The 144,179-nt window shown below is 30.3% G+C and overlaps 9 protein-coding genes and 3 long non-coding RNA genes across 16 annotated transcripts; 9 read left to right on the plus strand and 3 right to left on the minus strand.

Annotated features, from left to right (window-relative positions):
• The first annotated feature begins 19,451 nt into the window (after nt 1-19,451).
• LOC121127442 (uncharacterized) lies at nt 19,452-19,799 on the plus strand. The gene is made up of 2 exons (XR_005867841.2): nt 19,452-19,543; nt 19,601-19,799. It is a non-coding gene; the product is annotated as an uncharacterized lncRNA (long non-coding RNA).
• Nucleotides 19,800-25,271: 5,472 nt separating this feature from the next.
• On the plus strand, nt 25,272-25,938 carry LOC121128565 (uncharacterized). Its single transcript, XR_005868198.2, has 2 exons — nt 25,272-25,617; nt 25,686-25,938. It is a non-coding gene; the product is annotated as an uncharacterized lncRNA (long non-coding RNA).
• Nucleotides 25,939-32,709: 6,771 nt separating this feature from the next.
• LOC121127494 (uncharacterized) lies at nt 32,710-35,045 on the plus strand. Its single transcript, XM_040722879.2, is given in 4 exon segments — nt 32,710-33,212; nt 33,500-34,096; nt 34,158-34,849; nt 34,851-35,045. Coding segments are annotated over 4 exon segments (1,734 nt in total). The 5' UTR covers nt 32,710-32,851; the 3' UTR covers nt 34,935-35,045.
• Nucleotides 35,046-35,532: 487 nt separating this feature from the next.
• LOC121127497 (zinc-regulated GTPase metalloprotein activator 1A) lies at nt 35,533-39,440 on the minus strand. Its single transcript, XM_040722882.2, is given in 3 exon segments — nt 35,533-36,125; nt 36,127-36,414; nt 36,478-39,440. Coding segments are annotated over 3 exon segments (1,122 nt in total). The 5' UTR covers nt 36,811-39,440; the 3' UTR covers nt 35,533-35,624.
• Nucleotides 39,441-39,683: 243 nt separating this feature from the next.
• Dg (Dystroglycan) lies at nt 39,684-44,025 on the plus strand. Its single transcript, XM_040722878.2, has 9 exons — nt 39,684-39,858; nt 39,911-40,082; nt 40,785-40,982; nt 41,040-41,215; nt 41,272-41,418; nt 41,470-41,650; nt 41,710-42,078; nt 42,141-42,311; nt 42,386-44,025. Exons 2-9 carry the CDS (start codon nt 40,053-40,055, stop codon nt 43,235-43,237), a joined length of 2,124 nt encoding a protein of 707 aa, XP_040578812.1. The 5' UTR covers nt 39,684-39,858; nt 39,911-40,052; the 3' UTR covers nt 43,238-44,025.
• A 3,078-nt stretch (nt 44,026-47,103) lies between these two features.
• Nucleotides 47,104-50,160, plus strand: Sec61alpha (SEC61 translocon subunit alpha). 2 transcript variants are annotated; one of them, XM_071892651.1, is made up of 7 exons: nt 47,104-47,344; nt 47,409-48,197; nt 48,259-48,392; nt 48,457-48,667; nt 48,729-49,153; nt 49,207-49,587; nt 49,642-50,160. In XM_071892651.1, exons 2-7 carry the CDS (start codon nt 48,191-48,193, stop codon nt 49,903-49,905), a joined length of 1,422 nt encoding a protein of 473 aa, XP_071748752.1. In that variant the 5' UTR covers nt 47,104-47,344; nt 47,409-48,190; the 3' UTR covers nt 49,906-50,160. The 2 variants fall into 2 exon arrangements, with proteins under 2 accessions (XP_071748752.1, XP_040578814.1); XM_040722880.2 differs by having other exon boundaries at nt 47,119-47,344; nt 47,528-48,197.
• A 1,042-nt stretch (nt 50,161-51,202) lies between these two features.
• On the plus strand, nt 51,203-53,688 carry rngo (DNA damage inducible 1 homolog rngo). 2 transcript variants are annotated; one of them, XM_071892652.1, is made up of 5 exons: nt 51,203-51,406; nt 51,705-52,015; nt 52,080-52,329; nt 52,662-52,928; nt 52,988-53,688. In XM_071892652.1, exons 2-5 carry the CDS (start codon nt 51,795-51,797, stop codon nt 53,570-53,572), a joined length of 1,323 nt encoding a protein of 440 aa, XP_071748753.1. In that variant the 5' UTR covers nt 51,203-51,406; nt 51,705-51,794; the 3' UTR covers nt 53,573-53,688. The 2 variants fall into 2 exon arrangements, with proteins under 2 accessions (XP_071748753.1, XP_040578815.1); XM_040722881.2 differs by lacking the exon at nt 51,203-51,406 and having other exon boundaries at nt 51,636-52,015.
• A 7,710-nt stretch (nt 53,689-61,398) lies between these two features.
• On the plus strand, nt 61,399-63,440 carry LOC121128266 (protein FAM185A). Of its 2 annotated transcripts, XM_040723844.2 has the most exons (5): nt 61,399-61,546; nt 61,699-61,921; nt 61,988-62,116; nt 62,174-62,569; nt 62,634-63,440. In XM_040723844.2, the coding sequence occupies exons 2-5, from the start codon at nt 61,703-61,705 to the stop codon at nt 63,018-63,020; spliced, it is 1,131 nt and encodes a 376-aa protein (XP_040579778.1). In that variant the 5' UTR covers nt 61,399-61,546; nt 61,699-61,702; the 3' UTR covers nt 63,021-63,440. The 2 variants fall into 2 exon arrangements, with proteins under 2 accessions (XP_040579778.1, XP_040579777.1); XM_040723843.2 differs by lacking the exon at nt 61,399-61,546 and having other exon boundaries at nt 61,606-61,921.
• Nucleotides 63,441-63,484: 44 nt separating this feature from the next.
• On the plus strand, nt 63,485-64,271 carry LOC121128267 (histone H3-like). The gene has a single exon (XM_040723845.2). It carries the CDS (start codon nt 63,485-63,487, stop codon nt 63,959-63,961), a length of 477 nt encoding a protein of 158 aa, XP_040579779.1. The 3' UTR covers nt 63,962-64,271.
• Nucleotides 64,135-67,359, minus strand: AMPKalpha (AMP-activated protein kinase alpha subunit). Its single transcript, XM_040723841.2, has 11 exons — nt 66,994-67,359; nt 66,646-66,881; nt 66,422-66,566; nt 66,147-66,353; nt 65,738-66,089; nt 65,503-65,627; nt 65,290-65,444; nt 65,032-65,215; nt 64,890-64,957; nt 64,726-64,832; nt 64,135-64,182 (listed from the first exon to the last, which is right to left on the minus strand). The coding sequence occupies exons 1-10, from the start codon at nt 67,109-67,111 to the stop codon at nt 64,764-64,766; spliced, it is 1,659 nt and encodes a 552-aa protein (XP_040579775.1). The 5' UTR covers nt 67,112-67,359; the 3' UTR covers nt 64,135-64,182; nt 64,726-64,763.
• Nucleotides 67,360-68,060: 701 nt separating this feature from the next.
• On the plus strand, nt 68,061-72,219 carry LOC121128262 (uncharacterized). Of its 2 annotated transcripts, none has more exons than XM_040723840.2 (4): nt 68,061-68,478; nt 68,551-68,644; nt 68,732-69,344; nt 69,408-72,219. In XM_040723840.2, exons 1-4 carry the CDS (start codon nt 68,441-68,443, stop codon nt 71,888-71,890), a joined length of 3,228 nt encoding a protein of 1,075 aa, XP_040579774.1. In that variant the 5' UTR covers nt 68,061-68,440; the 3' UTR covers nt 71,891-72,219. The 2 variants fall into 2 exon arrangements, with proteins under 2 accessions (XP_040579774.1, XP_040579773.1); XM_040723839.2 differs by having other exon boundaries at nt 68,300-68,478; nt 68,551-68,659.
• Nucleotides 72,220-79,358: 7,139 nt separating this feature from the next.
• On the minus strand, nt 79,359-80,154 carry LOC121128144 (uncharacterized). The gene is made up of 2 exons (XR_005868053.2): nt 80,095-80,154; nt 79,359-79,916 (listed from the first exon to the last, which is right to left on the minus strand). It is a non-coding gene; the product is annotated as an uncharacterized lncRNA (long non-coding RNA).
• Nucleotides 80,155-144,179: the final 64,025 nt, after the last annotated feature.

The following is a 144,179-nucleotide window of genomic DNA, read 5'->3' on the forward strand; positions in this document are numbered from 1 at the left end:
TCATTTTTGTAAGGTTATTTTTAGTATGGCCGTTTTTATAATTTTTAGTAGAGTACGAAAATGTGTACATAATTGACCTGGCACTGCGTGTACTTTGACAAACAAAAAACCTTTCCGTTTCTCTAATGTCAACTATTTATAGTCATCTATTGAGGCACATTATATTTTGTAAATATTGTTCATTAAAAAAGATTGTTTGCTTATCAATCTCTTTCAATTAGGGTCAGAAAAGTCAAATATTACACTAATAACTATTCGAACCTCAAATAGAATTTCCTCTAATGATATATTCCAATTTATGTATTCAAAACTCTTCATCTCATTTATACTTGCTTTAAATAACAATGGAACAAAATACTAACTTGAAAATAGCATTTTAGTTGATAATCTGTCTTACGAACCCATTTAATGTAATATTTACAAAATCATTTTAGTTAATATTTTCGTTCTTTGATATATACATTTAAAGATTGCTTTAATTCAATTTTCTATTTGATTTCATGATATATAAAATAGCACTTAGTTCGTCAAAAGAAGGAAGGGGAAAAAAGTATTCCTTGGTCTGAATGAAACAAGAATAAATAAATATATTCTAAAGAGTAAGCTACAAGCCTATTTATGGAGAGAAAAAAAATTATCATCTTGAATTCGGATAAATTTACCGTACTAAGTTCATTTTTTATCTAACCTTATCCTTAGAGATTAATATAGACATGAGATTTTTGTAGAACGGAAGGAAAAGGTGAGAGTAATAACTAGGGTATTACTGAATGTAGGGATGGGGCTTTGGTAGAACGTGAGTAATAGGCGGGAGTCAGACCAAGGGTATTACTAAACTTAGACTGTTGTTATCATCAGCTGCCACTCATATGATTTTGGGATCAGAAAATGAATAACTGCTATAAAGAAAAAAAATCACTATTTTTTATAATAATATTTATACTGGGATAATATTGTAATAATATCTAAATTTATTTATAATTCATTTTTAATACAGTACACATATCTAAGCTGGAGTTATTCTTTCAAAGAGATGTATTAACATCACGACGATCGATCAGAGAATGAACAAAAAATATCAATGTCACCTACTGTTTTCCTTTTATAACGGGCCGTGCAGAATTATTTACCGATTTTTGTTCAGAACATATTGCGGACAATAATGACATTTGAATGACTTGAAAAACAATTTATTCATACATTTTTAGAATAATAAAATAGTTTGTGATCGAATTTAATCAATGTATCCACCATTTGACTCAATGACACTGGTCAGGCGACGTCTGAAGCTGCCACAGACTTGTTGGATGTAATCGGCGTCCATGGAGGCTCAGGCCTTGTTGACAGCAGCCTTTAAGGCATTTATGTTCTTGTGTCGTTTTTTGCAGGCCTTGGTCTCCACTTGCGCCTAGATAGGGAAGTCTAGTGGGTTCATATCTGAGCTCTGAGGGGGCATGTAGTCCTTGGGCAAAAGTTCATGTTGTCCTTGAGCCGCTCCTGAGCTTTCTTGGAAGCGTGGGCGGGTACTCCATCTTGTTGAAAAACCCAAGGAGTGTTGCCGACTATGGATTTGATCCACGGAAGGACCTTGAACGCCAGAATCTTCCCATAATCCTCCGCTGTTAATCCGAGCCAGTGGGGAACCATACCGGCTTCATGGCCTTCCCGTTGGATCTCCAAACATCTCCACAGCTCACAACACGGTCATTTTCCCTGTTGAAAACAGGATCGACCGTATAAGTTTTCTCATCTGAAAAAATGATGATGCGTCCAGATGAGCTCTTGATATCGTTCAAGATTTTGTTGCCACGCTCAAGTCTGACTTCTCGCTGACGTTCAGTTAGCAGAGTGCGTTCAGTACGCCTCAGGGACTTTCCTCCAGCCCTTTTCAATGCCCTTGAAACAGTTGATGTCGAGGTTCCCATCTTTCTGGCCATGTCGGCAATGGACCTGTTGGGAGTCCTCTTGAACACTTCCTTTACTTGCCTTGTTGAGACAGTGTGCTTCCGACCAGCTCCAGGGGAATGCTTGAGATCACCCCCAGCCTCCAAGCGCTTGGAAACGTTGTAAATTGTCTTCAACGAGGCCTCAACCTGTTCCTTAATGTTATTATGAGGCACTCCCGCTCGGAGGAGGGCTGCAATTTCGATCTTCTTTGTTTCCTGATTGGACATGGTCACACGTGTGGAAGTTCTTACGCTTTCACAGGAAGGATTTTTGTTTATTTTAACAGTAAAAATACGAAACAATCAGATTAGTTGCCACAAAACCTCTTAAAAAGTATATTTATATCATAGGTAAATAATTATGCACGGCCCGGTAATCACAAAAAGTATTTATTTTTTTCAACAAAAATAACCCACCCAAACGGCTGGGATGTTTGTAGAGAAAGATTATATTTTATTTGCCTCACATTTTTCAAATGTCTTATAACTGGTCATTGTTATTCTATTTTTGTATCGACATTGCTTGAATGAGTGAACATAATTTAGGTACATTGATTTTGCTTCATAACTATTTCAACTGTTTTGTCACATATTTTCTTAGAGTCTCTTTAGTGCAAAATACCATCCTCAACATAACATGTATGTATTTCAAAAAAATATATTATGTGTAGTACTGAAAGATATATAATTTAATTTTTACTGAATTAATTTGACCTTAGCTTTTTATGAAACACATTTTTGAATGTATTTTATCATTACAAGTACATAATTGAATAGAAAGTCAAAGTCTATAAGTATAAAATTGATAAAAAGATAAAACTCTTGTCATAAGACTCACATATCTACTTATATAGGTAAATATTCATATGTAATATATTGATGAATTTTATAAAACTTGCTTCAAATGGAAAACCAATTCCTTGTTCCCTCATTTTTTTCCCTCCGTACTATCGACTAGCTATCAGCATAATGTTGTTTTTACTCCCTTCACTTATTATTTCCAACCATTCTATTTTTCTAGATACAAGCAAAGCACTTTTTGTTTTTATCCTTAATCAAATATTATTCTTGGCTTTCTACAGTTTTTTTAAAGGGGAGGGGGAGAAATAACTTTTGTTTACTTTTACTTGTTGTAAATAAAATATGTAAAAAATAATCAATTTTAAATTTTAAATAAAAAGAAAAGGGCGTAGCTGCTAGTAAAAGCTAAAATCGTGTCTTCTTCAAATTATAACATGTTTGAATTAATCTTGTGTTTTTGTTTTTCTATATATATTTTTTTTTTTCAATTGGTAGCCATTATAAAATATAGGGCGCATGGAGACAACTGCCTTTTATTGTCCGATCGCTCCTGGTAATCTCTCTTAGTTATTTGATTTTAAATTCATATTTGTAGCAATAGTTTCAAACTTTAATTATGTGGAAGTACAACTTATTCATTTGCAAAAAAACAAAATAAAAAAAACATTCTCAAATCTTTAAGCACATTAAACCACTAACAACAGAACTCCATATTTCTATAGTAGTGTATCAAATCTTTGATAAAAAAAGTACAATTTTCTAGACTTCTTCAATTGTGAATTTCATTTAGAAAAAAACAAGTACAATCTTAAAATCAACATGAAACGTTGCTTCTATGTAGTTATTCTTACCTTTTCTGCTTCCTCCTCCCTCTATTTCTAAACCCCTCCTTATTGCCCTCCTTCTCATGGAATTTGGAAATTTATTCATCCCTTTATCCCATCTCAATTGACATACTTTTATCACCTCCACAAATTACCAAATAAACACAATCCATTGAAGCAATAAATATATTATGTAACATAAATATAAAAATGGGGAAGTTTCACATTTAGGATAATTCTCAGAAAATAAATGCATAAATTATTCCTTCACAAGAGATGTATGTTGGCCCTACATTTACATATACCTAGAGTTGATATATTTGTAAAGAAAAAAAGAGAATGAAGAGAAGGCGGGAGGAGGTATATACAGGGAGCGGGGATCAAATTGTCGCCAAAATATTTTTCTACAAAAATCAACACAAAATATACATCTTTTTAACTTTTTTATTAAAAATAAAAACTATGACGAGCATATAGGTATAGAGTAGACATTCATTCGATATAATCACCGTTGGCATCAATAACGGCCTCAATAAGGCCTCTGAACCGGCCGCAGGCTCTTCTGACCATCTCATTATCCATGTTGCCGAATACCTCCTTGATGGAGTCAATCAGGCTGGCCTTGGTGCTATGGGGATGTCTGTTGGTATGTCTCTCGACATAGCCCCAGACAAAGTAGTCCAAAGGATTAAGGTCGGGAGAGTTAGGAGGCCACAAATCCTTGGTTACGACGTCATAACAGTTCTCGGTTAACCACTGCATGGAGATTTCGGACACATGGCAGGGTGCTGAGTCCTGTTGCCACCCCCAGGGCCTGTCTCCAGCCTCGCCATTCCCTTCATGGACCTGGTAGGGTCATCCTCAACCATCTTCTTCACCTTGTCGGCAAAGGCGGTGTCCCTGACCTTCCTGTTGGCGCCCTCCTCCTTGGGTGCCCTCTTTATGGTGGCATCAACATCCCAGGTGTCCTCTAGCTTCTTACGGATACGCTGGACAGTCCGTAAATTCCCTCCTACGGTTGAAGCAATCGTTGAATTGGAGATTTCACCTCCATTATTAACCAATGCCATAACTACGGCGGACCTCCAAAGCTCCTCGTTCCACTTATAGCTCTTTATCTCCTCATATGACGACGGCATTATGCTAACTGAACTACGTATCGTCAGCTGACGAGAATAGCTTTCCTATTTGGTAACTGGTTTTTTATTTGATAATGTCGTCTCCAAGTTATCAAGGTTTAAAGTAGGCAACAATTTGATCCCCGCTCCCTGTAGTACTACTTAATTAAGACCTTTGTTAATATCAGCTGCCTGTTATATGATTTTGGGAGGAGAAAATGAGCTGCTGCGATGAAGAGAAACCTTCTACATTTGAAATAGGATTAATACGGGAAAATATTGTTATTATATATATATATATTATTATGTATTTTAAAACAATTAACTCCAATACCACGAGAACCTATTAAATAATGTGGAAAAAAGAGCACACAAAACAACCGTTTTTCCTTTTCTAATTTTTAAAGGTTGTTTTTTCATCACAAACATGTCAATTCTACATAACCGATTGATGATAATCAAGCATCTTTGTAGGTCGCCCTTTTTATTTTGGAGGTGCCAACCGAAGAGTGAATTTTCTTTTTCTAATCTGTTATCATTATTATTTAATTATTAAAGAGTTCATTATTATTAGGAGTCCAACATATCATTGACGTATACGAAAATGTATAGAACATTTCTTAGTACTCGTAAAAGACGGAGAGTAACCCTGAGGATTTTTTACAGAGCTATATTTGCAGGTCCTTGTTTGACTTAAGAGTAGAGTTGTGGATTGACATTGGAGTAATTCTTGCATATGTCAATCTTTATTTCCTTCTCCCTCTCTTCACATATGCTTGTCGTCAATCTCATAAAATGGCATGACATCTAAGCTGCTTTTCTGCCTAACATTCTTCAAATTGTCAGGGTTACCATGTTGATTTTCGTTTTCATTTTTGTTTTTTAAATGTCAAAAAACTACCAATTAGCATCTCTGGTAATAAGTGGTAGTTAGAGTCAGCGTATAATTGAAAATCGACAACAGGGTCATTCCTACCTTTGTCCTTGCAAGATACAAGTAGGATTTGTGTTTATTTAGTTAATCTTATAGCTGCTCGGAGCTATTTTAATGAAACATCATGACAGCTAAGCTTATTTATTCTAAAACTTTTTTTTGAAATTGTCATGGTTATAATATTTATTTTGGTTGTTTTCTAACGCGCACATAATGCCACCGATGAGCAACACTGCATACACATATCTATTTATAGTTTTTTATTATGTCCTTCCTATTTTTATAATAGGCTAAAAGTTGATTAATGACTGATTAATTTATTCATAATTATATGTATGTTGTATGTATATATATTGTTTTATTAACCCAAAAACGAGAGGGGGGGGGGAGTTTATATTAATTTTTTGATTAATATTTAAAAAATGATTTTATGGCAAATAAGGTATTAAAAGATTAATAAATTCATTACTATTCAATTATTTTAATATCTTTTTTTTTTTTCCTCTTCTTTTTTCAATGGAAGTAAATTTATTTTTATATATATGTAAATTTTTACTCCTTATGAATATTTTCTTAAGCCAATATTTTATTCATCTGATTAAAAAAAATATTTACAGTTTCTCAAATCTATCCAACAAGTTTTTAATCACCTTATATTGGATAATTTAATCTGTTATGTGTTTAGAGAACTTATGTTAGTAAAATAATTTAAAAATCAAATTCTCATTACATAGTGATTTATATTTGAGAAACGTTTTTTTTTTTTTTTTTTAAACATTAGAAGAAGTAAAGAATTAGATGCAATCATATGTCAAAAATTTTTTATAAAAGGAAAACATTTTCGTTCCTAGATCTAACTTAGAAATCTTGAGTTCAGCTAAAATTAGGTTGTAAATATTACATTCAATTATTTATCACTAAAATTAGTAATATATTATTATCCAAATAATATTTTTTATTCCTCAAGTCATATAAATTGGACTCGAGTAGTTTATTTGATAAAAAAAGATTTTAATTTTTAATTTTTCGATGGACTTGAGACTCAACTAGGACTTTGACATCAATTATTTTAGCCATGTGAATTGATAAAACACTCAATATACGTCATTCCAGTCACCCTAAATATGTCCCATAAAAGTAATTGTAATTTTCTTAGATTTCACAAGTTTGTGAACTACATGCAAATTTGATTGTATCCTGTTTTTTCTATTCAAATTCTTATTAAATACTTATTTAATTCAAAAGTATGTATAAAAATGTATAAATACTTGTATACCTTTATTAATCCTTTACAATTGATAATTACTTAAGATAGCTAGAAATAATTCTGAAATAAAGCTTATATATTTATGACTCAAATATGATAATTATAATTTATAAAAAACTCTCAAAAGATCCCTGGGACCCCGATTGTAACCGATTAATTAATTAACCTAATGCCAGTATTAGTATTATTCCGATATAAGATACATATTTGTTATTAAATTATTGGATTCAATTTTTTTTAAATAAATAAACATATTCAGATATGTTAATTTTGTATTTACATTACCAACATTTATACAAAAATCATAAATAGAACTTTCATTTCTAGTATTTGTGATAGTTAGAGAAACAATGTGAATGTTGGCAAATATTGCATCTGATATAATCAGGAGAAGACCATTGTCATCCATCAAACGTCTGGTAGCTGATTTTCTAAAAAAAATAGATGGATAATTTAATCAAGGAACACGTATGTAGGGATTAGAAATTAAGATATTCCAACCCTTAGTACTGGAACCAGACGACTTAGAAAAAAAAATTAAGGGTTCAAGAAGAAAAAGGTTTATAATTGGTCCACGGGTATACTTTTAAAAAAAACACCTTTTTTTATTAAATCACTAGGGCAATAGATTTGGCTATTTTTTCCAAAAGCCTCAATCAATTCTTTTGCAAATTCATAAGAATTAAACTCTATAACTTTTATCACATATCATTAATTATATAGTCTATTTTTCTCCTCGTTAAATGCCCTATGTGAATGTATTAAGTATGTACATATGTACTTACTTGCAAGATAAATGGATTTTCAAAAAAAAAACAATACAAAATCAATTATTCAATACTTCATTTTCAGGTGATAAACAAAAGCAAAGAAAAATGAGTGCATATTGATTTTATTGGAAAAAATGCAAATATTTCTATGCATACAAACATAAGATATGAGATACTCTTTTCTTTTGGAAAATATGTGGTATAGTCATAAACCGTACAACCATTTACATACATGCAAGAGGGAAATCAATAAATGCTCCTTTTACAGGGTCATTTCATGAGTTTGACGTATCATAAAGTTACAAATACAAAAATATATATTGATCTGCAAATTCTTGATGAAATTTATCACGTCGTTACCAATATTGTATCACATTATATAAATAAAGAAAAAAGGCCCAATAGTACAATAGATAGTTAGCCAATTATTTTCTTCTATGTAATTATAATTATTCAATAATTGCGGGGAATTGTTCATAACTTAAGAAGAGCAGATTTGAAATCAATAATCATAACTATAATTAGGGGAAAAGACGCAGAAATATCGACAGCTGACAGTAATTTACTATGTAAATATTTGTATTAGTGAGGAAACGCTGTCTTATCTATTATTAATCTAATATAAAAATTTGAAAAAATTTAATCAGCTTTCGATCTTGAGCCTTCTTACTCTTCTAATCTAGCAAACTTGAATGATACCTTACAATGCGTGAAAAATGCTAAATTATATTGAATAATTAAAAAATTGGAGAGAAAGACGTGGATGGCTAAATAACAGTTTCTTTTTAGAATTTTTTTTTCTTTTTGAAGGTAAGGCTATGATTTTTATACCATGAAATCGCCCTTCCCTCCTAGCAGAGAAATACGTCAAAAAAATATGTTTCCATACCATTTTTGACAGGAGGGATCATATTTTTGGAGCTATACTCAGCTTTTTTCTTCCTTCAAACATTTTTTTTTTGTTCATATTATATCTCTCACTGTTAAAAAAAAACCTACTATTAAAATTTAAAAAAATTAAAGTATTTTCTCTACAGTATATGATTTCTAAACCCTCCCTAAAATAAAAGTCTGGACCAACGTTATTCGACTTTTCCATAATGAGGATCCCTTGATAAAATTGAAATTAAACTTTTATTGCTAAAATTTAGTTCAATCAACAAAAGAAATTAAAGTCATTTGGAATCATTAAAACGTTATCAAAATTTCGTGAATGTGTGATCCTTGTATATTGGATATGAATGTGAAGGATGGATCCACTTGAAAATTAATTAATTCTCTATGCTAATATCTTTCTATATAATATCGAAAACTACTTACATGCTGAAAATAACAACAATATTTAATATTTATATTAGGAACATCCATATATATATATTCCAGTGAATTTAGAAAAATATCAACTATGCCTAAAAGGAATATCTATAGAAACTTCAGTACATATAACAGTTTGACTAAAAAATAGAGCTTCAGTTTTATTATATTTTTTATGAAGAACATTTTCTCTGTATAAATTTATTCATTTTAGTAGCAATAACTTAAATTATGAATAATTAACAAATAATATTTTTTTTTAAATCTGCAAACCGAAATTTGTAGATTATATGATAAATGCATGCATACAAATTATAAAACTAAAAGAGAGCGAAAGAATGGCCTTTCATTCACTATATATGCATACACATTTTTTGAATATGGACAAAAGGCTCTTTTCATACATGGTTAGACGTACATTTATATGTACATTCATATTTTTTCAAAGATGGAGGAAAAAACCATCTATATTTTATATTCAAATAAAATATAGATTATTTTATCTTTCTCTCTTTCTTTCTCTATGGGCCACTCAAAGTATACATACATCATTCATGGTTAGATATTTAAAAAATTTCATTTTTATTTTTTCTTCTTGAAGGAAAGCCCCGTATAGTCGACAATACTCATTCAGGATATCATTGTTCAAAGTGAAATTTACTCATTTAATTATTATTCATTTTACTCATTGTTAGTAACAAATTAGTAATATTAGTAGAAAAGTAGTTGTTAATTATAATTACTATGTGATGTTGATGACCTCATGCGCAATACGAGTACAAATACTGCAACTATGGTTAAAAAAATAGGTTCAATACTTTATGTGTTTTGACTTATGTTGAATTCAAGTTATAACTATTAGTTTCAAGTAAAGGATTCAACAAAAAAAAATATATACATATTTATCCATGGACCACCCGAGATATAGAATATAAAGAAAATATCAAGAAAACTTATTTACTGATGAACCATTTTTTCTCATATTCTCCGCCTTTTTTAAAATACCATGTATGAAAGAGAGGTTTTGTTTTATGATTTTAACAAAATGTAAAGTAATCACTACTCAAAAATAACGTCTATAACAGTGTTTTCTAAACTTTCTAGCCTTAAGGTACCTACTGATTACTCTAGTAAGTTCCGAGGGCCAAGAGTTTTGGCCCAAAATGTTTTAGTTATCTTGCTATTAAGCTTTCCTGCATAATTTATTTTATAACCCCTTAGCTATTGTGATTTGAGTACGGCAAACAAAATTTCAGAGATATTAGATCTTGAAATATTCGAGTTCAATCGAGATTTTCAAATAATGTTTTGGGCGAGTTTGAGTAGTTTTCACAAAAGTAAAGTTAATTCTCGAGTCCAATTCCTCATATCTGGCTGTTAGTATAAATCGTTTATTGTACAACAAAACTCTGTTCCTTGCTAATTCATCAGAACCAGAGAATCAAGGTAAAGTCACATGCTTAAGTAAATCCCTCACCTAACATAACAATATTTTTAAATGAGAAGCAAATTTTTTTTGAATAAAAAAACTTGGTTTAAGTAAGTGCTTAGACCTGTGGGTTCTACATACATTTTCTAACACATTTTTCTTCGTGAACATCTATACAAAATGAGCTAAATTTACACTTGTATAGAAAATTTTATACACTGATGATCTTAATGATGGTTATAAAAATAATTTATAGCATATCCGAGAATACTATTTTTGAAACAAGTTTGAATCGGGTTCAAGCAAAGCTGTGGGCACGAGTCACATGACTTTGACTTGAGTCAGACTCGAGTCATTAATCTAGAGACTTGTTACTCGATACAGACTTGAACATTAATGAATTGCGATTGGTTGGATGATTAAATTTTATATAATGTTAATGCTTAGATAAATAGGTCTAGAAAAGAAAAATACACCGGATACACTGAGTGGGGAAAAAAGGTGTATGGGATATGAAAAGAGACTAATTCCTCTTCTTCCTTGCTTGAATATGTAATGTGTGATGTCCTCAAGTCAGTCTCGAGTCTTTCAACAAAATGATTTGATAATGACTTGTGACTCGAGTCTAACATGAGCTGAAATGACCTGTGACTTGACTTGGAGTCGAAATCGTCTCATCTCTGCTAAATGTACTCGTATATATAGTTCTTCATTAAATCTGAACTTAAACTTTCCTTTAATATGAAGACAGACCTATCCCTTTGTTGTGATGCATTTTATTCTTCAAAATTATTGTGAGGAGAAAAACTAGTCTTCTTATAGTTTTGGTAAAGAAGTAAGGACCTAATAAATCATTTTATTATTTAGAAAGTAGCATTTCCTACGATAGTTATTCCACTAACATGAAGATTTTTTGATCAGCTGTTGATTTGTCTACTAATTTTCTTGTTTTTAGTGTTGTGAACGTGCATAGATTCAACTTGAATTGTGTGTCATTCATTTGTGTACAATTTTTTATCCTTATTGAATAATGGTTTGACAGCAATAAACTACCAAGTGAGTTTGGGCCTTTTTTCCTTTCTGTTTGGAAGGAAAAGTTGTGATATTCAATAGATATCACATTGTGTTGATATGATCAATTTTCTGAATAGGTAATTAATAATCCCCCTCTCAAGGAATAAAAACATAATTACGCAACTGATCATACATTTGGAATGAACGTGTCTATATATCAATGAACAGACTAGTTTGAAAGTTTCTACTTAATAAATAGGGAGAATGCAATCGAAGAAATCATCAAAAATATATTTAAATTCATGGGTACATCTTTATTAATGAATTTATGTAACTATTTTCTGTGTTTGAATGCAACAACAAAATAAATAATAGGTATATGTTTATATTCATACATACACACATACCTGTATGTGTATGTAAGAAATTTTAAAGCTTTTATTTTCTTATTTTTTAACACAATAGGAGATTTTGACATAATTTATTTTCAATTTTCTTATATATGTACATACACACAAACGTTTAAAAATATTATGTTGATAAGAAAAAAAAGGAAAGGAAAAGAAAATAGAATAAAAATCAGGTAAATACATTTTGAATATTTCAAAATAATATTATTTCTCTTTTTTCTTCTTCTACTTACTTCAAATCTTTTGTTCATTTTTCATCACATGTTGAAAGTTTTATTCCTAAATGTACTTTATTAAAATGATGTACTTAAAATATTTTAGGAAATGATTTTTCGGGCTTTATTTTTGAAAGGATGGTTTTATATAAATTTCAAAAGATCCTTATAATTTTTGCAGTAGTATCAATTAAGTATGGCAGTTGCTAGTCATTGAACTTAAGAAAACACTTTAACAAATTAAATTGAAATATATTTCAACTAAGTCTTTTTCTTGTTTTTATATGTAAAAAAATAAATAAACCAAAAATTGACATGGTAATCCTAACAATTTGAAGAGTTTCTTGGAGATGAAAAGCTGATTTGTTATTACATTACAAACAGTTATAAGAGGAAGGAAATAAATACAAATCCCACTCCATATCTACCAAGTTAATCGACAGGAATTACTTCAATTCAACAATGAGTCCACTTATAACTCCCTAACAAATCCTCAAGGTTACTATATGTCTTTAATAAACCCTTTAAACGTAGATTTTCTATCCTCAAGAATGAAAAGCAATGTTAACAGCTTTGGTAAATAAACACAATGTTCAGATGACAAAATACCAAAAATTTAGCCGTTGCAACTAAATACTTATAATTTATAACTCTAGCCATACCTTAGCTATGACTGAGTTGATACCAGTGATCTGGAACATCATGTGCCTTTTTTGGGTCCTTCTGTAGGCTTCTATAAAAAATCACACAAAAAACGCAAGATTTAACCAAGACTCTTCAGTAAACTTAGTATATACCTTCTTTCTTAGTGTCAAAAAAGATTTTTTTGATAAATTGGGTAAATCATCCTTCTATGAGCATTTGAATGAGTAGTCAGATGTTATTTTTTATTCAGATACTCGACTTTGTTTAATAACTTATTTCTCAATAGTACATAAAGGAAATTTTTTAATAATGAAATCTTAACATTTGTAGACTGTCAAACCCACGGAATATATGTATTTAGTTATTAAAAATGCAGTTTATAATAATACACTTTTTCGACCAGAAAAATAAGTAAAAAAAAAAATAACAAATAAATTAAACTTTAATACTCATCATAATTATTAGTCTAATTGACCTCGATTTAAGTTACTTTGTGAGCTTACCTGCATATGTTTATAGTATAACACTTCCATGCTAAACTGTTATTCTAATTGCATTTTTTTATTAGTATTATTAAACAGCTAGTCATAATCATCGATATGACTATGATTGAAGTAGTATGACTTTGCACAAAGAGGTTATTCATTCTTGCATGGGAGAAGGCGAGGAGTGAATGAACTTTTCTCTGGTATTTAAAATCACCTGATTTTTCAGTTTTCTATGTAGAGGGAAAACATGTTCCTATAACAAATACATAAAAGTGTACAAGTTACGACCAAAAAATGAGATGAATAACTTTAAATGAAGGATTTACAGTACTTAAGATCAGGATAAAGTAATAATTAAATATTCCATTGATGATTGATGGTTTAATGCTGTAATTTTTGATTATTTCTAGAAAAATTAACAAAATATAAGTATTCTATGGTGCATTACAAAGTTCAAATGCCCAGGGCTATAATACTCATAAATGCATAATAACCATATAATTTGAATAGATCAAAATGAAATGATAGCATCAATCAATTAATATTTGGTAATTAGAATGAATAATTTTGTAATTAAATCATGCATTTTCAGACGAAGAAATTACAACTTGTACAATTTGATTATGCAAGTTGCAAATTGTACACAACATATATATATTATATTAAACTCGTCACATTGACAGGGCAGTGAATGTCCTAGTTATATATATACGTATGAAAGTGCATAATATATTATTCATACCCCTCACTATGCAAAAAAAACAAAAAAAAAACACCTGACTAGAGGGACGGAATTATATCATTAAATCCTGTCAACAAATGTTAATGGAATGATTGACGAATGTTCCACTTTGTTTATAGTTCTTTTTGTTTTTGGTTGTTCAAAAAAAACTTCGTACATTTTGAATAACATGTCCTTCATCAATATAAATGAGAAGGGAAACACAGTCGACCACATGTCATAACTGGCCTGGATTTTTTAACTTCCTTCGAATATTGTAATAGGCTACATTTCTCTTCCTAAACATTTTTACCAAAGGAAAATTTACCGAAGATTATTTGTATAATAATTATATGTATTAATTAATGATCATTGTATAATCATAACACAGTAGTATGTGGTTTGAATGTAGTTCAAATCTTTAGCGTTGTACAAATTTAAATAATAAATAAACACGACATCAATTCGAATGGTTGTATGTCCCAGGGTAGAAGTGCTTATCAAGCAAAAGCAGCCAATACTATGGAAAAGTCACTTTTCTTGCTTCATATTATACCTGTTCTTCAATCCATGAGTATTTTACAATATGAATCAAGTAGAATGTTAAAATGACATATATAGCATATGAACAAAACTTATTTATCATACTATTATTTTAAACTGAATTAAAATAAACCATCGCAGATATCAATATATTAAATATCATTTTTCGACCAAATGTCCGTTTCGCAAATTGTCTTTTGGAAAAAATGTTTGTCAATTGTACTAGAACCTTTACACCTACGGGAAACCCTACATTTAATTATTTCATAATATAAGGGTCGTTCAATAATTATTATTATATATGGATACCGAGTTGATTTTAGCCAATGGGTCAGGTTCTGTATTTTACAAATTATACAACCCCCAGCTCCACAAGAAAATAGTTATTTCATTAGTTACTATATAAGTTTTTTATTGCTGGTGGAATCAGGTTACGGAATTTAAAAAAACGTGGGATCTGCAGCCTCTAAAAAACCAACCTATGCACCTTCTAATGTTGATAAAAGGAAGAACTTAAGAACAAAAAATAAATTATGGCATTCCTAGTCCCTAGTCTCAAGTTATAAACAAGTATTTTAATTTTACTGTCCGTATTATTTAAAAAAACTGTGTTTAAAAAAATTATTTCCAGGGATCCCACTCAAAGACATTTTATGAGATATGAAACCCAATAATATACATACAGTTCAGAGTTATTAATAGGGGGATAGACTGTAGGGTTTTAGGGCACCAAACTAGAATCTTTTTTACACCCCTGCTGTTAAGCAAAAAAAAAAATGTTTTTTTTATTATACATCTTTGATCATTGTATCCAGGCAGAAATGAATCAATAAATTATCTCAGATTCAAGAAAAAAATTGTATCTCTAACTTATTACACCAGAGTTGTTCAATGGAAAAACTAGACTTTCGCCACTACTCTTTCATCAGATGTAAGTTGGCATTTGAGACAGTGTTTGACCTTTTTTACACACTCAGAAACAAATTCAAAAGTTTTGTTGTGAACCCCATAGATTTGTAACAAATCTCACTATCTAACAGTCTGTCAATACATAACCACAGCTTAAAACTGTGTTCAAAATTCAAAAATCTGTTAGAACAGTCAGAATATTATTTGTATATCCATCTAGACACAGGGGTGAAATCCCATTTCATAGTGTGTGTGATAGAGGAAGGTAGGGAATATATACTACAAATTCTAAACTTTGTATACTTTTTTTTTATTTGTGAAGAAAATATTTTGCTTTTTTTTATATAAATATTTTTATAATTTATCTTATCTGCAGTGGCCCATTCCCAATCGAAAAATATCATTGGAGAGGAGAGAGACCATCAATGAAGGCAATCTACTCCAAGTGAAATAATTAATAATTATTTTCAAGTTTTTTTAAGATTTTTTCAGAAATTTCAAAGTTTTACTTTCAACAATCATGTGAAGTCTGTTTCCACAGCCCTTGTGTTATCTTTTTCTTACAAAAAACTATTTGTATATTAGCTGATGACATGAAGAAGGGTAGTTCATTCCAAAAGAAGATAATCTTCTTAGGGAATTCCTAAGAGACAAAAATATTTGTTAAAATTGCCCGAGTTATTGATAGCACCCAAAAGTTGTTCCCAAGGTGTACTAAAATTTATAAAATCATTACGACTAATCTCCATTTTAAAATTTATCTGTGTGTGTGAGTACCACATAAGCTGACAGAGAGCATCAATAAGTGCTTATGGCAAAAGCATGTTACAAAAATAATATTAATAACTTTTATGTATGTATTATTGTACCCTATAAGATAGGGTTAGACCACAGCTACAAACTAAGCGGAAAAACAAAAACTAATATTTGTCAAAATAGAATTGGCTAAGCAATAACTTTTTTGTCCGCTAGGAGCGTTGAGTGTATCTGAATATTACTTTAAAACTAACTATGTGACCTCCATAAATTCGCCCTTTTAACTGAATTAATAAAGTGAATTCTGAAATAGGAAGAAAAAGTTTCATACTTCATGAGAAAAATGACAGAAATTGATCGATTGACGTCGTCTGTCATATCATAAAAAGCAACATCTTGCGTGGGGATGAATATATTAATAAGACAACAACGAATCTTCTTAAGGTGACGGGTGCATTCCATTACATTTTTTTGTAGCTTCAGCCTAGACCTGTTCAAAAAAGCAATACATCTATATATGGGTGTACTATAAGAAATTTTCTTGAGGAAACAAATTTGAAGCAAATTTGGAATGTGTTATTATTGAGAATGGACCAGTTCAGTGATGAAAATTTGAATCTGTACTCAATTTTATTCTGATTTTTAAGGTCTTAAAGGAGAATTGTTTTCATTAGAACTCAGAGTTAGACTGAGCTACAGGTCCAAAAGTTTCCTTTCTGAGCTGTCTACTCTGTCAATAATACAACATATCACATTTGAGTAAATTCCTCTCTTCGAGGAATTTTTCATGGAAATACCTTGTTTCCCCCGATGCTCTTGAATGTTAAGAGAAAGAAAATTGATTTTTTTGGGGTTTAAAGTATTCGGAAGAAGTCCTTATTTTTATGCTATTTCATAGGTTTTATATAAAAATAATTGTTGCCTGACAAGATAAAGACAAAAAGAAAGCTAAATCAGAAATATGAACTCATCTGAATAATATATTCAAGACTCACATAAATGTCATTGGCATGAATATTATTTTCTTAGTATTTATTTGAATATACCTTATAAATAAAAATGGATATTGATAAGTAGATATATCTATCTATTTCTTTAGGTTATAATGCTATCCATTTTTCGTTTAAACATCCTTCTTCAAGCTATGAGTATATGGTACTATGTACCATTTACATGTGTGCACGACACAAAGTAAGTGTTCTTCTCAACTTTAAGCCTTATCTCATTGAACAGATATACATAAAAGGTAGCTTTGATAAGTATTGGAATTTGAAAACATCACAATCAAACTTATTGCCAAAAATAAAACAATTTAATTGGAAATGAACTGACAAAATAAATTTCAGTCTCCAATACTTTTAGGATATATAACCTATGGACGGCCCACAAAAAAAAAACAAATGATCATAAAATATTTTTGGGATGCACCAAAGAATTGATTTTTTTGATTCAAGGTTTTTGTTTTATCTGACAATATATGTAGAGATACATGTGTTATAGTATATGTTCAAACTATAAATCAATCAAGATTAACTTTATTAATCGAATTAGAATGTAAATTTATCGTCATTGCAAATACAGAAAACGAATAAAAAATGCGAGTAATTAAGGACAGATAAGGACTTTGTATTTAATGGGATCAAAAAAATATATATAACAAAAGAAAGCCTCAATACCAAGCGTGTAATTCAATTAAACATCCAAGCTTTTTAATTTCACAATTTCCAATTCAAAAAGTTTTATTGATCTTATCTTTAAAATGATGAATTTTAATTTTTGGTTTCATTAAAATACGGCTCTAATTTTCTATAATATAAAAGCCACGATAGGGAGTTCACTTTAAATAGAATGAAAAATGAGAAATTGCACGGTTTTTATAATAAGTTGATTACGATGATTAATTCCGTTTTGTAATATTTAAATGCAAATACATTCTTGATGTTAGTACTTTTTTTTATCATGTAAAAACTTTATTAGCGTAAATCATTTATAGTTTTTAAAAATAGTTACTTTATTAATCTCAATGTGTTCTTTAATTACTTCCAAAATCATTATCCAACTATATGTAAATAATCTTTCAAATATTCGAAACTAAGAAGGGAAGGCCAGATTATTATGAAGAGACGAAGATCATCGTTCTATTACAATTTCAGATTGCACCAACTATACTTAGCTTTAGAGTTTTCCTCCCACTCTCCAATGACTCGACCGTTAACTACCTCCCCAAATCCTCTGAGTTGTTTGTCGTACCACAGCCAACTACCACTTATTGTGACACATCCTGGATCATAACGAACTGGAAATTGCGGCTCTTGTCTAGTATTATGCAAATGCTTGTCCGTTAATCCAAGAGTCTTGTTGAAGATGAATAATCCATCATGTCCAATTATATTAATTATTATATTTGATTTCTTATAATTAAGTGATGAGCACTTTTTCCCATTCGAGCCGCTACAGTGTTTGTTTATTTTTTTTTTATCATAATATATATTATATTGGTGATGGGTATAAAAAGTTTAAAGGAATCTTGCCATTTTTTCCAACTATACTCTTTTTCTTTTTTTTTCTCCTGCCATTTTTTTCTTGGCCATTATTTCCTAAAAATTGCATTTGATTTGAACACCTCTTTCTCTTAGGACAGGTTTGGCGATATATCATCTATATATTAAATTCAAATGTATGTGGGTGTGTGTGAGTCTTGAAATTACGGCCAAACCAATGGATGGATTTTTCTGGAAATTTTCATGTAGTTGACATGAGTTACCTTCTTTTTATACCAGAAGAGATGAATTTGATCGATATTGTTTTAAAACTAATCAGTTAAATGTAATTATATTTTCCTCGGTATCTACTATTCATTTACGAAAATGTGGTTATAAATATTTCAGAACATTTACTTATACATTAAAGAGTATCTTAAATGCAGTTTGTTAATGTTGTAACACATCAAAACAATATAACTATGTTTAGTATATATAGCGGGGGAAATATTAAACGAATGAACAGCTACAACAAGAAAAATGTATCTCAGCGAATAAAAAAGTGTTTTTATCCTCAACAATAAATATAAGTGTAAAATAACATTTTTTTATAATACAGAGTGGTCCATTAAAATCTGAACACATTCCCCTCTACATGTACACAAAAGGCGTAGTCTAAAGGGTTGGAATCAGGGATGTTGGGATGTCAAAAGCGTCAAAAAATAATTTAAAATAGTCTTGCAGTGGAGGAGATGGGATTCTTGAATTACTGGTGTCAAAAGCGGCTTCTCCACCCTCACAAGGCTCTTCCCGCCCACTTTTTTGATAGTTTTGTGGACAGTCTGGTAAGTAATTGTCTATGCTTTAATATTTCGAAATATGAATTAATTTCAATCACTTAACCTTCATTAATTATTGAATTAGTTATTGTTCATATTTCAATGGACCCCCCGGTATATGTAAGTCCCCATTATTTGGCAGAAAAGTTACTACTAAAATAGTTTTCTTTTATTCAGGCTTGGAGATGGAGGAATGAAGCATTATTATTTTATCACTTTTAATAATATGGTTCTTTCTCATTTTTTATAATATGTAGTATCATTTAGCACATTCATGTCACTTATCATACACCAGAAGCTCCACAACAAATATCTACATTGTACATACTAAATATTTAATAAATAATGGAATTGAAGTATAATATGTACCCATAAATTATAATAACGCATGACCTTAGATTTTCATCCAAATAACGGAGTCCGTACAAAATATTTATTATTTGAATTTATGACTCAAATTTTCTTATTCACTTTGACCTACTTCGTTTTAAGTTGTTATTTGACGCTGTACCATATGAAAAAATAGATTTAAGTACTTGTGTATATGTAAATACGGTCAAATTTGATAAAAGCAACAACACCTTAGTTGTAATGAAATTATTATACGACAAACCTTGAAAATTTACGATATTCGATTTTTTCTGGATAACATAATATCTCTACTTCTAACCTCGCCAACTGGGAAGTTAATGTAGAATTTATTGTTTTAGATATCTTGAATTGTTATTTTAGGAATTAGCTTTAACCACTAGAAAAAAAGGCAAACGGAGCGACGAAGTTATCTCGATTACGGGCTCAAGAGAAATTATTCCCTCTTGAACTCAATGTTTGAATCTTTGATTCAAGGTTGCTCCTAGATAAAGTAATATATATTAAGTATGTGAACTATACAGACCATTCTTAAGTTGGATATAATAATTTCAATATCAGTTCAACTCCATCTGATTAATTAAAGGTATATTAAAAAAAGTAATTCTTTAATTTTCTATTTGAATACCTTGTGAACGAATTTAATTGCGTTAAGGATATGCACTGACGGGAGTTGAAAGAGTTTTCATGTCTGTCAAACAATGAATTGCTTAAACAATTCACTTTTAAAACCATACAACCTCTCTATTATAACAGAAACTGTTTTGATTCAAAAAAGTATTTTATTTTATCGTATAGGTGAACATGAATTGCTTAGTTTTATTAATGTAAAGTAATCTATAGATTTAAAGAAAAGGCTCATCAAGTGACGTTCTTCTCCAATACAAGTGAAATATGATGAAATACGAAGGCACTGATAATGGATGTAATAACTATGTAATGCATACTCCCTCCAAAAATGTATTTTTTCGATGAAATTTAAAAGAAATCCTTCCTCCATACTCACTAATAGAGAAGATATGGGATTAGAAGTTAGATCTGAAAGGAATAGATGACAATTCCAAAAAAAAATTTAGCTCTTTCTTTGATTAAATTGAATCATACTTGATAATTGTTTCTTGTTTCACCCCCAAAAAAAAACAATTTAAAAAAAAACAACCTTTATCTTTTCACAGCTACATCATCAATTCGCAAAATTACAAATATATTTTTTCAATAGTATATGAGATTGGTCCCTGTCTTTTTAACAAAAATTATGTGTTCTCTTTTACAGTTGTTATGTAATAGAAGGCATTATTTACTATTCATTTGCAATGCCCTATTAACGAGGTTGCGTGTCCAGTCTTTATCCAGTTGTTAAGTAATCCATGGGCAAACACATTAATTGAATTTATACGAGCTGTATTTTATATACATTTACTTAATTAAGTTGTATACCTGTCAATTATGCAAATATTAAATTGGATATCTCTGCACTATATTTTTAATATATTACGTATAGACAATCCCATTATAAACAAAAATCAAAATGTTGGAAGAGTTATTGTAGTGTATCCAAAGAGCTACAGCCATAAAATTTACATCACAAGTGCATAATATGATAATGAAAAAAATCAATTATTTTGCCGGGTTTTTTGATATATTTGATAAAAACTATATTTGAGGGGTAAAATAATTTTTTTGTACGAACAATATTTTTGTAATAATGTTGTCTGTATGCAGTAAATTTTATCATATTGAATTATTGATTCTTGTTCTATCTCTTGATACAATTTTAATAAAATTCAAAGCTTACAAATAGAGGAAAAATTTGAGATATTGAACTCTCTGTAGAAAGGGGGCAGGTTAATTCAAAATATGTTTTAATTATTTTTTATTATTTTAACAGACCTAAAGAGGTTTTTGAGAGTAAATATATCCTATCTTCAAAGCGATCATAGATATATAATATATATCTTAATTTGCTATAGTATATTTCAACTTTATAATTCGACACATTAAAAGGTCTAGTTATTTATAGATCAAAAATGTCATTTACTCAAAAAAAAATCTTACTGAAACTCGATTTCCTTAAACTGATGCAACTTTCTCTAACTGCAGGAACAGTTTCAATATTTGGGCGAGTCACTTTCAAATACAATTTGTCGAAAAACTTTTGACAGGTTTAAACTTTTAGTAAATTCAAACAGTAGCTAGCATTTGTAAGTATGTTGTGTTGAAATTGTCTATGTCTAACCCAAGATTACTATCTCATGAAAGTCTTATAAAGCACTATCCAAAGGATTATGAGAAAATAGTCTTCAAAGTTTTTATAATAGCTAATGTATCCGTGATTTTTTCCTTCAAATAGCTCATGAGCAATTTCTTAGATCATCTCTCAGAAGGTCAATGGATTGAATCTATTTTCATAAACTGGTACACTGAAATGAATTTCTGATTTAACAAACCCTTATATTCTACAGTGTCTTCATCTTGCTATGCTTAGATTTTAAAACCAGTTGCAATATGCATATAATTGAATTGAATATGAACCCATTCAAATTTACTTCACTTTAAAATATATATTATTGAATATATAATGATTAGAAAATATATTGTATCTAAAATGCTTGATTATCTCTTTAGCACTACTTCTACTATTAATATTAGAAAAGAAAAAAAAATCAATTACGTCATGAGGAATCGATTTACCATCTTGAAGGACCGACAAGTGAGAATGGACTGGATTGGGCCGATCTTGACGGGGATCCTCTCTCCTAAATGGTTCTAGGAGACATTGCCCAAAAACGTATTGCCGAAAGCCATTTCACCAAACCGACACTTTGCCGAACGGACACTTAGGCGAATGGACAGTTTGCCGAAGGACCACTTTGCCGAATAAAATAATAAATATATTTGATGATGATCCATGCTCCAATACTATGTAATTATGATTCCCATTCATGTCATTTCAAAATTAAGGGATAAAAGGTTTTTTTTTATTTGTCACAAATTGCAATAATTAAGTATTTCCATAATTAATAATTAATTGATTCATTTTATTATGAGGATGCTTCAAAAGTTGATAGTCATTATGGATCATAATATGAACACAACAAAGTAGCATATAGTTTGAATCTTTTACTGTTGTAGTACTTTAAATAAATTAAATAATAAACAAACACGACAGTGTTTTTATCATAGAAACTTTATAGATTAAATCTATATGGATTCGATCGAATGGAAGAAGTGCAAAGAAGTAATAACTATAATATATCCGTTATCAATTATGATTCGACATGATGGATTATTTGTATTTGAAAAGACTCATGGATGGACGAATGTAATGTATTTCGCCCCCTTGTTCTTCTTATCGTCTTGTATTTTCTTTTATTATGTATTAAAGTACTCTCTTTTACGTAGTATAAATAGTCATGTATTTTGATTATATTAATTAGAGTAGGGTTTTGTATTATTAAGAATACAGATGTTCCTTCAATAAGTATAGTCTTATTCCTCCACGTGATTTCTTCTCATTTGTCTCTCGGTCGTCCTGGATCTCTCCACTTATAAATAAGTTTGTGTCTCCTCTCCCTCGTCAAGACACAACAACGAACAAACAAAACAATTAACATCAGATTAGGGATGAGTAGTGATTTCAGATTTTTACTTTGTTATGATCCAGGATATTTCGGAAGAAGAGATGGTTGATTGTATGGAAGCAATCCACTGAGAGGATTTGGGGAGGCACTCAAAGGTCGGATAGTAGGAGAGCACGAGAAAATGAAAGACATAAGCGAGGAAAACTCTAAAGCTCAGTACAGTAGGAGCTATTTGGCATCTGAATAGAAAGATTAGAACGATGGTCTTTGTTTTTTTGTGAAACTACATTCTTACTCAAAGTGTTCAAAACAGGCTGCATTACGTAGCCACTCAAGGGACTCCAATCCTCGGAGTTGTGTATATAGGAATGTATGCCTCCATTGGATCTGAAGCCAAGTTATGATAACTATACCAAGTGACTTATAAGTTATATGCTCTTTTAACAAATTTTTGTGTGTAGTTTTTTAGTATGATTCAATGAAATTTGAATATGTAACTTCATTTCTAATAATTGTCCTTTGTAAGTGTTAATTTCCATCAGTTAACTAATTAATTGAATGAGTGCACATATATACAATTACTATAGAAACGTTTTTTAAAAAATATATTCGACACTTCTTGTAAATATCTAATTTGGTAAATTGTAGTACGTATGTACTGCAATATAATGTATGTCAATATAAATCTAGTATTTGAAACACAAAGTGATCTAGAAGACCTTGCAAGATTAAAAATAACTGGGAATATTTTATCGACTGTTTTCCCTGCATATTGTCATTAATCAGATTAGTATACTACGTTTATTCGTTTTACTGTCGGGAAATCTCAAGAAATGTATCTTCAGTTTTTTAATATATTAAAGATCGGCAATATTAAATGCATTCAGTGTAACTTTCCCGACTTAAAACATTACTGGTTGTATTTTTCATATAGACAAAAATTTGTATCGATACATTATAGATCTGGCGTTAGATATATAACCGAATCAAATTTTAATAATAAAGTCAAGTGCTTTACAGTCTTGGAATTTCTCCCATTCATTGATGGGTTTATAGAACTTACTAACAACGATGATATACCGCAAAAATTTGTTTCTTTAAAAGAAACGAATTATGCTGGATGAGAACAAGGTTGTGGAGAAAACCGACGAAGAGTACAACCTTCATATCCTATTGAAATTTGGAATATGCTCGAAAGGATCAATCTATGACGATTTGAACGAATAATTATTGTAGAAGGATTTCACAACGCTTTAAAAAGATCTGTTAGTGGTATTTATCCCAATGTATGGAAAGTAAAAGACGCTCTTACGAAGGAAGTGAGCCTAGCAAGAAAAAAAGTGATTTAGACAGAGTTGAAATAATACCAATATCTATAAAATATCCAAGTTTAAATAGAAGGATCTACAACATTACTCTTAATTATAATCCAGACGAAAAGATGAAATATTTCAAGGTTTAATTAAGTACAAGGTTAGACCATTATGATTTATGTAATCGGGCTTGTTAGAATTTTCAATTTGATGTATCGTACTGACTGCTGGGTAAAAAAGAAAAATTATGACAAAGCACGCAACCACTCATACACTATTACGTCAATATTAAAAAGAGTCGTGGAAGTCAAACATCAGTAGTACACGCGTTATGATATAACCTTGTATTTATATTTATATCAGTAACCTCAAAAATTTGATAACTGTTCGCTAAAATAATTGCCCCTTTTAATACAAAGGACGATTGTATTACTCCAGGATGCCACATGAGGCATACACACTTACAGGGACATGTGATATAGAAAGATAAATCACTTTTTTTAAAAACCGTCAAAATAAAATCGATAAAATGTTTCATTATTTGTCACAAATTGCAATAATTAAGTGTTCCTTAATTAATAATTAATTGATTCATTTAATTATGAGAACGCTTCAAAAGTTGGTTTGAGCAGCAATTAGAACCGTTGTATCAAAAATCATCACAACTGACCAATAAATAATTTCGAAAGAAAAAACATTTTTAAAGAAGAGAGGGAGTCGACCGTCGAGTGGGGATTAATCAATGACTGAATGAGTATCGATTGAGATTTATTGGACAATGCAAAATGACTAATAATTTGGATGGAATGTGTTGGAGCTCCTATTTACCTGTTCAAGTCTTGATGATACTCCTCTATCTCGAGGTCGTCTGTGTCTCAGGATGTGTTTTTCATTGGAGTAGAATCCAACTTACACTACACAAGGAGCATAAGTAATAATTAATTAATTATCCCCCCTACTAAGTATGTTTACCAAGATTTTTTTATCTTTTCATACAAGTTGTTTTCCGTGCCTAAGCTTCAGGAACAAATGAAATGTTGGATCATCAGAATATATATTAACTAAAGGCTTATTCATATTTACTATCTAGTTTCCAATGCTAAATCCAACATTTTCCTCAAGGTTTCTGGTTATCAATGTCTGAAAAGCTACTACAGTAAGACATCTAATTCAAAATATATTTTTTTACTGTGTTATTTATCCGTTTTGTTATAATTGAAATATGTAGTATAAAACTATCAATTGTTGTAAATGATTCAATATAACCTCGTCTCATTTTTCGGATGGAAAGGCATGAGTGTAGCATAGTTTATTGGTGGTTGTGTAGAATTACAGATGTGTATCAATCAGATCCAAATTCAACATACAGTAACGCAAATCGACAAAAATATCATTAAAGATACATATATAATTGTAGTAGTACCTGCTTGAGACTCTGATTATAAGTCTTTTCGAGTCAAATTTGGTTCATGAGTATATAAAATTATTGATTGAGATGAAAAAATTGATATTCACAAGAACATAGAGTAATATTTTTATTTCAAAATTGTCTTTATAACAAAATGCGACAGCATTTTTGCCCGGAGGCTGAAACCCACATTTATTATTATTATTTAAGCCGTACAACACGAATTCCATTAAAACTTTCAATTCATGAAGGTTTGGTCTTTAAAGCCTTTTTTTTAAATCAAGTTTTTAGGGCATAACTAAGATTGAGTGCCATATTTCGACATGAAAAAGCAATATATATGAAAATCAAAGTAAATAATAAGTTGATAAAAACATTTCAGTATTTAAAAAATGAATTATTCATTACATTATCGTCATTATATTTAATAAAAAAAGTCGATTTTGATTGATTTATGGTCATTTAAGTTTATAATATTAATAAAAAAATTTGAATATAATAAGCTGGTTAGGTTGCGTGAATAGAGATTACAATAATATTCCGACGGAAAAAATTAATTGCATAAGAGTCTATATAGTTACATAATTTATAAGTAAGGGTATTAAAACAAGTTAATAGATGCTTTATATTCAAATTAATTGATTAGTATTTACTCATTTTAAGTATAAAAGAATAAACATCTACAAATCATCAAAAAGCTAATATTCCTCCTTCACCATCCTCATCTAGTGATCCTCATCTTCAACCTCATCTACCACAAAATCCAACCCCACCGCCACCTCCAACTACGAGCTATAAATAATTAATTCACTCTTTCATTTTATTGTTTGCACGTGTGTGTGTGTGTATGTCTCTTTATCACATTCGAAATCTGATATCGACTCATACTATTATTGTTATGTTCATTATGAATTTTAACTCATAAGTGCCATGAATCCATTTGTTTCAGCTGAGTTTGTTAACGGAATTCGTATTCGTACTTTAGATCAATTAAATTTAAACAAGAAACTCATTTTTTTGGATAAAAAAAACTTTAAAAAAAAAATATATATATATATATCAACAAAAAATGTATTAACCATAAATTTGGCTTACCAACATACTGAAAGGATTGTAAAGTAGCAATCTGTTAATTGTTTACTTTTACTGATTATTTAATTTACCAAAATTTAGCAATTTGAGTATTGGCATTTTCACGTTTAAAGTGGTTCACGTGTGAGCGAAAATTTATTGGTTCATCTTCAAAGCAGGCATAAAATAGAAGTATTGCCGTTCACAAGACCCGTTCTGGAATAATTGTGACGAACTTAAACTTTTTTTATCAAACCCCGAGGCCACCATTCAAAATTTTTAACTTGGGTTTTGCTTTTTTTCTGGGTTTTATTGATAAATATACTCGGATTTTATGGGTTTCTAATTATTGTTCTGGAATAAATTAGTTACTTTTAGATTCGATTTAAATAGCCAAACATAAATTATAAATTAGATTATTTTGCACCCCCCTAACAATAACATTTGGATATTTTCGAGAAAAAAAATAATAACTATTATAAATATAATATGTTTACATGTGTTTTAAACTAAATTAATAAAGTTTATATACAAAAATTATTGGAAAAATTCGTATTGTATTTAGGTAAGTAAAATATCTCTAAATTTAATTATTGATATACTTTTTAAATTAATTATATCTCGCATGTTTACATTAATTAGTTGTACGATTTTATTAATTATTTAATATTTTTAATTAATTTTCCAATTTAAACTTAAAAATTATAATTATTTTATTTATCAAATTATACTAAAATAAAGGGTCATTCCATAACCAGACATATACACACTCTCACGACATCATCATCATTGTGAGTGTGTTTAAACCAACAAAACAATAATATGTCTGAAATTTTAGAATTATACGAGAACAAAGGCCCGTTTTGGAGTCCCTCAAAGTTTGGTCTTTTGCAAAGGATACTAGATCTTCAGTAGGACATAACTCCGCTCAAACTCAATCGATTTCAAAAAAGTTTTCTTTAAAATAATCATAAGAGCACGTGCTTTAATTTAACTTTTATTAAAAAATACCATTTAAACGTTATTCAGAAATATTAAAAATGGCGACCCAGCCAAGTTTCAAGTTTGATTTTTTCCAATTTATGTTAGAAGTTTAACCTAGTCATACAATATGGTGTATTTGGTTTTTACAGCCTTATTATCAGGGGATTTATACAATTTCAGCAAACATATCATATAAATTTAAACTATCAAGTCTTATTTACTTATTATGATCAGGAACCTCACCTTTAGAGGCCCCAGAAAGCAAATATATATATTTTTTGGGAAAATCTATAAAAAGGTTCATCTTTAATTTCCATACTATCTATATTAAAATTAAATGAATTTTGTCCATCTCTCTGATTGGGGAAGACATATATTGACCATTTAACCTTGATATTGACGAACTTGTGTTGCTAAAGCTCAGTGCCTAATATTAAAATACATTATTGTGTGTGTCAACTTAAAAATAGTCTTGAAAAAAAATCAAGAAAAAAGAATAACAATTAATTTCTTTACATAATATATGAATAAATTATAGTGGAAAATTGAGCATTTTGCAAAATACCCGTTAGAGTGGCAATGTTCAAAATGCCCGGGTAATCTATATGATATCCAATCGAGTGGTTAATAGTCATTTTAACTTCATTAACATTGTCAGATAAAGTGATTGTGGGTAATTTGATTATTAAACAATTGAATACAAACAATTTGATAATCTTGTGCAGGAATGTCTAACCTGTGGATAGATGGTCGCACTGTGGCCCGCCTAATGAGTAGGTGTGGCCCAGTCATTCTCATTTCAAGTAGTATTTAGTAGGAAAATTGTCGTAATATCATCAAAACGTGTAGAACGCTCATAATAAGTACAAATATTGAAAAATATTTAACGAAATCTCGTATTTTGTGAAACTCTAACAGGGTTACCAGAAAAGTTTTTTTAAGTAGTTTAGCCTTGAAAAATTAGATTTGGCGTTTTTTTATATTTGGTCTAAAATTGAAATAAATTTGTATTTAATAGTTTTGTTTTATATAACCAATTTTCAAGAAATTTAACTTAATAGGTACTGCAGACCATTAAAATATTTCAAGTGGCAATGCGTCCCATTAAAAAGTTAGGCATCCCTGATCTAGTACATATTTATTTAAATTTATATTGTATTCAGACAATCAAACTGTAGTATGATAATAATTTATGACAAGACACTCCATTTTATTTTGCAAAATATATCTCGGTCAACAGGTTTTGCAGGGGGATCAAAATTTATCACCCACTACTATCCTGAGTATCAAGGACCCCTTCAAATATGTTATAATACACCTCAGCCCACGAGTTACGCAAGTTAACTGCTTGTCCACATGGGGGATCAAAATTCATCGCCACCGCTATCCTGAGTATCAAGGAACTTTCTAATAACAAGAAATGGGTATTTGGTCAACAATCTGTATCCGGAGAACAAAAGTGTACCATCTGCGGCCTTAAATGCTAAGCTACAGAACTTTCCAGCGTTATCATGGGGGAAAATGAAGATGTATAGACATATCTAAAATGTTGACATGGACAATCTGCTCACGAGGGCCAAGTGCAACATAGAAGTGATAATAGCAAGCAAGAAAGCAAGCAAACAGAATGATGCAACTCTCCTCAAGGCAGCTTAAGGAGACTGAGGTAAGACAGTATTCTATTTTGATATTGTGATCCATGTAGCAGAGAACGGATATTATAGATTAGGGACAAAAAGGATGTCTTAAAACATCTCAATGTAAGGAAGCAGATTGAGCCTTACAAGGAGTCAATCCTCAGTGTTGATGAAGTTCCCAGTGAGAAGAAAGTTACATTGGGACTGACAGCATCAATTATGTCGGATGGAAATGAAAAGGCTTTAAGTGGTGCAATTACAGATACTCCAAACAAATAAGTTCATTTGCAAAAAAAGGGTCATTGATGTTCAGTGAAGCGGTGACAGTGGGTAATGATCCGCTTCTTGAACCTGCCGTTCATTTGCAGAACCCGTAGGTGGGTCTATTATAGGATATAAAAATGGGTCCTTGATGCTCAGGGAAGCGGTGGGGGTGGGTAATGATTAACCTTTTAGACTGGTGGTTCACTTACACAAACTGTGGGTCAGGGTGTATTATAATATATTAGAAGGGGTTCTTGATACTCAAGATAGTGGTGGCGATAGGATTTGAGTCCCCATAGGCACTGATGTCAACCTGCACAATCTGTTGGCAGAGGTATATTTTACAAAATAGTGTTGAGTCTCGTGATAATTTTTTATCATACAATAATTTGATTGACATAATTAAATCCTTAATGATCAAATTGCTTAGCAATAAATTATTTAAATCATCAAATTACCCACAATCATTTCACCTGACAATGTAAATTAAGTTAAAATGACTATTGAATACACGATTGGAAATTTTATAGATTGCCCTGGCATTTTGCAAAATGACCAGGCAATCTATAATGTATAATCTTTAATCCAATCAAACACAACTTAGATATACTAAATATGATTGTTTATGTCAAACTATGTATTTTCTTACTAAGACCAGTTTTATTATTCCTTGCTACAGGCAAGCGCAATTGAGAAATGCGCAACAGTTCCTTTTCAGTCCTTTCAGTTTCCAAATGAGAATGTCTATTTAAATTATCACCATCATTCGAATCTACTAAGAATGACACATTTCTCTAAAATAAAGACCCAATTTTTCTTTTACATAAGTTTACCGCAAGGTGAGGTAATTTTTACTTTTTTAGATTTGTTAGACATTTCGCATGATAAAGATAAAACAACTCAATAACAAATTATCCAATAACTTGAAGGGCCTAATTCACGTCTAAAGCTTTTAGTACTATTTCTATTTATTTTAAATTTTGAGACAAATAGAAGGCTCTAATTCAAAGCAAATTTGCAACCCACATATGGAACAAACTTTCCCGTACTAAAGATGCATCTTCACTATTATCAAAAGTAAATACGTGACTGGATTAAAGTATTTCTTTTTTAGTCAAATTTTCCTCAGTCAATTCCAAAAAAAAATTCTGAGAGAAAAATAAATTTTAGCGAGATTGATTTAAGAACAAACTTTTTGGAACATACACAAACATAGAATTAAGATCCATTTGTAAAATATTGTACAATATCCGGAAACGAGGAATGATCTTTAATAACAGCTTCTTCAACATTGAAAAAAGGATCTTTGAGATCTGTGAAAGGCTTTGTCGTAATTGTTTCTCCGAAAATAGAATAGTCTTTCTTCCTCATGGTGTCCTTATTCACAGCCAAATGAAAGTTAGAAGCAAAGTAAATTTCGATTTTCAAATGAAACACTTCAATTGGATTGGATCCCATCTGAAAGAAACCTCATTCTTCGTTTAATGCGATTTTAATGTTATTTGAGGGGAACGAAAGAGTCGATTTCTCGGTGGTGGAGTCCTTATTCGGATTTTTTTTTCTCTTTTTTTTTTTGAGTGAGATGCCTTTGAAGAGAGGGATAATCACACAGAGTGGGATCCTTTTTAAGCTTGAGTAGACATGAAAATTTGGACTCTGAAGAAATCCTCAGGAGTCGTTTGGTATGGAAGAAGAAACGTCTCGCCTAAGTCCAAAACTAATGCTCCAACCTTGACATCCCTTTTAAACACAGTTATACGAATAGACACCTACCTACTCCTCAAAGTATGATACGTGTTCCGATCCGTGGTCTAAGCCAAATCCTCGGCAAACTCCAAAGAAGTAGAGGAACTCAAACTCTTTAATCTCATGCTCCGTCTCTTTTCTTTCTTTTTTTAAATTTAATTTCGAATTTGATTGCTTTTTTATAAAATAAATTTCGAATCTTAGAAAATAAGACGCTGGACCCTTTTTATTTTTTTTCAAATATACTTTTCCTTGAAAAATCTTGTTTCTGCAGGATCCTTATTTTTTATGATCAATGTTGGGGCCGTAACATATGACTGAAATGCGGCATTGGCAATATCCCCCTCTAAAACTGGCCCTGATGCTACCATATGGTAAAAATATTAGGTTAAGACGTAAAGACTATTTTAAGGCAAAGTTTTATTGTATTACATGTAACATGAGTCACGAGTAGCCGTGTTACATGCATATTGTTACTGGTGTCATATTTATTTAACAAAGTTTATAGAAGAATATGAAATATGTTTACAAAAACTCAAAAATATGTAAAATTATATTGTACATTCTTAAGGAAAGAGCAATGTGCATTAAAAAGAATTAGGAAGATTTTGTAATAAGCTTGTAAAAAAGACGGGGGAAAAGTCAGGTCTAATCATAATTTAATTATTATGTATATAGTACATAGTATATAACTTATGAAGAAATGAATAGAGCCATGGACATCTCATCTCATGCTCGAGACGTCCATGATAGAGTTTAGTGATGCTAAGCGATATAGCTAAAAATGTAATATATAATAGCTGAAAGGGTGAGGACTAGATAATTATTGGCTAGTTAGCTAGAGGAAGAAGAAGAGGAAAAAGGGGAAGCTGATATTATATGAGAGGATTGTGGGCTGTGAGGTGATCGAAGGAAGAAGAGCGATCAATTCAAAATAATTTTGTGACGTCATAACGGACTTTCCATTACATACATTTATTATTAAGTTCTGAGTTGAAGTGAAGTTTCAAATTTGGAACTCCGACCTTTTGCTTCACTCAATTCTACACAAGACAATGACGGATCCTGGAGAGAGTAGCAACAACAACAATGACAACTGCCTTGAGTTGGCCCTGGAAGGAGAGAAGCTATGTAAGACGGGTAACTGCCGTGACGGAGTCGCCTTTTTCGAAGCAGCTCTTCAAACGGGGACGGAGGACTTTCGAACTCTATCTGCCATTTATTCACAGTTGGGAAATGCTTACTTTTACATGGGAGACTACTCTAAGGCTATGCAGTATCATAAACATGATTTGACTCTCGCTCGGACCATGGGAGATCGTTTAGGGGAGGCCAAAGCCTCAGGAAATCTCGGAAACACGCTCAAAGTCATGGGGAAATTTGAAGAGGCTGTGATTTGCTGTAGGAGACATCTAGGTTAGTTCTCCTCTCTTGTCCTCCCTTGACACCCGCACCCGCATGCATATATTCACATATTCACTCCTCCTCCAATTATTCATTAAGTAGTGTCTATAGCCCCCATTTCTTCATTTTCATATAGATTGATCCAAATTTGAAGTAATGATGTACTAATGCCTGTACATATAAAGGCATAGTGATGAAGATATCATCTTACAAATCATTCATGAACAATGCTTCCTTAAAAATACAAAAATAGTTGTTACTCTTTTTTTCTTCTTTATTAATATTAAGTCATTTTACAGAGATTTGTCAAGAGCATAATGATCGTGTGGGTGAAGGTCGTGCCCTTTATAACTTGGGGAACGTATTTCATGCTAAAGGAAAACACATTGGTCGACTAGGTCATCAAGACCCAGGTGAATTTCCTGATGAAATCAAAGCTTTATTTGAAAAAGCGGTTCATTATTATGAGGAAAATTTACTTCTAATGATGGAAATTCAGGACCGTGCTGCACAGGGCCGTGCTTGTGGTAATTTAGGAAATGTGCATTATTTACTTGGGAATTTTTCCAAAGCTATTGAATATCACGAGGAACGTCTTAAAATTGCCAAAGAATTCGGAGATAAATCTGCTGAACGAAGAGCTCATTCCAATTTGGGTAACGCTCACATTTTCCTCGGGGAGTTTGAAAAAGCTGCAGAGCACTATAAGAAAACGCTAAAACTTGCTCAGGAGTTGGGTGATAGAGCCGTGGAGGCTCAAGCCTGCTACTCCTTGGGAAACACTTATACACTCCTCAAGAATTATCCCACAGCTATTGAATATCATATGAGGCATCTATTTATAGCACAAGAACTAATGGACAAAGTAGGAGAAGGGCGTGCTTGTTGGTCACTTGGTAAGATATCAAACTTTGAATACATTTATTTGAAGTTGTTTCTTATTATTTCTATTCCTAGGTAATGCACACTCCGCTATGGGCAGTCACGAAAAAGCTTATCATTATGCTACAAGACATCTTGAAATATCCAAAGACACAGGTGATCGAATGGGCCAAGCAACGGCGCAGCTTAATTTAGCAGAATTATCAAAGAATATGAATTCAGCCACGCCACCTAAATCTCAAAGTCGTAGGATATCGATGGAACATTTAAATCTTTTGAAGATGACGCCAAATTCTGATTTAAACGGAGATCATAATTCATCGTCTGATAGAAATTTGAATAGTAACGCTCCTTCTGATGATGTTCTCAATACTTCGGGTTTGGTAGACGAAGAAGACTTTTTCGATTTCATTACTAAATTTCAATCTAAACGAATGGATGATCAAAGGTGCTCACTCGTGTTGCCCCCACAAAAAAATAATGATAAATCTCAGCAGCAACACTCAAACCCCGCTCAACAAAATGATTCTAATGGAACTGCATCAAAATCAGTTCCATTTTTACCTGGACTTGTTAATAAACAACCTGAAATTCTTCAGCGACTCTCTGTTGCAACTAACAATGATGATCACTTTCCGGATGAATCTTTTTTTGAGATGCTCATGAAATGCCAAGGTTCCAGGATAGAGGAACAAAGGTCATCATTGCCCAATGAAAGGCAAAGTAACGATATAACCCTTCAAGCTCCTACAGTACCAGATGAAGACTTTTTTTTCCTTAATTCAACGCCTTCAGGGAGGGAGGTTAGAAGATCAGCGTGCCGTATTACCAGATGATAAGAAGCTTGGATAATTTTTGTACCTTTTTAAGTATTTATTTCAGTGTCTCAATTAAATTTATTTTTGTGTATACGTATTAGTTTCTGCATTTATACTGTGTCTATAAATTTACCTCTCAAACGTTCACGACGCTTTTATTTCATGTGATTCCCTATTTGGCATGACCTTTCTAATTCCATGAGTCTTCATCCTTATTTTTCACATGCTTAGGCAATTCTCCTTAACACAAAATATTTGTTGTTTTTTTTTTTACTCATGGACATTGAATCCTCAATTTTTATACAAATTTTTTAATTACCTACTACTTACTTTCTTCATTCACTACTTTTTATGAAAGGATTTCCAAAAGAAAGTATATAATTATTTTTTACCTGCATCATATTTTCTACAAAAGTACATTTGACTCCTTTTTCTTAAATCCTTAATGTTAAAGTAATTACAACCTGAGCTAATTTGTTGTATTTTGTAGCTTGATTTTTTTTTTTTTTTGAGAAAGATAGTGTATCAAAGTCGAGACATAACTATTTGGATATATCTCATTCCAGTAAAAGCCTAATTATTATTTTTAATACATATATATCATACCGTTTCTACCGAAAAATATACAAGAGTTTTAAGTAGCAAATGCATATATTTATACGTCAAATATATATAACACATAAAAAAACTGAGAATCTATCAGCGATAATTAAGTTACTCAAGATTATGAACTAAGGAAACTTGTAAATGAGCCTTGAAGTTGATCAAAATTAAGGTGTTTACCAATTATGACCAATATGCAAGGAGAATCACTTTTGGTGCTGGATGAAGTAGGATAAGTATCATATGTATCGTGAACACCTTGGATGATAATTTTGTCTCCCTTACTTAGTGTGACTAAACCCTTCACACGCCAGACTTCAAATTGGTGGTCAGGAGAGATATTGTTTTTTTCCCAGAGTAAATTTTGTAGAAACAACTCCATATTCTTCAATTGGACGGATTTAGAATATCGTAGGGTAACCGTAGACACGTCTTTAAGATGGTCACTATTGCTATCTCCCGTATCAAACTTCGATGGCAGAGATGGGCTCTTAGAAATAACGGCGTCACTAAAGTCGGAATAAGAATTTAAGTCCAAAATTTGGTCCAAATCAACGATAGCACGAGATGTAGGAATAATCAGGCTAGAACTATTAATAGACTGGATTTGATTCGTTATTTTTTTCTTGTTGGGATGGATCATCAAGCAGATCAATTTTATTCAGCAAAATGACATCGGCACACGCTATTTGTTTGATAAAAACCGTTTTATCTCTTTGAGACTCTTGTGTTAGAGTACCAAAGCCATATTTGGCATCAAAAAGTGTAATGATGGAATCCAAATACAGATCACTTCCAAGTTCATCATCCATCCAAAATATGGAAGCAATGGGCGATGGATCGGCTAAGCCTGTTGTTTCCAAAAGGATATAATCAAATTTTCCCTTCTTTTCCATGAGGGTCTCAATGGCCTAAATCATAGATGAACAACAAAAAAAATGATGTTGGGTATGGATATTTTTTTTAAATCTTACTTTGACACCATTGTCCTTGGTTGAACAGCATAGACACCCATTCCGCAACTCCATCCATTCCTCGTAGAGAGCTCCTTCCTTTCCTACACTCAGAGACTTCTCTTCCACGTTCCCCTCCCCAAATTCATTCAAAATCACGGCAATTTTCTTAGAGTGCTGCTCAGTAAGAATATAATTTAAGAGGGTGGATTTCCCTGAGCCTAACTGTCCCGTAATCAGTGTCACTGGCACCTTCTTTACATCTCCATTTTTATTTCCTTCACTCACATCTTCTATCAACGGTGTTTGAGTAGTGGAAATAAGGTCTGGACAATCATCATCGGAATCCCCCATTTCCACGATAAGTTGCTTAATGTTAATACTAATAGACGTAACAGTTAATATTTTTACATCCAGGATATTATAATTATATATTTGTAACAATATCAACACGAGTCGGCCTAGGAATAAATAAATAGGCACTTCACACTTAATGTTAATAATAGTAATATTTAATAAATAATATCTAATAATAATGTCCACAGACAATAATAATAAAGCAGATTCTCTGCTCTAGATCACGTCAGAGATGTGTCACGCTCTAGGGATAACTTTTTTCTCAAACGCGCAACCTTAATAGACGTCTCTGAATACCGAGTCCTCATTAGTCATTGATCGGTATAAAATATGTCCTACCAGTATGCAAAAATAGAAGAAACTCAAAATGAACTGACTTTTGAAGAACGTTTGAGAGAAGAGTAGCCTAGCTCTCATTACATTGTATTAGATCAAGTGTGAGAAGCTGCGAGAGGAAGGAAATAAACAAAAATGTTATCCCTTATATGACTGGAATGACTCCGACCTCGATACTCAATTCTACCCTGAGTTCAGCGAGGACTTACACTCGTTATAACTATTTTAAAAAATCAGTGTTACTTTCCGTTATTCATGAGCACATGCACTAATGCATGATTACTGAGATCTAATTAGAATGAAAGAATTATTGTAACAGCTTTAGAAAATAAAAAACTATGTTCAGGTTTCATATAAAAAAATTTATCACAGTCGTTCTAGGTAAAAGCTAAATTCTAGGTCATATTTTATGCAACTCTAGATGTCATGAATAAATCCTTCGAATTTCACTTTTAGTTGCAATATTTTTTTTCTCTTTTTGTCTCCCGAAATAGAGTGTGTTGAAATCAAGCCAATGCAATAAATTCTAATTACTTTCTGGAGGAGTACAAGCTCCAACCACGCAACCTGTTGTGGTTAAAAACATAATTCTTGATGATAAAATTCCCTTGGTAACTCGCATGAACTTTGTACAATTATAATGTTATAACGTTTGTCGTAGTTGTAATTTTATATGAACATCACGTGGTATTTTAAGCAACTCTTCTATTTTGGGATAATATTTGAAATCCCAAAAATTTATTCTGACCAAAAAATGAGAACCTGACTGAATATACGGGTATACAATTCAAAATCAAAATAGATTTATATTAAAGTGTTTTCTAACGTAAATGTTCAAAATATAATTAAACTAATTATTCAAACTGATGAATTTGTGCTTAAAAAAAATGGAATATCAACTTCAGTTTGTGTTCTTTATGTTGTAAGTTTCATTAAAATAATTAGTTAATATGAAATATGATTCTTCGTTTGATCTTTGGATACTAATTTGATTAATTCATAAAGTCGGTAGAGTCGAATGTATTTGTACAATGAGTTAAACAGATTTCGAGTCGCATAATTCAAATGGTTGGATTCAGAGCCAAGATCATAAAATATTATTCCAAACTATAAATCAAGAATAATTTTTTTTAGATGTGTGTAGTTTTAATGAAATTGTTCATGTTTATTTATTATTTTAGGGACAGAAAATTTAAATTTAATTTCTAGAGTATGATTAAAATAGTTTGTTAAGGTTGGATTTATAATATTTAGAAATATTTGCTCCAAATCTTAAGCTATTTTAAAATTTCCAATTCCAAATCAGAGATAAATATACATATTATCTGTGTTCTAAACCGAATCCGTAAGTAAATACATGTGACTTTCGGCTTACTCATATGCCATAATTATTCCTTCATTGGAATTAGATAATACCTAGTCAATAAAAATTACATTATTTGAATCCTTTTAAACTCATGAATGGGGATGTAGAAAATCGATACAATGTGACTTATGTTTCCAATGGGTTCTCTTTCGGTACCAAATATAAGAATCCTGTTCATCGCGATGAATTCATTATATTATTAATGTAACATTAATGGGGGAATATTTTTTATTATTACACTAATTCCAAATCCATTGAACTCCGTTCGTAAACACATCCAACTTTACTAACTCCCGGGTAAATTAACTAATTACTTCAAATTACATTTTTGATCCTTCAAAACTCATGAATTGGGGATATGAGTAATTGATACAGTCCGTATGAAGTTTTCTATCCCTTTCCATTGGGTAACTAACTTGTAAATACATAATCATTGTTATGAATTAATTATATTCAAAGATCAATAGAGGATATAATATTTCATATCATAATCATGTGAATGAAACTTACTACATGATATTGTATTAGCCTGATCTTAATTGACATTTTATTTTTGAAGGACAAATTCATGTTTTTAAATGATTAGTTTAATTATTTTTTTCAAGTTTACTTTAGAGCACCCTTCAAATTATATCAACTTTGACTTTCAGTTGTGTACATTAAGTCAATCCATCATTTTCTTATCTAAAAAAAAATTGTAGGATTTCAAATAGTTTTCCAAAATGGAAGAGTTGCTTAAAATTACGACAAATATTATGGCCTTTTTATTGTACAAAGTTTATAGGAGTTCACCATCTGAAATTATCATCAGAAATGAAGTTTTTCACAATAAAAGGTTGCGTGGTTAGAGCTAGTGCTTCTCCAGATAGTATATAAAGTCTCATTGCATTGAAACAAACAATGGAATAAACAAAAAATAATAATGGAAGTGTTGCGTGAGAACTGAGGTGCATCAGAGTGAGCGGTGAGCGAGGTGTTTGTTTGGAAAGAGCAAAACGTCAAGCTGTAGCTCACTATTTATTTGCCGAAATCTTTTGAATTGTCAATTTCAATTTGCATAGGTACTTTAAGATAAGTTAACTTTATGTGAGGTTCTTGACGAAGGACGGAACACTTTTACATGAGACACTAGACAGAATTCGGAGTGAGGAGGGGGAAACGAAAAACGAAAGAGTTATAAGACGAGTGGACAAAGAGTGTGAGAAGTGAACTGAGCTGAGCTGAGAGAGGAGAAAGAAGAGGAGGAGGAGGAGGAGGAGAACTAGTAACATTTCACATTTACCTAAGAATAGGAGGAAGAACGAAGGCTTCTCTCAGGATAGTCTTCCAAAAGAAAGCACCAAGTTAAAGGCTGCATCGGCTTTAGTTGTTGTTTTTACTTAATTCATTTCTCAGATTTAGTTGACTCCATTGTGCTTCAAGATGAAGTTCTATTTCTTCTCACACTGGATTATTTTGGCCATTTTACTATCTCTTGTGAGGAGTCGTCGTTATATGGAGGACCCCCCTGGATGAAACGATACCCGTAGATGAGGATATGAATACTCTTCATGTCAATCCCACTCACGTATGTATTTCAGGCATCCTTTCTCAAGTACCAGCTTCACAGAAAACAAATTTCGAGCATTAAGAAAGAATATCATATCAGTAGATCCACTTAGAGTATTTACTCTGAGAAACGATGCATTTCATTTAACATACATTTTCTTATTTTTTTCTATTTTATTGTGATTAATTGGTTTTTTTTTCATGTGTTTAGAAAATTTGTGTAATTAATTATAATCTTTCAAGATAAATACATACATTTGTATTTATCATACTAAAAGTAGAATTATATTATATAAAAGGATAGAAAAGTATCAATGAATTAAAGGATGATTATATTAAAATCCTCTCTTGAGATTCGAATTAATTTCTTTTCAGCACTAATATATATAATTTTACTTAATTGATTATTGAAGAGGGGAAAAAATTACAAATACACTCTTTCATTTTATGTTTGACCCTAATTTATTACATTTATGTATATATGCTCACTATCAAATTTTACATATACTACCGATGCATTGTTAATCCTTATCGGATAAAATTGGCTCAGTGTATGATATTTCATTTTGAAATCAAGAGGTACTGAAAAATATGGGGTGGTTAGAAGGGATCAATTTACGTGTATGTACGTTATCAATTTTTTATTTATGTGTAAGAATGAATGTATTCTGCTTATTGAGGATATGGAATGTTTCAAATTAATTTTCTACTTTTATTTAAGGTCTTGGAAGATCAAAAATATGAAGATTCAGATGGCTCTGGTTCAAATGTCGATGATGATGACGAAGATTTCGACTCACCTGAAATAGTTCCAAGTCGCATTGTTCCAGCCATGACATCACCTTCCTTTATGGATCCTATGGGTTCGACCCTGACTCCTCTATCTCCTAAAACATCTCATGAAATGACACTATCTATGGTGAGATCATTACTCAACTCGATTAATGTTGTATCTTTGAATTATTTGATATTATAGCCTATTGATGGTTCTGGTCATGAAGCTGATATGAAATCTGTATTTTATTATCCAACACCTGCTGTTATTCAACCCTCGTCTGTTGTTCCTGAAATTATTGTAAAAAGTGAAAATATGGGTCCTCAAGTTAATAAAAAGCTTCCTAAAGTCCCTGTTACAATTGGCAAATTAAAGAAGTAAGATTTTTTAAATAATTTTTATATACATTTACTTATTTAAAAATTATATACAGATTCACTATCCCAGATGAAACATTTCTTGATACAGAAGATGGAAATTCTCGTAATTTGTCTTTATTTTTGAAGGCAGCAGATCAAACGACAAAAGCACATAACTCCTGGATAAAATTTGATCCTAAAACTTTGGAAATTAAAGCTTTGTATGTTTTTAAATATTATGTCTATATTATACAGTAGATTATTTTTTTAAGGCCTGTTAATCCTGATTACTCTGGAACATATAATTTTATGATTCAGGCCATTGATAGTATGGGAGCTAGTGTTATGACAGATCTTGAAATGGTTTTGAGAATGCATCCAAGTTCACGACTATTTCATCATAAATTTATTATGAAATATATACCAAACGATAGTGAGGTAGATATTTTCAAAGTAAGTAGATCAAAAGTACTTTATATAAGGGGTATTGAATGAAATATTTATTTATATAGATTGTTGACCATATGATGAAATATTTGGGTGGTGAGCTAAAAGGCGTTGTGGTTCGAAATATCAGAAATAATTATATAGCCTGGACCTACGAATCGCTTGTAACTCAAAGCTGTCCTTTGGAAAGAATTCAAGCCATCAAGCATAGGATAATGAGTGAATCTCTTTCTCTCCCCTCCACAAAATTTAGAGCATTTATGAAAAAGCTTATTCAAATAAGCTCGATAACTTTCGAATTTGAGGGTCTTTGTTATGAAGAAACTGTATCAACATCTGTTAGAGTAGATGACAACTCACAACCTTCTATACGTAATCCAATTAATCGATTAAATGTAACTGCAGGAGAGTTACTAAGATTCAAAGTACCTGAAGTGAGGTTTTTTTATTATATCTATAGTAGGATGTAACGACAAGTGCTTATTGATTTATATAGGATACTTGTTTTGATCAAGAGGATCGTTATTTGGAGAATTTAGAGATGCATATATTGACTATGAACCGAAAACAATTATCTCCCAAGGCTTGGCTTCAGTTTGATCCTAAAAATAAGGAATTTTATGGAGTGCCACTCGAGGAGGAAGTGGGAAGAGAAGAATACCAATTGGTAAACGATTTGTAATTTATTCATTTTACATAATTAATTTTGCAAGTTTTGTTTATTTCCTTATATTTTTGCAGGTATGTTCTGATTCACAAGGATTGTCTGCTATTGATGGGATCGAAGTTGTTGTCTCGACTCGGCCATTTTCCGAAAGATATTTCGTTGAATTTGATTTTGAATTTGTAAAAGAGCCTTATATATCAAATCAAATGGATTATCCTCGAAGAAAAGTTCGTTTCATGGAAGATTTGGCTCATTATTTTGGTGATAGAAATGCTTCCAATATTGTTATTAAATCAATTGCAGATGATTTAAGCCACATAGTTTGGTATAATAAATCTTTCATTTATTCAAATTGCAAAAAAGATGACATCAATTGGATGAAGAATAAAATGCTAAAATCAGTTTCTAATATGAATAAAAAAGAATCAAGAGTACAAGATGATTTAATACAAATATTTAATCCATCTTTGAAGCTCAAAGATATAAACATAATACTCAAAGGATCTTGTGTAGATCTAATCAAAAACAAAGAATCTCAACCCAAAGAAAAAGATAATAGGACAATTTTCCATGGTATTATTCCGTTCTCAGACTATATATTAACATTTATATTCCCAGCCATTATCATTACTGGAATGATGTTACTGGCTTTACTTTTGGCTTGTCTTCTTCATCGAAAAAGAAAGGCTGGAAAACTTAATATATTCTATTCAGAAAGTCTTCCTCCTCGTGTTCCAGTCATTCTTCAGGACGAGTTGCATCACGCAAATCACGACGAGTATAATTCTTTCATCGCTAGAAACCAGTTGAATAATACTCCAGCCTTAAAAAAGAAACATCACGAGGAAAATCAACACCTTTTGAATAAGTCAAATACTTCCGACATATCATTCTCAAGGCCAGCTCCTGTTTATCAACGAAGTTAGATAGTTATATACAATATACATATTCCAATACATATCGTTTCTCCTCTTTCTAACTTATTATATAATTAATAATATTATTATTATGATCTCAAGCTACTATTATAATACTATACAAAACTTATATATCCCCTAAATTTACTATTTCTACATTTAATATACCTCCTTTTTTTTCTTTTTAAAGAAATATTATTTAATATTAAATACAAACACAATTAATTTGTGAAAATGCTTTCAGTTGTTATTAAACAAAAATTGTAAGTGTATAAACTATTCAGTACATAGTTTCTTCCAATTATATGTAGGAAAAACATAATTATTTTTTTACAAATATATAGATTAATAAATAGATTCAAAGCTCAATTCCACCAAATGCTGCTCATTAATTTATTCGAAATTTAGTTGTTTTTCCTCGTCATACTTTTGTTGTATATATATTATGTTAATGTTAGAAAAATTCCTAAATATAAAATATATTTAATTTATTTTGAGGATGTTCTAGCAATTTATTTCAGAGAAATATTAATATGTATGTCCTTCGTTTCCAATTTAACTTTTAAGACATATCATTTAAATACATATACATATTAATTGCGGAAAATTTAGAGCAGTATGATATGCAAGTAAACTTAAAAAAATATCGACTTCATTAATTAACTACACGTTGCATTTTTTTCTCTCTTGGAAACGTTTATATTTTGTTAAATAATTAATTATTACATTATTAAAGATATCAAATTAGACTCCATTTTTGTATTGAAGTACATTAAATAAATAACTTATAAGATAAATTATCAAAGCATTTATTTACTCAAGTTTAAAATGTCCCTTCCATGCATGACTGTACAAACTTAAAAAGTTTGTGTCTTGTCTCATTTAACAAGTGCTAAGGAAACAGTCAGAAACTTTCTTTATGGACAAGACCTTGAAAATAGTTTTTATTCTTTTCCAAATTTACCGAGAAAATGCGATAAAATGACCTTTTACGTCAAATGTGTAACAAAAACTCACAAAACAAACGTTTGTGCATTTTTAGAATGAATAATCTCTTAATATGTATAGATACTAATTTGTATAAAATCCACTTCTCGTCTGAGTAACATTAATATAAATTATCTGGATAAATAACTTATTTTATTTTTTCTACACATATTCTAAAAATTATTTTTGTATACATATTTTGAGAATTGTATTGTTTATATTCCTACCATAAATTTTTCCTCTGTATAACCCAAAATAAGTATATTCATACAACATATCTACCTACTTATATGGACTCCATAATTTCAATGATATGAAGTTGTTTTTTTAAAATAGTTACTCTCTATTTTTTTTTTTTTTTTTTTCGGATAGGCTCAAATATTAAAAAAAGTATTTCTCTGGAGCACTGGTTCTTAATCCTATAAACTCAGTTCAGTAGCATCGTCATCGAGATTATATTTTTTTTAGGGGGGGGGGGTTAATCTTTTTTTTTTTTATTCTAAAAAAATTATTTTTTGCTTTAGGGCATAATTTGATTGAATGACCTATTTTTTTGGAAAATAATTCCAAAATTTTATTTTTTCTGCATTTTCTCCTGGATAATTTTATCTAAAATCAATATTTTTTTGTTTTTTGCTACAGCCTTATAAAAATATGGAAAAAGCTGAAAAGAAATACCAATGAGTTCTACTAATATCGGGAGTGGAACAATGCCCGTTACTCAACTTTATGTAGAGGGAAATATATATTTGTAGTAAAAATTTGGTGCCACTCAAGATATTTATAGAACTCAGTGTTACCTTACTAACACGAAAATACCCTGTGAACTCATTGTGAAGAAATAAGGTGGGTTACGATATCTCATATCTATCGTGGAAACGTATAAGTGTATATACATTTAGAAATGTACAAGCATAGATGTGGTAACCCCCCTATATCCTTTTAAGAGATTTAGTTTACCCGTAAATTCAAACTCTAACTGTAACTTTTCTAGAATTTGATGGGTTTTTTTCCTATTTTGAAGTTAAGAATTTATCACTTGATAAATTAAATTTACAAATATGATCTATCTTAAATAAAAAATTGAGAAAAAACACAGAAATGATTTTTAACCCAGGTTTTGTAAGAAAATTAAATATTGAGCCATGATTTTTTAGAAAGGAATATATTTTTTAAAACCAGATTTTAATTATATTTATAGAACCTGAACAGGTTCAGATCATAGAGATAAAAAATATTGAGTGCTTTCTTGAGGAAAAAATTGGAGGGAGACACAGCTGATGAATAAAAACAACAAAAGGATCAAAACATTCAAATATTATATAGTAAATAGCCGTTTCGTCTTACCTAATAATTTGATTTTAGGGGTCTAATGGATAATGAGGGGACTCAACATAGTTCAAATGAGTTAATCACTTTATACTGTATATGATTATATCTCTATGGTTCACATATGACTTAAAAAGAGATATCCCCTTAGGAAATAAGAGGCAAATATTATTTGAAAACACCATAGAGAAATAAATACAATATATTATCGACATCCTTCTCTAGGGAACATAGTACAAAATAAAGGATTCAAGGGAATCTTTTCGAACATAGTATTTCAAATCTTAATTTTTGTCCATGTTAAGTTTGTACGCATACATAATTTGAATGTATTAACAATTCATTTAGTGAACCTCATTCTTGGAATTTAATTGCTTTAAAAAACAATTCGATTTAGAAATGATAATAAATTTAATTAAGTGGTATAACTCATTTATCATTAATAAAGAGAGCAGATATGGTTTTATCTAAGAAGACTTTCCAGAATCGTTCTGGAAACATGCAAAGTTGTTTAAGGTTTCTGGTCTAAGTTCAAACTAGAAGTGTATAGTGATCCCTTCATTGCGCCCCGAATAGTCAATAAAATGTAGATGTTATTAAAAATGTGTTAGTGATTTTTTATTTAGCCATGACTATATATTAATAATAATTAATATATAGACATATCGGATAATTTATAAGAATATTGGAGTGTTCTATTTAGGTGTCTTACATGTCCTAATTTATAGGATATCTAATTATTATTATTTAACCTATTAGTCAACATTTTACATACAAAACTACCCCTCTTTTTATGAATATTAAGTTACCCTTTCCAGACTAGCCGAATTATGAAAATAAAAAATTCAAATTTTTAAAGGTGTGCCTAAGCCGAACCCCACCTTTTACTTGATTACTTCTTTCACAACTACCACTAAATTAAAAACACCAAAAACAAAACTAAAACTTTTTATCCATAAAGCTGTACTGCAGGTGAGCATACATTAAAATAAGTTAATTATTCTATTATAAATCATAATTGATACATATACATTAAAATTTGTATCTCAAATGATCTATCTCAATTTATTGGACCAATACGGATAAGAAATACTACCTGATACCAATTCGAGTTAGTCAGGTTCGTTTCTAGTGGTTCAAGAAGCGGAACTGTGAGAACTTTCAGACCGATATAGGTAAAACATTGGAAACATGATAGTTTCATACATGTAATAAATCTAGGAGGAGGGTGAATTGAAGTTAGAACAAATCTTAGGTTAGGCATGTCCGTTCCTACTTCCCCTGCCAACTGTGTTTATGGGTTAATTATATAAATTTATCGCATGTTATCAGAGGGAATAAATACAGTAGTAAGACCTGATTGAATGCACTCGATTTAATTTTAAGCTAAGCTTAAATGTATTTACACCATAAGGTTTAAGTCGAGTTGGTATAACCGGGACTACTAAAATGATAAAAAGATATTGGTTTTTTCTCTAACTATGATTCATGCAAAAAAATAACACTCTGCACCTTGAATAGAAATACACCCTTCTCCGACCTTGAAAAATAATAAATCTAATTCAAATGGATTCACTTCATAGACATATTTAACACTCATTATTCATAGCTAATATGGTGTATCCATGGATAAGTCACTTGTTAGCAATTAGTAAAATAAATGTTCTTAGAGTAAACCATGAATCATGGTCCATGATATCCTTTTACCAAGGACCTTACTTCTAAAATATGTTTTGCCTTTCTTTATGAGTTTTTATCAAATTAAAATGGGTTACTCTACATTTAATGTGAAGTTTTATTGTGAGTATATATTTATACTGATATTTTACAATAAAATAACCTTCAAAAGGTATTGTTTCCTTAGTTTCTACTTCATATTATATTATTATCACTTTTGAGTGTGAGACTTTGATGGAAAAGAAGGACTTAATAATAAGTAACATTGTCAATAAAAGATTAATAAATTCCTATTTTTAAGGGTAGGCTATAGAAAAATGTCGACGAAGAAGCATTACACGCATGTGTTTCCTATATTAATAGTACGTACAATTAGTAGAGCGTTAATGATGACGCAAAAGATCCATAAACATTCCCTGTTCTGACGAAAGATACCTGACTTCAAGGCAAATTTTGAGCAACACCGGATATTCAAATATGAAATACAACGGAAACATTAAGATTCATTTATGGACTAGTTTCAATTTCTATACGCGTTACAATTCCAATGACAGCAATAGTGAGTCGATAGTGAGGATTTTGTTCATGGTGCGTGATCTACGTCAAATAGATGACAGTAGCGTCTACCGGTTGAACGATGACACAACTCGTATATCCTTTTTACTTGGTATAATTTTGCGTAGAATCTTCCTTCCTGAAACCTATGTTGGCAGTGGATTGGAGCATTTTGATTTGTTAGAACGTCATTTCAGCTGTGAGTAAAGAAGAAGGAAGTGACGAAAGCGGGGGAAAGAGGCTCTGAATGAAAAAGCCATGCTCATTGGTTGAAATGAACGAATGAAATGGATTGTTAGGTTGAAGTGAATGTCAACTGTCGATTTGTATTCGTGACGTTTGAGATTGACGCTCTTCCACTTGGATCTTGAGTTGGTTTAGAAGGAGAGTTCTTCCACTTAGAAAAAGATCGTCATGGGGAGTAAGTGGACCTTCTCACTATTATTTCTTGTCCTTGTTTACATTTCTATTTTGGTTTTTAGTTAAATTCCTGGAGTTTGTGAAACCTTTCTGCAGTATCTTGCCGGAGATCCAGAAGCCAGAGCGGAAGATCCAATTCCGTGAGAAAGTGCTATGGACGGCCATCACACTCTTCATTTTCCTTGTTTGCTGTCAGGTAAGAGAGTATGGAGCCCCATCCCATGGGGATTGATTGACTTATCTCTTTTCCCCCTCCACAGATACCCCTGTTCGGTATTATGAGCTCAGACTCAGCAGATCCCTTTTACTGGATTCGTGTCATTTTGGCTTCCAATAGAGGCACTCTGATGGAACTGGGTATTTCTCCCATCGTTACTTCGGGCCTCATCATGCAGCTTTTGGCTGGAGCAAAGATAATCGAAGTGGGAGATACTCCCAAGGACAGAGCTCTGTTCAATGGAGCACAAAAGTGTAAGCTGTGGACGACTGACCCACAAGCACTTTGATTGATTCCTTTGTTGCTTCCTTTCAGTGTTTGGAATGGTGATCACGATCGGTCAGTCCATTGTTTATGTTATGACGGGAATGTATGGGGATCCCGCAGAGATCGGAGCAGGTGTCTGTCTCCTCATCATCATTCAATTGTTTGTTGCTGGTTTGATTGTTTTGTTGTTGGATGAATTACTTCAAAAGGGTTATGGACTGGGATCTGGAATTTCCCTCTTTATTGCCACGAATATCTGCGAGACCATTGTATGGAAAAGTTTCTCTCCTGCAACCGTCAACACGGGGCGTGGTACTGAATTTGAAGGAGCTGTTATTGCCCTCTTTCATTTGCTTGCTACTAGGCAAGACAAAGTACGTGCTCTCCGTGAAGCGTTCTATCGTCAAAATTTGCCCAACTTGACCAATTTAATGGCCACCATCCTCATTTTTGGTGTAGTCATATACTTCCAAGTAAGATCTATTATCGAATTTTTTTTTGTCATCTCTTCATTATATTATTATAGGGTTTCCGTGTAGATCTGCCAATTAAGAGTGCTCGCTACCGTGGACAGTATTCATCTTACCCCATCAAGTTATTTTACACTTCCAATATTCCCATTATTCTTCAATCTGCTCTCGTTTCCAACTTGTACATGATTTCTCAGATGCTTTCTGTCAAATTTGCAGGCAATTTCTTTGTTAATTTACTTGGTGTCTGGGCTGATGCAGGATCAGGAAGAGCTTATCCCATTGCTGGTGTATGTTATTATCTATCACCACCCGAGACTTTGGGACATATTGTTGAAGATCCATTACACGCAATGTTGTACATCTTTTTTATGCTTGGCTCCTGCGCTTTTTTCTCGAAGACGTGGATTGATGTTTCTGGTTCCTCTGCTAAGGATGTAAGCCTTATATTTTAGCTCATTCATACAACAACTAACATTTACTATTTTCAGGTCGCTAAGCAACTTCGTGAGCAACAAATGGTGATGCGAGGCCATAGAGAAACCTCCATGATTCATGAATTGAATCGTTATATCCCCACTGCTGCTGCATTTGGAGGATTGTGTATAGGTGCCCTCTCTGTTTCTGCAGATTTTATGGGTGCTATAGGTTCTGGAACGGGAATCTTACTTGCAGTTACTATTATCTACCAATACTTCGAAATATTTGTTAAAGAACAAAGTGAGATGGGTTCAGTTGCTGCTCTTCTCTTTTAAACTATGAAAAAACCTTTAAATTTTATATATATCTCATCTGTATTTATTAAGTATTCAACCTTCATATCTATGAAATATACTGTCTTAATAGTTGAATCCTAAAGGAAAAAACAAGAGCAACAATCTTCATGGTTATGTGATATTTGATATTCAAATTATTGTAAATCAAGCTAATACATGTTTTTCGTTTTGTTACTAGTTTAGAACACTACTTCAAAATCTTTTGAGTATGTTAAATAAAAACAAACTTTTTAATACTCTTTTTCTCTGAAATTGGTGTTATGTGATACATGTTTCAATATTTTCTTGATTAAGAGTCCACATACATGATCTTCATATGATTTTATTCGAATAGATATAAATCACATTGGTTGAAAATATCTTCAAAAAATCAATTATTGTTGGTATTAACCACTTTTACATAAAATCTTTCCATTTTTGACTTAATATAGGAATATCACCATACATACATATCTCATCATTTCAGCCGCTTGGACGATGGGTTCAAAATTCTTTAGATATTTTATATTCGCAAGTACTTTAGACAGATTTCACTTATTTCGTTTAAAAAGAATTAATCAACTATAGTATATTCATGCAAGTCATGAATTTTGATAAATGGCGATTCGACTCTGGATGTACAATCTAATAACAGGAAATACCCAATTTCAATTGATTTGTCAAAAAAGGAAAATCATTGACAATTTAATAAGATGGAATTCTCAACATAAGGCTGTCCGATCGAACGAAGAGTATCCATAGATGAAGGATTAATTCTTCGTTTCATGTTAAGCATAAGAAACTTTGGTTCAAATGTTAAACAATACACCCTGGGCATCTCTAAAAACTGTAGTCATCACTTTGCCTTCTAATGTAACCGTCTTGGCTTTTTTTGGCGCACTTTCACCATTCCCAAACATTTACAGAGTTTTGCTTTTGATGTGTCAAAATGATTACATACTTAATTTACATTGATTAAACAACGCAAAAACTCATTTGGCTTGAGTCTTACAGTTAGTTTGTATAACGGTCCTTAAAAAGGTCAATTATTACTAGGTGCAAAAAAAATATTTTACTACACCAATTTAAATTAAATAATTAGTTGTTAGTTATTATTTCATCACTATAAATTGCAACAGTTTAAGAAATATATTATGAAAAGTTCCTGAAAACTTGTTCGTACTTATTAGCTCATGTTTACAAAAGAAAAGTTATACACTTAAAAAAATAGCCTATAATATTACTACTTGTTATACATCAATAAAGGGAATTTTAAAGCAAAAATTGTTTATTTTGTAGTAAAGGTATTACAAAGAGACGAAAAAAATATCTACATAATTTGAACCAAATTGTCTGACGCTTTAGATGAAACCACGAATTAACTGTTAATATAATAAATATATAGGACCCCCTGACCCTTCCAATGAACTCCATGGTATTATGTAGCACCAATTCTGAATTGTAATGATACAACTAGGTTTTCAAGACCGAAGAAGCTAAGGTATTTATAACATACATTTTTATTGATAGGACGCGTAATTAATCATTCATAGCTTATGAACAATAGTTATACTTGTGACTACGACCAAACCTAAAACTATACTGATTGAAGAACGATATACATATTTGATTTTAATAATTAGTTGATATATTATATACATTATTTATACATAATAATATACCTATGGAGTGAAAATAATATTAAGCCCGTAGTTAAACTAACATTTTCCATTGTATCAATTCATATCAGAACCCGTGCACAAATAATTTTTTCTCTTCTCTTTTTACGGAAAAACAAGAATAAACAAAAGTTACAGTAGTAACAGAAAACAAAAGTAAAGTAAACTGTTAAAAGTAAAAGACAAGAGTGAAAGAAAGAGGGCCGAGAAATGAGGGTTTCCGTTACTTACTTATCTGCGGATCGATTTTATTCATTGGAAGTTAGTCCGGACTTGGCGATCGAGAATTTTAGGGCATTATGTGAAGTAGAATCTGGAGTGGAGTATCCAGATATTTTGTTATCATATAATGGAACTTCTCTGGACGAAGATAAAAAAACACTTGAGGACTATGGAATAAAGGATGGGGATATGATACTGCTCCAAAAGAGGTACTAAATAAATTACATATCAATTATTCCCTTATATATTTACACTTCACTTAATTTACTATAGGAGAGCACAGTCCCGGATCCCGTCAATGGACTTTAGTCAAATAAAGATACCTGATTCTAGTCAAAGTAGTATTAGTGGGAGCTCATTGAACGCTCCTGCCGCTGGAACAAGCAGTTCTTCTAATTCTCAGGATCCTGCTTGGATTCGAAGCATGTTAAAAGCCAGTCCCGAACAAATGGGTATTTTAAAGCAAAATAATCCAAGACTAGCCGATGCTGTCACATCTGGTTCATTGGAAGAATTTGCTTCCGTATGTTCTATCCAGCTTTTTTTTTTACTTTGAAAAATATACCTACTTAGCAAGACATTAATAAAATCAGATTCTTTCCAACTGGATTTTGTTAAAGAGCTTGGTCTGTCCTGCCACCTTTTCACTTTACTTTTTAATATACATAAATAATACTATTAAAAAAAAAAGTAATATTAATTAAAATTTAATGGGTGTTGCACTCTGTGATACTTATTCATTACTTTTAAATAAAAGCAATATCATGCAAGTAAATTAATTGGACATAACTAATTGATATATGTATTTACAATTAATTGATTAAAATGTTTTTAATTCACTCTTTGCTTCTGCAGATCCTAAAGGAACAACAGAAAGCTCGGATTGATCGTGAAAAACAGCGCATACGACTTCTGAAGGCTGATCCCTTCGATGCAGAAGCTCAAAAACTGATAGCCAAGGAAATAGAGGATAAAAACATTGAACAAAACATGAAACTTGCCATGGAGTATAGTCCTGAAAGTTTTGGAACGGTTGTGATGTTATACATTGACTGCAAAGTGAATGGACATAATGTGAAAGCTTTTGTTGACTCAGGAGCCCAAACTACTATAATGTCTCAGGTCTGAAATCAATTAATTATTTTCAATTTGTTGAGAATATTTATCCCCTTGATATTAAGGCAGCTGCAGAGCGATGCAATTTGATGCGATTACTTGATCGGAGATGGGAAGGCATTGCTAAAGGAGTGGGAGTTCAAAAAATCCTGGGACGGATACACATGGTTCAAATTCAAATCAGAGATGATTTTCTCACCTCATCTTTTGCTATTTTAGAGCATCAACAAATGGACATTTTACTTGGATTGGATATGCTCAAGAGTCATCAATGTTCCATTGACCTTAAGCGAAACGTATTGATAATTGGATCTACAGGCACAGAAACACCCTTTCTCACAGAGTCTGAATTACCTGATTTTGCTCGACTGAGTGCAAATCAGACTGAAGAAGCATCTGGAAACATGATAGGGAGTGAAGAGAAAGACATAGAAGAGGCTCTCAAGCGAAGTGTTCAAGAAGTGGATAATAAGAGACAGAAATGCGAAGCCACAGGCATACGCATTGATGATAAATTCAATGAAGTAGACGTACAAACCCTTATTGCTTATGGTTTCTCTAGAGAAAAGTCTGTCGAGGCTCTTAGAAAGAGCAATGGAGATGTTACCCAGGCCACAGCTGCATTATTTGCTAGCTCTCTTAAATTCTAGTATCTTCTTTGACCTCAAATATCATTATTATTATTTCCCCATATTTTGGTTATTATATTTTTATATGCAAACATTTAATATAAATATAAAAAAACAGTGTGAATGTTGCAATTGAACCTTTTTTCATTAGTTTTAAGCTTTCTTGCTGGGATGTTCATAAATTAGGATGAGCAACCTCATCATCATTATATCTTGTCCTGGGCTTTTTTTTTAAATAAATTCAAGAAATATTCAGTTTTTAATGGATTAAGTGGATTTTCATTCAACTCCAAATAGAAGTCAAATTAAAAATAAAAAAATACCAAAATATTAAAAAAAAATGAGACACCTAAATCTTTTAGTGTTCTAGATATTCTTAAATTTTATTAATGTCTAAGACACTCTCCACCCCTAAACCCGGCTATAACCTCCACTGATCAGCACACTTGTCCTCTTTTGGAAATCAAACTATGACTAATCTAATATTTAAAATAAAGTAATTATCTGTCATTTAGCCGCTATGACAAGTTGAGCTAAGACCATGCAATATAGTGAAAGAAAAATATAAATGTGAAAAAATACATTTACTTGGCTTAGTTAGGCCTGGAAATTAGTTAGAGAGAAAACAAACATTATGGTCTTAAGAAGTTTAAACTGTGTATGGTCTATGTAAGGACTACTAATTATGCAGACTTAGGACAGCAATTAACTTTCTTTTTTCAATGGCGTGTACAAGAAGGAGAGTGATAATTTAATCCTAACAAGTTGATATAATACAAATTGGAACTTTAATATTGTTAGAATAAACAGGGACTACTATATGACTACCATGACCAAGGTTGAGAACAAAGAACATTTTCATTGTGTTAAACTCTTTCGAAACCATAAGGTCCCTAATGATATTTTATCCAACTTTTTGATATTTTTTACTCAAAGGAAATTACAAAAATATATATATATATATTTGCAAAGACTGCATATGTAGGTTCCGAGATGTTTTTGGAAACACTGGTGTCCCTATTGTTCTCATGGTTATATAAACGTATAAATAATTTTACACAAAAAAATATTTTCATTCCTATAACTATTTCTTAGAACATGAATATTTTCATTTTTATAAGTATTTCCTAAAACAAACACATTCTATATAAAAAAAAAAAAAAAAATTATATTATAATCTTAAATAAATAACTATTCTTTTTGAGCATAATAATAACCGAAACCATTTCTTGATTTTTGTCCAGAAACAATAAATAAAAATACACGTATTACATTGAATATAAGTTTTATTTTCTCGGCCTGTTGTATGAATTGTTCGTAAACTTCAAATTCGACTACTTTATTTACCCAAGGTGACTATAAATATATATTATATAACATATAGTCACCTTAGTATTTACCTATAAGTGATTTTGCTAAAATAATTTTGGAATCCTATAATTCCATTCCTTTTGAATGATTTTTTTTTGGAAACAATATACAAATTAACAACACAAATACCTAAGAAATAAAAAAAAGACTCAAATAATAAAGATGATTTTCGATCCAATTTTTAAGTAGCAGTCCTTTGATCCAAAATATCAACACCTCCCATACCAGAGTTGTATTTTTTATAATAGATGGACATGGGACGACTATTTTAGAATTTTTTCCTCTTACTCTTCTTAAAACCGATTGTAACGTTCCAAACTCGTGTAAATTTAAGGTACTCTACGACTGTTAAACCACTTGACTGCTACTATATTATTTTTATATTTTAGCTCGATTTCACCTCTACACATAAATTTATCTTTCTTCACAGTGGGAAAGTTTTTCCTATCTTTTTCTCCGTTTCGATACACTATAATCCATTTTTGTTTAATTTATTTACTAATTGGGGGAGAACTGAAGAACTTGAGCATCTGAGACAGTCCAAACACAACATTTTCTCCAATACAATATTCTTTTTTTTTTCTTCCCAAGGTATAAATTAAACTCATAAGGATACTACGTTTTCCTGCAGAACATATACTACAGTTTAAATCAATGTAACAATCCCTAAAAGATTCACATTTCTGAATAAAAAAGGCAATCTTGTCCAATGTATTGATCTTGCCTTCCTTTATTTAATTAGATGAGGATATTGATATAATCGAAATATTGATCAAGCTAAATATTTTAATCGTGCCTTACGTTTTCTTTATTAGAGAGGAAATGTTAATGGAAAAGAAGTCAAAAATTAGAGTTTGGCATGTTAATGCAACTTAACTTAACTTAGATAAGTTAAAAAGTAAAGTTAATTAACTTTTTACTTTACTATTTAATTATTTAAATAACATTATTTTATCTTCAACTTAACTAGTTAATTTTTCAAACTTTTTTTTTTTTAATTTTTAAAATCTTAATTTTAACTTACCTTGATGAAGTTAATTAGTTAAAGTTAAATTTATTTGTTATTCTAACTTGAAATACTAAAAAACTGTCTTTAAGCAACCATTAGTTCTCCGATGATTTAGTTAAACACTGTGTCCACAATATTTTTTTTTATTAAACTTTTTAACTGGGCCATTCCACATCAAATCGATAAAAACGATATCGTCTAGTTTAAAATTAGATAAAAACTCAAAAATCTAAAATTTTCGCTGTCTTTGACTTCTATTTTAGTAGTAACTTGAATTTGTATTTTTTTTCTTGATCATTTCAGCGATGGATGGAGACCTACAGAATAATCTGTATTATATAGCCTTAATAAATCTCTCAAAAGACTAATTTAAATAGTTATTTTTTAATATCGAAATTAATTTTAAATTAACCAAGGTTAGGTGAGTTAATTTAACTTAAATTACTCTAAAGTTAATGAACTTGAACTCAACTATTTAACAAAAAAAAACCACTTTAACTTAACTAGTTAACTTTTAAAATTAAAATTAACATTAATTCAACTAGTATAAAAAAATAATTAACTTTAACTTAACTTTATTTTTTTTATAAAGATAAGTTAACTTTCCCATTACTCTCAAAGACTTGTTCTAATGAGAAAAACTTTATAAAGTATCTTACATCTCTAAAATCATGGAAAGAAGCTCATTAATCTGTGTTGAGTGTTTTAAAGTCCATTTTAAATAAATTAGAGGATATATAATCTTTAATGAATGATGGAAATATATAACTTCAAATATATTTTTTATTTGGCGAATCATCCAGGCAAATAAACCAGCAAGTATTTGTAGCTACTCATCATTCCTTCTTGGAACGTCAATGATTTAACGTTATATCGGGAATTGATTAAATTTATATTATTTTGTCGTTCTTCTATATTTATCTTCGTTGAACCACAGGTGAGATTACTAGATCTTGAACAAACTAAATCAAAGTATGTTTTAATATTTTTATAAACGAATTTAATAATTAAAATCATTTTTATAAACGAATTCAATAATTAAAATCATTTTTAAAAAGAATAACCCTACATAGATAAAAAATAGGTGGATCTAGTAATTATCTTCATGTTTTTCTAAAGGAACATATTTCGTCTTGAATAACTGAGAAAGTCATAACTTAAACGAAGAAATGGATATTAATTTGTGAAGAAATAAAAGCAGATTGTGGTCATCTTATAAAATATTGTGAGATTAAAAGTATCTCCGTCTTTCATGAGAAAATCCACTTGTTATTACTTTTTACTCAAGATGTTTTGTCTTCAAAAATTAAACTTTAATGCCAACAGCCTTGGTAAATTGTTTTTTTTTGTTTAGTTTACCAACTAGAAAAATCCGCTCCCACTTTCTAGGACATGTTTTATACACCTCTAATGATTTATGAAGAAGAAAAGGAGGGATCTTAAAAAAAAGGAGGAAAAGGGAAAATGTACACAGACCATTACCATAAAATTTTGACTTTCGTCTATTAGCGTTGATTGACATTGTCTATTGAAAATCCCAAAAAATATTCCAGTTCCAACTCTATTCTTGTATTAGAAAACCTATCAAACATTGCTATTATGGATGATGATTCCATCATAAAATCTTCACAAAAATCCTTCAGTCTCAAAAGAAGGATATTGAAGGAAAAGCAACACAATGTGCCGAATAACGATTCTCTACTCAAGGACTTGTTTCCTAGAGATGAGGAACAAGAAGTCGACTCTGCTTTCATTGACTCCATCATTAAATCTCACCAAAAATCCTTCCGTCTTAAAAGACGGATATTAAAGGAAAAACTGGGCAATAACGATACTTTACTCAAGGAATTGTTGGCGCCCACAGATAGTGATGATGGGAAGCAGGACAACTCCCTCTTCATCCTCTCCCAAAAAGAGTCCAGCAGCACCAACAAGGGGAACTCCTACTCAAATCAAATCAAGAATTTACCTCAAGCATCTCAAGAGAACATTAACATATCCGATTTAGGAGTGGATGACTCCATTGCCGATACTCCTTCAAGAAATAAAAAGACAATTATCACTCGGCGAGCAATCCCTAACTTGAACATCCTTACTGAAAACCAAAAAATAACAACTCCCAAATCCGTTACAACGAGTATAAAGGATTTCGAAGATAATTTATCATTTCATCCCAATGTAGAGAGTACAAGGCTTCTTAACTTAACAACACCCCGAAGAGTTTCAACTTCTCAATTGCGGCCCCCCCTCAACTTGTCATCAAAGTCTCTTTATAATATAAAACTTAGGACCCAGCAAGTGATAGAGGATGGAACTCAAATGTCTTTTCATAAGGAAAAAGAGGAGGATCCCAATCTATCTGTACAGACAATATATAATCAAAAATTGATGAATAATCAAGTGAGAGAGGGGGGTATGCAAACATCTCCTCTTCCTAGGGATGACTTGATCATCCTTCCTCAAATGGCAGAAATTCAATGTGATAGGGAGGATGATGTGGTGGAATTACCAGAAATGATGGAGGACTCCCATTACTCAGATAGTTCTCCTAGAAGTGGTTTTATCCCTTGTTTATGTCAAACACAAGCAGAAAAAGTAATTGTGCCCATTTCTGAAGGTGACTTTAATTTAAAGGATGTGAATAATAGTTTCACAACCAATAATAATAATAACACTATTAACAGAGGTGAAAGTCATTCCCAGGAATTGATGGAAAGAGACGTTCACCAAAACGAAGGTACGGATCTCAATGTTTGGAGACACTCTAATGCGGGGATTTATGGGCCAAATACTTCTATTGACAACTGGAGTTCCCATGAAAACAATACTAATGTTCCTGTTGCACCGTTTTCTGGCTTTATACGCCCATTTTTCGATTCTTCGGAATCAGAATCTGAAGACGCAGAGTCCGTAGTAAACAATAATAACCTTCATTCTGGAGAAGAAAATAATCATAATACTATTCAGAGTAAAACATTGACGAGGCTGAAACCTTTTACTTTTAGAGAAAGATATGGATTTGAAAGAAATATGAGCAGTGACACTCTGCAGCAGGTAGTTGAAGGTGGTCCATCCAAACGAAAGAACCATCGAAAATCAATTTTTGTAAAAAATAATCGTGTAGGAAAAAATAAAAAAATGTCAGAGTCCATTGTGTCCTTTAAGGAAGGCTTTGAATATTTCAGTCGATTTTGTCCATTTGAATTGACTAAAAAGGCAAAAGAGGCATTCTTTAAAATATGTGAGGAACTTATATCAGATATCTTAAATCGAGTATCGGATGAGGCATTTTACGACGGTGGTCGAACGAAGGTTTATCTTAGGGATGTGAAAAATGTTATGATTCAATACAAATGCTTCCCTCCTTCTCCCAAAGATGCAAGGTATCCTAATCAACATTTATATGCCTTTTTAATCAAACATTGTGATACTCAAGCTGCTAAACTTTTGATTCCTCCCTCGTCTTTTGAACGTAAAAAAAAGACGTCCTTTGTTGATATATGGGATGATGTTGATGAAGAAATGCATACCACGCATCGAAAAAGACTTCTATCTCGGGAAAAGTAAATCAATCAACATGCATTAAATATTTTTTCCCCCTTTCCATTGCCATTTTATGTTTTAAATAATTTGAAAACAAATATATAGTATTTTATCTTCAATTTTGTAGTTTCATTAAATATTTTTTAATTATCAACACGAAGTTAATATATTGATTATTAGACATATGGAAGTAGGTTTTATGGTGATCATATTTTCTTTCTTCCCCAAAAAAGTGGACATATGGGCCGATCAAGGAAGTTGGGGTAGTTGAATTAATAAAAAAGTCTTCGAACGCTATGTGCAGGATTTAAAAAGAGGATATGTCTGGAAAATGTGAACAGATGGTCACGTAAGTTTGACCTAGTACGAACAATGAACATGATCAAAAAGTACTTAAATATTGGAACATGCTTAAATAAGCAGATTGTACAAGTTACAATATTACACTTTATTCATTTACAACATTTGTCATTTAATTACCAACCATAATATAGTATATACTGATACTATAAATTCATTTGGACTTATTTAAATTACGCATTTATTTTGTATTTAGAAGTGATATATCTCTGGCACATTATAACTGTATAATGATTAATGTCCCACAGAAGACTTATCTATGATTAAAATAAGTCATAAATATCACTTTTAATCTAGGAAACACATAATATGGAACGCGCTCTTTTTTATGCTTGGCAGGAGTATAAAAGAAGGTTCTTATTTAACCCTTTCTCTCATGAATAAAAATAGGTGAAATATATATTTTTCTAATATTTCTTTGCAATGTTTTGAGTATAAAAACATGCCCCAATAAAAAAAATATAGTTTAAAAATTAAAACAATATTAGAATGTATATAAAACAATAATGATATACAAAATTTAAGTTCGAAACCATAGAGAATGTTCGAAACGTATTTATTACTAATTTAGAATGCTACCAAGAATTTCATTTTATAAAACAGCATGTTTATTATTATTCTAGTAATAAATAATTTGCTTACAATTTCCTAGATATAATTATATAAAGGTTATTTAAACTAAAAGTATTAAAACAATCGTGAAACAGATAAACTCCGGTATTTACAATGCTGAAATGCATTAATATTTATCCTTAAACTCAAATTAACCCAATAATTTATGCAGGTCATCCTTTTTTCTTTTTTTTTTGTAAGTATATTTTTTGATAATAGAGACTATTTTCTCAAGTGTTACTCGTGGGGAACATTATGCGAGATAGGTTAAGAAGTAAATTGATACTTTAACAGCTCATATCCCACTCATTCTAAAAAGGATGTTTATGTATATAAATTATTACAAAGAATCAACAATCATTTCAATGACATAGAATATGTTTTATAAATTCTTAATTTCACCAAATTTTTATAATAAAACACATATATTATGCCCAATAAGCACTATGGTTCTATGTATCCAAGGTAAATTTCCGCAAATGAACAAAAGCAAATTAATTTCTTATAAAAATAATATGGTTTATAAAATCGTTGATCAGTAATAATAACCACCTACTCAGTACTTTTTTCAATCAAATTGCATTAAAAAAAAATCTATGGATAAGCTAAAAGTTTAAAGTAAGAGGTTTGTAATTTTATTTTCATCCATGCTAGCTAGGAGTGAAGAAAATAAAAATATAGCTAGGATTGTATGACTGAATTAGTAATCGTCGCCAATCGGTCCTTAAAACTGATTATAGCTTTAATTATTTTATAAGCATTAATTCAGCACAAATGAATGGTAAAGAAGACTGGACTGATTAGAAAAAAGACTGATAAGTGATAATTATTTATAGGAATGCAAACCGATCCAACACTATTTGGATGTACCAAAAAATACTAATAGCGACAATAGCGTTCCCCACTTTTTCCCTCTGTATTAAAATAAGTGTCACGGGCCGTTTTTACGTACAGCTATGCTTTAAATACGACACTGCTCAGTTTTGGCGCAATTTTTTTAAGTACTACAGAAATGAATTGGGGGTGACTCAAGAACCACCATCTTTTAATATCTGTGTGATCCTCAGACAATAAACAATAGTAGGATTATGGGCGTCCAGGTAGTTTTGTATATATATAAATGAGTGATAGATGTTGGTAGTCCTGAATTCACTATGAATGTCATGTGTGGACTGTTGTGAGATGTGAAGTGATACTGTCTTTATTTTGATTGCTGTTGCTGAGAATTTGTTAGTAGTTTTTTTATATTTAGGGATATGATAAGAAACTTGGTTAAACCTTCGAGATGTCTTCAGATCCGTGGTTTTGCCTCGGAGTCTCCTACAAACAAAAGAGAAAAAAAGACAGTGCTGTTTGAAAAACGACACGACGTCCCTGCGTTCGGAGGGTCTCTCTGGCTCTCAAGCCCAACGGATGTAAAAGTCACATCTCTTGCTCCACATGAGTATCCTAACTTGGATAGAGCCATCATTAAGGTTGGACCAGTTTTTACTTATTGTTAGACAGAAGAAGCTCTAAGGCCAATGGCATTCTACTTGTAGGTCACGGGCAATAACCAGGAACTGAAAGACAAGGCAGAATTCGCTTCAAAGCTGGAGGGGAAGAAGCTCAAGTTTTATTGTAGCACGAGGTTGCCAATAGATTCATCAGAAATCCAGGCCACTGTCTCGGTAGGTTGTATTCAATAACATGGGATTTAGTAGACATAAGTATATCCAACCCTCTAGATTCCTGTTGTTCATAATGTATTTGCGGACGTGGAATCCAATGGGTCTCTTGATGTTGGCGACTTGATGGAGTCAGATTTTTGTCATTTAAAAGGGAGTGATGGGGACATCACGGTTTCCCGTGTCAAGACCAATAGTTTAACAGTTCAATCATCTGGCAAAGGTGATATTTATTGTTGTGGAGCAATTCAGGGAAACATAAAGATTACTTCTGGTGGATCGGGAAGTGTGGCTTGTGAAAAACGATTTTCAGGTCCTTCTTTAGATATAGTAACGGATACAGGAGATATAAGTGTAGCAGCATGCTACTCTGAAACTTCTAAATTCTCCACCAACTATGGAAGCATGAACCTGAGGAACATTCATAACGAATCATATATTGCTGTATATAATCAGGTATGAGATTATCATGACATAGGAATAACTGAAATAAAATATGTTTGTCTTTTCTTCTTTTTAGGGAAATGTTAAGATTCAAGGAGTCGATGGGTCCACGAATATATTTGTTAAAAAAGGAGATATTGATTGTCATATTAGCATTGTTCGTCATGAGTCTCGTATTCATGCTGAAGATGGGGATATCATTGTTAAAGTATCTGATAATTTCCCACTTAAAATATCCGTGAATGCAGTCGAAGTTATACCAGACATAAACTTTAGTGTGCATGGAAAAATCACTCCTAAAGATGACGGATATGTGAATTACTATGCCACAATACATCCTGATAAATTTTCTCCTACTTTAGAAATCATTGCTGAAAATGGACGAGTTCTGTTAGAATCTCAGGATTGGGCCGCTAGTTTAGGACTTAAGATTCCAGTTAACAATAATACTCATTTAGGTTGATTCTTCTATTATAATAACAGGACAAGCTTATACATTCACGGGCATACCCTTCTTTAAATAATGAACATTAATTTCATCTCTGTTATTTTAAGAATATGTTATCTATATACATATATATAGATATTCAATTTTGAGTCGAGTTGGAGTTCTTGTTGTAATAGAAGGATTTTCTAAGAGAAGGGAGAGAGAAGTTTTTCCATCAACATGTTTGATTGGCCACTCACTCTTTATTCCACATTTGTAAAAAGAAATATTATTATGATTATAATTTATGCTCCTTTAGAAAATATGTTAACTGTCATCACTTGTGAAATATATATTTATAAATTAAATTAAACCATCAGATTTAAAAAAAAATAGTCAATTGAAACCAAAGCCTCATCTGAAATTTTCCCGCTTTTTTTTTTATCTTACAGAAAAGATCAAAATATAGAAACTGCTTATATCAATATTCATAAAATACAATGGATCTCTCTGATTCGTCGGATCCTCCGACTCCATCATCAATATCATCTGACTCTAGCGATGAATCCTCACTCTCAGATGATATTCCTCCATCTCGACCCTTGTCATATCATCTTAGCGAGAGTCCAGAACCAACCGCCACCTCATCCTTTCGTCGCAAGATGGATCCTCCTGTTAGAAAGCCTCGTGTTGTGAATAAGAAACCAAAATGGCTGAGGGATATACATCGCTATCGTCGCTCCACAGAGCTTCTCATTCGAAAAATGCCATTTTATAGACTTGTGAAGGAAATCATCAACCAAATAGCGTGCACAGATTTTAAAGTTCAAGTTCTCGCCATATCTGCGCTTCAAGAAGGCTGTGAAAATTACATTACTGATTTATTTGAGAAGTCAAACCTTTGTTGTATTCATGCCAGACGAGTTACTTTAATGCCTAAAGATATACGTCTTGCCCGAAGGATTGGGCTCCTCTAAAACGTACTTATTTTTTTCAAATATATCAACGACTAAATTTTTACTATTTATAGATATTTTATATTATTGAAAGAATAAATTTAAAGATCTCATGTACCTTCTAAACTTATATAATGTTAAAAATTATATTACCAATTCCGAAATAAATATATTATATATTAAAGAATACAATGTTATGTTAGAAAGCAGATATATATTTGATATAGCATATGACCAAGTGACTGAATAATAATAATAAAAAGAAGTCAAGACTTTGATTTCCGGAATCTTTTAAGAGCCCAATGTATTAAAAATAAATTCAAGTCTTTAATTTATCGTTTAAAACTTGTTTACTTTAGAATGAATGAATAAACTTTAGTACAAATATTAACAATATCAATATTTGTTGGAACTGGAAGACTATTAGTACATATATATAGTACTATATCAATGATATTTTCTCTCTTAAAAAATTAGTTCAAAAGACACTCACACACGTACTCAAGGATATTTTGGAATAAAGAATACTGACGTTGAACCTTTTATTTTACGAATATTTAACCATAAGCAGAGAGTCGAATAATTGAACTATTTAAGTACAAGATCTATTGTTGTATCATTTCTCTATCAAATAATTCTTAAGCCTAATACCCATTCCCCTCTCTTTCCTTCAATAAACAAATTATGTACAATGCCACCACTTCATTTGTACGTTAGCTATTTTTTGTTCGTGTATGAGAGATCACAATTTAAAAAGTTTCTTTCCGGAAAATCAAGGTCCTTACTATGAATCAATAATAAGACATATATAATAGGATGCACATTATCTTGCCAATTGCGTAATCAAAGATGCGCACATTTCAAAAAACTCCATGGTATGATGTCCATTGCTCTAAATTATAAAGATAACATGTATCAAAGTGATGCAATTCGTATTATGTAATTTTACCTCCACAACGTTGATGCTGGATGAGCTATTATTTAGATTATTCGAGTTGGATCCATGATCTTGTTCCCCTAGAGAAAGATAGAATAATGAATTGATTTAAAGCAAATTTATTTAGACGTAAAGGAGTCAAAAGCCAACTTACCTCCTCCTCCTCCAACTTCTTGAGTTAGTTTGTTGTTGTCATCATCAGAGGGCAAACTCTTAAAATCCAAAAGATAACTCTTATAATCTACTTGGTATAATTGGAGGGACATCTTTACAAAATGTTTAACCACAGGATTGGCTCTCCTTACATGAACATGATAAGGATTAATTACTTTCCACTCCTAAGAATAAAAAAATAAAAAATCAACGATACCTATTATGGTATATGCCTTCCTTTAGTTAACAATTGACTCACATAATTCAAAGTTTTCATTGCCTTATAAACTTCGTTCATAATGTCTTGAGGCTTACTTTGGGAACGAATTCCCAGGTGCCACTTGGCTCTCTTAATAGGATTACCTCGATGAGTCTTTTCAGTAGGCTGAGTATTGACACTTCTCTCTCGTAAAGCTACAATACAAACAAACAAATAAATGATTTTAGATTAAATGGAAGAAAATGGACTTACGCGCAATTCTTTCAGGATGATGCTTGGCTCCTTGTATTTCCGTGCTGGTACCAGAAGAAGTCGTATTTCCCAAGTGCAATTTCTTATCACCTATGTCATGCTGTGGTTGATCCATAAAAAAGGCACTAGTAAGAATAATGAAATGGGATGAGATTTACGGTATTTTGGAAAACTGAGTCAATATTTTTTCTCATTAAATATTATTGATATTAGAAAGGATATTAAAACTACATACTTAAGTTTCGAGATTTCTTCATCCATAAACTTTTCAGCAATTTTCTTATTATCCACAATAAGTCTATAAGCAATGTAAAGAGGGTTTTGCAGATCCTCAGAATTCAAGACAGCATGAATTTCGGAAGGGTCTACTCCAAACTTTTCGCAAGCCTCCTCAACGGCCTCTTCATCACAAACCGCAGAGTCGGAATCATCTTCTGGAAACAAATAAGCTGGCAAATCCTTCATAAACCATTCATGTTTCCTAATTTCATCCACAGTGGCCCGTTTCATGGGATCAGTTTGCAACATGTGGCATAGTAAGCTAACTGCTTTTTTGTTTAGGTAATCCGGAATGGGAAATACTCCAGCTATTGACACATGTTAATAAAATAAAATAGAATGAATAAATGTGTTAAAATACTTGCATTTAATCTTTCTAAATAGAGCAGGAACATGTTCATCATCAAATGGTAAAGTGCCACAGAGGAGAGCATACAAAATGACACCACAGGACCAAATATCAACCTCAGGCCCAGCATAAAGTTTTCCAGATATCACCTCAGGAGCTGCATAATTAGGAGAACCACAACTTGTACGTAGGAATTCACCATCCATCATCATATTAGATAAACCTAGATCATGAATCATGAATACAATAAGTAGGTGCTATTAATTCATAGAAATTGAAATAAAAACTCACCAAAATCAGCAATTTTGACGTTCAAGGAACCATCCAACAAAAGATTTTCAGGCTTTAAATCACGATGAACAACATTGTGCCGGTGGCAGTACTCTACTCCAGAGATAATTTGCTGAAAAAATCTTCTTGCCTCATTTTCTTTTAGCTGAACAAGTAAAATATAATATAATGATTAAATCAAGGTAAATCAAATTGTAAAAGAATATTATGTATTTATACATTACTTTGCCATGTTTGACGATGTAATCAAAAAGCTCGCCACCAGCAACATGTTCCATCACCATAAATATATCAGTAGGTGTTGAAATGACCTGATATAATTTGATAATATGAGGATGACGAAACAATTTCAGATTCTGAATTTCTCGACGAATTTTTCCAACAACATCCAAATTTTTGATTTTCTGTCGGTTCAGTATCTTGACGGCAACTTTATGACCCGTAATCTGGTGGAATCCAACTGAAAAAAGAAAAAGATTGTAATTCAGTCATTAATTATTTATACGTCCATGGGATTCTAATCGGAAAAGCAAATATTACATGACTTCATTTTACTTATATTTCAATTTAACCTTTAACTTTTCCAAAAGTTCCAATCCCCAATGTCTCTCCGAGAACATAATGCCCAATTTGAACAAGTGGAGTTCCACCAGAGAGCTGCGCTGTTAATGGTGCCTTTGAGTCCCCCATATCACTGCTTTTTAGAAAGAGGAATATAGATGAGAAGTAACTGAGAGAGATTTAAACCCTAGAAAATAACAAATATCTCTTCCTTCTTCCTCAAAATCAGTTTCTTTAATCTTTAAGTTTCGAAGTTGAGTTCTAAATCTTTTTAAGTAATCAACAAGAAATAAATAAAAAAAATAAGAAAATAAAAAACTGGGAACAACAGCAACTATGACGTCTCTTCTTCCTACCTACCTACTTCAACTTCAACTAGGATCAATAAGAAAATATATTGTCCATTTAATTAATACTCTCTCTCTCTGTCATCTCGTTTCTCTCTCTTTCTTTATCTCTGGCTCCATACTTGATTTTCTTCGTAACCTGCCAAAAACTGCAAAACTACATTACATATTATTTATTTTACTAGTAGGTAGTTATCCATCTTTCAACGCATTTCAAATATCTCCGTCCACCTTTTTTTATGTCATCCATTTCCCTACCCATTTAATAAGTCTGATACTCATTGTCAGTCATTTTTTACATATTATATTCCACCAAATGTCAGCAGTGGCTAATAATGTAATTATTTTGTAACTTTTCCAGTAAATTCATACCTTAATCTTAATAATACTCAATGTATTTCGAAATGCACAAAAGTAATATCTTATAACAAGCTTTTTAGAATCTTTCTTTCACGGCTTATGTCTAATGAAATAAGGGTTAAAAGATAAATATTATTTTATATCTGTCTACATCTCTTTCTAATAAAGTTTATTTTCAATCTTGTTCTTTTCTTGATGGATTTTTTAAAATTATTTTTAATCTTGATACTCGTTGATCGAACATCTTTTTAGTATCCATTTGAATTTGCTCCATGCCACGCCTTACTAGTTGAAAAGTACTGACCAGGGACGTTACTAGGATTTATATTTGACAATTTTGTACATAATTTTTTCCTACGTCATATTCTTTTAATGACCTTTTTTATTTTATTTAAAAAAAAGGTATTTAAAAAATTGAAAACAATGAAATAAATTTCAGTAACCTGATTTATCTGTATAGAATTTGAGAAATCCATGTTCTATGTAGTCCCCTTTTTGAGATTTTTGAGGATCGTTACTATAACAATAACATTGGATGTTATTAGCCTGGGCAATGAATTCTTAGAATGAATTAGGCTAGGACATATAAAAATGTTCCAAGATTAGGCTCCAGCTTTGTAGGTAGTTGGGCACACGAAAATGTAGTAGAAGTATGACGTCAGAGGTGATGATGGAGGTTTAGTGATAACTCACGCCAGGATACATTCTTGTAGGTTCTCATGTAAATATTGATATTATTGACTATTGTACTATGTACCATGCAGGAAGTTGGATGGATCGAACGCCCAAGTAAACAATTTAACTTGACTTGTATTATCACTCATATTAATTAATATTAACTAATAAATATACTTCCAATAGGATGAAAATATCCGTAGGTAAATTAACAAAAGTGTTTGTTTTGTACTATCTTCACCGAATCTTACCGGATGACAAATTTAATGAATACCTTCAGGTAGAAAATTACCAAGTTAATAATAAATATAAACCATTTTTTTTGCTTAAATTGATAAATTATTTTTCTTCGAATTATACTTTTCAGAGTATGACCAATGCAAAGGAAATGGTGATGGCCATAGAAATATTCAATGGGAAAATTTATAGTTGTGATGAAATATTAAATTATACTTTGGATTCCCAGATATTTAAAGATCTATGTAAAAAAATAGACTTTACTAATAAGTTGGTCCTAAACTACCTCAAAAATGCGTCCCTCCTTCATATCAGACGACAGTTCCAAGAGGCAGTAGAAATGAATTCAGACATCAGTCTCGAGTCTGTCATTGACTCTTCCAGTGTTTTATTTTCTACTTCAAATAGGAATCAAAAGTTATATGAAGTTGTGGACTTGACATTTATGGATTCAAGTGATCATAGCTCCTCACCACCTTCTCCGGATCCTCTTCGTGAGGAATCAAATGCATCTTCAGATTCCCAGAGGGAAAAAGAAATGGGTGCAAAAAGACCATTTAATACTTTTGAATCACCTGTTGACTTTGTATTATCCAAGAAAATAAGAACGATTAATAATGATGATGTCACTTTAGAAGAAGAAGAAGGTTTAATACCATTGAATTTAAAAGATTACATTAAGAAGCAAATTTCTGAAATCAATGAAAGTACATTTGATCCTCCGTCTTCCAAGAAAGCAAAAGGTAATTATTTATTTATACTTATATCTTCCCATTTATTAAGACATAAGTAATTTTATTTTTCAGGAACTACTTCCAAAAGACTTTTATCCCAAACTAAGTGGACTATTGATGATGACAAACTCATAATTTCATTTGTCCATTCTGAAGAGGATAATATCATGAAAAAATGGAAATTGAGGAAGAAAATATCGGATTTTTTACCATATGAGGAACTTTTCCAACGCTCTGCGAGTGCATTGTACAATCGATGGAAATTGTTTATTTATCCCTTTCTAGTTTTGTATAATGAAAAGTCAGACATTTTGTGTTGGCGTTTAAAATTTTTTCAAATTCTTAAAGAACGAAACTACTCTTCTATTATTGACGTCCCATGGTTAGTGATGGTAGACTTGCTTCCAATAAATAATTTGCAAACGTATAAAGGATTATTTGACAACTTTAAGAACAAGTCCAGAAAAACATCTTTCACAGAAATTATTGCTTACGCCATAACAAATCTTACCGAAAAATTATACCACATTAACAAATTAAAAACGTACCATGAATCCTTTCTAAAAGTAAACAAGGGATCTCAAAGTAGCAAACATAATTCTAGTAATATTAATGTATCAGCTAAGAATGTATCAACTTCTTTACATGTGAGTCAAATTCGGCCTCCCCTCAACAATAAAATCTCGGTGAAAGATGATCTAATTTGTTCTCCTCTGGTATCTACAGTTAATGTGAGAAAAAATCTACTTCCTTCCTCTATTTTAAGCTCTCATCAACCTCAAAATACTCAATCTAGTTCTAACAAAAAAAATGATTCATTCTTAACAACGACCTCCTGGCATTCGCCTTTATTATCTCAAGCCAAAAATCCCGATTCATCAAAACAAGATTCAAATGAAAAGATGGAATCACATTTGATTCCAAACACCTTACGTCTGTCCACGAAAAATAATGTTGTAATTGCTCCAGTCAATAATCCAAAAAACCCTTCATTTGAGAAAAGTGGAGACAAAGAACTCAATTGGAGCTTGAACCATGATATGGAGTTGCTTTACGCTGTTCTGAGGATTAATCCTCTTTTCTTAGAACTATTTAATAAAATTATATTCCCATGCTTTGAGATTGATCATCTGAGAAGACAATTTTCTATGGACATTGACCTTTTAAAGAATCGATGGGATAATGTTCTAGTACCTGCATTGAAAACGAAATACAGTAATGCAAATTGGGAATGGTCTCTAATTTGTCATATTATATTTTTCAATTATTCTAACAACATTGAAATTGAATGGAACAAAATTCGAATAAACGGAAAAACAACTGATGAATTACAAAAATATATTATGTCCTATTCTAGGAACGAAAAGAACGATTTAAAAAGATTAGTCAAAACAAGACTTTTATCAATGTTGGAAGAATTATTCAGAAATCCTGACTTATCGGAAAAGACACAAGTTACTTTGTCTACTGTAGATATACACAAGATTGACGCACCTATTGAAAGGCAAATTACCCAAGTCAGCTTTGTGGATAATTTATCCGCACCTTTTGAATTCTCTGAATCTAAAGCTATTGTCGACCATGTTTTCCTTTATCATCCCAATTTGGATCTTCAGACTTCTCAAATGAAATCATCTTTTTTCAAAAATCTATTACCTTCTAGACCATTGCATTGTGTTCATATGCATTGGGAAAAACTAGTATGTGTTTATTTATTCTCTCAACGTATAGATAATTGGAAAATGTCATTCTTGGAGTTCATTAGTCATTGGCAATTTTCCTCCTTTAATATTGTTTTCAGTGATATTAGAGTTGCTAAATTATATGCTCACATTCCCGAAGATGCAAGAAAAAGATTCATTAAAACGTGTATATTATTTAGTGATGCAAACAATGGTACGCTATCTTTTCTTATGAAAATCAAATTTTGCTATGAACATTTAAGATTAAAAAAAGACGATCTTTCTAAGTATGATAAAATCCTGGAGTATAGCATTCCTTTATTCTCACCTCATCAGAAAACAGAAGATAAGAACTGGGATTCGGGATATAAATCCCGATCTTGTTTTTCTTTCTCAGAAAAATTGGAGATTCTTAAAAAAGTAATAGGAGCATATCCTGACGAAGATGCATCATTAGTTAGTCCTTCTATCAAATTTTTTACAAATATAGCTCCACTGTTTGATAGGAAATATGTGTCTTTGAAGGATCATTGGCATAGGTCTATAAGATTAATGTTATTGCTATTTAAGCATAAAAAAATTAATGGCAACTGGGAATACGACGTGTTATCCCACTTCGTTCGAAGTAATATACAAAGTAGGCAAAATATCGACTGGCCTAATACGATGATGCAGTTTCCTTATCTAACTACTAATGCCATAAGTAGCGTCCTTGCATATGCCATGAAGAAAAAAGAAGACGGATCTTTCTTAGAAAAACTCAAAAATGCAATGGAGACTGCAAAAATTAAAAATAGATCGATAGAGAACGAGCAGTGGAAAGATATTCTTCAGTACTACAGAAACTATGAAGAGAACAGAAAAAAAAATTAATTCCGAAAGCAATTGATTCCATTCTTATTTTATTTCTATTCTTATGCTATGCATACATATTTTTATACATTAAAAAAAAAAAAAGATATGTTATTTCAGTTGATTAAACTAAAAAAAATATTTTTTCTTTGTACCGTACATCAAATTTGTGCAATTTTACTTATAGTTTAGCTAAAAGTAACTTATTGTCGGCTTTGGGTAGGGATGGATAAACCAAAAGATTAAAATAACCATTTTAGATTAAAAAAGAAAATAATACATATATCTTTTAAAACATTCTGTATGCTACAAAAATAATAAAAAAAAATTTTCCCTAATTTTACTCTAAATTTTGTTGAAGGACTAAATTGCTTTAACCATGTGTTAATTAAAACTGCAACTTAATACAAATTGAAAATAGTATGATACAATTATGTATGACTTAGATTTTTGAAAATGTGTCCAATTAACCAGGACTCTGTGTGGTAATACAGACAAAAAATATAGCACAAAAATGTGATAAAAATTTGAAATTCCCAGGTGGTAGATGTCTTAGAATCACATATTTTATATTTCCAGAAGTTTTCCCGTATGTTTAAAAATACCACCCGTGTTACTGATGTATACAGTATTACAGGGACGTAGGAAGCATTTTTCATATGGGATGAGGACTAATAAATTAAAGACACTACACTCTGAGTCTTGGGGAAGGGTGGACTCGAGCTCATGTGGTTTCTAAATACATTCTTGTCAATAGATCTTGAGAACTTCGGAGGCTGACATTTTGTAAGGGTGCCTCTTTTGAACCTGGCCAGGCTAAGAAGGAGATGCCGATTTTTTTTGTGTGTGTGGGGGGTCATGTAAGGGGGCTTATGCTATACCCAAAACACAAGAACCGTTTTTTTGCAGCTCAGGAGACTAGATAAGGGGTTGAGTTATAAATCAAAGAGTGATTGGTGTCTCAAAAAAAGCAAGTATACGATTAAATAAATTTTCTAAATTAATTCAAAATCTAAAAAGATATGGGCAAAAAGAGAAATTTGTGAAAATTGCGATATCAATTTTTTGAGGTGCAAAAAATGAACTTCCAATGAAATATTGATACGTAAATAAAATGAGTTTGTAGAAATTTGTCTGAAAATTTGTTTGCATATAAATTTGAAACATAAAAATTGATGTTTAACTGAAATATTTCTGAATAATTTTTCATTTTTTTCAATTTTTATCCTTTTTTGTCTTTTTTTTCATTAAACGTAAAATTTTAAGAAGAAATGCCACAAAACGATGCATTTTGTACATAAAATTTTGTACTCTTATAATATAATTGTGTATTTTCAATTTCTGGAACATTTTATTAAATAACTTTTGGAATATTTGTACAAATGAACCAGTTATCGTGGGTTATTTTTTTTAGAGAACATTATTTTCTATAACTTTTTTGAAAGTACGAAAAAAATATTGGTAGGTTTGTGTTTCTTTTGACAATGCCATTCAATACTATTACCTACTTTTTTTTGCCAAATTAGTGCAAAAAAGTGTTTTGTGGTTCTCTTCGCGAATTTCGATTTGAAATTTTTTTCACAAAAATAATAAATGGACTTCTCATATAGACAATTTTATAATGCATATATGTAGGCATGTTATTCGAAGTTTGTTTGTTTGTTTAGCTCCTAGATACACCCCACCACACCGGAACTCAAACCGGTATCTGCCGGTAGAGGTTCATCTATGAGTTTCTAACTTTATTATTATAAAATAAATAATAATAACACAACATATTAAAAATCTTCAAAAGTTGCTCCTCCATTGATCTTTTCTTTTCCACAGACTCCATAGCAGATTCAGTCATTTCCTGCATTGTACGGCCACAATCATAGATAAGATGATATGGTGTTTCCTCATCTCATTCACAAAGTCGACAGATCGGGCTCAGGGTTTTACCCATTTTTAATTTTAAATAGATTTCTATTAAGTTGTATGTGACCACAAACCATACCGACTATACATGAGATTTGAAGTCTCTTGTATTTTTAAACTTTTGTTCCGATGTATGGCTCGATAATAAACTGCTTAGATTAACGGCAGCTATCCAACTGTTGTCAGATAGTTCGTCACTCATTCAAAGTGGCTTTTCTCAGAGCTTTCTTAGCCTGACACACGAAATTGGGGACAGAGCTGGCGTACCCCCTTCTGCGCCCTCCTTTGTCAAGGCATCAGCAAACTCGTTCCCTGTGCTATTATTATCCATCCAACTGTGATATCACTCTTGGAATTATCGAGGGCATTTTTCAGCAAGAAATTTCTTCTTCATTATTCCCCCTTGTTTTATATTTAAACTATCATTGCGGACTGGCTAACAGATAATATTAATATCCTCTTGCCATTCGTTATGTGAGTCATCCGTATGTCAAATGGCAATTACTTGCTAGATTTCCTATAGCTTCAACTTCAGCTTGGAATACTTTGTTTCTTTCATCAAGTCTTAACCCTTTATGACCCAATGTGCCAAATTTGGAAAATTACTTATAAGTCAAATTACTGTGTCTGCATCTGTTAGAAACTTATCATACCGATTGAGTAAACATTTACAACAACACTGATACTATACATTGCACAAAAACACGCATGGTATTTCAGATACATCTAAAAATTAATAGGTGTGAATGTATTTTGATTGCTCCTCGGCCGCTCTAACAATTTTGTGCAATGAATCCCATGACTCATGAGTTATGTGCTCATGTAATCATTATTTTAAGTATTATCGACTAATAAATACTTAATATGACATTTTGCATTTGTATGCCCAATGTGTCATATTTGACCATATCATTTATGTGTGCCTGATGTACCAAATTTGGGACACATCAATTCAATACAGGTTTATTTTAAAATATTTTATTTTTATGCTAAATATGTGTTAGTTATACAAATTATACATAATATATGCGAGAAAAAATTAAAAATCTAATTCAAACATAATTTGGGTCATAAAGGGTTAATGAGCATTCCCCAATAACGGCGTCATGTTGTGTTAAGGCCCATCCAGCACCTGTGTGACCATTTATTCTTGATCTGTCAGTATATACAACTATATCATATTCTTTTATATTCCATGCCCTTGTCACTTTGTACCGTCGTCTATATGACCAGACCTGTGTACATTGACTCGGGGTTGGGACTTTATACCTCGCTAGGTAGCCATCAAGGTATTGTATATGCCCTTTACATGAATGATTGGACCATTTAAGGGGGTTTTCTATTTTTGTTCGTAGTCTTGTTAGGCAGCCACGTTCCATTAGATAAAGAGTAAAGGAATTAATCCATATAAAACATCCATGGTTGCTGTTTGTGTCGACAGCATAGACCCGGTGATTCCTAAAAGACCTAACCTTTGTAGTTTGCGAAGCTCAGTTTTCATTAATTTGCTAGATTGGAGTTTAGCCGAGAAAGCAATTGCTCCATAACTAACTATCGAGAGCTCCTTGCATCAATTGTGTTAGTGTTTGACAATCAGCCCCTCTAATACATTGTGCTAGGTATCCGCATATGCAATCTTATAGATTATTCTTTCTATAAGATCAACTGCTTCTTGAAAAGAAAGATTCCAGGCAAGTGTGGAGAGGATCCCACCTTGTGGACATCCTCTTGTTGGTATTGTCGATGCACTATCGCCACCAAGCTTGGTAAAAATAGTTCTACTGGTATAGAACCAGCGACTATACCAGCGAGTTGTTGTTTCGTCAACACCATGCTTGTGCATGGCATCAATAATATGATCGAAGTGGATTCTGTCTGTCAAAAGCGTCTTCTATATCAAGAAAGACCACTTAGGCTTCTTCCTTACGATGAAAACTGCTTTCGCAGCAGTCTATCAAACTTCTAATTCCAGTGTCAGTAGATTTTCCTTTTGTAAAGGCATATTGTTTTTGCAAAACTATGTTACATTTCTCATAGATTCTCCATTGTACCATACGTTCAAGAATTTTCAGAGCCACATTTGTTAACGTGATTGGTCGGAAGGCTTTTGGGTCGCAGTAGTCCTTTTTTCCTTTTTTTCGAAATTAGTGCAAAAAAGTGTTTTTTCTTCGTGAATATCGATTTGAAATTTTTTTCACAAAAATAATAAATGTACTTCTCATCTAGACATGTTTTTATGCATCTTATTATTCTAAAGTTTTATGTCAAAAGTCTGTATCTGTTTCCATTGAAATGAAAAAATCGAGACCGGGACCGATAGAACTGTTGAACATCAACCGGGCACAACATTGGTCTAATGTAATTTAATACAAGTCAGCGTTTCGGACAGAGAGATGTATTTTTCTTAGAATAAACCAGAAACATAAATTATTTATTAAAACAATAATTAATAGTATCTGAATCGTAATTATTTTTTTAAAATATTATAAAAATTATTTAAAACAAAAATACTAATACCCATCTTCCAAGGGTATTAATATTCTATATTTTTTATCGAGGCTACGTGAATCCTGAACATAATTCATATGCATAGTTTTTGTTTACTTTTTACATTTTGTTTCATCCTTCCTTTTTAGTCTAGTTAGTAGTAACTACGTAATTTCAGCTGTTTTAGTTTCCATAAAAGATCCATAAGGACGGTTCTAAAACTGAAATTTTTTATCGGGAACAGGCCACCTACTCCTCGCCCTTTAACCCCCAACCAACCAACCAACTACCCCTGGACCCTTTAACCCTCCCCCCCTCCTTTTCTATTTGTATTATTGAGAAGTACAGTTAGTAAATGATAGAGGGCCAAAGTAATAAATTAATATTATGGTTGTCTGGAGCGGTTGTGGAGCAATCAAACTTTTAAATTCGAATCGGAATGTAATCATGAGTTCTATAAACAAAATTTTAATAGAAAAATATATAAAATTTTTAATTAAAATAGATACTTAGCCTGATTGTTTAACCATAGACAATATATATAAGATACAATAAATATTTATAATAATGCCTAATCTAATTTTCTTAATCCCATGACAAAAAGTTGGTAAAATATTGAGTTTTAGTATGTTATTTATACGATGAATTTAGTGATTGATTATATTGAACGAGTATACACATGATGTTATAATAAATGTCTTAGAAGGGATTTTCGGATAACTCCTTAAATACGGTGAAATAGAGTCATGCACATCCAAAATAAATAGGTAAATTTTATCTAATTTTTTAATATAGGTGTTTCAACATCACATAAATCAAATAGAATCATCCAAAATCTTCTCAAATAATATCAACGAATTATTTGTTATGGAAAAATACAAAATACTGGTTTAGATGCATATAATTATTATCTCTTATTCGATGAGATATATTAATGAATAATAATACGTATTACTAATATTTTACGTTAAAAGTTAAATCAAGTACTCTAAGGTTAAATTAATAATTACGTTTGTAGAGTTGTTAAAAGGTTGAATGTTTGGTCGTATAGTTGCTGTTTATTGTAATAGGGGGGAGAAAAATGCTAGGGGTAGATGGCCTAAGGGATAAAAAGAAGTAATTGATCGGGTAATAAAAGACGGGGGTAATTGGTCGGGGGTAAGAGCCCAAAAACCAATTTTATCAGGACCGGACTGATATGAACCGGGATTTTTAGCTTTAAAAGAACGATCCATCACTAGTTACCTTGTTAAAAAAATGCTTAAGATTTATCACCTTAGTAACCACTAATCACACAGGGGCGACCTCAGGAATATATATTTGTATATATTTTTTTTGGAAAAAATCCAAAAATTAAAGTTTTTCGGAAAATAATTGAATTTAAACTTTTGAAAAAAATTTTAAAAATTAAATTTCAAATATTAAACTTTTTAAGAAAACAAATGCAAAAATCTACAGCTGTTCATAAAAATTTAAATTTTTCGGAATATTTTTTTAAAATTAAATTTCAAATATTAATTTTTTTGGAAAAATAATTCATAAATCCTAAGCCATTGACTGCAACTTAATTTTTTTGGAAAAAAAATCAAAAGTTTATAACTATTCTAAAAAATAGAAAAATAAACAGCTGTTTATAAAAGATTAAATTCTGTAAAAAAAAATCAAATATTAAATATTTTGAGAAAAATTTCAAAAATCCTTATATATTGACTGAAAATTAAATTTTTGGAAAATAATTTGAAAAATTTATCTAAATTTGAAAAAAATTTAAATATTGAATTTTCTAGTAAAAATCAAAAAATCCTTAATTTGGGATCCCTTTCAGACCTTCCAGCCCACCCCCTGTGGACGACCTAGACACTAGTGTGTGTGCGCATAAAAGACGGAGAGGAACCCTCAAAACTTTTTAGGGAGTTATACGAGTAAATCCTCGTTGCACTAGGATTTAAATTTAGGATCGACATCTGTACAATTCCTGCCTATATCCCTGCTAAAAAATTTTGAGTGGGATTTGTAGAGTTCTAAAAAATATGACCTACCGGGTTATAGAAATAGAAGATTGTAAAGAATAGTAGGAAAGTTTAATTACAATGACATCATATACTGATGACACCATAATCATACAATTGTTATACATATCAAAAAATCTAAATGATTTAATTTTAATAATTATCAAAGCAATATTCTTTATAACTTTATAAGATAAACATTAATTTAATTCAAACTAATTATTACTTCTTTACATCTAAAGTCTTGATGTTTAAATTTTCTATTCAAATATTCTAGAGCCATTGACTGGAAAATGGAAAAAAATGGTAATTTTTGATTGAAGGACCTTATACTCTCATTGATATCATTTAAAGAATGGGCAATATTTATAAGACATATTTCAAATTACAGTGAAAGAAAACGTCTTTTTGAAAAGTTCCTCATTTATTATACAACACAAGATATATTAATTTACATTTTCACTGGAGGTGATAAGTTTCAAATTAGACTTCAGCTACATCATCAATATTAATTGAATAAATACTATAATTAGTCATTTTTATGGGTGTGTGTGTGTAATAGACAAGAAAGCGATGATTGGTTTCCAAGATTATTAAATAGGTACGTAGATAAATGTACAATTTTCTACACGCGAATAATTAAGAAACTTTTAATAACTTGCTTACTTTTCGCATGATTCAAATTATTTTGCATGTGGATTGTGTAAATAATTACTTTTTCTTTACTTCTACTCCTCATAAATACAAATTCTTTTGCATTTTCGATGTTTTCTCAATGTCCAAAAGGACTCAAAATCTCCGAAGACACAAATTTATTTGTACACATATGTAACTATGAAATAAAATTAATGTCTTAGAACGTCCGCTGGCTAAAAACCACATATATTTTTATAATTGAAGTCGGTTAATACGAAAATCACCATTAAACTTCAACCAGAATAGTTTTGGTCTATAAATACTTTTTTTTTTAAATCACGTTTTTAGAATATACTTACGATTCAGAGCCATATTTCGACGTGAAATAAGTCTATACCCTGACAGGGTGAGAACTTAACAATTAGAAAATTTTAAAAGCCTTTTCACATCTACATATTTTTATTTGTACAATTATTATGGTAAACTTTTGAAGCAAAATAAGGTAATCTAAGTATTTTGTACACTTTTTCTTCAATATGTACGCTTTTATTCTAAATGACGGCTTCAATACAGTAATGAAGAGAAGCAGTGCTGTCCTAGATGAAGTCCGAGGACAAGTTGTTCCACTCCTCCGTAATCATGGCCTTCAAAGCTTCGACATTCGGGTGATATGTCTTGTTCGCCTTACCATCGAAGACGCACCAAACAGCAAAGTCCAGGGGGTTCAGATTGAGTGAGGATGAAGGCCAGAAGGTAGCCATGTTCTCCCTACAGAAATACTGCACCCTTCTTGGAATTGTGTTCCGGGCACATGGCAAGACATGGTACCCGAGGACCTTGTAGTAGACGTCCGTGTTGACTTTATGGTTGGCCTTGAAGAAGTAGGGAGGTATCTTGCTCTCGTTAGACGTCACGACTCCGGCGGCTATGATCCAAGCTGGATGTTAGGTCTTGAAGGTTTACTCGATCTGAGCTCTTTATTCAGTCAAGAAAAGATCCTTTCTCATTAATAAATAAGCAACAAAAAATGTTGATATAAATGTTTCTAAATTAAACAAGACTTGATATCTAATAAATACTAATCATGTAAGATTGGTTATTGAATATATTGTAACTAGTGTTTATCTCCTTGTCTCTAAAATATTAATTATTTATTACAATTAGACAAATAATTACCTTCAATATATTTAATTTCGGAACATTGTTTTCACGCAACCCTACATTGTATATTTACTGAAATACATTTTATTAGAAAATTAAAAGTGTAGCTGAAAAAATCACTCAAAATCTAAACGGTAAATCTTTTTAAGTTGTAATATTAGGTTAGCCAAAAGGTAATTTCGTATTTTCCGCTCTTTTTTTCACTAAGTACATCTTGTTCATTATTGCTCACATCAGATCATACGATAAGGTGTAGTAAAGTTGTGATTATGTACTACAAACAATTTTTGAACAGTATTGCGCTAGGCTGTTCAGTCGTGAATTATCATGCGTCGAGTATGAAGGTCTCAAGGTTACATTTTTAATACATGAAAGGAAAAAACGGCTCGAAACCGATTTTTATGTTCATTTATATATTTATTTCACTTCTGAATATGGCTCTGAATCGAAATTATACTCTAAAAACGTTATTTAAAAAATAGCTTTAAAGGTTAAACTTACTGTAGTTGAAGGTGTCAGTTTTAAACATTCTTAAACAATTACAAATGGTGTATATCTAATTGATTGACTTTTTTATTCTTAAAAAAAAATCATTTTTTACTTTTTTGCAAAATTTCTTTTCGATCGATATAGGGTACATTTACCCCCAAGGTCCTCCAAAAATTGGCCCTGCCTATCTATGTAGATATATGTAATGCTTACCATACCAATTCCGATAGTACTGATTATTATTACTTTCTATAAATGCTTCTATTTAACCTCTAATAGGGCGTTGTTTCTTTATATCTGAGTAATTTGTGATCGATATATTCGTTCACTTGGGGTTTTAATCCAGGAACTATGTAATTAAAAACAATTAGCTTTCCTTTACACCCCCCACTCCCCCATTTTATTTCGTTTAACAGATGTTGCTTAAAATAACGGCATACATATGTACATCCAGACAAAACATAAATCTATAAATATGTATATAAAATGATCCTTATAGTTATAATTTTTGAATCCCTATTTTATAAATGACTGTCTGTCTATTATTTCTATATGCCTTCCCGTAGTATCCTTTCCATAAGTGACATTGACAACAATTTTAAGGAAAAAACACTCGTTGAATAGTATAAATAATATTCCTATCCCTTTAAAGCTAGGATTTTTTTTTTTTTTGCAGACAAGTTATATAGTCTAGTATTCTGTATTTCTATTAAATATGAAGCCAGATCTCAACTCATCATCTAATTACTAAAAATGATTTGTCTATACTTTGCATGACTAATGTGATCGTCAATCAAATGGTTTTCTTTTCCAGTTATGCCCAACAAAGCTCATTATGATGGTACTTGAATGAGCTCAACAGCTCCCAAACTGCACGCAAATATAGTCCATTTATATGATCTAATCTCAATTTAAATCTTTGATTCTACATAATAAAGGGATATGATGGCCTGGTCCATAATATTTTTTTCAGTAGGACTAGTATCATTTTATTATTGATGAGGTCTCCATTTTGACTCCGACCAGGCCTCCACTAATTTTTAGAGTTATTAACGTTAAATTATAGGCTAAGTATTCAAATTTCCAGGATTACTAGGGATACCCAAAAATGTTAACTATAGTTTAGAATCTTCATATGATTTATGATAATTAATAGTGATGGGACGATTAATCGGAATTGGAGAATTGGGTGTTTTTTATGGTATCGGAATCGGCATCAGGGAAAAAATGTTTAATTTGGGATTCCAATTCTTATTTATTACTTATTATTACTTTTTTAATTTACGGAAAAAAAATACCCCTACCCCCCAAATTATGGAATTTTTACTTTTTACTAGAAAATGTAATATTTGAAATTTTTTTTCAAAATATTTAATATTTGAAATTTAATCTAATTTTTTTTCAAAAATTTAATTTCTGTAAGTAACTATGTATTTTTGAAATTTTTCTCCGAAAAATTTAACATTGGATTTTTTTTTTCAAAAAATTTCATATTAGAAATTGAATTTTTTTTCCAAATTTTTAGTTTTTTGCGAACAACTGTATATTTTGGAATATTTTTTGGAAAAAAATTGAATTTTTTCCAAGCCATGGGTTTGTGAAACTTGTTTCCAAAAAAATTTTTTGTGAATAGTTGTGAGTTATTGAAAGAAAAACATAAGTATCAAATTGTATATTTGAAATTTAATTTTTCAAAGTTTTTCTAAAAAAAATATAATTGTATCTATCTATGTCTAATTCTTTCATAGTGAAGAATAATTTTCGATACTCTCTTTATTTTTTAATGTTTCTTTATTAATTTTTTCTCAGATGGAGATGCATTGATTAAGTATTAGTAGAGTTGACATATTGGGAAGATAGAAAGTGCGCGAGGAGAAGACGACAACAAGACCTATGAACTACTTGTTAATATCAGCTGTCTGTTTTATGATTTTGGAGGAATAAAATGAATTACTCCTATAAAGAGGAGAACCTTTTACATTTAAAATTAAATTAGTGGAGGAAATATATTGCAATTATAATTTAATTCATATACATATTCATGTATTTTTTAAACTATTAACACCAAAGATAGACGAGAGTGCTTCTCTCAGACGGAGAAACTAACACAATTTTAATAATGAACAAAATAGTGGAAGGACCACAAGCAACAACCGTTTTTCCTTTTCTAATTTTTAAATTTTATAGTGGTTAGAAAACGAAAAACAGTTGATACGTATACCCTTTTTCTTCATTATTTGATAAGTTCTGGGATGTGTTAATATCTCCCTTCAAAAAAAGAATTATCGCCTATCTTTGCTGTAAATTAATTTAAAAATGCATAATAAATTAAATATATATGAATCTAAATATAATCATGATATTTTCTTTGTACAAATACTATTTTAAATGTTTATTTCAGTAATTCATTTTCTTCTTCCAAAATCATAAAACAGGCAGCTGATATGAACAAATGTCTTAATTGAGGTTTACCATATGTCTCGCTTCTGCCCTCTCTTCCCGCCCTCTTAAAAAAACATTTTTGATTATAAGTAAAAATTATAGCCTTACAATTACTCTATCTGACTTAGGAATGGTCTTGTAAGTCCATATACATATTGTATTTTTTCTTCTCTAGGACTGACTGTATATTGGACCTACGCACATTGAGTTTAAGATAATAATTAACCCCAAGCGTGTTGTCCACTGAGCTATGTATCTTTATTTCTTTAAGTGTAATTTACGGCGGCTCTACACAATTAATTGTGTGAATTTGTTAGGTAGAAATGAAAGATGATTTGTCGAAGAATACAAAAGTAATTTTGACTCAATTTTGAGAAAAATCATTCTATCTTGCTTTTGTTTTGACAAGCCATATACTCCGCCTTCAGTCAAAAAAAGTATGAACTAAATTTATATATATTTAATTACGTTGTTATATAAATTATAATTATTAATTATATTCATTTTATGAGATAAAATATGTGTCTATTCTCCAAGTAAAACTTATCAATGAGATTCCATAAATTTTCTCCCAATTGTATGTATGTAGATTTTAAAAAGATTTGACTTGAATTATTTTCTTGAATGTTTGTATGTACATATTAAAATGTTTTTTTTTCTTCATTGAAGTTATAATAAATTCATAATAAAACTGTCTTTGCAATAAGCAAATTAGAATTATATTTATGATGCAGCTCTAATAAATTTTATTTAAGAATAATCTTTATGGTAGAGTAATCATTAAAAAAATCCTACAGATTATTCTTTATTTGATTTTTTAAAAAGTTATGTATAGTTTTATACATATATAATATAAACATCCAGTTCTCATATGGTTCTTCTAATGAGAGCAATTGAAGAAAAAATCCTAATCCTTCCCAACAACTAAAATTATAAGGATAATTTCCGTCATCTGATTTAGAAGAAATCTTGAAGAAAACATACATTGAGTATCTATATATTAAATGTGAAAGTCTGTGTGATTGCCCTTCAATCAAGGGAGAAAAAATGGATGGATTTTCCTGATTTTTTTAATGTATGTTCTTATGGGTCCAGAAACGGTTCTGGTGACATTTTTTTGTCTTTGGGACCATGGAGGCCTTATAATAGTATTTTTTTAGCATTTTACCTGTATAACCTAAGGATTGGGGAGCATTTTTGCTATTATAATGGTTCTTTGATACTCAGGGAATGCAGCGTTGGAATAATTTAACCTGTCTCATGGACCAGCAGTACATAACCCGTGGGCGGAGGTGTATTCTAGTATATTAGAAGGGATCTTGATTTTTAGAAATGCGGCGGTGGGGCAGTTTAAACTGCCTTGAGGACCAGTACTTCATCTGTACAACTTGAGCCCCGGGCTGTATTTTGGGATATTAAGAGGGTTCCTTGATGCTCAGGGAAGTGGTGGCGGAGAAATTTAATTCGACTTGGGCTCATCAGTTCACCTGCACCAGCCGTGTGCTGGGGTTTATTAGGAGGGTTCCTTTGTGACTAGAATCGTGGCAGTAGTAGACTTTTAACTATATTTTGGCCTTGTACTTCACCTGTATAACCTGAGGGGTATTTTGGCATAATATAAAGGTTTTTGATACATAGGAAAGCAGCAGCAGATACATTTAACTTAACTCGAGCCCAGCGGTTCACCTGCACAACTTCTGGACTGGGGTGTATTATAGAATATTAGAAGGGTTCCTTTGTGCCTAGAAACATGGCGGCAATAGAGTTTAAACTGCATTTTTGCCAAGTACTTCATTTGAAAAACCTGAAGGCCAGGGTATTTTTTGGGATATAAGGAGATTTCTGTGATACTCAGGGAAGCACTGTAAGACTGCGAGTTTGGCGTCTGACCCAGAATATAGGAACCGCTTTCTCATTGCGTGGAAGAATAGTGCCCCTATGATGTCAATATATTAGTATAGTCATCAAGTCGTTGGCTTTATTGTATCAAGCAAACTTTCTTCCGAAAAGAAATAGAAAAAAGGCCCAAAATCATTGGGTCGTTAGCTAAATAATTCAATCATACCAATTGCCATAACTATCTTTGTACTCCCAAGCTTAATAGAAATACAAGGTTATACGATTACGTATGTACGACTAATGATTGACTTCCACCACGCTTTTTAATAGTGGCCTCATAGAATATGATTGGTTGCATGTTTTATCAAAATCTGTCTGTCTTTCCCAGTAGTCAGTACTATACCTCAAATAGAAAATTCTAGCGATAGTGACGTCATAGAGCATGATTGGTTGGGTTTTTTTTTTGTCAAAATATGTATTTTTTGCCAGCAGTGGGTATGATACATCATTTTGAAAATTATAGCAAGCCCGATTACATATGGTCTAACCTTGTATTTCTATTAACTTTGATATTCTCCCAGACTATTACTGTCATATTATATCTTCAACATTTTTATTATGAATTACATATTATTAAAATCTACATAGTATTTTATTCGATACTGTATTATAATATTGCTTAGTAATACTTTATTAATAGAGTATGTAGTTACACTTTTGTATTTGTGTATGATAGCCAAAATTTCTTCATAGAAATATTAAAATACCAATATATATATATTATGTAAACCACGAGGGATCAACAAGAAATTGTATTCCTGTCCTTTTGAAAACAAAACATAAGTAACTTATAACTTATTACTTTGTTTATTTCTCAAAACAAATAAATTATGAAATAGCCATGATTTATCAAGTGAGAAGAAGGAATCAACAGTTGAAAACAAAATACATGTGTTAGCAAGGTAACGCCGTGTCATACTCATAAAACCAACATGAGAATAATTCTTAAAATTTTAGGGTCTTTATTTTTTGTTTTGTATTAAGCATATGAGTTCTTAAGTTATTTTAATTTCTTAATGTCTCGGTAACGCCAGGCAAACCTACTCTAGTATTTATGAATATGATAATATTATACGTATTGTAACTAAATGTATTTATTAATAACTTGGGCTCTTTAAATTAGTATTCACCTAGCACTAGGTCACAATCCATTAGGTAAAGGGTTGTTAATAATGTTTAAATCTTCATTCATTTATTTATTATCAGTCGAAAGATATTGTATTTTTAAAAGTGACTTATGTGCAGAATAACTAAAGTACTAATTAATGCACCAGTGCCTATTTCCTAAATGAGATTGATAGGGAAAGAGTGTATTTAACTTTTCTCATATATCTATATTAATAAAGCAAAGTTTATCTGCATAAATGCGTTAATGTATGAATCTTTGAACCAAATGAAGCCATTTTCGATTTAAGATTTATCAATGTCAATTTAGATCTTGGTATCGTTTATCATGTACCATAAAGCGTGTATATAGGATGTACTGTAAATAATGCTCACTGATGTATATTATTAACATATTTTGATCTAAGAAATGTGTGGCGATAACTTTTATGTTATCGGCGCACAAATAACTGTCATAGTCGTATTAATTAAATATTGCAGGCGTGTGCATGTAGCATCGAGTACAAGGAGAACTGTCTGTTTTGCTAGTGATCTCTCTAGAGACTAAAGTACTCACTGGCTCATGAGTCAATAAATCATGTTAATTCCCCCCTCAATTTCATGTTATTATTGTAGTATTCTTGAGGAGATAACATATAGTAATTAATATAAGTGTTGAGTAGCGACATCAATGCCTTTTACTACAGCTAGTATAATATAAAATTCAAAAAATATATTATCTAGAAAAAACTGAGGGGACACACATCAACAAGTGTCGACAGCCTCGCATTCTAATTATGATCACTGCGTCATTAATGATTAAGACGGAAAAAATAAATGCCATTCCTCATTTTTTTAAATGACGAAACCGGTTGTAGCAGAAACAAAGTAAAATGCCCTTACTTTTAACTACATTTATATGACTCTTTATATCGTCATTGAATCACACCTCCGTTTCACTTTTTTTTTTTATAAATTTAAAGTTTAAATCAGAGCTCAAATCTCTCCAATAAAAAAAAGTTTCAAATTTATTTTAATAATTCCTAAATACATAAATCTTAGTACATACTTTGTACATAACTACTATTTTTTTGAATGATAGAAAAATTGACCTTTTATAGTTTGATATGCTCTTGGAATGTCCTACTAAAGATTTTATTAAAGTCAAATATTTATTGATAAAAATTAAATTCCTAATTTACAAAACGTCTTTCTAAAAACGGTCATTTGATTTAAAAAAAATAAAAATATAACTATCGTTCCTGAATGGGACTATTGATTCTAAGGAATAAAAATATTCAACCTTTATGATCCAATCTAAATAAATTTATATTATTTAATCATCCTTTAAATTTTTGTCAAGGAGAACCGACAAGCAATTCAGAAACACATCACAGAATAAACCCTTTTATCAAGTCAAGTGTATCCTAATTAATGATACAGCCCCTTATCACATTCCTTCAAAAATATTTTGAACTATATCAAATATATTATAAAAGGTAATGAGTACAAAAAGATACAATTTTTGAAGGATTCCTAATGGATTTTTTTAGTATAAATAAAATCAGAAATCAAAAAACGATGATGAGATTAAATTAACTGTTTGTAATGACTTTTTTTACTGGCATGAAGATGAGAAAAAAAGAGTCCACTTTTCTTAACTCTTTGGGACCATCTTAAGAAACTGTACAACAGTAATTGGTCCTAAATTAGGACATACACAATTCTAATTTTAACCATATTAATGCATAAAAAAAGACACTTGGAGTGTTTATATTTGATTAAAAGATACTCTGACTCAGGCATGTCCTAAGTACATATATGTACCTTGATAAAATAATTTTTTAATAACTAATTTCCATATTTACCTTTATAAGCATTGTAGACTAGTGAATACATGAAATTCTTTTCTAATAAAAAAAAAGTTTTTGTAACACTAAAGGATAGAAAAAATGGTACTTGTTTGAATTTGATGAAGAGAAAAAGAGGAATTAAAATCTTCATGTTGGAATTTTGCTGAGTACATACTTACATTTAATAAAAATTTGGAAAAATATTTTACTCACCAACATAATGTATGATAAATTTAATTATGTGATATCCTTAGAAAATAACATCTATAAATCTAAAATCCACACTTTTTTTGCCTACAATTAATAATTTAAAGATCATAGTAGTTCAATTCATACAAACTTATACCAATTATATATTTGGGCTATTTTACTCAAATTTAGTATGCGGTATCATTGATAGTTTTCCTAGTCAGAAATGAAATATTGGATGCGTAACTCAATCCATATTTGAGTTTTGAGGTCTTAAGGATGAAAAAATTATCATTTTGATGGACTTTATATAGATTAGTGATATCGTAAACCAAAGCAAATATAGGTAAGTGTAATACATAATTGAAAAGCTCTAGGAAAAAACTCATCATATAATTTTGTTAAGTTTTTGTTATTGATAAAAAAAGAAGTTAACCAGGACTTTAGTTTTTGAGCATAAATATTTTAAGTTTGGGGGGGGGGGAGGCAGGATTTGATTTTTTTAAATTTTAGCCATTTAAAGATAGAACACTTCTAGTTTTATTTTTTTTAGGGATATATGGTAAAGTCATGGAATTAGGAGTAATGGTGTGATTTATGAAAATCGTAATTTCAATTATTTATGTAGTATTTTTTTTGGGAAGAAGTAATTTCGTATTTTTAGTTTTATTTGAATGCTTTATTAGTAGTGTTAGAATTATCTGAGTTTAGCTAAGTATGCCTTGATAAATTGTTGCCAACAAGAATCCAACTTAATAATACCCTTCCCATAGAATCCATTGTGCCTATTGGCAAAAACCTCAGACAACTAATTTTCACAGGGCTCTATAGAGGGCAAATTTGTAACTTCAAGCACCTAGACTTTAGACAGGAACAGGTCGTAATCATTTGGTTACAGGTCTAGAATTTAGGGTAGATGCATAATAACTTCCCAAATGAGCTCCTGGAGCTTCTGGCACGTCATCAAATATGTGGCGGCTTAGCTTTGTCTCGATGATGTCTTGTCTTCTATTCATCAATGCTTTCCGCTTCTGTTCGATCGCCAGCTTTAAACAGCCGAGTTGTGCACAATCGAGGGCATAATTGAGCAGGGGAAAAATCCCTTGAACCATTTTTGTGCAACACGAACCGAAAGAATATTCATCAGTTTAGATTGCAAATTTTCTTGGTCACTTTAAACACATTTTTCCCTTTCAGGTTATAAAAATATAAAATATGGCGAATTTCTTCCTTTGAGACCTCCATACTCGACCCACGATACTTCAAAACTGAACTGGCCAAACACAATACTGTCCAAAAAGCGTTTGTAATATAAACTCACACCTTTACAGTGCCTTATCCTATGACCAATAATGAGACAGATATACTTAGTTAAAAAAGGGGGGGGGGAAATACGAAATTACTTTTTTCCTAACCTAATATATTTTATTTTATTATAAGAGACTTTGTTCGAAAAAACAATATTTTCTTTTTTTACTTTAAAAATGAATCTATGATTCTATCAGTTAAAAAAGATCTGACGCAAAACCCAAAGTCAAATTTTGAAAGTCCTCATTCCACGTGTTATCTACTACTACTAATAATTATATATATATATACATCTTACATCTATATTAACGTCCACGGACACTTTACTGAAAAAAATAATAGATTTTATTTGATGATGATTCATGCTTCAATACTATTTTGAGATTCAATGGACAATGTGAATGAATCAATCGTTTGGATCTGATTATGTTGGAGCTCCCATATACTCGGTCAATTCCTTATGACTCTATACTTACTCGAGATGTGTTTGTCATTGAATAATATAATATATAATAACATAGTATTGCTGGATGAATCATTATCAAATATTTTCATTATTTTTTTCGATAATGTGATTATTCTCCAAAGTGTCTGTTCGGCAAGTGCCATTCGGAATAAATTTTTGGTTACGTGTACGAGAAAATAAATAATAATAATATTAATATAGTAATATCTGCTTGTTTATATGTATCTATGCTTTTTATAAAGTCATTTTGAGTGTGTCTAAAGACCACATAGTACCAGGGGCGTCCACAGGGGTGGGGCTGTACTACCCAGAAAATAAAGGAATATTTGCTTTCTACTAGAAAATTTAGTATTTTATTTTTTTTTTCAAAAAAATGGATATTTCAAATTTAATTTAATTTTTGAATTTTTTTTTCCAGAAAATACAATTTTATGGGTATATCTACGGATTTTGGAAATTTTTATCCAAAAAATTTAATATCTGGAGTTTAATTTTATAACTTGTTTCCAAAAAATTTAATTTTTATGTGAACAGCTGGGGATTTTTGAAAAAAAAAAAAAAAATATATATATATAATTGAAATTTTTTGAATAGCTGTGGATTTTTGATTTTTTTTTCACAAAAAGTTTTAATTTTTCAAATTTTGTAAGGACAAATTTTCATTTGGGATTTTTTTTCAAAAAAATTCAAAAAATCAAAAAAGAAAGAAAAAGTGGACACCCATGAGTATATACTTGAGTTGTATAAAATATGAGTTGTGCCATTATTTTTAACAATGAGCTAAAGGTCATATTAACAAAAAAAAAAAAAGATTAGGGAAGTAAATTATATTCATTGAAAAATAATAGATTTGACTTTAGAGGAGGTTTAGCAACGAATGCGTGTACGCTCATCGCTTCATATTAAAAAAGAAAAGTGGAATACATTTCTATTTGGTTGTAAATCCTAAGCTTTTTTTTGGTTTCAAATTATGTTGTTATTGCCAATATGAACGATGTTTTTGATTGTCTAAAGGTGATATAATTATTATTTCATTTTTTAGGGAAAAAACATCTAAGTATTTTGTAATTACGTGTGAGTGTCCTCGTGAAAAATATATAGAAATACTGAGGATTTCTAGAGGAATTATCTACTATATTAATAAAATAAAAGATATCTCTTCATTATACGCTTAATAACTCTAGGTAATGGTGTCTATTCATATATATAGAATTAAGATTGTAAGCTGAAAAAGCTTGAAATTTTACTTATACATACCCATAAATACATAATATATGTATATGTAAATAAATATATGTACATATACTAACATAATAAAGTATAAATATATGTTTTCGAAACATTTAATGTGTTTACAATTTATTGCTTGAAATTAAAGATTAATGTGTTCTTATTCCTCTAAATATTCTAAAAAAGAGAAGTGGAGAGTAAAGAATTAAAAACAAAAAAAAACATATATATGATATTTATACATATTATATTAATAATTTAGTATGAAAAACAATAATAAAATCTTTGGAGTTTTTTTGGAATCATTCTTCAAAGAACAGTGTTTGTTGTTGACTTTATGAGTTGTTAATAATGAGTTATAAATATAATACTTATTATGATTTATCTTCATTCATCAGAATGAATAATGCAGATCCTTCCGAAGAATACACATCAGAGGCGGAGACTTGGCCTTCGAGACTTGCAACTCGACTAGATAAATACTTGTGAGTAAAGACTTGAGACTCGACTTGGAATTGCAGTACTGGGCTGTTGCAACTTGAGATGAAAGGGGAATTGCTTGAGATCAGTCATTTTGTGGGACTAAATAACCAATGTTTACCTCATTTTCATTAATATTTAGGACAATAGGGATTTATAGTCTGTCAAAATGTGACCAACAAATAAAAGGACTTAAACCTTACCGTCTACAAAATGTTTATCCCTCTATGCCTAGTTTTATTATATATTTGACCCTAAAATGTATTAAAAAATGGTTGTTGCAACGTTATATCATCCTATTTCGGTGTTATAGATAGAAATTAACAATTACGATGGAAAGAATAGGATATTTTTCTTTAATTATCCTACTTTTCTCGTCCTTAATCGATAAAAAAAATTATACACTAGAGCCATTATTAGGCACGTTCAGTACATATCAATTTGACATAATTCAAATATCAGTGTATATTACTTAAGTAGTTTTCAATGCAGATATTAAACCTTTTTTAATTGTTTAAGGCATTTGATGAAGTTTCCTCAAGGTTCATTGGATTTTTTTACATTTTATGTATTAAAAATATCAGCTTTGAGGCCTAAAGGGTGTCTCCTGCTATTTGATGATGATCCTTGAATTCAATTTTAATGAAGGGAACATTTCAATTTATTTAAAAATTGTATAATTTTATTTAAGAGAAAATAGTACCATAAATTTTATAAATTGATCACATACATTTAAAAAATAAGAATAGGTGTTGGATTCTTGGCCACCATTGATTTTTAGAGAAAATTTCAAAAGAAGCTCTGAAGGTATCCTTGAGAAATTTTTTGAGCAAAAACATTGATCGTGCAAGTGATTTCAATTTTAAGAGTAAACGTCGCAATAATCAGTGACGCGGAACTCTCATATTCCATTTTTTCGTTCAGCGTCCGAAAAAATGGAACATGCGTTCCTCTGACCGCTGGTAAATTTTAGGTCTAGCCCCCCCCCCCAAATTAATGAATTTTTGCTTTATACTAGAAAATTTAATATTTGGGAATGGGAAATTGTATAAATTTAATTAAAAATTTGAATTTTTTATTCCAGAAAATTTAATTTAATGTGAAAAGTTATGATTTCATATTCGAAATTTTTTCCCAAAATTTTGTAAATAACTGTTGATTTTTGATTTTTTTCCCCAGAAAATTTAATTTTATGTAAATAGATATGATTCTTTATTTTTAATCTAATTTTTGAATTTTTTTCCAAATTTTTGTAAATAACTGTTTATTTTTGAAACTTTTTCCAGAAAATTAAATTTTTATGTAAATAACTATGATTTTATATTTTCAATTTAATTTTTGATTTTATTTTCCAAAATTGTATATCTAACTGTTAATTTTTGAAATTTTTTTCCATAAAATTTAATATTTGATTTTTTTTTCCAAAAAAATAATTTTTGAGAAGTCTATAGGTTTCTAAAAAAAATTTCCGACAAATGTAATATTTAAAATATATTTTTTGAAATTTTTTTCTTAAAAATTTAATTGTTTGAATTTTTTTTTTTTTTTAAATTAATTTTTGAATAATTTTTTTTTGTGGCAGCCCTTCAGTATTTGTGATTTTCCCCACCTCTGATATGTACGTACATAAATTTCAAAAGACCGGGATGGATGGTTGAAGTCCTTTCCAATGTTCCATTTAGACGCATAAAACACACGCCATATCTTAAGAAGGAAATAAGAAAAAAAAAAAAAAAAAAAGAAGGATAAATGAATGAATGAGTCAAAAACCCTTCTTCATTAAGCTTCAACTTTCTCTCTCTCTTTAAATAATAAAAGTGAATGAGGGAGTTGGAAATCATAGTAGAACTACAAAATGAAAATATATGTACGTACATTCTACCCCAGAAAAGCGAATATATAATTTCCTTAAGATTAATCAGACATTTGCGTGATGATGTTAAATCTTGCATACCAATTATATATACATATATTTGACTCTTTATACATTCAGTAGATGTATATTTACTCAAAATGATCATTCAAATGATGAAGAATAAAATGATAATAATACAAAATATAATATATTATGTACATACTACATTTTTTATTCAAAATATTACAATGTTATATTCACGATACATTTATTGGAAATGTATTGAGCTCACGCGCCCTTAGAAACATAACATACTATTATCATGAATTGTGAACAACCTCTCATTATCAAAAATTTTTTTTTATAGAATGAAAGCTCTATAAAATCTGTTTTTTTTTAAAGTAAGTAAGAGAGTACTTTATCAAAATAAAAACGACTTACAAAACCTACTCCAACTCAATGACATTTAAAATACTTTAAGAATATCATGGCAGAAATGTATCACATTTTTCTATGTACGCTTGATCTCGTTCTAATGGATTAAAGGGCTTTTAATGATAAGTAAGGATATGCACAACCTATTTGAAAAATAACAGTTTTGAGATTAGAAAAGGAAAAACGCTTGGTGTTATCGTTCATTTTTTGGATTCGGCAATTTCGATAATTGTGAAATATAGAATTAAATTAAAAGATGTCTTCCAGCAGGCAAGAGGGTATTTTTAGATTATCATTACTCTAAATTCACATAACTATATTTTCCATCAAAGTCATATAAAAGGGAGCTAATGTTAACATGGGGTTTCATTCAGCAGTCTAGTTCTGGTCTTCTCCTGACGCTTTCCAAAATGTTCACTCTGAAAAATAACCTATTAAAAAATACTTCTCCAAAAATAATGCATAAACCTTCAATTTTAACCTATTATTAGCAGATTATATTAATTCTAAGTGATTAATACAATTTCAAAGAAATCATCTAAGTTTATGAAATTAATGATTAGAGTCTTACCTTTACAATCCATAAAAATCAGCTCTGGCTCACAATATTTATCTATCCGGCCTACAGAAACGTAAATGAAAATGATAAAAATACTTGAGTAGCATATCGAACATTTGATTGAATATCAATCATTGGAATATTGTTTAAATTCTTAATTTATAACACTCAATCTTGCTTGTACAACTTTAAATTTGTAGACATATTAAATAAAAGACACTCTCATCTCTCGATATTGTCTGTTCGCTGGATAGCAACTATTTCAAAATTTGATAAACTTAATCCATATACTTAAATTTAAAGTACAAAAATATTATATGTCTGCTATTCTTTTAATCATCTGCCCATTTGTGAAAATTGTGTTGAAGAACCATTCAATAGTCAAAGATGCTAGAAAAAAAAAACCAAGTTATAATTTTTTCTACTAAAAATTGAGTCCCTTAAGAATAATTGCTCTCCAACTACTGCTTCTTCATGTATTAACCATCCCATTTAAAGCCTCACTGCGTAGCAGAGAGAGCATCAATATAGTAAATAAGGCATACAATATATTAGACACTAAACAGTATAAACTGATTCAGGATTATATCGTGTTTTTTTTTTAATTTAAAAAATTAAATTCTTAGGAAAATATTTTTAAATATTACATTTTTATGAAAAAAAAAAAAAAAAAAAAATTAAAAAATCCATAACTATCCTCAAAAGATTTCATTCGTTTACAAGAAATCAAATTCAAAATTTCAAAAATTCAACGCTGTTCAGAAAAAACATTTTGAAAAAAATTATCAAAATTAAATTTTTGGAAGATAAATTTCCAAAATCCATAGCTATTTACAGAAAATTAAATTATTTCTAAAAAAAATTGAAATATTTAATTAAATTTCAAATTTTTTGAAAAAAATAAATAATATTTAATTTTCTAGTAAAAATAAAAAAATCCTTAAATTGGGGGATACAGCCCATCCAGACCAACCCCTTGTGGAAGCCCCTTATAGAGTAGTATAAATTATAATCTAAGAGCTTTTTAAAAAATTCAAATAAACAAAGCTCAATTTTATTATTTCATTATTCCTTTTAATATTATTATTTTTTTTTAAATTTAGTAAAAAGAGACAAAAATATAAAAATCATTTTTTTTTTATCAACGTTTATAACTTCGTTTATGTTTCGTTCCTCAAATATAACTATTATGTTAATTTTAGTTCTTTAGATATTGAATTAGAGTACATATTTAATTTTAAACTTTTTCCGCCTAAATTTTTTGCAGTATATACATGTGTATAATGTACATGTTATTATGTGTATCTTTAGTACAAGGCAATAAGGTATACTTTATTCATGGAAAATGTACTCCTTTTCATTTTCCTTCCCCCCTTAGTTGGTCAAAAAATGGCTATTTTTTAGAGTAGAATAATTATGAAATGAAATAGAGGATTTATTAAAACCATCGTGTAATGAATGTTTTTAGGAATTAAAAGGTTTATTTTGGTCGATCTATTAATTTTATGTCATCTGAATAATAATTAAAAAATAAAGTTATTTTAGTTACAAACTATTTTGGACGCAATCATTGAGTTTTGATATATTGAAAATACTTACTTTTGTTTATTATTAAACTTGCAATAGGATGATTAAATTACGAAAAATGTGCTTTTTATGGAGTCAAGAAAAGACAACTCAAAACTAATTTGTGATATCTTTAAACACTATATTTAGCTACATTTTTTATTTAATATGTCCCTTTTGCAAGAAATAACAAGCCCTAGCTGCAAAGTCTATGGGGTTGAGGTCAGAATTGGATGAAGGCTGCATGGAGGCCGAGCAGAAGTCATATTGTTGCTCCAAATGTTTTGGGCTTTACTGGCTGTAATAAGTCATTCTAATGGAATTCTTGATGTTCTAGGCATTTCAGATTAGATGCCAACGACTCTTCAGCCTTCTCAGCACTGACATCTGCACGGAGGAGATCGCACACGCCTTCTCTTTTTGTTTTGTTTTGTTGCAGTAGCATTTTTACACATAGAGACTTGGGATAAAAACAGACCTTGTACATTTTTGTTTCAACTGTCGTTTGGTTGTGTAATGAAACCCCGTAATGAAGAATAACAGGATAAAATTCTAATTAAATACTATTACAAGTTTTGAATCCCTTCCCTGAATAAATGGGGACAATTGAACTTTTTAATGTTCAATTGCACAGAATACAATATTATATCAATTTGTAATTTTGATCTAAATGATTAAAAAAATACTCTTAATACTTATATATTGAACATCTACTAGAATTCCAACCATTGCATTAAGTTGATCATAAGTTATGTATAATATAATCTTTTTATCTGCAATTTGTACATAACACATGTTTACATGACTGATCACTTACCAGAAAAAATCATTAGTATACATAAAAATATATATAAATATTTAGAAGCAAATCAAACTTTATTGTACAAAAAGGTTTTTCACTAAATACAAAAATATTTACCAGAATGAACGATAAAACAAACTAAAATCAATGAAATATCTTTGGGGATTTTTCTTATGTCTTGAGCTCAAGAAATTGTTTATTTTTTCCCATCCAAGTCACGTATTTAGTATATGTCATAGATGTGGCACATAGACATGAGCTGATGTAAAATTTTTTTACTATCCGACATCATCAAAAATTATTATTAGATTCGATATTCTGATCAGATATTTTACAAATGATTACATAGATGTACTTGTGTCCCTGCTGCAAGCATTTATTTTTTGTTTTATAACAATTGATTAGTTTCTTTTGCCAATAGACTCATATCCTAAGGATAAAATATTAAAAACAAATCAAAACAACTATTTTTAATAGATTAAATAATCTGGTTCATTTTCAATCAAATGACGTGTTTTTTTTTATTTGAATGTATTCTTTATACAAAACTAGGAAACTAGGAAAAGTGGTCCAAAAAGGACCACTTTTCCTAGTTTCTGTCGATATTTAATTTCATGACGGTTTTTTTTTGGAAAAAAGAAATATTTATATCTATTTCTAAAAATACTTCTTTCTGGAATTGATATATTTTATTTTTTCAAAAGTGCTTCATATCTATTTTATTTAGTGACTACACAAATATTCAAAAAATATATTTTTCCGTCTCAGACAACTACCAAGGTTTACAACCTTGTTGTTTAATACTTTACTTGTTGGATAAACACTCGTAAGATGCAAATTTTTTGAATAAAAAATATTTTAGTTATAAAGTAGGGGTTCATCAATTTGATCCCGGCTTAGTAATATTAGAAAGATGGGCAATTTTAAAGAAGGAGAACAATTTTTATAGAAAAAAAACTTGAAAAACCTTTAAAATGAATAGATCTTATCATTGATTTTTTGGCTAATGAAGAGAGTTGAAATGTTTGTAATGAAACAAACTAGCTTTAAAAACTAGAAAAAGGTAAAAAAAAAAAAATACCGGCTGTTGCGGGTGCTCTTTCTTCTTTTTTGTTAATTGTAAGCATTCTTGCCTATTTTTATTGTAAACTGTTGTAAAATTCCATAGTGAAATAAGTATAAATGAATTTAAATACAATTATATTATTTTTCCTAAGCCTTTTTATAGTAGTGATTCATTTTCTTCCCCCAAAATTTTATAATATTAACAAAGGTTTTTAATTCAGTCTAAAACTACTTCTGCCTTCTCCTCGTGCTCTTGTTTTCCTTATAAAGATATCAACTCTACTAATAAGTAATGTAATGGCCAGGTAGGCAACGTTTGTGTCGCACTCTTTTAAGAGTAAATAATATAAGTCATAAAAGATGCATTCAACCATCTAAGTGTGAGTTCTCTGTGTATTAAGCATTCCCTGGCTACAAAATTGTACCACTATTCATTTTACATGATTGCATCATATGAAATATCAGAGTAAAATATGAATTGCTAAGATTTTTTTCCGATGCAGATATTATTGAATATTTTGCCCAATATATGGGTTTTGCGATTTCAATTTTGATATATCAGTAACGCAATATACCTACCTCTCCATCTATATAATTGTTCTCAAGAACGATATTTTGCCTCTAGAATAGATGGAATCATTTCTCAAAAATAGGAAAGGGAACGGGGAAAATTAGAAATATAATCATAAATGGGAATTGGAAAAGGCGAAAATGATAAAAGTTGTCTCCTTCTCTATCATGCTCCGTGACCCAACTGAATAAGTTCTCGTTAGGGAAATTACATATGTCCCACCACACCTATAGCTCATTATAATTTACGCACACACTCTTAGCAACTCTGTTATCTTATATATTTAGTATCCTTTTTCACAAAACCATCTTTTGTAGGGGTTTGCCAAGACTCTCCCTATAAAATTTGTATATCATTTTTAATAATTAATTTTTGTATTAATTATTTTAAGTTAATCATTTTCTTTTTCATTTTTTTTTTTTTTGATATAGAGAAAGATGAACCAAGAATACAAATTAGGTTGTTAATAAATTATATTTATTGCTCTTTGAAAAAGGTTTTTTTTTTAGAAGTTGTGTGTGTGTGTACATGAACAATATCCCTGTACATTTCCTCGAGGGATGGAACAAAAGAAAGCTTTATAATATATATATATATGAAATATAAAAATAAATTTTATTCTACGGTGTCATTTTTCATAAATAATATACAATAGGAATAATAAAAAAGTCCATTACTTGCGTTACCTTACTTTTTCACGACTGTACAGTTATATATTGTACAGTTTTTAGTATGTAAATAAATATCATTGATAATGGTAATGATACTCGTATGAAAATGAAAAGAATGTGTATGTATGTATCATAATATTAGAAATAACACTACTGTGTACTATGTAGGTACACTAGGGGAATAATGGGTGTAGAATGTACTCATCTATGGTCAAAAGGTTCAAAATCACATTATTTAAAAAAAAAAAACCCAATGTCTTACATCTACAATATTGTAGATACAGTACCAGAGTTAGTTATATAAAATATGTCCTAGAAAGTGGGAACGACATGCAACTGAAGATGATTTTTATTTTCTCAAGCTGTTTTCATTATTATTTTATTCTTGAAGACAGAATATCTAAGTAATAACTATTACAGGTACTCATGAACGACAGATGAGGTTTTACTTGGGAGTTATAGATAGTGATGAAAATCCGTTGTATTTTTTAGCACGCCAGTTTTTTTTTGGAATTGGTAATTTGAAAAATGAAATTTATTTTCCTCCGCTGTTGTTATTATTATTTAACTTCTGAGTAGTGAACTTTCTTTTCTACGACATTCAATTATATTCAAAACCTGATTGAACGTTCCTGTGTGCTCATCAAAGTGGAGGGTAATCGTGATGATTTGTTTTTGAGCTATAATTGTAAATCCTTATTGGACTCCAAATAGAATTGTGGATGGACATCCGAGTACGAGTAATTCTTGCCTATATTCTCGTTTATTTCCTTCTTCCCTCCTCTCTTTTTTATAGCTGATTTTAGCTGATCTAATGAAACACCATGACAGCTAAGCTGCTCTCCTCCAAAACATTCTTCAAATTGTCAGGGTTACCATGTTGATTTTTTTTTAATATACGCAATTCTCATCACTAGTTACAAAGTCTTTGTTGTACTCGGAGTAGAATTGAGGATCTACATCGGAGTAATTCCAGCCTATATGTCCTTGGTATATACAGATTGGGATTTGTACTTATTTCCTTCCTCTCATGGCAGCTTCCTAAATAAACGTCATGACAGCTAAGCTGCTCTACTCTCATATATTTTTCAAATTGTAAGGATTGGCAAGTTAATTCTCTGTTTCTTTTAAATGTACATACCGCCAGGACATATTCTCTTTACATTAAATATGTACAGGGTTGGAGGGATGAAAATACAAAATTTAATATTTTTATAGAATTTGGGATATATTTGGTCAAGCAATTCACATAATCAAGAATTTTTTAAACAAAATTGATAGAGTAGTATACACATGATTGATCGATTCAATACAATTGTCATTGCTCCCAATAATGCCTCTAAGTGATAAAAATTAACATGCCCGGACAATTTCAGAATTTGGAAAATGCATATTTAATTACTGTTTTTAGGGTTTGCAAATTATGGCTTCCGGAATTGTTATATATAATTTTGTTGCCGCCCCCAAATAGTAGTCTAGCGGGTTAAAATAAGGACTCGAGGAGGTCACTTTAAATTGCCCATAAAATTTTCAATATAGAGACAGCTGACAAACATAGTTCCCTTTGGGGTAATTGGCAGAAATCCATGCTACAACAACATGATCAAGAACCTAAACATACTCATAAGCCCCAATTTTTGAGTACATAACTTTTACAACCAACACCATTACTAAAAAAAAAAACACCATTTTGGCTGGTTGTTTTGAGTGGGATACATCTGAGACCTCTTTTCTTGATTTTAAAATGTCGTTCTTTGTTTTGGCGGTTGTGAGGGAAATCATTGAGAAAAATCTTTTTGTCATTTTCCTACATGGGAATGAAGCATTTCGACTACTACTCTTCGCTTTTGATACTCCCGAAATAAATTTTTTATATGACCGATGCAATAAACGCAAGTTTGAAAACTTATAAAGCCTTAAAAAGGATTTTGTATTTTGATTGGTTCTCACACAAATACTTCATGGATTATATAAGTCTAAATTACTTTGCAATTTTCCCGAATGGGCACTTCTTTCTATGTCTAATTTATTTATTTTTGGGCGGATATCATGATTTTTTACAACTGATACAATAGATATTTCTCATAATGAAATGAATTAATTATTTTTGATGATTTCAATTCGTGGCAAATATTTGAACATTTTATCCTTTAATTTTGGAGTAACATGAATGATAATTATAATTACGATTATATGGTATTGGAGAATGAATCATCTTCAAATATATTGATTATTTTTCCCTGCTAAGTTTCCGCATAACAAAGTTCTCTAGAACCACTGTAGATAATACATATTAAATATCACAAAAAGAGGACTAAATAGCTTTTAATAGAGAGATGCAATAATGATCACTATGTAACATATATAAGGCACATGAATATAGATATTTAAGCCAAGGAGTACAAAAATGACCATTCAATCTTCAACAAATGAAAGTTTTTAGAATGTTATTAAGATTCACACTATTTCAACGTGAAAATCAAAGTTAGTAACAATTGATAAAAACATTTTAACATTCGATTACAATTCTTTAAAAAAATGTTTCAAACTAAAAAAAAAATGAAGGATCTTATATGACAGATAACATTTTTTTTCTTTTTTCAAGAGATGCGCTTAAATTAAGAAAAAAACAATGCCATAGTGCATTGAATAAAGTTCCAAAATTAAATATAGTTAGCTCCATTACATGACTAAATATGTAATGAATACAAATAATTTATATTCGATATAATTCATATTTATACTAGGGTTATATAAGGTTTATACTAATTATGAATCACTTTTTACAATTAATCATATAATCCACTTAATTATATTTGACTTCGAAATTTTATTTCACGTAAGCTTGCATCGCTCATATAATAAATATTCAATAAGTAAATTAAAAACTAAATTGAAAAAATCAATCAAAGTTGGTCTTATTTTTAATGTTGTATACAATATATATTTTTTAACTTTAGCTATGAGATAACACTTGAAAAAATATATAATAGAGCTTCTAAATAAAATCCTTCATTTTATTTGAAATATAGTGACATTTTGTAGGATCTATAATAAAATGCTGTTATGGTTTTTTGTCTATTGTTATTAACCTTGATTTTCATTTATTTGGTTATTTCATGTCAAAGTATGGGTCTGAATCGTTATTATTCACTAAAAATTTGATTAAAAAAGGTTTTAATGGGTAAACCTATGTCCGTTGAGGTGTTTAATGGTCATTTTTGTATTTTAAAGCTAGCATAACTTTCATAATGTGGGGTTTAGACAGTGGGTAAAAAAATTGTTTAAAGTTTTATCTATATATTTTATAATAATACTCCCTCTGTATTGATGTATATTGTGTTTCATCAAAAACACTACGTATTTTTTTGGTTTGATTAAGACTTTGAATACCTATAGTCTATATGTATGTAGATTTCCCCGTTTGCTTTTTTATTTTGGTAATTTGATGCCCTAAACGACAAATCATATTATGTGGGAACGCAGAAGATTTAATTTAGTGTATATATGAGCATCTTTAGGTTCTTAAAGGATCGTTTTGTGTAGTAATTAGATATGAATAATTTTGTATCGTCATATAAAAAGTAGACACTATAGTTGCAAAAATACAGTACAGTGTTATATTGAATTTATTTACAAATATTAGTATATAACAAGATCTAATTCAAGTTCAACCAATCAATATTCAGACCACTAACAAAGGGTTAATACGGGGTTCTACAAATATCGTGCGTGTAAGAAAGGTAAAATATCGAAAGCTGAGGGAAAAAAAGGAGTTGTTTTTGTTGATCTGGGGATATCATTGAGGAAAATCAATTATTTTGCCTTTTTACTTATTTAATATTAAAGGGAGTACCCGGCATTGCTCAAAGTCATTTGTTACACAAAGTTTTCAACGACTTTGTGAACAAATTACCCAAGTTTAAATTTAAGCATGTATTCAAAAATTATAATTATTTACTTTATTGTAAACTTTCCTTTATGAATATAGATTTCCACAATCCAATTTTATCATCCCCTTGTAGATATCTAAATACTTTTCCTCCTCGTCTTTTTTTTCTTTATTTAATATGAAGCGCTGAGCAAAAAGACAGGCTCGATGCTACATTGTTATTTATCACGTATTCATGCATTTCTAAAATATTAAGGACAACCTAAAAAATGAGGCTCCGAAAACCAGACAGACACACCTTGCTTGTTTAATATAGATTTTATTTTATATAAATAAAAAAAATAAAAAAATGTGTTTTTCTGAATCAACCTATTAAAATTTCAATTTCCTTAATGTGACCCTTCAACTTAGAAGTTTGCCGGCTCCTGAGATAAGACAAAATCATATATTTTGATACAAAATTTTCACAGAGGAAAAATACTTTTACAAACAAAATTAATAATTTTAGTTTAACAGTAATAATATTGAAGAAATGCATTGAGCTTGCCACTCTTTTTTTGGCTAGACATGGTTTTTATGATGTATAAGATAGAAAAAATGATTTAAAAGAAAAACTATATGTATATGTGTGGCGATAACATAAAAGGACCCTGGGAGACTTTTTCTCAATATTGCGACAGTATGATAAACATATCTGTTGATATGAGTATTATAATTTATATTAATTTAAAAGAATGATAAAGTCCTTAGGAGCCGCAGGCTTTAAGGTTAACTGAACCTGATAAAAATCGATTATTTGGTAACACTGGTCATAAAAGATACTGAGACGTTATGATGTGAAAATTATTTTTAAAGAAGACCGTATAAGTATTCATGTTGCAGGAATAACGAAAAGAAAAAAGGGAATAGCTGTTTAAGAAAAAGACTCATGAACCTAAATTGATTATATTAATGATATCAAAATTCGATTTAAAGCTTAAATACCGCACGATCAAATTGACTGAACTTGTATATAATATGTTCATATAAAAATTGAAGTAAATATCAATAACTGATTGGACAGTTTTTCAGTGGTTTAATATTGTATTTGACTCTTTAAAAAATCATCTTCGGTTTATCATTGAAATAAAAAACTTATAATGTGTTTTTCTCTGTTTCATAAAAAAATCCCAGCTTACTTTTATGTTATCGCCACACATATGTTTTAACTGAAAAGGACTTTGTTGCACATTTGTGACATAAAAATGAAAGACCATCAATTTATGCCAAAACACTACAGTATCTAAATCAGGAGTTCTCGACTAGTGTGTTGCGGCACACAGGGGTGACGCAGAGCGCAATCTAGCGTACCACTGAGGCACTTATTTATTTATTTACTGTTATTCAGCAGAGTGAACAGGTAAAATCTAAAGGAAGGAAGATTTCAGCTGCTGCAAAATTAAGAGCTATTGAAGGAGTCTGTCACGTGGGTAGACACGGGAGTGATTAAAATCAGGTTTATTTTTTTAGCTGGCCCGTTTTTTTTTAATTGGTAGTCGGAAGAATGAATTTTTTTTCCCAAGCAGTTGTCATTATTATCTAATTCCTGAGGAGTGAACATCCTTTCTTAAATAGATTCAATTATATTCAAAACCTGATTGAATATTTGTGTTTGCTCATAAAAGACAGAGCGTAGCCCTGAGGATTTGTTGTGGATTTATTATTGTAAGTCCTTGTTGAACTCAGAATAGAATTGGGGATCGAAAGTGGATTAATTCTAGCATATATCATTTTTTACATCATTTTCTCTTTCCTCTCTTGTCACAACTGATTGTAGCTGGTTTAATGAAATCTCATATGCATTATTCTTTCTCTCCTCCTAAACATTTTTCAAATTGCCAGGGTTACCATATTGATTTTCGATTTCTTTTTTTTAACATGCCCATTCTACACTGGATTTTCATCATTAAATATGTTCCTCCTTCAACCATAATGAAGATACATACCAATAATAAATTGCTAATCCTCTTCTTCCTTTATGATTAAAGTTTAGGCTATAATAATAGGAAAACCTCAATTGTTCGTAGATCGAAGATACTAATAACCTATTTGCAGATATGCTGTTGCAATATCATACTAATAACTACTCACACTTACTAAAAAGATTGATGTAGATTAAAAATATGTTGCAATTTGACACTTATTTGTCGAGTATTATATTAAATAGGTGTTTAGTTAAATTAATAATATCGGAATATTTCCCACGTACAGTATCGCAACCTCACATAAATTCATAAGTAAATTACGAAAAAAATGATTTTTTTAAATTTTATATATTTATATCTTGTATAAATAGATATGTAATTGAAAAAATTCTTAAAGAACTAGTAATATAAAGAAAATTATCGAGATAAATAATTGTTCTTCATGAATAAATATACATTAAAGGAGGAAAAAATAAAACAGAATTGCTTGTAAAATGAATGTCTGTACGTTGCATACATATAATGCTTGCTTATTTCAATACGACATAAGGACGTCTTTTGATCTTTTCCGCTCCTTTAACAATGCTTCTTCAAATGAATGCTTCATGGTGCAAGTGTATGACATCTATATATATACACATATTTAAAAGCATTAAGAATATAGAATGACTCTACACTCCTGATCCTGGTATATCAATTAAGTATAAATATCTTTACATAACGTGTATTTATGCGACATCCCTTTCCCTTTTTTTATAGCAGGGGTTGGATTTAATTTAAGTCAGACCACATCACCATTGTATGCCGTTTCAACAAGAGATAGAATTCCATTTGGGATAGTCATCTTACAATGAACATAACGCAATATTGGTCAAATAAGATATATATAAAGATATTTTGAGACTGTAACGAAATAAGACATTAAGTTTAACGACATCACTTTTTTTTCATCATCTTTCTTTAATATCTATCTACTGTCCAATATGTTACACATATGTATGTATTTTCCACAAATGCATTTGAGTGTCCAGAATAAAAATATGTATATATTCCATAAGGAATAAATTGGTATGTGTACAATATATACATTATACATATATTATTATATTATATTCAATAAGGACCCCAGACGGCTATATGAGATACATAGATAAGAGATTATCATAATATATATATATATTATAAAAGTAAAAGCTGAGGTCAAGTAGAAACATGATAGATTTCATATATTTATACAATAAAAAAATAATAAATAATAATTTTTTCTTTAAGCTCTCTTCCCTATTTATATATATATATATAACATACAATAATAAGATCAATTTACGTTGACGAGAGAAGCTTAATAACAATGGAGAAGGAGCAACCTCTACTATCTATTACCTACCTACCAACAAGAAAAGGGAAAAAAGAAGACTTGTCTGAGTCTCTCAAGAGGATTCAATCAATATTGATCTTCTAGTTACCCTGTATTTTATGTAGCATTTATCCCCTCTTCCTTAACTTTAATTTATCATGATCAATGTGTTGGAGCAAAGGTTAGCTAATGAGTCAATCAAGTCTTCATATGTTTCTATAATATATTTTAAACCTACTCCTCTTCTCCTTAGGACCGAACCTTCTTATACTTAAAAGAAGAAGAAGAATGTACAAAATATATCTTCATTGATTAAGATAAATTTCTTTTGCTACATGACTAGAAAGTATAAAAGTTACTGCGGATATATCTCAACTAGTGTCAACTCCTCATAGTTATGTATATATATAAAGAGTCTCCCTTACCTTTCCCCATTTCTTTACCTCATCAAAACTCTCCATCCCCATGACGAGTTTAGAAATGAATACTCATTTATCAAAAAGGGAAAGAATAGATGGACTTCCATCAGTCGTCCACAACACCCAAATTATATCATTGTAAATGATGACAATTTCTTATGTGGAAGAAAAATTATTTATATAACATAAGTAGAAGAAACCAAAGAAAGTTTCAACACTTTTTTGTTTTTACTTCAATTACTCTAAGTTAGTTTCACTTAAAATTGCCAAATTTTAAGTCAAACTTATGCCTGCTATTGTTTGAACCTATTTAAAGGTTACACATCCCAATAGTTTTTCCACAAATTGCATTTAACAAAAGGTTGCAATTGTTATTAATATGGAACTTGAGTTAGGAAATTGAAAAATTAGAATAAATAACAATACTTTTCATGATGTGGAATTATTAAATTTCAATGTATTATAAAGGGTCTTTCATTAAGGAGGCTTCAATTTTTTTTCCGTTACGGAAAAAACGAGGCCATATTTATTTCCTTTCTTGATATTTAGTAACTTTATCAGTATACATTTCATCATGGAGTGATATAGACTTGATCAGGGATAGCAAATTATTCAAATTTATTATCAAAATAACTATAATAAAAAATAACTGACTTTTTTTGCGAAATCATTTTCAGTAATTAAGCTCGTTTTTGGCTCAATGGCTTTGCTAATCAGAAAATATGCGTTATTGGTCAGGGAGTAATCCACAAGTGCTTTACGAGACATCATTGGATCTCAAAAAATTACTATTTGGTGTGGTCTTCATGCTGGAAAGATCATTGGGTTCCCTTTTTTTCGTTGATGATGATGATTGCCATGTTACTGTGCTTTTAAATCGCTATCCCACCATGATAACGGATTTTCTTTGCCCCAATTACAAGGTATAGACTTGACGAACATGTAGTTTCACACAGCAAACGTTACAATCGATTTATTGTGAGTGCGTTATTTGTAGAAATGGATCAGTTTCGTATGAGTTAACGTCTCTAGTGATCACGTGATGTCATTGGTCTACACCAATTAGCCAGCGACGTTAAAAGAGCTCAAAAAATATCAAACGCAAAATTGCTGCAATATCAGTGAATTGCTTGGAAAAAGTATTGAAAATTGCGATTGTACTTCTGTAAACGTGCTCATGTTGGTCACCCTAGACAAATCAATTTTTATACATAAATGTATATGTTAATAATTCGTAATTAAAAAAATAATTTTTTATCTTTAACCCTTTATTGATTTATTTATAAAAATAGTTGAAGCGCTCTTAATGAAAACCCCTTTAGTAAGTTTAGATATAATAAGATTTGTATTATACATCACTGATCAGTATTATATATAGATTGATAAATTCAATCTCAAAAACTATTCAGAACCCTGTTATAGATAAAAAAAAAATACTTGATATAAAATGTAAATATATAAAATTAAAAAGTAAAATTAAAACTGGAAAGGAAATTAACACATGAGCAAACTAAAAAAAAATAATATCCGAAAGACGATATGACAGTATGTAGCTTATTTTAAAATAAATAAATGGTGCATCCCGAGAAAAATTATAACAGGGCCCTCCATTTGAGTATTTTACACCTATATTGAGTAATATTATTATTAAGGGAGTAGTATTATTTTGCTGCCAGAGAGCGCCACTCTCTGTTGCTTTGATGTCAAACTAATATAAGTAAACAACGCTCAAGCCACATTCAAAAACTTGTTGCAACTATTCACTTTGTATTGAGCGTTAAAATATCTTAATTTTTCCTCACTGACTTATTTTCGAATTTTGCAAAAGTTGTATCAATTGGTAGAAAAATAATCAATAATTCAAATGATGTCAGTTCCTACCGTCCCGTATTGCAACTGTCCCCGAGCTCTCCATCTTATGTATGATTTACAAAAATAATTTCAAATACATATCATGGTAGATATATGGAAATAACCCCTTGTTACTTCCCTTCCATTCCTTGATTATTATTATAATAAGTGTTCGAGCACATCAACATGATGCTATCTAACAACTCATAAATTCTCTGTAAATCTATTTCTCCCAGTTAATGTCTTTGTTCCTTCCCTTCCACCAATTTTTCAATATCATCATCATCATAACTACCACACCAATCCATAGCCAATTGTGTAATGGCTATAATATAAATATATAGCTATATCTAAATAGAAGGATATAAAGTCACCACAGAAAACCCATAAAAACATACAAGATGTTTTTTAGAGATTAAAACTATTGTAGAACATATGTTGTAACAAAAAGAATAAAAAGCAATGTTGTATGTAGACTTTTTCTGAATGTTCTTCTTGTCTTTATCTATCAGACATGATAGATAAAGGGGTATGGGGGTCGCTAGTGCATTATACTAAAGCCAAAATGAGTTTGATGGACGGAATCATCAATGTATTGTACTTAGAAGAGAGTGGGACTAGTGGGTCCATGGGAAAAGTAAACTTTTCTTCAATATTTAATAAGTTTCTATGTGTTGTGCTCTAGCATTTTAGAAGAATTAACACATATTGTTAAATAAACTTTGGCTTTTTGAGAGTAGTGATTAAACCAATTTTGAGCAAAAAATACCAGTTGGTATTTGGTAAATAATAAACTTGGATATCACTTAAACTATGTTAAGTTTAATATGTTATGTTTAATTTATTATTTATATATCTATATATGGATATATATGTTCACGTGGAAACGAATTTGACTCAAGTTGGATATGTTGAATTTTTCACCAGAAAACTTGCTCAGAAATAGAATTTTGGACCTGTAACTCTATTGAAAGGCTATCTAATAGTTAAAAAAAACAATTCTTATTTTTGTTTTGTTAAAAAAAAATGGTTAACCATGACCTAAGTTTATGACCTTAAATTTTTAATGTTAATGATGTTTGATTTTTATTTTAAAAATCTAAAAATAAAGTACATGGAAATAATTTTACAAAAAGTGTAGAGTTCGTATCTTAGGAGAAAGACTGTGATTTATAAAAATAATAACTTCATTTATATAGTGAATATAACTATGTAATAGCTTTTCAATGATGTTATGATACTTGATTATCATTACAAGTTTACAAAATATTGCTCATTAAACTTTAGTGAAAATGTATCATCTTTAAATCCTTGGATATCAGAGTTGGATTGAGCAACAAATCCAAAATTTCCGTTTTGAGTTAGTCTATTTTCAATATAACCACATACCAAATATGTATTTTTGGCTAAATTCATACCAACTAGCCTATCTCTTCCGCCCTCAGCTAATATTATTATGTAATACTTTTTAGCGAAAAGCTTCATTTTTATAGTGATTGTATAATTGCTTAATTAGAAGGACTCGTTACACGAATCAAAAGCATTAGGCTCGAACATACGGCGTAAAAAATTTGCACAAATCATAGACGAAAATAATTGGTTATTTTATAAACTGCTTTACTCTAAATGAAATTTTTAAATCTTATTTTCGGGTTGAAAATGTGTAATGATTAATTATTTTGTGAAAGTAAAACTATCAATTCATTTTTATTACTTTTTTAATTATCCGAATTTTATGGTATATTTAATCCTTCCCCAGAGTTCAAAGTTAAAAAAAAACATTGTAATATCGGGAACAAAAGCTGATTATATTTTTAAATATTTAATTGATTGCATCAATTCCCTGCCCTTGCAAACAAGTATGCTTTTTGAAAATTGTACACACACAAAATATTAAAGAATACACAAAGCAAGAAAAATTGCAACATTTGTTACAACCATCCCCTTTCTACTGAACATTACAATATTTCAAATTCCTCATCAAAGAGTGAATTTTAACTTTGATAAACCTATATCAACAGATTAAAACAGCTCAGAAATGCAATTTTGGATCCTTATCTTAAACTAAATCTGCGTTTTGGGGCCTTGAAGATGAAAAATTTAGTATTTTAATTAATATTTGATTAGGGATATATCGTAAACCAAAGCAATGATAGGCAATTATAATACATAATTAAAAAGCCGTCAGTTTCTTTAAAAATCTTATCTTAATTTTTTTATTAGTGTTATTAAAAAAAAACCCTGACCTTAGTTTTTGATCTTAAATTTTTCAAGGTATATTATCTTTAATTTATATATATATATATAAAATAACCATACAATACAACTATATCGTTGAATTTTTTGATGGAATGACCAATATTAATGATTTATTTCTTAAAAATTAAATGTGTGTGTAGATATTTTTTTACTCACTGTTTAAGATTTTTGGAAAATACATTCATGGCAAAAACCATAAAAACACCCATGACTATAAGTTTTTTTACAATCTCTCATGGCAAAAACCATATAAACACCCCTGATTATAATTTTTTACAACCTCTCTCAACCTCTACGCAAGGTATAATCAATATTTATATGTTTTAGTAAAGTATGTAACTCTATGTATGTATTTTTTATCTATCTATACTTATATGTAAATGTATGCATAGTCTGATGCATGCACACATATTATATTATATAGAGTAATATATTATTGAATTATTTTATTTAGTCATTTACATCCATTAGGGATATAGATAGAGAGAGAGAGAGAGGAACGAAAAGAAAGAAAGAAAGTTTAACAAATAGCGTTGAATTTAGATTGAAGAAAGCAATTTTTCTAAATAAATCGAATCTATTTGCGGGGAATATATATGTATATGTATGTATCTATCTATCTTATAAGAATCCCCTCTCTTCTCTTTTTATAACATTTTGTATGTATGTGTACTTACTAAATGTATGTTGTATGGTAATGTCTTTTAATCAATGTTTTAATGAGTGAGGGGGAGAAAGAAACTGGTAATGTTCTATGTAATACATATCTTTTAGTTAAAATATATATATATAAACGAGAGGGTTTGGCTACTCCCTTTTGATCAATTATTTGCTATTTTAACGACTCTTCTTTTATGGTTATTTTAGCTATCAAAATTTCCAAACATTTATATATTTCCTTCATCTTTATTACAAGACAACAACAAAATATAAGCTTTGACTTGATGGGTTTAATTTTCAGTCCATACATTATATTTAGCTCTAAGGAATGAATAAGAATATAATATTATCTCAGCAATAGGATCACTCAACCTCCGTTCTTTTCAAACACAAACCAAACTTTCTTACGTCCTTACCGATTCCACCATACAACTTTTCCTTCAAACTAAAAGAAAACTTTTTATTAAACTTGCCAGGAAATTATTTGGTCCTTATAGAGCTATGTACTTCCAAATTATCATTGTTTTATTATTTTATCCACAATTTTTAAAGTGAATTAATTACATGTGGATGTTTCATGATACTTAAGTCCAACATAGTATTTTATTCGATATCGTATTATAATATTGTATTAAAACGTAGCTATACATTTGTAGATGGACGGCTCGACCATCTGGACAACAGACTAAAAAATTTTGCGCTCCAAGGGCTAGATTAGATGAAGTTCACGAATAGGTTATTTTTTTATGAAAATATATTAATACGGTTTTTCAATACAGATTGTATGAGTAAAAAATTTAAAAAAATAATTCTTCATAATATGACAATTAATAAAAATTCAAGACCAAATAAGCTGAAATATATCACCAATATAATTTACATTAATTGTTTCAAAAATAGATGCACGCACCAGAAATATTAATGTTGATAACTTAAAAATTATCAAATTGAAGTTTGGCAACTTTTCTAGATTTGAGCTTGTTTTCAGAAGATCATTTTTCTGCCTTCATATCAGATACTATCCTAGAGTCGAGAAACCAAATTTTTGCCCATCACGTTGAAGATGATTTGAGAAATATTGCCAAGAATGCTTGCCCATTTTTGACTTTGATCACACACAGTATAAACTATTACTTACATTGCAGTTTCTGAATCTTTCTTGACTCTTGAAAGTTAGGGTGTACTGATGATTTAGCTCCTGGTCAGTTCAGGGAAAGGAAAGTATTCTTATAAATTAAAAAGTAATAAATATTTTTAAAATTGTGTATAGAGAAAAATGAGATGAGCTTTTCTATTGATGTGGGGTGGGTGAGTAATTGAAATCTGGAGCTCACCACTAAAAAAGAAAGAAACTAATACGGCCACAACGATAAATCTGATTTGATAGAGGTTTTTCATAATTTGAGTATATTTGCTGTAGAGGAATTTAGCGTTTAATTTGGCAACTGGTATATGTAAGTGCTACCATATCCATGTAGTTTCCTCCAACGGATTTGATCATACATGAAAATACCATTTTTTTTGCTTGGTTGTTATCGTAGCACAACAAACTCGACTCTTTCTGTGGAGTATACCTAATTGATTATAGGATTGACATTACACTCTCTGCTATTAAGGTGTTTGATCCTAGTTCCAAGATATTTAACTATAGATGACAGTAGTCCATCTCTATGGTAACTGCAGTAGACATTGTTCTAAGATATTTGGGATATGTATGTGTCAGACAATTCGACTAAAAAGATTTGATCATAGAGTGCCGTACTAACATTTTGCTATTGAAGACAAACAGAGAGAAGACAAGATGAAAATCTCATTGTTTCTATGATGAAATACAATATTCAAGAAGGATTTGGCTACAAGTTTGAAGGAATGCAAGTTGCTTTTTCAATATACCCATGATGATTTACTGAAACTATCTACTTAAAAGAATGACTAATCAATTTTAAAAATAAGCCGTGCTTTGGAGTCGGCGCACTTTTATATTCATCTGCATATAGTCCAGATAGCTAGAGATGCCCATGATTTGTATTTCTATGTTCTAGCCAAAGTTTTTTCATAGAAATAATAAGATGACCAATATATATTATATAAGACAAGGGATCAACTGTATCCCTGTCCTTTTGGAAACGGAGCATATGAATAACTGAGTACTTCGTTTATTTGTACAAAATAATAAATTATAAAATTGCCATGACGTATCAAGTGAGACGAGGGAATCGACGGCTGACGACAAAATACATAGGGTATTTTTTTGTTTCTTTCAAAAATAAATCGAAAAAAGTGCCACATTTGCTTAGTAGCCGTTAGATATAATATTCGGATATTGTTCAGAGCTTCACTATAAATAATTGGAATGCAACCAATAAGTGTTTAAAACACTAATAAGGAGAAAAAAAGCAGGAAAATAGACAGCTGACATCAATGTATACTCTAGTTTTTTTAAATTAGTTAGGTGATATCGTGTTTTTTATTGAAATTATGTAAATTTGATAAAAGTAAGGATAAGTAAATATCATTCAATCTAGCTATTCCCTAACCCACTCCTTTTTCATTGAAATGATGTATTTTCCTTCAATTTCAAAGGTTAAAATTTTGTACTTATATTATATTACTCACTCAACCAAGGATCAAAAATAGTTATCCTAGCAATATCACTCAACATAGGCTCTTCCCAAACTCACTCTTTCTTACACGATGTTAACTTTATTGTATAAAAAAACTGTTCTCCGAAAAGAAACAGATAAAGGCCCAAAATCAGTTTTGTTAGGGAGGTAGCACCATTCTTATACAAAAAAATTGTTTCCCAATTTTTATAATTTTTTTGTTAGATAACTCACTCGACCAAAGATCTTTTACAAATTTAAGTATGTATTTACACTTTCAATCAGTAAGAGTGCGTCAATATATAATAAATACCCTGTGAGTTAAATGTTTCTTCCTCATAGGATTGCTTTATGTGATGATTTAATGCATTTTCATTAAACAAACTTACTTATAGGTATTTTGTAATCTTTTTTTTCTCTTACTTTTCCTCTTGTTTCTGACTCTAATTTTCCTATTACTCCTTTAGTAATTAATTAAATAAACACCTGATCATGAAGAGAAAGGAAGGTCTTACTATATATACATACATGGGATATATTATATTAGTTTTTTTAGCCATTACATAAATTGATTATCCCTTCGTCTTATCCTTCATGTCCGTGTTATTCCTTTTTCCTTCTCCCCTCTCATTTAGTTCCCTTTTCCAAGACACACCCTTTTCTCAAATAATAATAATGATAGAATTATTATTAATTTCAATTATTAGTACAAAAAAACACTTTGCTCTATAATAATATATGTATGTATAATAATTTAAGTCATGTAATTCAATAAATTGGTTCACTGATATTATTTGTATCTCAATCTATGTGTAGATAGATGAAACTGTTTTGTTATCTTCCCTATAGTAAACGGGAATACAAGAAGAAAGAGAAATTGTCATGTTTCCACACATAAAGCGGGATTTGACATAAAACAATCAATTTTACTAAGCACTGACACAATTTGAAATATATGTATACAAAATCATCATTTCATTACTTTTATCAAATATATATATATATAATATGTATTTACATACATACAATACATATAATATGTACAGTGAACACACACCCAACGCATTTACACATTTATGTATGTTGAAATATGTATGTACAAATCAGATTGAATCCCTTGGGATTTGGAGCCTGATCATTAATGGATTCCTTGTCGTGATGGATTGATCACTGGGTTTTCTCTACACTTTATGGTTTCTTGTAACGCACATACGTACATTGTACATATGAACTTCATAATATGTAAAATAATTGAATTGTGGGGACGAAATTGCCCTTCTACAAAACCTTTCACAATATTCTTTTTATTTTATTAAATTAGTAAATAAAAGGGATCCCTTGAGGAACGGTTCAAATATCTGAAATAAAGTTCCAATAAAAAAAGTCAATATATTACTGCTTTTCCATAAAAATTGTTTTATTAATACTTTGTTAACTATTGATCGTATTTTGAACAGTTTGAAAAAATAATTTTTTCAATGTATTTTTTATCAAAGTAGATATTGTCATTTTGAATAATAAAATATGCAGCTGAGATCTGTAATTATAGTCATTATATTCATATTTACCTAACAGTTTTCTAACGATATCATAAAAAAAAATATATATAAAAAATCTCTATGATGCTAAAGGAGAAATCGTCACTTTTTGCGGAGCAATCGTATACTCTTTTCTCTTCTCTATTAATGTTAAATATAGATGGCACTGCTGTAGTTTAATAAATATATATTATTTATTATCATGGAAATATAGTTTTATTAAAGATAACAACTTAGATGTAATATATATTACATCACTTATGGTTTTATAATGTATTTTTAAAATCATACAACTTCGTTAATATTCAATATAATTTAATAAAACCTCAACAAATGATTGAAAAATAACTGAGTAAATGAATCATTGTAAACACTGTTTCTATTTTCTTAAAATTTTAATCAAGAATAATGCATGATTAATTTAATTAACTACAATAACTTTTAATAGTGAAGTAGAAGGATGTAAATCAAATTAAACTCAAAACTTTAAAGAGGACAAAATCTTTAAAATACAAAGTAAAAAAAAATTTATCTAAATAAAAAATAAAATTAAATAATACCAAATGTATGAATTTGAAGTTGAGTAAATCAAATAATGACACCTAATGAGAAGAATTTTTCAGGGGCCATGATGTGAGTAACGTACAAATGTTATAACGTTCAATTTGCCAAATCTTATGTATTTTATAGAGCTACAACATACATTTTAGACAGCCAAGTACATTAATTTGGCTACCTTGAAGAATTTTGAAATTACCATTTTTATACTCTAGCAGCAATATTGCATTTGTTTATTAAAGCTAAATGATAAAAATCACGCATTAGTATTGTTTAACAAAATTCATTAATCAAATTAATGGATTAAGTATCTAGAACGTACAAATCTACTTTATGTTTAAATCTACCTCATAATACATGATGGAATTCAATTTTTTTTTTGGGTGGATTTATAATGTTTTGTATCATTGAGATATAATGAAGATTGTAATTATATACGAATATTAATTAACATTCTTTGATTATGGTCAAGAAAGTGCCTAATATTTACCTTAAACAATCTTCATTGGGCGCATCAACTCTCAAAAATCAAAGTCATCTCGTTAATATTAATTGTTTATATAATGTATTGGTTCCAAATACTCTTTACATTTGATGCCATTGACAAATGAAAATTTTTTAAGGATAAGGAATATTTAAAAAAAGGTTTAATTTCTGCAATTATTTTATGTACCTATTTTACAAAGTTTCCCTACAGATCGGATAGTCTAGTACAATTATTTTTTACATTTTATACTTTGTCACATTTTGAACAAACACTCAGTAGTATTTTTGTGATTTATGATGCTTGATGAATAATCTAAAGGTACAAATATCCTGAATCGCTGCCTTTATGCGGAGAGTCTCGGGGGATAAATGTAAATGAATCTGTATTGGCCCAGATCTCAGGAATAATTGAAAAGGTAAAGAGCAATGCTGAAGAATAGAAAATTGTCCAACGTATATCCATAAATATAATTTAAAAAAGTTTACTTCAGTAATACAAATATATAATATACAAAAAATGGGTTTTACAGTTCATTTTCATAATTTGTTATTTGCAAAAAAACTTTGACCACAAATTAATCTACGGATAATAGTGCTAGAGAGTTAACACTAGTGCCATGAGATGTGATGTCATCTAGAAATTTTAAATTGATAGAGTTTTTCCAAATCGGGCCAATAAAAACTGGATTTATTCTCAAAATACCAAAATTCTATAGATCTTTGCAAAATCGGCAAATTAAAATGATTTAATCAACTAATTGTGCTAAAATATAAAATAAGAAACACTATAAACTTAATTTTTCATATTTATATATAAAAAAGTTATCCATCTAAAACTATCAATGAATAATTATTGAAAGGAAACACAAAAAATGAAAAATAATTGGGTATAATAATACTCAAGTTCGGTTTATGGACATTGGGGGACGTCACCTATCTGATATGACTTTCAAAAGTATTTGAAAAAATATTTTAAGTCTGTACAATAATTATGAAACCCCAAAAAAAAACTTTTCTCATATCTAAAATTTGTTTTATCGTCTTTTGGAAAAAGGAAGTTATGTTTCCGCGCTCTGTACCAATATAAATTTAGAAATTATAACCTTAGAATCTCAATACATAACTAAATGTAAGTCAAAGTAAAAAGTACAAAAAAAGCTAATTTTCTTAATTGTTTGTTTGTTTTTAATTTAATGAAATTTCCTTATTTATGTATTTACCCATATTTAACAAATTATGAGTCTTTCACTTCATTTCCAAATATGTTTGATAATCTATAACTAATTTTTTCATTAAACCAAAGGGTATTTCCATTATTTTTCAACAAATACAATCGCATTTTCTCATTGTTTAGTTTTATGAAAAAATATTTTTAAATGGCATGTATACAGTTAAACTTAGAGTCAAGAAAAATCAATTAAATCGGCCAACCGGTTAGTGAGATATGGCCATTTTTAAAATCTTAACAACTTGGTGGCACTCACATATTGAAAAATCAATATAACTAATTTTATAGGTCATACTTATGGTAGAACTATGATTTTGGTATAAAATTATACGTTTTTCGGGGCGATGACCTTAAACTAAGGGAAGCAATTACTTCCAATGTTTTTATGTTAAATTATCAGCCCTTCTGGAGACATAAGTAACACATATAGAGAGTGGGGACTCGGAGCTGCATTAAAGCACAATTTTATTCCCTTTATTTTTAATTACAAGTAAAAATATCTGATCAATAACAAAAAAGACAACGCGTGAGCAATCTCTTCCACGCCAGTGTCAGTTCCGAAAAGGCTGCAGATATCGTCTGCATCTCCATCCAAGCTACCTACAACATCAAAAATTCAATTAACTAATAGAATGGTATTGAATTTTGTGTTTGGAATCTTATTATCTTACATTTCTATAAGCAAAATAAGGCCGACTAATGGCCTACCTGGATGTGGACCTCCTACAGCTAGAACCCTGACCCCCTGGATTCTGCAGTTTAGGGCGTTTTGGGGAAAAAAATGTCTTACACACTTTTCCTCCAAATTTGGATTCATTCTGAGCTGTCATCACAACAGTGTGGTATACCATGAACACAGTCTTTATCGTCAAGAGCTGCACTCTGTTCGCCAGCATGTCGAGGCTACTTCTTAATCATGAAGGAAGACATATAAAATAAAAAAATTAATGTTGAATGTATTTAAGCATTTCACAAATTCTAAAAATCATGTTTCGGATCCCCACTCTATAAGAATTTTATATAATTTCTTTACAATCATTCTATTCATTTTTATAATGTGTATTTCTAATCAGTTGATTCCTTAGAGAAAGACAAGTCTACCTTTGTATGTGTTTTTCCTAATTACCCCATAGGTGTACACATCAATGTATAGGTACATTTGATGATGAGAAAGAGATCTTACTAATCCTTGTAATGACGGAAACCATCACCATGGTGAATCCATTATATATATAGCAAGATAAATATATGTAATGACGTCATTAATTCATTGAAATGTATATCTTTGAATTGACATTATTATTATTATGTCAGTACAGAAATGTATTTACAAATGATATCCTACAATAACTTAGTATTTGACACCTTGTCTGAATAAAAGATCCCTTTCATCAAATCAATGCTAAATAGAAAAACATTTCCCTTTTCCTTTCTCACTCCAAGAGGATTAAAAAGCACCCCTCTTCTTTCCCCTCTCAATAGGTTTATTACTGATTTAAATGTCTTGTTGTTCTTGTTAAGTTCAACCATATGTATGCATATTGACGATGGAAGGTGATGGCTCCACCACGATTGAAAAGGCTTCTTCAGACCAAATAATAATAATAAATCCGTTTAAATAATATGAAATCATGTTTTTACCATTTCTATCTACATATCTCTCTCTACAACACTTTTCCTTGTTTTTCTTCCGGAAACATGGATTTCCTCTCTTTAAATCATTGTCAGACAAGGATTAAATTGTCGTTTTTGTGTTTGAATGTGTGAAGTAATAATAATCACAATAATAGAAATAAAGAAGACAGAAAGGGATATTTGAATGTATGCCTTGAGACAGCTCTTTCTAAATGGACCGGATTCATTGAATGTCCTTAATGGAGGGATGAGAACCTACTTAACTATATAAATATATATATGAGTTCCGGAAAAAGGATGAACCTTGTGAAATATCTTAAATCAAATTGCATATATAGAATAGTTTTGATCGAATTACAAAATAGTATTCTTTATTAATTCAAATACGTCATTAGTTACCTTAAATGATGTCAATATTATTTGTAACCTATATACGAATATTATTTAAAAATTAATAACAATAGAATAATTTGGCTTCTTGAGAGTTAATACGAAAGATAAGGATGGATGAAGGCTTAGAATATTTTCCTAATTATCATTAGTTTTGATTATTTACCTAATTATTATAATTTTTTGAGCCAATGTAAAATATTCCAAATTGGAAGTATATATATTATTTACTTATGACGTAAATTAGAACATGAATATTACAAACTGTGAATTAATCTATGATTTTCTATATAATTCAAATATGTAATGGTGAAAAAATTATGGGTCACATTTAGTGTCGTTTTTGTCCTTATGTAGTACCATGGTTCATATTAGTCTCATTTTCGGTTTTTATAAAAAGTCAAACGGATCTGTTATGAAGTGATTTAGGATTCTTTTCCTATTTTATATTTTTAGTTATATATAATATCACTTGAAATAAATAATATATCTAATCAAATAATAATAAAATGTGTCTGTCCCGGGTGGCCCATTGAAATCTGAACACTTATTTATTCAATAATCAATAAAAATTGAGTGATTGAAATTAATTCATGTTTCAATATATCAAAGGATAAACAATTAGTTACAAAAACAAAAAACTGAATATAATTTGTAGATACATGTTTCTAGATTCAAAAAATATTTTAACTATTTCTGATTCTTCTTCTGAAGATGTATTTTAAGTAAAAGTATTCACAAAAAATGGAGCCTGTCTTTGGGAGTCTAACAAATACCTCATTTTCGATAAAAATGATAGTTTGTTGTAAAATGAAGATGTACAGCTTCTATTTAAGTTTTTTTGATTGGAAAAATATATTTTTATATTTATGGCCCACATATAAAATGTTAATCTATGTAGGCCACAGAAGCATAAATTTTGTGTTATAAAGGTCATTTCATGTTTTTGAGGTAAAATGAAACAGGAACCTGCCATTTCAATCCAATAGCAAAAATTTGTTGACTTCTTGTGTTATAATAAAAACATAAATATTTTTTGTCTTTTTTGTTATACAGAAAAATTAATTAAGTTTAATGTGAGGTAATCTCAATGATGTTTATAAGTTTACCCTACAAAAATGAATGAAAGTGAATCACTTTTCCAGTTGGTGCTCTTAAATCAGAAAAAAACCAATATATTTTTTCCCTTGTTTACATAAGTGAAAGTATGAAATGGTAACAAAAGAAAACGTTGATCTTCCTCAATTATTTGAATATTATATATTCCCTACTTATTACTTTTATAAATGTTATTGTAGTATCTGGACAATCCTTTTATACATTAGGTTTTTTTTTTAACATAGTGTACCTTGTAACTTGCAATCATGTTTATACATATTATCTCTCTACTCCCTTTTTACCTGTGGCTCGGGTGACTCTCTTGTGTTTTAGCTCCTCTATTTTTTACCTCGTTTATTTTAGTGAAAATACATTATACATGTACTCTTTTAAAATATAACTCGTCCGAAGTTAATTCATTTTACCCATTGGGTCATGATATTTGTAAATTCATTATCTCTTAGGTAAAATTACAAGGGTTATTCTTTTAACATATTCAAATATAAAATAATGATCTTAAGATTTAAAAAAAAAAACCCGCATTAGATCGAAAATATACTCCTTTTTATGCTACTTAGCTTTAATTATTTAATATACCTAGTGAAATAAAAACATTAATATACAATGAGCACTCGGGAGAGTGCAAACCACTGATTATTCTCATTTTTCCTAAATTTGATTTTGTGCTATGTGAATCATTCTTATTAAATATACATAAGGACACCAATTTGAGCCTTTACCTCAATATGTTCCAAAGTTATGGTCGATAAAGAATTTTTAATTAACAGATTGTCTTAACTTGACCTTTGATCTTGACCACTCAAAATTCAATGGCCTCTTACCGTTAACATAATTAATCTTCGTACCAAGTTTGATCAAAAAAAAAAAAATTGTAACTTTGCCGTATTCCTGATGACTAAAAAACGAGCAAAAAAACAGAGCCAACTATGTTGCTGAGGTAATTACACATTAATATAGTCACACAACCTATATGGTATAATATATATATTTATATAGGTACCTCATACATACACCTATTTTTGGTTTCTGTGAGTGAATGGGGAAACGTTAATTATCATTATTTTCCAATTCATCAAACTCTTTCATTTTCCAATTTATTTATTTCCAGATGTAAATATAAACAACCAAACATGTGGTTCCTCTGCCTATATATATATATATATAACCATTGATAGATGATTAAAAATGAAAGTAAGGAAAGACAGAATATCATTAATTCTTCATTCTTCGTCTTTTTTCCTTCATACATACGTACATATAATTCCTCTCTTCCTTCTTCAATTACTAACATCAAAGAACTACTTATCTATCAATAATTAAAAATGTAATTTGGGGAAAAGAAAGCTTGAATGTTGTTGTCGTCTTTTTTTTCTGCCCTTTTTATTTTTGCTATTTTCTGTTACAATTAAATGTTAATTATTATTTATCATCGTCTTATTTCTAATCAAGTTTTACCATCCCCAAAAATATACATGTTTTTATTTATAAAAAAAACTAAAAAAAAAAACAACAACTCTTCCCTTTGATTAAATGAGTTTGTATATCTCCTTTCATTACGAAGATTTTTTTGTTTTTTTAAGGTTTACTACAATCATTCAATAATAAAAAATAAATAAATAAATGAAGAAAAGCGAGTGATTTATGTGGCTTTTTTCTCCCTTTCTATCCTTTGATATTTTTTTATTTGCTTGTGTGTTTTGCTTTTTTTTCTTCTGCTGACTGCTTTATACGTAGTATATATACTATGTATAAGTAAGCACACATACATAATATGTATCTATATTACCTACGTAAATATCTAGATACATATAACAAAATTAGGTTATTTCCCAGAAAATGAATTCAATTATGCTTTCTTATTCTACCGAGTGATTTATGATGATACATTTAAAAGTTTTTGATTCAAATGTCAAATAAAAACCAGTTATTTATTTATTTATTGTAGATATTTAGACCTATATATATAGTATACAAATAAATGCATGCATATGTGAATTAAGACTTTTTCTCACAAGATTAACACATCTGTACGTTTTTGAATGCATTTTGATTTCAAATGTAAACTTTGTATTTTGACCCATTAAGCATAATCATTCGTCCTATTACTTGTAATTTAAAAAGTATTTAAAGATATGGGGGTGGGGGAATATGAGCCATTTTCGTGACAAATCGTTACGTAATTATTTAGGGGTCATCTCTTTTTTTAAAACTTTTAATAAATCAATTTGTATTCAAATAACCATAAACTGATATTTGGATAGTATTAAAAGAAAAACATCGAAATAGAGAGAATACAAATGGGCGTAGGACTTTGAGTTATATTAGTAGACCAAATCAATAATAAGTATAAAGTAGGTCATTTAACAAGTATTGTAGGTGCTATTAGTAAGTAGTAATTTATTTGATACAAGTTCCTCGGAGCAAAAAATTATTCATCTAATATTATTGAACCACTTATAAAGCTTCATAATCATCCAAAGTTTGGTTCCTGCCTCTTGTATTTATTAAGGGTAGATTTTTTTTATTAACGAAATAATTACAATTTATTTCAGAAGTGTTTATATAATGATATAATGAACTTCATCCATAGCGATTCAGTCTTGTCCATATCGTAAAAATCATCTCAATCCTGAGATATCCATAGTCTACTCTTTGAATTAATACTAGGGTAAAATTACCCATAGATGAACACTCTCTGAATCGATCGTTCGGAAAATATTCTCCTTTTAAGCGTTACTTAACATACTCATATTTAAGAAATACTCTTGAAATGTAAGATATACTTAATGATAAGATATTTCTAAAAAAGGATTGAAGAAATATGTACGCAATTTATTAAAAAGGAGCCTAAAAAAGTACTGACCTTATTTAACAAAAGGTATATTCTCAAAATAAAATAAAATATCGTTTACTATACAACGTCATTAGATGAAATATGCATATCATTTATTGAAAAAAAAAAAAAGTGTTCGATATTATTATATTAAAAAAGAAAAAAAGAAAGGGCCTAGAATTATAATTTTTATAAAGTTTAACTATTTTTTTTAGTATCCCACATAATTTGTATATTCATAAGTTGTGAGAATAGTCAGTAGTTTTTTCATAAAAAAAAAGGATGTAGAAACCTTTGGCATCTTCATCTGGACTACCCAAAATATCAAAAAACCCATTAAATCCCTATACAGCCAATAATAACAAACACTTCTCCACCAAAAATATGGCTGACTTTCGGTCTGCCTCCGTGTTGCCCTCCTCCAGCCCTGACCTCAACCATCTATACTTTGCATTTTGGTGGGTTTTGGAGAAAAATGTCTGCCACACCTCTCTTTTAAATTTGGATTAACTCCAAACAGCCGTAAGGACAGCGTGGTAGGCCATAGACACGACCTCCATCGTGATTTGTTGTCAATCTGTTCACTGGCGTGTCATTGCTTGTGAGGGAGGACAACTGGTGCAATAATATAATTAAATATAGTATTTAAACATATCACAGATTAGTTGTGAGTTGTCTTTTTATTTATTCTATAAAAATCACGTTTTTCGTAGTTTAGATATGCTACTGGAAGGTTTGGGTCCATACTCTGTAGTGTCCTTAGAGTACAACTATTGAAAATAAATATTTACAAACATATAGACGCCTTTTATTTGTATATATATATATATTTATTCCTGTAAAAAAAAAAAAAAAAGATTATAAATCATTCTGGATTCACAAAAACTAATTTACGTATTTCCCTTCCGTCTTATCCAATAGTACATATAGTATATATATATTATATTGTCGTTCATTATTATTTTACAAATAAACTAATATTCAAAGAATATAAATAGAAATAATAGTATTGCGTCCTATACATATGAATAAAAAATATGAAAGAAAGAAGAAGAAGGGGAAGAAAGAGGAACAGGAAGGCGAAGAAGAAGAAACCTTGCATGCTTATGTACATACTTCCACAAATCTGATTAATGATTGGTCAGAAAATACCATATTATGTATAAATATAACAATAATAATTTTCTTTCTATTCAAATGTGCGTATATATGGGGGAAAATAAATACTTGCTTGTCCCCCCCCCCCCTTCCTCTTTCTTTCTCTCTCTTTTTAACCTCCCCTTTCTCTCCTTCTCTATTTCTTTCTTCATTTTTTATTAGATTTGAGATACTTATCTGAATATTTATTTATACATATAAATGATTGTAGGTATTAAATAGTACAAATATAATTCATAAAGAAATCCAGTCATACTACCTTGAAAAACGTTGGGACACAACTCTGTCATGAGTCCTACTTAAGTCTAATTATACTACGATTTCAGAATCGAATCGAATTTGAAATTAAAGCTTTTATAATTTACTTGTTCATGAGTTTATTCTCGAAACTTGCCTTACTGAGCACGTTCGAAATGACTTGTGAGCTCGAGACTGTATTGGGCTTGAATGCTTTTTAACGAAATTGTAATACTTTCATTTCAATTTGTTGAGAGGATATTTAAAAACTTATTTCGATTCCGAATAAGTACAAAAATATATACGATATGTTATTACTTATTTTAACTAGACTCAAATCAATCAAGCAATCAAAAATTATCATGGAATTGAAATGAACTCGAAAGAAATCAGAGAGCACGAATTGGACTCAATAAAAATATATTTGAATTGGAATTCGGAGCAAAGATTTGAGACTTGACACCAAAGGCTTTGGACTTACAATATAGGGACTTTCTCCCACCTTTGCTTTATACTGACCGGGCCCATACTTCAAAAGTAAAAAAAACCCTCTTTCTCTCTCTCTATATATATACATGAGTGAATGTGCAAGGGATGAAGGAATCCATTCACGAGACATTTTTACAAGTACAAGTCAATTTTCAAGTCTTGGTACTCCGAGTCTAAATCAATTCTAAAGCTTTTGACTTAGCTTCCTTGTGAAAATTGGGATTGGGGACTTGGAGACTTGAGTCAGAGTAACCGATTCCACAATGTTGAAGAGTCATTTTTACGTCTCCGAGTCAAAGTTCAAGTCCAAGTACAGCCCTTGATTTAGAGTCTAAAATCACAGTTTAATTATATTTTAATGTAACTTAAGTATCTGAGTCCCCAGGCTTGGGTCCAATCCAATCTTGAGTGTTTGATTTTTAGCTAAAGTCATGTCTTAAAATACGGATTCTATTCCAAGACCTCATCTTTGGTATTGACTAGGGATATTTTATGGTATAGCATCACAAGAAGTTTTGCATAATAATAATAATGTGATAAAAAGTGTAACCAAAAAACATAAATCTATTGGATTTATTTATTGTTCAAAAACCAAAATCTTCTTGAGAGTATTGTTTTCTATGTTATGTTCGTACATAAAATATTTATTTTACTCTCTTCTTATTTAGTTAGTTCGTAATATTTTTTTCCATTAAAGTTTTTGTTTTCTTCTTCTGTACACACACACACACACACACACACACTTACTCAAATAATTAAAAAATCCGTATAATACATTCATAACAACATGTACGATACAAACATACATTTCAATCCAATTTTTTTTTTTTTTTTTTTTTTTTTTGATATTATTATTTACATAAATACAAATATAAAAAACTTTTTGACAAAAAAAATTTAATAATTATAATATTTTTTTATCTCTATTTTTCTTTCTATTTCCGGGATTTCTTTTTTCTTTTTAATTTTTATTGTTGTTAGACTCACTCAAAATGAAGGTGAAGTTAGATTTTCACAGAATTTTTTTCCACATCAAATCTTTTTTTATTATTTTTCTGTATGTGTACGTGTACTTTTGTATTTTTTTTTAATCCTTATACATATAAAAGTTTATTTAACTACATAAAAAAACCCCAGATAATTGTTATTTTATGGGAGATGACTCCATTCATCATGATTTCTGGTTTAGTAAAGGAGTTATGAGATAGTTGTAATTGAAAAAGAGATTTATATCCTTGAAGAGTCATTTACCATCACAATATGAGCCGATGTACGCTGTCATTTACAACATTAAATATGCATACAGGGTGAGGACACACAAATTAGAATCTTCTTCGAGTCTGTCTAACCTCAGTTCTAAAAGTATGACAATTTTATACTTGGTGCCATTCAAAAAAGCAGACAAAAAGCTACAATTTGATGTTTGTTTCTGTTTTTGTGTAAACAAAAATGTTCAAGCAACAAGAAAAACGGCAGAGGGTGTGCAATCTCCTCCACGCACAAGATTTACTCTGACAAGAAGATCTTCATAGTGGACACCTGTTCTGAACTGGAGAAATGATAGCTTCTTGGCTGAATCAAAAGCACAGAGCGAGGAAACCTTCAGTACCAAAAATCTAGCTCAGGTCATGGTCCTCGGCGTGGTGGCGTCCGATGCCTCCCTACTTCTTCAACGACAATGAGAATGTCAACACGGAGTCTTCTACAAGGACCTCAAGTTACTATGCCTTTCTCTGGTTGAAGAGCACGTTCCCCAGGGACAACTATGCATTTACCCAAGACTGCCCCCAGAAGGTGAAGTATTTCTGCAGGGAGAACATGGCTACCTTCTGGCCTTCGTCCTCACCCGACTTTAACCCCCTGGACCTCGCTGTTTAGTGCTTCTTGCAAGACAAGACGAACCAGACTTCTCTTCCGAATGTATGTGCCATGAAAGTCGTAATCCCGGAGGAGTTGAATAACTTGGCTTCGGACTTCATCAAGAACAGCTGTTCTTCTGTTCGTCCCCGTATCATTCAGAATGGAGGAGGACATATTGTCTAAAAAATGTACAAAATTGTGAAATGACCATCTTTTGCTTCAAAAGAAAACGGTACAAAATAAAAATATGTCGAAGGGAAAAAGGCTTTTAATTTTTTTTGAATTTTTGAGTCCTCACCCTGAATATAAGGTGTCTTTTAAGAGGCATAGGGAGTGATTGAATTAGACCCACTCATGCTTAGGACCATATTTTCAAAAATGAATAATTATAGTTTACAACACGCTCAGAAAAAATTATTCTCCTGAAATCAGTGAATTTGTGCTGAAATCCCGGTCGCCCCTAAAGAAAGAAATAGAGCACATTGTATAAGTTTGCCCGTACGTCATTATTTCTTTTTCTATCTTGAAATTGGAGACAGCGACAGCGGATTGTTGAAATTTAATTACCGCAACCTTTTCATAATCAGGATATAACTCCACAAGGCGAAGAATATTGGATTAGGATGAGAGGAATCTTGACTTTTTTGAGATATTCGAACAGTTAGCACTTAGTAGGATCATGAAAGTAAATGGACGGTATCATAATGTGGAGAAGGCTGTGAGTTTTTCCCTTATGAATTATTCCGTGGGGAAGGGACTCGGAGTTGATCCATGACTATAGGATGAGGCCAAAGGAAATAACATCTCATTAAATAGATTTAATGACGACTTTTTCTTTTAACTGCCATGAAACATTATAGTATAATTACAGGGTGAACCTAATAGATATCATGGAGATGAGCTTCTATGTCATCAAATCCATTAAATGCTGAAACCTAAAATTACTATAAATATATATAAATAGAAATAAACAGAACAGGCTCCAATGACTGTCTAGTCCTACGTAGAAACTTATTCGAACAATTGTGATCGATTGAGTTCAGCCAAATCATTTATACACAACAATTATTAAAGAAGTTTTGATCGCAGTCTTTCAAATGAAGGTCCAAACAGCGAATCAAAATGATCTACAATTGTACTCGGCTGAAAACGTCGCGAAGGATATCATCTGTGTCACAAAGTACAACATAAATACAATTTATAACGGCTGCAAGGTAACCGGGGCATCAGGCATAATCCGTACAGCCACTACAAGGCCAAAAAGCACACCTTAAAAATATCACCTTGCTTCTTCTCTGCTTTCTGTCGTCGCTTGCACTCATTGATTAAAGCTAATGGAGGGCATATCCATTAGAAAGTATCTAAAAGTGGCCCTTGCAAATAATTGTTGTTACAAAATTTCTGCTCTATCATGAAAAAACAAAAATTATGGAGCTTTAAAGTTTTTTGTAAATAACTCTGCCCACCTCTGTACGTATGATATGTATATTGACTGACTTCAATATTCTAAATTAGATTAATCAATTTTAATTCTAAATTTCCTTTTTTTTTTAGCTAATCGGTGCAATTCCATATGATCAATAGGGAAAAAAGAGGTTTTTATGGCTAAATTCATAATTCATTATGTAATTCCGTATTCTCCTATTGGGGAAAGGAGAATAGGCCCAATACTTATTTCAGCAACAGTAATTATTAGTCAATTAATGGTGAGTCATCCATATTAACTCCAGATCCCCCCCCTAAGAAAAATACTTCCTCCAATAACAAAATCGTAAACTTTTATGTATATTGGCTTCAAAGACAACTCCGAGGTAAGTATTTGTTATATGTTTACTTATACTTAATTACTGCGACTCCACCTGACTAATAAGTATAGCTGCAATCCCGATTTCCTTTTTTTGGAGCCCTGGCTCCTGGTGATTACAGTCCTGATAAGGAAAGATAAAAAAAAAAAAGATTAAATCAAATATACGGATAAGAAATTGTTCAAAATCAACCATAAAATACTTGTAATAAAAAGTGTGGATCTTTCCTAAAAAATGTCATTTAATTCTTCGTACGTCAATTATAATTTTTTGTACGCTAAATTTTATAAAATTGCTTCAAATCTGTTTCAATTAGATTTTACCACTGGAACTTTTTTGTCTGCAAGTTTTTGTTGTTGAAAATAATATTGTCTTCGAATCATTCCTAAATTTTGCAATTTTTTGCAAATGTTTCATGAATTTATACCCTTTTAACTAGTTTCCTTCCGTTTTTCCTTTTATTCAATTTAAGGGATGCGAGCTGCTACTGATGTAATATCAGCTGTTATTCTATATATAACATTCAACATCTTTAAAATTAATGAATACTTTTTTGGTATCTAAAATTCGTCTAAAATAATAAATATTTCATATAAATTTTATCAAAAAATGAAATTATAATGTTTTAGCTATATTACAAACAATGTATATTTTGTCAATACTCAAAACTATTGCTGTTAAGATAAATTGAAAAAAAGTAATGTTCCACGTCTTATGAAAGGTCTGGATTTGATTTAAAAAAGATATATAAAAAGTAAATCAACAAAAATTTAAAAATGGAAATAAAGAAAAAGGCCTACAAATTTATATTTGGGTACACTAAAACAAAAAGAGAGAGATTATTTATATAACTAAATTTGTGAGAAATTCTTAAAAAATATTGTATACACATAGAATTATATAAATCGTTTCATTTTTGTTGAATTAGTATAGTAATTTGAAATTTTACAAAGAAAAAAATACAGAAATTCGAAGAAAACATCTTATGATTTATTTAGAATTTTTTTTGAGGAGTTGAATACTGATGTTCAAAATGTATATAGCCTAGGCATTGCCGTTTTTAGGGGGTAGACCATTGGAAACATTTGCTTCTGGCCCCACGCAGGGTAGATGATTCTTTTCAATTATCAAATATTTTTACTCACAAATATATTTTCTTAGAAAAAATCCTATTGTAAAAAACTATACTTTTGGAAAAAAGTTCTATAAATCAACTATTTGTTAAAAAAAATTAAAATACCTTATCTATTGAAACCCACAAATTTTTCAAAAAGGATAGAATAAAAAGGGCTTACATCACGTGTAACTTTGATATGTTGTTGAATTAATCGTCAAAAACTCTTTTGTATAAAAGTTCCTGTGTTAATTTTATTATTAAAATGCATTTTATATATGTAAGTTTTATTCAACTTACATCAAATGAATGTTAATTGACATGATATTCTCTGAGATATGTAGATTGTATGCTTTGTAGTAGAGTTAAACTTATTACTGTCCATATTTGCAAGAAGGATTCTTATATTAATTAAAAAAAATTGCATTTGTATATTCTCTATATTATTAATTTCCCTGTTTTTCATTTGTTTGTTGTTTCATATTTTTAATGAGTATTTTTGAAAGAATTTAATAAGGATTTGTGTGTTGAGAGTGGTGTGTATGGAGATAGAAGGAGGGGTAGCTCTATGTGTACAAATATACATTATACCTTCATACCACATACATACAATGGAAACGTAATTACGGTCATATTAAATGTAAAGAAAATGCAAACTGACAAAAAAAAAATTCATATATGTAAAACAAGTGAATTAATAACCAACCAACATAGGAAAAACTTTTTGTTTGTAGCCTTGCTTTTCCTTCGTGTTCGTAGTGGTAGGTTCCAACATAGGTTATTACTTTCTTACTCTACCTATTGCCATTGAAGTGTTTCGTAATTAAGAATATTTTTTCCATAAAAGTTTTTGAAGAAAGAAAAAGGTACATAGAGGAGGAGTAATCATATGTAAAATGCTAGGTTTCCACAATGAATATGTATATATGTACATACATTCATAAATATACTCTTTGAGCTTTAATTATTTTTTTTTCTTCTTCATAAAAAAGTTGGTTTCAATAAATAATGAACAAAGAAAAAAATGAAATAAAACTTGCCTTTCATTACATATGTTTGAATATACAACTATTTATTTTATGCTCAAGTAATGTCTATTTATATTATGTATATATAGATACATATTCAAATATAGGGCGGATCAAATTTTGACAAAAGTCTATTATATACCAATAAATATTTAAAAAAACCTACTAAAATGTAGTATTGCAAATCCTACAATTAAAAATAAACTGAGACATGATTAGCGCTTTAAAAAAAAAAGAGGACACTTGGCTTAATATCTGGTGGCACTAATATTTCATAAAATATGATTGATTTTGTTATTGTTGCTTCAGACAAAGTTTTTTATTTATTATTTTTTAGAAAAAATATTTTGGATATAATTTTTCTTATAAAGTATTTTTTTGCTTTTTTAAATTTAAATTTTTTTATAGCAACATTTGACATGAATTTATAAAAAAAAGTCCGGGACAGAAGGATAAGAGGATATATACGGGGAAAAGAGGACTCACATTTTTCTAAGAAATAAATAATAAGTCTCATTTTTGCCATCTGTTTATTTCTCTACTCTTGCTAAGTTAAATTCGAATTATGTCAACTTTCTATAGATATATCTCATGAATATTTTAGTCTTAATCTAAATGTGACGCCAGTTCTCAATTTATTATTGAAATAAATATCTACGTATATAATTATCTTAAAGTAACTTTTTAAGGCCAACTTGTATAATTACTTTTGGTTGCATTTAAAAAGCTCTCCTACCTATTAAATGGCTATTCGTTTAATACATTTTAAATAAAGCAATGACAATTAAAAACTACAATTCCCTCCCCCCTTTCGATCCTCAGTTATTTAAAATTACAAAATAGTAATTTTTAAGACCATATAGAGTTATTAATGACCTTCAATCATTATAAATATTTTAAAAAGTTGAAAAGGACCCTTGTAATTATTTGAAAAATATTGAGTATTGAATCATTATCTAGTGTAATACTTATTAACTGCTTTCTCTGGGTGAATCATCATGGATTTTACCTTATACTATTGTAATAAGTCAAGAACACAATTTTTTTTCATTATTCATCAATTTATCTTTGAAAGAAAAAGAGTTTTAAAATTGTTCTTTGTGTGACTTCTTTTCATTTATTTTAGAATGTCCAAAAAGTATGCATGACTCTAGAACTCTTGGAGGCTTCGTTTCAAATATCAATCTCCAAGACATATCGGTTCGTGATCCCATCACCTTTCTATAAAAACTTCAAAAAATCCGAATTAATAATTTTAAAAGTCCTATTTATTCTCAACTATGCACATTCAAATAAGTCCATGATTTCTACAGGCCTCAATAAGTTGGTCGGAAAATAACATTGTCTTGTGAAAAAGTTTGAAGAAAAAGGAAACCTTGTTTTGTCTACCGATAGACTGAACATCAATCTGTTGCATACACTCCTACTTAGTGTCGGAGGTTTTCTAAAAAAATAAAATTAAAAGCCGTAGCTAAAATTGTTTTCTAAAATGAAGTATGCACACAAATAATTTAAAAAAAGAAGCTTGAAAATGTTTTCTTTAAAAAAAAAGGTTATTAAAAAAAAAAGCTACGTGTTTTATTTTCAAAGAGGTGAAACTATTTATTGAAATAGTCACATTTTGTGTCCTGTTAAAAATCAATAAACTGGCCTTGCAAATATATGTTGAGACTAAGTTCTGATTTCGTTCAAGTTGTAACTTGTATATCAAATTGTAGAAGTTACCACCAAAAATGAGATAAATATTTTTAACTGAAGGATTTTTTTTTGTAATGTTCCTTTAATTGGTCAGATGGAACTTGCTCTGATAAATTATAATTAAAAATTATATTATTACATTTAACTCCATATTACCCAGGAATCTTCTTTGAAGTCCATATACATAAAGTATAGTTCCTATTCTAGGAACGACCTGGGTGCGAACTTACGAACATAGATTTTAAAAGAACAATTTCTCCCAAGTACGTTGTCCATTGAGCTACGTCAGTACTTGGGATGAGGATAATGCAATCATTGAATATTCCATGTATGATCCATATATTAATAATGTATTTTTGGCTATTTTAATGAAAACTACAAAAAAAAGATAAAAAAAAAAAAAAGATTATTATGTGGCACATTATAAAGTTCTAATCCCCATAGTTATATTACTCATAAATACATAATAACCATATTATTTTAATAGATCCAAATTAAATAAAAGTATCAGTAAATAGTTGGTAATTAGAAGGACCACTTTTGTAATAAAATAATACATTTTAAGACGAAGAAATTGAAGCTTGTACAAGTTGTAACTTATACAGAACTTTCATCTCTTACATACTAAAAGTATATATATAAAATCGATTAATGTGAAAAAATTAATATTATTTCATGTTTGAACTCTTCAAAACCATTTTCAGAGGGAAATTGATATATATTATATATTTTTTTCATCAAAAGAAAATAAAACAAATAGCAAATAGATATTATTGTAAAATCAACAATGAAAGATAAATATTTGACAAAATTTTGTGGTCATTTTATTAAATTTATATATATGTACGATTGCATTTCTTAAATAGAGTTGAAACAAAATATATTTTTGTATCTGGAAGTAAGTAAATAGATAAATTGAAGTTATGTATAGAGTAAGAGAGAGATAAAAAAACAAAAACAGTAGAGGAGGGGGGTAAAGTCATACAAAGTACCTACCAACAAATGTCACATCCGGAAATTTGATTCTTGAGTAGGGTAGTGGTGCTGAGGGAGTGAAACGAAATAATGGAGGGCTTCATTCCTTTAGGACTATATACATTGTTTAATATACATATACGTAAACATTTTTATATTTAGTCAGTTCATAAACGAGAGGTTGCGTCTCATTTTTCTAAAATTATTTATATTTGTTTCAATTATAATTTTTTATTTATTGTGTAGATTGTATTGAATACTATAGGAGAATTGAAAGTCATATTACACATAATTATTGGTAATTATTTTGGATTGCATACTCAGTAAGAAATTAGAGCTGAATTTCAAAGGCTCATATTTCTAATTGCGGGAAAAATTAACTCCTAAATATATCTAATGATAAGTTTGTTCTCGTCATTAACTCTATTAATTCCAATATGCTAGATTATATATCTATGCTGTTCATAAAATTGATAGAATTATTAATATTATTATTATCATAATGTAAAGATATGTACCTAAATACATATACGGGTTCATTACCATGTAAAAAATAAGACAAGGAAAATAATTAAAACAAATATTCAAACTATCAATGAATTTGATTATTTTTAGCACAGAAGCTCATATTCATCGTATTCACTAAAGGGAGCCGTTCCCAAGATATGAACATTTTATTTAAGCTTTTCTTGCTAACAAATGGGGTTTTACTAACATTTGTTATGGGTACTTCTATACTTTTAAGACCACAGAAGGAAATCCGATGAAATTTTGCATCTGAATAGTTTAGAATCATTAATCAAAATAAAAAAATATGAAAGAAATGATTTTTTTAATATGAAGAAAGGGGCTCAAAAATATTAATCTTTGATTTGTGGACAGAGGAATGAAGTATGCAACCTGGATATGTTTTTAGACAGTGTACGTTAACAAATTGTACTACGCCAATTGAAGCTCCATAGAGCCATAATTTCTGGTCAGCAATGTTAGGTTATATAAAATAAATTATTTCAAAGTTTATAAGCTTTCATATATTCTATTATTATTTGTGATACGTCAACAACCAGAGGCAAAAATATAAAGGATTGTAGATCTTCTCCGCACTCATCCCACTGTAAAAGAGGTCGCGGACATTATGAATCGCTCTTTTGAGCTTGTCCGTAAGGTCAGGATTAATAGCGACAAGAGTTTCTAAAGGAAGAAATTGTCACTTAGGACTTATTGAACCACGTGGTCTTTGAAATTGAAGTCAAGGAGTACCAGGAGGTGAATAAAGCGGTTGTGAAGCCTTGGGTGGATACCAACTTCCCCAAAAGGGATTATTGTTGGCAAAAAGACTCAGCACTTGACCATAAGGCTATAACAGTTCAAGTTTAGTGCCAGGAAAACATAACTGATTTCTAGCCTCTAAACTTGTGGCCCCCTCATTACCGGACTGCTCGCCTCTGGACTATCGAATATGGGGCAACTGGGCATCGTTGAGGGCAAGACCTGGCCACTTTCCCACGAAAATGTTGTTTCCCTTAAGGTTTCTACTGAGAATGAATATGTATAATGACTACGTCATCAAGGCATTCAAGAAATTCAAGCTCAGACTAGAGGCCATAATGTCTTCAGAAGGAGGACATTTAAAGGAATATTTGTTGATATTATAAAGTATACTTACATATAATAACAGAATACTTCTGATTCTATGTTCAGTTGGTTCTCGATGAGGTTGATTTTGTATCATACCATTAAAAAGCGGGGGCGATTTACTGAGTTACACTGTAGACAAATAAGTACCACTAGGTTAAACAAATGAACGGATGTTTTCTATTAGCAATCAAAATGAGGCCTTAAAGATCGACTATTTTTTGTGATTTAAGTAATCAATTTTATGTAGGAGACTCGCCGAAAAAATATTAATTTGAGGGGATTAAATAATATCTAGTTTGAAACTCTTGCTTTCAAGTAATTTGTGTCATCTCCGTTTATTGAAGGAATGACTCACATTATGTACATAGATATTTTTTGATATGAGACAAAAGTTTTTTAATTGAACTCATGATGCTGCTCTGATACTGATATGATTAATTTTTGGGCCATACTAAAAATTGAAACAAGAGGAGTAATAACAATAATGAAACTAAATATTAATGAATAAAAGTAATGTGTGTATAACAACAATTTCATACAAATATACATATGTACAGACGTACATAAAGGATAACCGGAATAATTAAAAAAAAAAAAAATATTTCACCCTGTGGCGAAAAAATACAAACTTTTTTTTAATATTCCCCTCTAGTTGAAAGAGTTTTTTTTTTACTTTACTTTATATATGTATGTACGTACATAAATGTATATAAATTCTACACAACACATTGCGGTTTTAATATGAATACATACATAGGTATATATTATTTGTATTTATTCGAACCTGCGGAGATAATAATTAAAACTTTAATTCTGAAATTATTTTAATCTTTTTTTTCTTATATTCTTTATATTTTATAAATATTTATATAATTCTTTTTAATAAATAAATAAATATACTTAGATTCAGTAGTGCTTACTCTTTCTTCTCCTCTGCCTACAAACATAAATACACTACTTTTCTTTAACACAAAAACTTCTTTTTTTACGTAGATATTTGAATATACTTTCATATTATATAGAAATGTATTGCGGTTAGTCGTATATATATTTTATTGCTGAGGTTGAGTGATTTCCTTAAGTCTGGGTCATGTTATCAAGTGCAAAGCAACTAGACCAAATAAAATCATCTTCTAAGAAACATAATATGATACAATATTATCTTTTGGTCTGTACCTCTCAAAGTTTTGGTCCTGGATAAGGGCACCTTGACTACAACTGCAGTAGTTCCTACATGTAATGCTATTCATTTTTATTACAAAAATACTGACGATTGACCAAAGTGTCTATGAATTTGTAGTCAAAGAGTGCCGCTACTCTATATACAGGGTGTTCAGATCAAATCGATGATTCTGTGCGCCGGCGATTTTATTATGATGTAGCTGTCTGATGGGGTCCCTTTTTTTGCTGACATAAACATTGTTGTATCAAGAAACTCAGTGTGAATTTTTGGGCACGATGGTCACAACTGCTTCAGTTTTAAAGAAAATTGAATTTATGGAAGAGGAACGGCGTTGCGCAACAACTTGGTTCTCACATCAAGACTCATGTCTTAGGCAGGTAACAGAAGTGCCTGAGTGAGCACTTCTATGACTTCATTGGAAAGGAAATATGACCCACAACAGTCCAAATCTTAATCCCATGGATTCTTTTGTCTGTGGCTACGTTAAATCTAAAAACAAGTCGAACATCTCATGCCATCAAGGAACCTCTGATTACCTCCATCAAGGAAACAATTAGCAACATGCAAAGGAACTACTTTGTTAAAGCCTGCTCCTCCGTTTGGGACTGGATCCAGGTTGTAATTGATGATGAAGGTGGATACATCCAATGAGCTCTTTTTCAACATTCATTTGTACAATTCAAGTCAATTTTCAAGTAAATCGCTGAAACATGTGGTTTCAATAAAAATTTAAAGATTTTTGAAAAATGCACTGAATTGATCCACCATTTACATATATTGATAAACGTGCAAAAATTATGGTTAAGCATTCTATTGTCCATGATTATAGAATCTATTTGAAAAAAAAATCAACTCCTCTATAAGAATGTATGTATATGAGACTGTACCGTAGTTACGAGAGTTCGGAATTTGGTATTGCAGGATATTTTGAATTTTATTCAACTGAACAAGAAAATAACGTTCAATCGTCCGACAAAATGGTCCTTCATGGACATTTTTTTGATTTAAAAATCTGTAAAATATGAATTTTTTATATAAAAAAAATAAATATATATTAACTCTTTTGTTACGGGGTATTATGTGCACATGTGTAATTTTTTTCCTTCATTTTTACAACTCAAATCTTGTTTTTGATAGAATATTTGAAGGAAAAACATGGAATAAATCATTTTTTTATATTTTATACAGATTTTCATTTGTGAACGGGCCATGAAATACCTTTTTTCGGACGATTCAAGGTTATTTTTTTGTTTACAAAAACAAAGAGCCAAATAAAAAATATCCTGCAATACCAAATTCCAAATTCTAACTGTCAAATTTACATATTTTTTTTTTGCCGGTGAATATATATATATAAATTTAAAGCTAGGTTCTCTGATATATTTCTTAATGTTACGTATTATTTATAAAGCAATAATAAGGGTCTTGATTTTCTGTCATCAAGGATGTCCGAACTATGTTTAGAAATATTTGTGTTGTAGACAGGTTTTTTGACATAGCCAAGATCTTCTGAGTTCATGGGAACTAGGGGGACTGGAGGGTGGTGTAGCCCCTCCAAATGGAGAAATTCATAAAAAAATCACTCCTATCGGAAAAAATTAGCCCCCCCCCCCAAACAAAAAAAAAAATTCAAGGATTTATTTTCTATAAAAAGATTATTGAAGTAAAAAAAAAAAATTTAATCACCTTTTTAAAAAAAAAAAGTTGGTGAAGGAAATATTTTTTTGTAGGATTTATTTTCAAAATAAAAAAAGGTTATTCGTTTTGAAAAATAAAACAAAGCCCCTTCCCCCAAAAAAAAAAAAAATCCTAGGAGGATGCCCCTGACACTGTAACCGCCATTAATAAGAAATCTGAAGCTACTACAACATTTAAAATAGGTAGGAGCAGTGGAAGAACCCTAACAGTCCGTACCGATGCTAAGATTAAGGAGATAAACTTTATTATTCAATCTAATCCTTCTACTAGCGTAAGGAACTTGCGAGAGACAATAACATCGCTGAAAACACTAAATAATGAAATATTTCTGCTGAAAAAGCCTTGGGAAGTGCCGAATCCAAATGTTGATTTCCTTACAACAACAGAAAGGAGTTGAAAATTGCTTGCGGATTTTATACTTTCTTAAAAATTAGTAAACACTAAAGATTAAAGTGTTTAGTGATGAAAATATGTTTTGTCGTTGATAAGGTCTCAATTATACACCTCGACCAAGGCTGCTCCACTAGAATTAAGGCATATGGAAAAGTTCAAACAACTTCATGGAGTCGTTATGTTAGATTAAGTTGACTCTGATTGAAACGTTTTTCCTCCCATATTTATACACAGTAAATGGATTTTCATACAAATATATCTTCATCCAAAAAGTGATTTCACTACTTGAGGCTACCTATGGTGTAGGTACTTTTTTTTGGATGCAAGACAAGAAAAGTTAATTTTTGTCGAAGGAGTTTTGGCCACCATGAAGCCCAAACCTGATTTCACTTGACTACAGTATATTTCAGCATGTGGAGGCTTGACATTGTCGCACTAATAATCACAATGTCAACGGCCTAACGTTCTGCATTGCTAAGGAATGGAAGAACATGTCGGAAGAGTATATCCGGAAAGTATGCTAGTCGTTAGGCCTATATTGGAGGCTTGTATTGCTGCCAAAGGATAAGTTTTTGATAAATAATTCTATATGTTCAACAGATAAATAAAAAACGTTAAAAAGGTATTAGCTTAATTTGCTCAATCTTTTTGTAAAAACTTTGAATTTGAATTTTGTTTATCACTAACAAGATATTATGAGGCATACAGTATATAAAATAGAAAGGCACACGTTCAAATATTATGAAAGATGGATTTGTGTGGAGGCCAACAGTTATTATTTACACATCTCTATTATGCAAGTTTTGAGAGGTTAAAAGTCATTTTTTTAATAATTTTCCTATGAACAATGTTGTGGAGTATGTAATTAGATGTGAATGTCTAAGAAAAGCATTGTCCTAGTCGTCACCATGAGCACATTATACGAGAAGAAAGTTGAGATGGTAGCGTTCTTTCGCGTGGAATTGTCCCAGAAGGCTATTGGAGAACAGACTGGGCATGGAAGAAGACGGTTTACAATGTCTCCATTATAATTATGTGTTTTACAACCTTGTTCATGGGAAAATTGTAAAAAAAATCACTCTTAACCTCTCAAAATCTGCATAGTAGAAATGAGTAAATAATAAGGGTTGCCCGAAATATGTATAAAGAAAATCTCAACATATTTTAGAACAGATCCTTATAAAACTAACTGTTAACATCAACTATTAGTATAGTATTTTATACTTTTTATGAGCAAAAAGGTTACTTTTTTTGGGGTAAGCTCATATAAGCATTGGGTCTCTTCCTATCGCCGAAACTTATTTCCATCAGTACCTTCAAAAAAAAATCTTCACTATCAATGTTATTATTATTTTCGACATTACACGGCATAAAAAAACCACTATTTTTTATGGCAAAGATTGTAATAGCTATATTGACAATGGGCAAAGATACAAATAACATTCAATTCAAAATCCCTATTTTCTTATTTAGAGTGAAAATTCTTTAAACTCTTGTGATAATAAAGTATAAATATTTTAGGACCTAAACCATTGGTTCTCAAACTGGTAGCGCAGGCTCCCTGGAGAACACCCCGTGTCTTATATGAAAAGTAGATCATCCAAAAATAATGCCTTTTAAAAATGAGGCTATTCATTTTTTTAATAATAATGGTAGTAGTAGGAGATCTTGATATTTTATCAAATGATACACACTGTAAATTTTTTGAAAATCCCTGCCTTAATACTGATATCCCATTATTTTTAGAGAGAGAAAGCTCAAACTTGTCTGATCATTGATACCGATGTCCATATAACATTTATTTTCTCCCTATTGTCCATAATTATCTTGAGGCCCATTGAGGGTGGAATTTAATTCTTTTAACAGACTCAATTTATTCATACAATTTGATATTAAAGTTCCTATCTTGCATATATAAATATTTACCTTATCTCATTGAAATTCATATCTCTATTATATTTTTGTATGTATGTAACTTAAAAAAAGAGTTTATTTTTGAAATACAAAAAAAAGGCTATTAGTACGAGAGGAGTTAACAAAGATTAAAGCGTTGTTTGTTAATCAAATTTACGTCAAAGTGTTGTCAGAAGACTTTTGCCCTTTTCATGAAAATATAAAATATACAAAACTTTCACCATTTTGTATAAGTTTTGATATAAAAAAACAACAAAAAACAACAACATTGTATCTACATACTTCTCTGTAGTTTATTTATCACGCAAATCATTGGTTATATTTGTCTACATAATATGTATCTACTAGATAGTGAATAAATCTAGCTGTACTAAATTTTAATCTGAATGAAGTCAGATGAACTTAGACGTAGAACACATCAATGAGAGATATATTGAATATATATATCAATGAGATTTTTCAAGCGGATCTGGAAGGGCGCGTACATATGTGAGATGTATATGTGATTGATCTTCTATAACTAATTATTCATAAAACGCTTCACATCGTCAATTTTTCTGTGGCAGACTCGGCAGGCTTTGGATTCTACTACCACTAGAGGCTGTTGTCCACTGGATCGAGGTCCGGGCTCTGGGTATCTAGAATTAATTATGAAGACTCCTGCAACCCTCCAAACGGAATTTTTTATGGCTATGAGTCGAGAATGCCCTAAAACCTTGATCAACTTTGACAAAAGTAAATCTTTTTCCGAATTCGGCCATAGATAAGGACGGTTGTTCTTAAAAGAGTGTTTTGACAGCTTCATCTTGAGAGCGGACTCATCTTTTATGTGCTGTGGAACGCTGTAGATGATTCGGCAGTTTACCATTAGCTTATTGACTATGTCTGAGGTGTCAGCCCGGTGCAGATCAAAGTTGCCATCTCCAACCTTTTTGTTTCATCAGAAAGTGTTCAGAAGTGAGAATTTTTTTTTAATGCAATATTTCGTTTGAAAGATAGCTACAACATCATTTCAAAAAATGCCCAACTTTATGATTGAAAATCTCATTCAAAACCTTACCCTTATCAAAAATAGAGTTAAAGAGGTGGTACAAGACTTAGTCTCTATCTGCTATTTATGTATTGTAAATTCACTGAAGTGTCTTTTTTGAAAGGTAATTTTTTTATGTACCGACAGATTTTCTATTAAAAAAATTAACTGTAACATTTTGGCAAAGCTTGAACTATCTCAAACCATATTTGTCTACCTTAATTTAGCATCAAATGACATAAAGTATGTTTTTCTCCCTTTTACATTTCTATCAAATTAAAACATCTAGGTTGAATTTGATTTTGAATGGAGCCTTTTTCGCACTTTTAAAAGCATAATACTCGCCGTTCACAGTTTTTTATCTTTTAAGATAGTAAATGCCAATTATTCTGCGTGCATCCCAAATACAAAATACTAAACAATTTGGCGCCTTCAATCTTGATGCATATGCTCTATAGATTGTTTACTCCTAATGCAGTGTTTTTTTTGACGTACAATGACATTAATAGTATAAACACTTCACTTTGAATGACTTTTACACCCAATTCTTGAGGATTCTATGATAAATAAAGGAACATTCTTTTGGTTGCCAGCAACAAAAATACTCGTACGCTAAAAATGCTTAGGATTTACAGCCCTAATACATTCTATTTTAATAAAGCAAATTTATAGTTAGAATTAGGGTGGATATTATAGACAGTGTACATACATATAAACACATTGAGATAGAATTTCATTCATTTCAATTCAATAAATATCCATTCTATCAATTGGACCGTAAATGAAATATTTCACATTCCTTTCCTTGTGTCTTCTAATGATGATAAGAATCCCAATCTGGTCAGTCAAATTCTTCTCTCTCTTTCTTTTTTGAATGTTCCTTTTGAAATAATCAAAATGAGGATTTTGATTGTTTTTTTTATCATCTTCGTTTTTTTTAATATAAGTCAACTTTGATAAGGATAGTGGAAATACGTCAAATGTACAAGGTTTTTATCTCCCATTCATTTTTTTATCACTCAAGAATCACTTGACCACAATTTTATTGCTGCTATTACGTACTACTATATTTATGATAAATTATATTCTTACAACATGATACATAATAATTGATACAATCCTCTTCAAAAAATGATATAAAATAATAAATTTATTAAAATCTATTTGATCCAATTTAATTTTTATTTATTTCAAGCTCAAGTGCTTTTTTACTTCTTCTATCTTTTTTCTTCTCCTCTTCTTCTCATTGTTATTATTGTTATATATATATATATATGTATATTGTCATATTTATTTATTTTGCTTGGCCCCATTTTCTTGACAGAAAATAATATCATTTATATATCTTTTTTTTCTCCTTTTAAGTCGTATTCATTATTGGATTTATGTATTATATATGTATATGTCCTCAAAACACAAAAAACAACAGAAGGAGCTCCTTCTATCGACTGTCCACTAAGCTTAATTGCCTTCCTTAATGAATGTCTTCGAATCCATCCGGGCTGTATATTGTACATTTATGAAAAATAGACTCTACAGACATGGATGGGAAATATCTTTCTTAGAATGTACACTCATGTACTTGATGATAAAATGATTCATTTGTCATAACCAATAGGGGAATAATCATAAATTATATCTTACTTTCCCAATTTTATTTCTTTATTTATGGTTTGAGTGTGTATGTTGTTAGTAAGTAAGAAAACCCACCCCCATTTCCGATGAGCACCCCGTATCTACTCTATTAATTTTCTTTAATTGAAACATAGACATTTCATGGGTTTATTATTAATTATTATTACCAAATATTATTATGTATTGTAGTTGAAACACAAGACTCTTTTCCATTCCTTAATTACCGCTCCTCGTTCTGGCTTATAACTCAATAACAATAATGGTAACTACATACATATATTGGAAAAATACATCTTACAAGAAACATCAATTCCCACGAATGACCATCCATTAAAAAATATGAACAATAATAATCTCAATAAATACCCTAATCCAATTAAATCTTCTTCACCTCACAGAACCTCATCTTATAAGTTTTCTGATTTAAAAAAAAGAAAAGAAAAACTTAAATAATATTGTCAAAATATTT

Source organism: Lepeophtheirus salmonis, chromosome 13, assembly GCF_016086655.4.
Source record: "Lepeophtheirus salmonis chromosome 13, UVic_Lsal_1.4, whole genome shotgun sequence".
Lineage (NCBI taxonomy): Eukaryota > Metazoa > Arthropoda > Copepoda > Siphonostomatoida > Caligidae > Lepeophtheirus > Lepeophtheirus salmonis.

Bases quoted from the DNA above. Each gene is read 5' to 3' on its own strand.
- Dg (XM_040722878.2), top strand. From the start codon at position 40,053: ATGAATACTCTTCATGTCAATCCCACTCAC. The intron at 40,983-41,039 runs GTGAGATCATTA...TTGATATTATAG, and splicing joins ATGAAATGACACTATCTATG to CCTATTGATGGTTCTGGTCA. The intron at 41,651-41,709 runs GTAAGTAGATCA...TTATTTATATAG, and splicing joins GTGAGGTAGATATTTTCAAA to ATTGTTGACCATATGATGAA.
- Sec61alpha (XM_071892651.1), top strand. The intron at 48,393-48,456 runs GTAAGAGAGTAT...CCCCCTCCACAG, and splicing joins TTTTCCTTGTTTGCTGTCAG to ATACCCCTGTTCGGTATTAT. The intron at 49,588-49,641 runs GTAAGCCTTATA...TACTATTTTCAG, and splicing joins CTGGTTCCTCTGCTAAGGAT to GTCGCTAAGCAACTTCGTGA.
- rngo (XM_071892652.1), top strand. From the start codon at position 51,795: ATGAGGGTTTCCGTTACTTACTTATCTGCGGATCGATTTTATTCATTG. The intron at 52,016-52,079 runs GTACTAAATAAA...AATTTACTATAG, and splicing joins ATGATACTGCTCCAAAAGAG to GAGAGCACAGTCCCGGATCC. The intron at 52,330-52,661 runs GTATGTTCTATC...TTGCTTCTGCAG, and splicing joins CATTGGAAGAATTTGCTTCC to ATCCTAAAGGAACAACAGAA.
- LOC121128266 (XM_040723844.2), top strand. From the start codon at position 61,703: ATGATAAGAAACTTGGTTAAACCTTCGAGATGTCTTCAGATCCGTGGT. The intron at 61,922-61,987 runs GTTGGACCAGTT...TTCTACTTGTAG, and splicing joins TGGATAGAGCCATCATTAAG to GTCACGGGCAATAACCAGGA. The intron at 62,570-62,633 runs GTATGAGATTAT...TCTTCTTTTTAG, and splicing joins ATATTGCTGTATATAATCAG to GGAAATGTTAAGATTCAAGG.
- LOC121128267 (XM_040723845.2), top strand. From the start codon at position 63,485: ATGGATCTCTCTGATTCGTCGGATCCTCCGACTCCATCATCAATATCA.
- AMPKalpha (XM_040723841.2), bottom strand. From the start codon at position 67,111: ATGGGGGACTCAAAGGCACCATTAACAGCGCAGCTCTCTGGTGGAACT. The intron at 66,090-66,146 runs GCAAGTATTTTA...ATGTGTCAATAG, and splicing joins TCTATTTAGAAAGATTAAAT to CTGGAGTATTTCCCATTCCG. The intron at 64,958-65,031 runs GTAAGTTGGCTT...ATCTTTCTCTAG, and splicing joins AGAAGTTGGAGGAGGAGGAG to GGGAACAAGATCATGGATCC.
- LOC121128262 (XM_040723839.2), top strand. From the start codon at position 68,441: ATGTACCATGCAGGAAGTTGGATGGATCGAACGCCCAA. The intron at 68,660-68,731 runs GTTAATAATAAA...TATACTTTTCAG, and splicing joins TTCAGGTAGAAAATTACCAA to AGTATGACCAATGCAAAGGA. The intron at 69,345-69,407 runs GTAATTATTTAT...TTTATTTTTCAG, and splicing joins GTCTTCCAAGAAAGCAAAAG to GAACTACTTCCAAAAGACTT.